This window comes from Motacilla alba, chromosome 17 (genome assembly GCF_015832195.1).
Source record: "Motacilla alba alba isolate MOTALB_02 chromosome 17, Motacilla_alba_V1.0_pri, whole genome shotgun sequence".
NCBI classification, from domain to species: Eukaryota; Metazoa; Chordata; class Aves; order Passeriformes; family Motacillidae; genus Motacilla; species Motacilla alba.
In genome coordinates this window covers 5717527-5829106 of record NC_052032.1, presented here as the reverse complement: position 1 = coordinate 5829106, position 111580 = coordinate 5717527, and the positions used below count along the sequence as shown (strand labels likewise).

The 111580-nt window shown below is 48.3% G+C and overlaps 9 protein-coding genes across 13 annotated transcripts; 4 read left to right on the top strand and 5 right to left on the bottom strand.

Annotated features, from left to right (window-relative positions):
• Window positions 1–1838: 1838 nt before the first annotated feature.
• NUP188 (nucleoporin 188) lies at window positions 1839–27457 on the bottom strand. Its single transcript, XM_038155950.1, has 44 exons — window positions 27353–27457; window positions 25197–25251; window positions 24529–24602; window positions 24224–24308; window positions 23528–23608; window positions 23072–23116; window positions 22410–22502; window positions 22165–22284; window positions 21556–21767; window positions 21021–21135; window positions 20598–20798; window positions 19838–19927; window positions 19128–19193; window positions 18463–18582; window positions 17895–18021; window positions 17627–17782; window positions 17145–17271; window positions 16430–16517; window positions 16277–16353; window positions 16009–16123; window positions 15540–15660; window positions 15296–15362; window positions 14753–14881; window positions 14477–14610; window positions 13854–13960; window positions 12820–13026; window positions 12205–12374; window positions 11825–11894; window positions 11152–11219; window positions 10345–10540; window positions 9772–9849; window positions 9348–9433; window positions 8713–8858; window positions 7420–7601; window positions 6858–7058; window positions 6130–6222; window positions 5838–5996; window positions 5497–5634; window positions 5030–5104; window positions 4140–4349; window positions 3352–3483; window positions 3146–3216; window positions 2843–2972; window positions 1839–2664 (listed from the first exon to the last, which is right to left on the bottom strand). Exons 1-44 carry the CDS (start codon window positions 27376–27378, stop codon window positions 2494–2496), a joined length of 5214 nt encoding a protein of 1737 aa, XP_038011878.1. The 5' UTR covers window positions 27379–27457; the 3' UTR covers window positions 1839–2493.
• Window positions 27458–27545: 88 nt separating this feature from the next.
• DOLK (dolichol kinase) lies at window positions 27546–31299 on the top strand. The gene has a single exon (XM_038155953.1). It carries the CDS (start codon window positions 29395–29397, stop codon window positions 30964–30966), a length of 1572 nt encoding a protein of 523 aa, XP_038011881.1. The 5' UTR covers window positions 27546–29394; the 3' UTR covers window positions 30967–31299.
• Window positions 31300–33162: 1863 nt separating this feature from the next.
• Window positions 33163–39161, bottom strand: PHYHD1 (phytanoyl-CoA dioxygenase domain containing 1). The gene is made up of 11 exons (XM_038155964.1): window positions 38968–39161; window positions 37990–38148; window positions 37396–37471; window positions 37217–37264; window positions 35809–35864; window positions 35563–35625; window positions 35444–35465; window positions 34959–35087; window positions 34336–34452; window positions 34063–34189; window positions 33163–33887 (listed from the first exon to the last, which is right to left on the bottom strand). The coding sequence occupies exons 1-11, from the start codon at window positions 38998–39000 to the stop codon at window positions 33842–33844; spliced, it is 876 nt and encodes a 291-aa protein (XP_038011892.1). The 5' UTR covers window positions 39001–39161; the 3' UTR covers window positions 33163–33841.
• A 2967-nt stretch (window positions 39162–42128) lies between these two features.
• On the bottom strand, window positions 42129–65997 carry LRRC8A (leucine rich repeat containing 8 VRAC subunit A). Of its 4 annotated transcripts, none has more exons than XM_038156224.1 (4): window positions 65886–65997; window positions 61161–61286; window positions 50387–52550; window positions 42129–47618 (listed from the first exon to the last, which is right to left on the bottom strand). In XM_038156224.1, the coding sequence occupies exons 3-4, from the start codon at window positions 52541–52543 to the stop codon at window positions 47343–47345; spliced, it is 2433 nt and encodes an 810-aa protein (XP_038012152.1). In that variant the 5' UTR covers window positions 52544–52550; window positions 61161–61286; window positions 65886–65997; the 3' UTR covers window positions 42129–47342. The 4 variants fall into 4 exon arrangements, with proteins under 4 accessions (XP_038012152.1, XP_038012150.1, XP_038012149.1 ...); XM_038156222.1 differs by lacking the exon at window positions 65886–65997 and adding an exon at window positions 62643–62711; XM_038156221.1 differs by lacking the exon at window positions 65886–65997 and adding an exon at window positions 62604–62709.
• On the top strand, window positions 64588–74795 carry KYAT1 (kynurenine aminotransferase 1). 2 transcript variants are annotated; one of them, XM_038156225.1, is made up of 14 exons: window positions 64588–64728; window positions 66217–66338; window positions 68668–68726; window positions 69667–69817; window positions 70105–70254; window positions 70605–70691; window positions 70797–70925; window positions 71226–71346; window positions 71975–72051; window positions 72266–72355; window positions 72697–72883; window positions 73083–73159; window positions 73312–73398; window positions 73769–74795. In XM_038156225.1, the coding sequence occupies exons 2-14, from the start codon at window positions 66255–66257 to the stop codon at window positions 73835–73837; spliced, it is 1368 nt and encodes a 455-aa protein (XP_038012153.1). In that variant the 5' UTR covers window positions 64588–64728; window positions 66217–66254; the 3' UTR covers window positions 73838–74795. The 2 variants fall into 2 exon arrangements, with proteins under 2 accessions (XP_038012153.1, XP_038012154.1); XM_038156226.1 differs by lacking the exons at window positions 64588–64728; window positions 66217–66338 and adding an exon at window positions 67295–67549.
• A 669-nt stretch (window positions 74796–75464) lies between these two features.
• On the top strand, window positions 75465–80488 carry SPOUT1 (SPOUT domain containing methyltransferase 1). The gene is made up of 12 exons (XM_038156227.1): window positions 75465–75557; window positions 75670–75712; window positions 75789–75908; window positions 76222–76381; window positions 77150–77239; window positions 77350–77399; window positions 77564–77694; window positions 78096–78168; window positions 78543–78641; window positions 79260–79362; window positions 79645–79792; window positions 79875–80488. Exons 1-12 carry the CDS (start codon window positions 75510–75512, stop codon window positions 79947–79949), a joined length of 1140 nt encoding a protein of 379 aa, XP_038012155.1. The 5' UTR covers window positions 75465–75509; the 3' UTR covers window positions 79950–80488.
• Window positions 80489–81130: 642 nt separating this feature from the next.
• Window positions 81131–83575, bottom strand: ENDOG (endonuclease G). The gene is made up of 3 exons (XM_038156228.1): window positions 83060–83575; window positions 82495–82604; window positions 81131–81838 (listed from the first exon to the last, which is right to left on the bottom strand). Exons 1-3 carry the CDS (start codon window positions 83558–83560, stop codon window positions 81556–81558), a joined length of 894 nt encoding a protein of 297 aa, XP_038012156.1. The 5' UTR covers window positions 83561–83575; the 3' UTR covers window positions 81131–81555.
• A 792-nt stretch (window positions 83576–84367) lies between these two features.
• On the bottom strand, window positions 84368–95269 carry TBC1D13 (TBC1 domain family member 13). The gene is made up of 12 exons (XM_038156564.1): window positions 95151–95269; window positions 94899–94972; window positions 94604–94644; window positions 94129–94190; window positions 93751–93850; window positions 92666–92748; window positions 92352–92511; window positions 91376–91583; window positions 90654–90817; window positions 88994–89154; window positions 88794–88851; window positions 84368–88066 (listed from the first exon to the last, which is right to left on the bottom strand). The coding sequence occupies exons 1-12, from the start codon at window positions 95243–95245 to the stop codon at window positions 88001–88003; spliced, it is 1272 nt and encodes a 423-aa protein (XP_038012492.1). The 5' UTR covers window positions 95246–95269; the 3' UTR covers window positions 84368–88000.
• Window positions 95270–95518: 249 nt separating this feature from the next.
• Window positions 95519–111186, top strand: ZER1 (zyg-11 related cell cycle regulator). The gene is made up of 16 exons (XM_038156446.1): window positions 95519–96166; window positions 99962–100225; window positions 101030–101180; window positions 101472–101908; window positions 102799–102975; window positions 104073–104187; window positions 104670–104816; window positions 105058–105231; window positions 105810–106025; window positions 106674–106715; window positions 107054–107173; window positions 107616–107731; window positions 107842–108030; window positions 109007–109104; window positions 109385–109487; window positions 110458–111186. The coding sequence occupies exons 2-16, from the start codon at window positions 100068–100070 to the stop codon at window positions 110513–110515; spliced, it is 2301 nt and encodes a 766-aa protein (XP_038012374.1). The 5' UTR covers window positions 95519–96166; window positions 99962–100067; the 3' UTR covers window positions 110516–111186.
• Window positions 111187–111580: the final 394 nt, after the last annotated feature.

Genomic DNA, 111580 nt, shown 5'->3' with positions numbered 1-111580 from the left:
TCAGGGGCTCTGAGAAACAACAGCTCCTCCTGCACTTGAAGCAAAAATAGAGCAGCAGGATGACTTCAGCTGCTGAGAGACCCAAGTGCTATTCTAGATCTAACAGACTTTTTTAGTTGTTATGGAAACTAGACCTGCTGCTAATCTAAAATCCCAAAGTCTTGTCCCTAACACCCAGCTTGGGAGGAGCTCCTGGGAAAAGCAGCTGTTGAAATGCTCTGTAATGCAGCAATAAAGCTTGGCTGTTCTAATTAAAGAGAACAGGGAAATCAAATGATGTTGCTGTTCTAGTTAGTTTTAAAACTGCCAGGACTACCACTCTCATAGTCCTGATCTATTAGAGATCTACTCCTGCCTATTTCCCTTCCAGCATGTATACTTTCCCTCGGGCCAGTGATATCCCTGTTCCCCTGTTATTCCTCTCCTTGGTCCATTAAAGCAGCAGCAGCTTAATGAAGCAGAAAATGGTCTCTTCCCTCAGAGCAGCCTGAAGGAATTCTCTTCCTGGCACCAGCACTCTGTTCCCTCTGCAGTAGGAAAAAAAGCACATGGAACATCTATTGCTACTCCTGACTCTTGACAAGGTGACAATTGTGCTGCTTCTTTGCAGATGGCAGGGGAGCCCCCTTGGCTGGCTCCCCTCTGTGCCTGCGGGACAGGGACAGGGACAGGTGCAACTCAAGACTGAAATGCTGCTGCAGCTCTAAACACATGGAACCAGCAGCTCCCACTGCTTTTGCTGTCTGGCACCAAGGGCTCCTGCCAAGCACCACCAACTCACTCTGGTGCTTGAATAAACATCTAGAAGAATCCATTCTTGTTGAACACCAATACAGTGATGAGCACACTGCAACTTCCAAGGCCAAAAGGAAAGGAAGGAAAAAGGAAAGATCCCAACCACAGCTGTCAAGTGACAGCCTCTGCTGTAACTGAACTTGCTCAGATGGACCAGAGTCCAGCTTTGCTTCTCCTGCCCTTGGCAGCCCTCATCCATTGTTCACCTTCAGCGCTCCCTGGTCACACCCAGTTCCCCATGGCACAAAGTGATTCTGGTTACAGGCAGCCTCATCAAAACACCACTGGGTTTAGACTGTCACACCATCTCACAAGCCCCTCTCCCTTCTACTTTAAGACCTTACTCCAGCCAGTCCAAATCTCTCCAAAGCCCTCAGGGCACATGACACCAGATCAAAGAAATGTGCCAGGATACTGCCAGCACTTAAGCTTGTAAGGTAAAAAACCCCAAACAACCTCAAAGCAAGATAATCTCATTTTCTAGCTCTAGTCTCTTAAAACCATTGAAATTAAAAAGGTTCTGGCTGGTAAAGCAATCAAGTGTCTATTTAGGAAAGAACCAGAAGGTTATTAGCTCACAGCTACACTGAAATTTGATTTCTTAGCTTAGATAAGTCAGTCTGGATTTCAGGCTGTATTTTAAGCAATAATCACTGACTTTCTCTTATGGTCATTACTACACACTGAGCCTCAGAAGCATAAAGAGTTTGTTGATGTAGAGCTGCAGCACATGATGCACCTCCACTGTGCAGCCAGGGATTCCTGTGCAGGGCCCCCACCATGTGCAGGGGAATCATCCCTGAGGAGTATTTTGTAGTGCTGCTCCTTTCAAACCTCCTACGAGTTCCCCAGCAGGAGAGTAAGAGAAAGGGAGTGGGTGTGGGGAACCCAGGGAATCAGGCTCTAATTACAATCATTTCAGACAGTCTCTGGATTGTCACCTAGAAGTCACAACATTAGCTGGGATTTCAGCTCAGCAGAACTACCACCCAGACACTGCAGAACTGGTGCTGCTGTGTCCAACACAAAGCCATGAACACAGCTGCTGTCTATAAAGGTTTTAATATCAGTATAAATAGGGCACAGTTACAAAAAACTGCAAGACTGGAGCAATGGAATTTTGACGTAAAAACCTTAAGTGAGGCCTTGCTCTTCAGAAACACACACAACACACAGACTGCAGGGTGCAGGGAAGGCGTGAGCACACATACACCATCGTGCCTTGAACCATTCAGTACAAAAATAGCAGTAGAAAGATGGTCTCTGAATTGCTGGCTGATCCCTTGGGTGTGCCTTAGCTGGACTCCACGCAGGAGATGCAGATTGCACCTTGTGTTAGGAGCAGAGTTAATGCCCGGCAGAAAGCATCTCCACAGCTTCCCCAGCTGAGGTACAAGCTATAAAAATAAAGGTTTTGACTGTTCAGTGCTTGTACCCAGCCAGGATGCTCTGGCAGACAGGGAGAGCAGACTGTGCACGTGGGCTGCTCATGAGAGCCAGCTGGGCTCTCCTTACATTCACTCTGCTCCTGGGTGGCAAGAGTTCCGTGGGATCTCGCTGCTCAGGTGACACCACTGCCCACACGTGGCCTCCCTCCCTTCCCAGTCCTCATTACAGCTCTGCCAAAGGTGATGCTTTCTGTGGTGGATGTGAATTGTTCCGCAGGTCCTGACAAGGGAGGCAGGGCCAGGATGGGATCTATCTCTGCACGTGTCGGACAAAGGCCTGCACCAGCTGAAACAAGGGCTCCTGCCCCTCTGGACCCAGCTTGGAGGCAGACTTCCCTTGGGGAGAGGGAAGGACCCCGCTGGCAGGTGAAGAGGGACCCCCCCGGCGGAAGTACCGGGACAGGCTGGAGAGCAGCGTACTCTGAAATTCAAGAGCGCAACAAGTCAAGAAGGTTCCAGCACCTCCCCTCCCTCCCCCAGCCCTGCCGTGGCACAGGAATGTGGCACACGAGCAGCCCGGGGCTGTTCAGCCATGCTGGGAAATGGGCAGCCACAGACAAGACACACTGAGCAGTGAGAGGACAGCTCGAGGTGCTCACCAGCTCCGAGCTGAGCTCCTGCTTCATCCGCTGCTTGTCCCGGGGGTGCACGGCCGGGTCCCGCAGGTACCGAACGGCCTGGGAGATGAGCAGGTAGAAACAGTTCTCCATTGTAAACATGAGCAGAGACCTGTGCAAGGAAGCACGAATCAGTAGGAGCCAAAAAGGTCATCACACTCTGGTTTCCAGGTCAAAAAGTTAAGGGATGTACAAAGACACACAAATGCCTCTAAACTTCAGTTCTGATCTGAGGAGCTCGGACTGCTGCTTGGCTGTAACTACATCGAGTAACTAGAAACTTACTTGAGGGTTTTGGTTCCCTCTTGCATATTCAGCCCTGCAGCCTGAGGGAAAGGTTCTTTCTTCTTATCCATCTTCGAGGGAAAAAAAGACAGGCATTAGAGACAGGAGATAGCAAAGAACTGCTCATGCTCTTCAGAGTCTCATCTGAAGGAGCACTCTGGGATCACTGCAGCTGCCGTGCTCCCAGACACACAAAGGGCCAGTACCTCTCCCAGCATGTTCAGGGCCACGTTGACTGTGGCAAGGAGGGTCCCAAAGGAAGGTGCAACGTCCGAATCAAAGGCTGGCGTGGTGAAACTCAAGACAAAGAGCACGTTGTACTCAGCAAGGTCCAGTGACTGTGGAGGAACAGAAAGAGGAGTGAGACCCAGGAGGCCATGAGGATGGTGTTGCCATAGGAACAGGAATACCCAGTCCCTTATCATGCTTCTTATATGGAGAAATAGAAGCACTGTGATTATTTCCCGAGTCTCAGGTGTGCAGCTTGGAGCAGTGAAGTGTCCTGCACAGCACTGCACTGGATCAGACCCCAGGGCTCTCCTCACACAGCTGCCATCACTGGCACACCAAAGTACTGGCTGCTCCCAGAGGCACAGGAGGATGTTGCCTACCCAACACTTAGCAGCAGGACACTGCCAGAATAAAGGATTAAACCTTCCTTTTCTGAACCTGGAGACCAGGCATTGGGTCACACCACCACGGGAGCACGACAAGAGCATTTTTCCTGTAGAATGGTATCCTGAAGGTACAAACCAACTGGGTTATAGTCTGCTCCATAAGGTCACACATACGCAGCCTCGTGCAGATCACACAAAAGCTCAGCCAAGTCTTCACGCTGTGCAGTGCCTGATTCCCAAGGCAAATTCCTTGTCTCCTGCCTTCCTGCTCTATGCAGAGCAGCAGACAGATACACAGTGGGGTCACTGTATCAAGCAGGACACACACATCCAGAATATCCCTGGAAGTGCTGGAAACCCCCCTTCGGAGCACCCACCTGATCCAGGAGGATCTGGCAGACATCAGGGGTGAAATGGCGCAGGGCGGCGAGAGACTTGCTGAGGATTTTGAGGAGGCTGTACTGCACTGTGAGCAGGGCCTTCTGCTCTGCTGCCTCTGACTCGGGGCTGGGGTGCTTGGAGGAGGCCTGAGGGTTACGCTGCACTCGGGGAGTCACGCTGGATGGAAGGGAGTCGCCGTTTTTTGTCTGTGGAGAAAGAAAAGAGAAAGTCGTGAATACAGAGAGGATTATTTTGCACTAAGACAAATGTTTGAAGAAAAAAAAAAGTGCTGTGAACAAAGAGAATGAGGAAATAAGGCACCCAAAGTGTGTCACTTGCTGAGAACCTACAGTTGGCGTGGGCTGGGGAGACACTGCATTGCAGGGAGGCAGCTGCAGAGGCTGTTTGGATTCCACACTCAGGAAAAACAATGACCAACACACCAAGCCTGAGCCACGCTGAAGGAACTCTGCAGCAGCAAAGCATCATCTCCACCTCGTGCATCTGAAGATGTCCCAAGAATGAGAACTATCTCCCTTTAACAAATTAAATCAAATTAAGGACACAAGGCCAACAGTGGCTTAACTAATGGCACTCCCGAGTCCTACAGCAATGCAGCCTCTTTATAACAACAGGCCATTCAGCACAGGCTGCTGGTTATCTAGGACTGCCTTTACACAGTCCAAAGATTTTCAGACTCCAGACTACTCTCTGCACATGTTTTTGGGGTTTTTTTGCTGTGAAGAAATGCAAATCCCAACTGTTGATGGGTGTCAATAATCACCACGAGGATTATCAATAATCCATTCAATATCCAAGACCCTTTATAATGAATAATGCTCCCTTCTGACAGAGAGCATGGTAAAGTTTGGTGTAGGATCCTCACCTGCAGGTAGTGCTGGAGCATTTTACGGCTGTGCAGGAGGGAGGTACAGGCCTGGCACAGGTAACACAGATTCACCTGAAAGAAATAAAGTCAGGGAGAAATCTCAGAAAAGCTCAAACCCTGTCTATTCACTGCCACTGCCTTAAGCTAGAAAATCCAAACATAGCACTGTGACCATAAGGATCCACGTAGTCTCTTCATTTCCCAGTATTTTCTTGAAATCACCTGGCACTAAGAACTGAAAATAAGCCACTGAATTCCCCAATTTACTTTACCAAGCTACCACTTCCCTCTCTCCCAACAGATATTTCCTTACTCGAGACAAGGTACTGACAGAATGGGCAAGTAAATAACCTCAGCTGTAATTCCCATTCAAGGAGTGCTAATAACAAAGTGATTTTGTGCCATTTTCTCTTCAGACAACCAAATCCCTGCACTCCAAGGCAACGTATTATCCTGATTCCTACCTGCATGTCCCTCATAAGCTGTGGCAGGTGGAAATGCCACTCCTTTGTGAAATTTGAGAGCTGAAGAATGAAGCCAACAGTGTGATCAGCCTCTTCCAGACAGGCCAAGCTCTGCACGGTCCGTACTGCATTCAGGCACTGGGGAGGAGAGAGAAGTAAATCAGGGCCATGACAGACAAGGGACAGATGGGCTGACATCCCATCCTCCTCTCACAGCTATTTCCACTGTAACCCTTCCCAAGGCAGCAGTGACTTTTCAATGCATCTGCCCTTTCTGACTCATTTCCACTGCTGTTGGCACAGAGGAGCCAAGTGAAGCACAGAGGCAGCTTGTGACATACCTGAAGGATCCTCTCTTGATGGACACCCACGAAGTCCAGTGCTTCTGTCAGGAAGTTGTATCTCAGTGTCTTGAGAAGACGTTCCATCAGGGACATGGAGAGGCGATAGACCCCGGGCCAGGAGGGGGCATCCAGGGACTTCCGCGATGAAGCAGATGTCTGAACAAATCAATACAAAAAGAAGTGACTATTTTCCCTCCACACCACTCTGGCAGCCTCCAGCCACAGTCTGTGAGGGCACGGGAAGCTCTCTGGGTGCATCCCCAGCTGGAATGAAGGAAGCAGCACCCACCTGAATGGCTCCATTTGTGCTGAGCTGGTACACGCTCAGGAGGGGCAGGCAGACACTCTGGGTGACACCAGCTCCAGCCATTGCTGCTGCTCCCTGCAAGAACAGACTGCTGCTGGAATCTGTGCCTCTGCTCTCTGAGACTCAAGAGACTTGTGCTCAGTAGATATTTCTGTCCTTTGCACTGTCGCCACCCTTTTACAGAACTTTCATCTACACACACCTCTGTGTTGTTAGAAGTTCAACATCAAGAAAAGGAAAACTGAACCTGCATGACTGTACTCAAAATTCCCAATTATCCCCTGCTCTGATATGGACATAATCTTTGCAAAGGGCTTTGGAACAACCTTGTTTTCACCTAAAGCCCCACACAAGTCGAATCTGAAATAGGTAACTAACACTTTATTAAAACTAATGAAGAAGCAGGTTCCAACACTCAATGCTGGTTTAATTAGGGGGTGTTAGCATTGCAGAATCCATTCAGAGAAAGTGCCTGCTCTAAATGACAGGTCTGCCTGGCTGGCTCAGCTTTTCCCCAAACATCCCACGATGGAGAACAAGGCACACTAAGCAGGTGTACATACAGGACCTGCTGCTTGCCAATCTCCAAAAAATACCCCTTTATCTGCAGCTCATTGTTCAGCTGCATCACAGACAGGATAATGAGATAAAAAATGAGACAGACTTTTTTTGTGTACAGCTATGTACTCTCGCTTCTCTGCATCCCTCACCTGCTGAGTCCTTGCTAAGGTCAGCAGCAAATGTAACGAGGCCTCTGTGAAGTGAAGGTTTTGTTTAACTCTCAGGCTGATCTCCAGTGCAGCAAAGATGGTAGGAAGCACAGGGACTTTCCTAGTAATCTGCAGCCAGTAGTCTCCATCTTCATCTACTTCACAGAGCTCCTTAGCCAGGTGCAAACCCAGAACACACACCTGCAGTGACAAGGAAAGGTAGGTAGGTACAGGGCTGTACCAAGAAAAATATCAAAAGCATTTACTAACACAACCTGAAGTTCAATCATTCTCAGAATCACAAATGAAGGCTCCTGGTATCCCTCACACTATAGTCTGTACACCTCTTGGCTGTATAACCACTCATGAAAATGTTTTTAGAAGAGGCAGCAACAGCCAACTTCCCAGACTGATGTGAGCCAAGAAAACACCAAGTAATTCTGAAATAGGAGCTGCTGAAACTTCCTCTGAAGGCAGCAGGCTACAAAGGAAAGTTGTTCCAAGCATCATGAAACTTTTGTCTAGAGAAGAGACAAGGCTGCAGCAGATGAACAGTCCTTACCCCGTCTCGCTGGTCCTTGTGCTTCACTCGGGAGGCATCGTCAGTCTCCATGCTGTCCTTGTCATCTGCAGCATCCCCCAAGGTCAGGCTGTGCCGAGTCTGGTCCAAAAGGGCAATGACCTCATCCTGGAGAGTCTCACACACACTCAGCACCAGCTGGGGGTACTGGGGGATGTCATTCACTGTGACACACACAACAGACACCAGTCAACACACAGTCCTTGTTCTCAGCTTTCCACTTTAACTGGTAACATCACTGAGCCACATTTCCTGGAATTAGTATTTATCCTGTTCTCCTTTCAAAACCTACAAAACAATGTGAGCAGCTGTGCCTAAGTTAGCTGTCTACATCTAGGAGGATATATTAAGGGATTACATTAATCTCAATAACAAAACCATGCAGTTTTTGCCATACAAAGTCACATAAACTCATGGCATGTCAAAACACAAATCAAGCACTACTATGGACAGATTATTCCACCACAGCAATTCCTACCCACTGCTCCAGCTGCTGGTATCAGCCTATGCAGATTGGGTGCAGTCCACAGTCTGTGAATCCATATAAATACTACATTCTTATCAAAAGCACTAAAATCAATTGTCCCACCTTTTACCAGCATGACTAGAAACTCAAATTCAACAGCAAAGAAAACAATTAAAATCAAACCAACCCTCCACTTTCTATTTATTTTTCAAACTGTACAGGTTTGCAGAGCCAAAGCAGTGGGGCAAGGAACACAGACAAGTAACCTGACACGCTTTTCATCACACTTGCCTTTGTATGTGTTGCACAGAGAAATACTGCCCAGATTTCACTGAGGGCCTTCAAGTGCCACTGCACTGCCAGACGCCCCACAAGGGACAGGAGTAGTGACCAGACTGGTTCCTATGGTTTGTAACAAAATGTACCCTTTCTTGTGTTTGGGACTTTTGTTATCTCTAATTAGAAATCCATGTCAGAATCTAAGCTCGACAGTCACCCTGAGAGAGCCTGACTTACACATCCACTGAGCTGTCTCCAAAAACACACAGGAACTAAACTGATCAAACAGAGGTTATTGTCAGGGAAAGAGAAGGGAAGACATGAACACACAGTGAATGAATGGTCAACCTCACCTTTTTCCAAAACAAGCTAAAGAAGGGAAGAAAAAAGGAGAGAAGTCCCACAGGCTGGTGACTACATTCAGCACCCTGCACTACTACCAGCACCACGTGTTTATCTTGCACATGACATGCTGGGTGTAAGGTGTGTTCAGCCCTGGCACCTCGACACCTGCACATGCACCACCTCACCTTTCATCTCCTTCATTTGCAGAACAGTGATAAGAGCTGAGAACACTTTGGCTTTGGTTTTCTCCATCATCTGCTGATCTGCCTGTAGTACTCCCTCCAGAATCTGCGTCAAGGAGTTTATGATTTTATCCACAGAGCTCAACTCGCTGACAACAAAAAGGGAGAGCTCTTCAGATTAGACAAGATCCCTCAATAAATAGACTGGCTTGAATGAGCTGTGTGGATCATAAGTTATATGATCCCTAAAAACAAAAGCAGTTCCTCAAAGTAAAGTTTAAGTCACCACCTGGATCTCACTAAAGACATTCCACAGAATGAGAGAATGCATTTTCCTTTCATTGTGAGAATCAGAGTGAGAAAGCAGGACTAGCTATCACAAAAACTCTTTTGCTACTTTTCACCAGCAAGCAGGAAACCAAATTAGCTGTACTGCTACCAGAGATATCTCACAATTTCAGCAACAACCAAGAGACATTTGACATCCCAAAAGAGAATGCAATGATAAGGCTTCAGTTTTCTCCCCAGATCACTAGAGCAAAACACTTCAACATAATCTCCCGAAGTTTTATTTAAACATGACCTCCAAAGTTTTTATTTCTAGCAGTGACTAAAAAATATCCAAACAAAATACCTACCTTTTCCACTGCTTGAGCAGGATCAGAAGGAGGGTACAGAGCATAGACCCCAGCTGCAGACAGGGCACTGACATGGGAACCTGGAGCTAAGGAGAAGTACAGTGAGAGTTACAGCTGGAACAGTCACAGGTAGAAACACTTCAGAAATGCTCAGCCCAAGCACCAGCACCAAATGACCAAGTTTGTTCTTCAGCAGAGCTGAGGGGACCAGGGCCAGGACCCTCACAGGGTCATTTAGTGATGACAAGAATGACACATACAAAATAAAGATTTAAGAAGATCATCAGTTCATGGAGAGAGAGAGACTCTGTTTCAGCCCATTTCACAGGATCTAAAAAACCCTAAGATTACAAGCATCTGTAGGAATAGTGCAAAGAAGATAAGCAATTAGGAAATGAAAGAACTGACAGGAAGCAACACCTACCAAAACCCTGGTGCCATTTAGCACATCCAGAAACAACTCCTGATGAACTGCTGAATCAGTCAGATGCATGATATCAGCCTAAATTAACAAAGATAAAGATCAATCAGCACAACAAAAGGTTCATCTTTTAAGCAGCCTAAAATCAGTTTACTGTTTTGTTACTTTAGGAATCCAACAATATTATAACTGCTGAGTTTTAGAGAAATCACTTTAGTCCTACATTATCACTGAGGAGAAGCTGGTAATGACTAATTGCTTAATGGTGTATCCCTGCCTCCCTCAACACAGGAAAAGCTCGTCAGGATTGCAGAATTACTTAGAAATCCTCTAAAAATTATTTACTACCTCTCTCCTCTGCTGAGAGGACAATATGCTCATTTTGATCAAACAGCAAAACACCCACTCTAACCCCTTGCACCATGCTCATGCCAACCTGTACTGTGCTCACACACACAACAAAACTGAAAGAAAAAACCAGTGAATTCTGCTTAGCTGGCCCTAGGAAGCTGCTGACATTGTACTACTCAAAATGCTCACTTCAGCCTCTCATGCAGGATAAGAGACAGCCCTTACATGGCTGGTGGAGATGATGAGCAGCATCCTCCAGGCTGAGATGAGCATTTGGTACTCGGTGACAGAGGCGCAGCTGCTGCCCTCAGTCTCTGCCACGTGCTGCGCCAGCGACTTCACGTACTCGGACCAGTAGGCGAAGCGCTTCTTGCTGGAGAAGCTCTTCAGCGTGTCCTTCAGGGACTGATCCAGTGAGCCCCTGGCCAAATCAAGAGGAGAAGTTATCTTCATTTATTCTCGGGTCGGAAAATATTCCTCTTCTGAGATTCAAGGAGGAAAGCCAAGGACACAGCTTGCAAGTGAGGGTTATTCCACATATTTGACCTGTGCAGGGAATCCCACTTTTTGCATCAAATATGAAGGAAAAACATGATCCCTGAAGAAAATCTATAATTTTTTTGAAACAGATTTTGGTTAATTCTGACTTTTCAATGTATGAAACAGCTGTTACCTTTAGGAAAACAAATCAGGTGGGAGAAAGCCACTAAATGTGATTCCATCACTACAGGTTTACTCAGCTTAGTTGACAATTAGCTTTAATAAATACGGTATATTCTTATTTTAGGATACAAGGAAAATACTGATACACTCTCACCTAAAGGCTGCAGAAGAATGGTAATATCTTTCTGCAATTAGTGATTGCAAGAATCTCAAATGAATGTTTGTCATGTGTTCATGAATGACCCCCAGGTTTTCACTGGATTACATATGCTTTGCCCATCAAAGCCCATATGGTGTATCAAGAGTTAACACACACAGTTCAGATAACTAAAAACTACAGGGGTGAAGGACAGACTACCAAAGACTCACTTGACAACATAGTAGATCTCCAAGCAGATGATTTTCATTATTAAGGCACAGGTATCCAAGACACTGAGCTATGAAGACAAAAAAAAAAAACCCAAGGGGGGAAAAAAATCAAAATCTGAGCTCTACAGGGTAAGTGAAATGATCCCTACCCATCCACTTGGGATGGCTGATACTCCAGTTCTGCAAGAGACTTCTCCCACAATAGCAATACTTATGCCATTTTGACCACAGACTGGTGACAATAGGGGCAGAATACTGTACTCAGAGTCTGAACTCTTCAGTGAGAGCACAGGGCTTTCAGAATGAAGGAAGAAACTCGCACAGAAAGGAAGAACAAGAACTTAATCAATTCCTCCGTGATATCAGTCAGCCTGAGCCCACATTATGGATACACTTCAGAAGCACACCTTCTCCAGTGAGTGTTACCACAGCTGCCACAAAGCTATTTTTGTTTTATATGTGAATAAATAGCAGAGAATTTCAAAAGGCAGCTCATGGCTGCCCAGTCTCTGAAGAGCCAGACAGCATTCACTTCATCTTCTGCCTATGTTTAACCCACTTGGTCACAGCTCCCTTTCAGAAGCTGTAAGCAGAGGGAATGGCCACACACATCACTTAGAAACCTTTTCTGAGGAGTACATAAATCCCTTCATTTGGTTTGGATGTAACTCACCTCTGATGATTCGGAAGGCGGAGGAAGGGTCCCAAAGAGGGGATTAGTTAAATTTTCCCAAAACTTTGGCCTAAAAGACATAAACAAAAGTATGATCAGTTATCTCCCCCACGCCACGTGCCTAGCAGCAATTTGAGTGCCCCAAACTTTGTAGAAAATATGCTTTGGTAATGCAAGTTTATTTAGCTTTATATAAAAGAAACAGAAATATATTTGCTTCTGACACACTGAGGCTTCTCATCTTCCACACTCAAAGCCCACATACTGCGTACCCTCATCGCACACTAAGATACAAATGTCCCTGAAAAGTCTGATAAACCACAGAAAGAGCGTTCTGGAAAAGAGGAAGGAAAATGCCTTGTCGAGGAACACCAACTCACTTTGTCCTCAGCACGAGCATGGCGCTGTCACGACGGTCCTGCCACAGCGCGTGCAGGAAGGCGATGGCAGCGCGGTGCAGGAGGGGAGGGCACCAGTACCTCTCCTGCTGTTTGGAGTCGATCAGCTCTAACACCACTTGGAGGCAACTCCACTCCCCCAAGCTGAATTCCTAAAGCAAGAGGAGACAAGAGGTTATAATGCTGGAGAACTATATTGTCCATTTGTATCCACTGTCCACAAATCTTTATCTTTCTCACTGCCAGAGTGTCATGAATGAGTGTTTTAAGGTCACTTAAAGAACAGCACGTGGAGTGAAGAGAGCAGGTCACAGGCACCCTTGATCTTAGTAGATGTTCTGTTCCTAACTCAGTATCTGCCTTGAAATACTGGGAAAAGTGTCTCTTTGGTTACAGGGAAAAGTGAAACTGGGATAGCACCACATCCATTACATACAAGCACAACCTGCCTTTATCTTTACATTAAGCACAACCTGCCTTTATCTTTACATTAAGCACATCAGGTTACAAGGAAGAACTATCAGATTTTAGCATCCAGTGCTGTAACACACACAAAAAAATGCCTGTGAGTCCTCGGCCAAGTATCTACTGCTGTACCTTTGACCCATCACTGCTATCCTTCACTTCCAAGTTCAGGAACAGCTCAATGAGCCCAGGTTGTGTCTCCACTGCCACTGTGAGGAACTCCAGGATCATGACCTTGATGCGCATGTCCTCGATCTTGCTCTGCAGGTGGGTGAGGAAGGCGTCGCGGATGGCGGCAGCATCGCTGCCCAGGCAGGCGTACACGGACATGGGAGCAACCTGCCCATGGAAACAAACACCAGAGGGAAAAACAAACATGCTGTACACAATGCTCAATTCTACATAAAAGGTGACTGCATTGAAACTCAAAAATACTTCATATTGAATCTATGAACCTATCAAAGTAGGCTGTCATTAAGCAGGAAGAAACGTGACAAGTGATCCAAACTCTCCTCTTGAGCAATTTTACTCTATCCTCACCTACTTCTCAAAGGTTACAAAAGAAATAGAAAAGACAAAGGAAAAAACTGGTTTGGAATCACATTTGTTGAAATAAATAAGCCAATATCTGGATTTATATGCTTTTAGAAAGCTACAAATATTCTGATGTTTAGCAGACAAAAAGAGTAAGTGCAAAAGGCTTCCTAAGTTTAAAGTCTACCTTTATCAAGTCCAGAAGTCTAAAAGTTGAAAGGTCCCTATAAAAACTTAAACAGGATACTCTTCTCAGTAGGATGGTACAATTCCAGGTAGGAAGGTCTAGGAATTGTATTAAAGAGTGTGACTAGAGAAAGCTGCTCAAAAATTGGGAAGAGAAGAACTGGAGGTGCAAATACTTTGCAGAAAAAAAAAAAACACTCATGGGATGCCTCTCAGTGAGTGCTGAGTGACTTCTGAAACAGCAGATCACATCAGAAAACTAAAGGATCCTTTGGATGATTTTTCATGTGCTCTGTCTTAGGTGCCATCAGACCACCCTGCTTCAACTGACTTGTACTAAGCTCCCTGACACAAAAACACCTGAGGAGACTATTTGAAAAAATGTCAGTGGTGGAATCAGTCACAAGGGGAGAAGCAAAGGAGCACTGATGTGTGTCTTGTCTTACTGTAGCCAGTCGTTTGAGCAGCTGGATGGCCAGGCGTGGAAGTGCAGGGTCATGCTTGTGGTAGATGTATTTGGCCAAGACAGCAATAAGGTTGTTTCCATGAGCACCTGGAGAGAACACAAATAAAATCAAAGAGAAGAAACAACAAGATGTAACTATTTACCAAATAATGATTTACACAGCAGAAGATGAGAACTAAGTTGGTAAGAACATCGTATGGGTCCAACCAGAGGCATTAACAGAAACTGATTTAGTATATTCTGTAATTACAATAATCTCATTACAAAGCAGCAAACAATAAGCCATGTTTGATCAATCCTTTAAAAGCTGTCCCAGAGGGGAAGAATGCCTTAGAGGAGGAAGAAGAGGCATTCTCCTATCAGTAGCAACCACTGATAAGCCATGTTTGATGGCAAACAATAAGCCATGTTTGATTAATCCTTTAAAAGCTGTCCCAGAGGGAAAGAATGCCTTAGAGGAGGAAGAAGAGGCATTCTCCTATCAGTAGCAACCACTTTTTGTAACCTGGAAACCTTAACCAGTGTTTGTGATGAGACACACAGTGGCATTTGCAGATGACCCTGAAGCACAGCTCCCAGGCTGCCCCAGGGAGCAGTACCCACCATGCTGAGTGAGTGCCTGCTCCAGGGGAGACACCACGCTGGACGGGGGCTTCAGCCGGATGACGTTGTTGGTAACGGAGAACGCCAGCTTAACTGTCTGGATCAGCAGCTGGCCTTGGCCTTGGGACTCATCACTGCGGCCAAAGAGAAACCAAATAAGGAACTGTGCTCACAACCAACCTTTATTATTTGCACAACATTCACAGAAGAAACTCCATCAGAGTTACTAGACATTCTCACTCGGAGCCAGCACACAAACAGCCACACCCCACTCACCTGCTGGACTGGGAAGCCATTACCATGTCAATGGTGTCCACCCCAATTCCCATGATGTTGATGACAGCTTGCCCCGCCTCCGTGTTGGCCAGGCTGAAGATGCACAAGGACTGCAGGCTGGGGGCATTGCTGTGACACAAACAAAGGACAGTGTCACCAGTAGCACTTGAGGCATTTTGCCACATTGCACTTAAAATACTACCACAAAGTAACCTCCTCATTTCTACACCCCCTTCCTTTACTCTCCCTGCTACTTTCACCAGAGTACACCAAATAGGAAAGTGCATGGCAGTCTGTCCCAAGAAATCTATGTTCTCTTTTCCTTTTTTTCAGCAGAAGTTCTAGAAACCAACCCGATTTGCTCTGTCCCTAATCTTCTGCTACCCTTCCTATACTCAATAATGCAGCAAAGAGCTGAAACCAGCACTACACAGCTATGTACTCCCTCCTAGTCTTTTGAATTCAAAAACTGAAACAAAGTTACAGTGATTCCTGCACTGTAATCCAGGCTAGTGCAGCTGTGAGACCTCTCACCTGTCTTACCTGCTGCGAGGATCCATTTCAGGGCATAAGTTCAGTATAGCATGGATCAGCTGCAGAATTAGGCACCCTAAAACAGAGATGAAATGGACTACTCAGTTTTTGAAAACTTCTGCCTCGTTCCTAGTATTTTCAAAAACAGTATCAGGACATGTACAATGCAAATCCCAAATGGCTGCTAGAAAAAAGAAGGCAGGTGATCCCTTTTATTCTGTTCCCCTCATAACCCAACTTTTAACAACCTTACCGATTTTCTCTCTCACTCCATGAGAGTTGTATCTCCATTTGTGGTAATTTGGTAACATTTCCTTCAGAACAAACACGATGCAGGGCACCAGGCCTTGGCTCTGGGTGCTACCAAGTTGTCCCTAGGAGAAACAGAAATGTTATTTAACCAGGAAGGGAACAAAGACACTTTTGGAGGAAGATACTTCTTATTGTCTTTGAAGTGTGAGAAAACCATGGAACACGGGAACATAGATTTACAAGCAATTTCTAGTCTTTTGTAGTCATTTGAGACAAATCAAAATGGTTTTTTTGTAAGAATCACATCAGAGAAAGCACAAAGAGCAGTGCAGTAGGGAGAGTCAAGCAAAGATTACTTAGAGAGCCCTGCTGCAAAGAGACTGATCTCAGACATGGCTGAGATCACTTTCATTTCTCAATCATAACAGCTCAGAGCTGGTGTCACAGCAGAGCACTCCAGAAGCACTCACCCGGACAAGAGTTGTTACCAGGTTCAGGAAGGAGATGGTAACACTGTACTCGCCTTGGGGCTGTTCCATGCTCATCAATAGGTTTCCATAGCCCCCAGCATTCATTCCCTCTGCACTGTGAAACCAGCAAGAGAGTTGATCACATGAATAGCAGGATTCTGACGTGAGTGAGAGATGTCAGGTGCAGAGACTGCACACCGGCAAAAAGTTCTTATTGCATGTTATGAATTGGTTAGGCAAAAAAAGATGGAGTGGGGAACATGAATACCTAATCATGTGATTCATACTGGACAGTGGATTGGCAACAAATGGCAAGAACCCTGTGTGGTGAAGGTCAGTCCAAACCTGCAAGAGAAGAGGTACAGATACTCCCTCTGATTTACATGTAAATGTAGTTCTCACCAGCAGGTCCTTTCCTCACCTTGGCTGGCATCCGAGAAGCCAGGACTGTCAAGCAATTGACACAAGAAGCAATAACATCCACAGGGGGAGAGATTACAGTTGTTAGCCTATAAAAGAGAAACAGCATGCATGGAAAAAAGCACTGCCACCTGTGGTCTAGTCTGTTTTTTTATCAAAAAGCTTCTTTCCCTCTCACTGAAGTACACACATATAAAATTTAAGCAGATAAATACAGACATCAGAGTCAGCACTTTCAGTCTAGACTTGCCACCTCCCCCTCACACCTGAGTCAGATCAATTCACTGCCAGAGCAAGGCTGGCAAGACAGCAGGTTGTCACAGCAAACAATAATTATACAGCTGAACATCAATTCCCAGGCAGTTAACTCTGGGAGGAATTAATAATTACAACTGTTTTGTCGTAATTCAGTAACCTGTGAGTTACTGCTCTAATGCTATGTTTTATCCCTGTTTCATGTAAATATAGCTACTTATCAAAATTACCTTTAAAGGGATAAAATTGCACATCTTTCAGGAAAGAAGTAGTAGAGGGGGCCATTTCTGCTGTATCAAAACACTAACCAATATGTAACCAGAATAGTTTTGAGAGCTGAACACCAGTCTTGGGGAATTCAAGCACTGATACACATCCTGTAAAGCTCTAGGCAAAAAAAGTAATCAGCTATCCTTCAGGTCACTCCATCTGCTTAGGTACCTCTGCTGTCAGGGACTCACCTCTGCAGGAGCATGTAGATTCGTGATGTGATTGGCAGAAGACAATCTGCTATTGATACATCAGTGCTGATGACTTTATGAACCAGATCAATTATGGGCTTGACCCTCTGGCAATGCTGAATCACATCTGGGTAAAGAAAACCAAACATTAGAATACAAAATTGCACTTCAGCAGTAATCAAGCCTGGAACAATGCACATTTATCTTACCATACATCTGCATGACTCAAAACCATCCATCTCCCATATCAAAAAACATTTGTTTATCTATCTCAATTTTTTCCCCTATCTAAAGTGTATCTCATTACACTACACGCTCTTGGCCTTTTGCAGTGAGTTTTACAGAATGATCACCATCAGGTTTCTGAATAAGTGTTCCATGCTCTTCCAAATGTACTCAGAACTGTTCAATCCTACTACTAACCTCACACTGACACCAATTAATAATGATTTATTCTCTTTTACACTCCCAGCCTGTCTCACCTGCTGTTGACACAACATGGAGCAGCATCTCAATCTCACAGGTGAACAGAGTCCAGCTGCTGTAGGAATACTCCCAGCGTACCAAATAAGCCCGATCATCCAGCATCACTTGGCCCACTGTTCCCTGAGGTATCCGTAGATTTGTTTGACCTAGTCCTAAAGATTGAAGAAGCAGGTGAAACAAAGTCACAAATTTACCATGAGCACGAAGCCAGGTAAAAGTTCCTCAAAGCATTTCAGTAAGAAAAGGTGAGTGCAGTTTCCTTACCAAGAGGATAGAGGAGCTTTGGAGCCTGTCTTCGCCACAGCGTGCCGTCCTCATGGGAGATCACATCTGGAGGCTTGTGCTTGTACAGCTCAATATAGAAGGACATTTTATCCAGGAAACTGTATACCTGCATCAGAGAGAGCTTCAACAACACAGCCAAAGAGCCAGAGCTTCTTAAAAATTTATCTACCAGGTCATTTCCAGTAACAGGCAAGTTTACTTGAGGTGCACAACAATATCCTTCTAATACATCAGCCCTACCAAAACATTACACAGCCCTCATGTTCAGACAAGTCTCATCTAATGAATCAGGTAAGTACCACCTGAAAATTAGCATCTTTATTTTCAACCATTAAAGTTGAAAAGTTTTCTAAAAGCAAGAAAACAGCATCCTGCAACAGCACACAACTCTGAAGGAGCCATGTCCACTGTTCTTAGACAAAAGCTTACGTCTGCTATCTAAGACTGCAATTGAGATAAACACATGCAATGGAAAGAAAGAACCACAGAGCATGTCATCCCTGACTCGAAAGAAATAATCTCCCAAACACCAAGAGAGATCCTGTACCTTTTTTGCAGTAGATTTATCAGACACAAGGGCTTGGAGCAGCTGAAGGAGAGGAGTGAGAAGATGGGGGAACATCCCACAAACACTGTCCAGGATAATACCCAGACCTGCAGTAGGTTCCTGGTGGTGGAAAGAGAAAACAAATGTCTTATTACTAAAAAGAAAAGCTAAAAGAGTCTCAGTATAGCACAAGGTTACAGTTCTATTTTAAGCTGTACATTTAACATTAATCATGCACAACAGTATCACTCCAGTGACTGGAGATCACACTTGCACAGACTAAAGCATGAGGCAGTCTGCAAGTATAAGGCAAGAAGTAAGACTGTAAGGCATTACACATCATCCTAATTCTGTGACAACAAAAAATAAGCACAATGCTTTTGCCAGCAGTTAGTTCAATCCTTGCAGCCCCAGCCCTGCTATCAACTATCACCTATATTAAAACTCCTTCCAGTATCCTTTTCAAGTGTAAAGCCAAGGCTGTACCTAAAAAGCAGGAAAGGGCAAAAGTAAATCAAAGATAGATGCAAATGAACATTTGCTCCTCAGGCCCTCCTAGAAACCAACTCACTAAATACAACCAGCCTGTTCCTTTCCTAAAAGGGAATCTTTATCAGGTCATAGTTATAAACAAGGTAGGTCAAACAAATTGCAAACACACTCACTGTCTTCCAGAAGAGCTGAGGAATGCTGGAAGCTGCCAGAACTTCACATGCAGCATCAATTATATCCTGCAAAGGAAGACAGGATGGAAAAAAATCAAAGCTACTTTACACAGGAGGATTCTGTCCCAACCAGGTTCTGCCACATCTTTGGAATTTAAGTTTCCATCTTTACCCACCAAGATGTAACTACTTCCAGTAGCCAAAACACACCCAACACACCCACCCACAGACCACAACCTAAAGCCATGCTCCTCATCATGAATGAACTGGCCACAACAAACATGTCCACAATATCTGCAGAGGGCTGGAAAATGTCCAGTCCAACTCAGAAATGGAGTTGGTATTATTTCCATTATTTTGGGAATAACAGATCACCAATTAGTTTCACATCCATAGGACTGCAAATGCATGATGTGCTCTTTCATTACTAATCTGCCAGTCTGTAGAGCTGTTTACCACATTTGCATGGTGTAAATGCAGTAGGAAAACCAGCAAATCACTCATTTCGGTCTCCCTAAGCCACATAAAGCTTTCAAATTTGCTTAAAGCAAATTTGCTTAAAGCACATTTGCATAAATTATGCATTTTTGCATAAAGCTTTTCAAATTTGCAGTCTGAAATGCAGGATTACAATTTAATAGGCAATTAGCATCAGTTATGACAGGTAATTTTAAATTATGTAACAAATGCAAAGGCTCTTGCATGCTTACCTGCTGATTGCCCAACGTATGTAATTCCAAAGACGTCAGGACAAAGGAAAGAAGTCCATAAATACACATACAAGCTGTGCTGGCAGTACACTGCAAAGGCAGAATACACAAGGCTGTTATAGCAAAGATTATGAATTACAAACACGCTGTAACTCTACTCAGTCTGCTTTACACACCAAGTAACTGACTTTTTAATGTATCCTGCTGCAAAAGGGCAGCAAAAAAGGGAGCAGTCATTAGTTAAGCTCCACATTAACATGAAATATTTCACTGAAAGGAAAAGTCTTACCATTACCATTATCACTAGAAATGCCTTGCAGGCATCAAAATAAATAAAAAAGCACTCAACATTTCTAGGGATCAAAAGGATTTGCTTTCACTGGCTTCTGTCTACAAAGCAGTTTACCCTAGTACACCATGTTTTCTAATGAAGCCCTACACAGAGAAGAGTGCAGAGTTAAATCACCCAATACTCAAGATCCAAATACACTTATAGAGGCAAATCAAAAACTCTGATTAACCGGAGTCTATTCTGCTCCAGAGAGATGTAGTTCCTTGCTTTACTTAATTCTCTGGACATAACAATCTGTTTTGTTCCAACTTGATTTCTGATCCTCACTGAAAGAAGATTAAGATGATAGAACATGCTTTACTGCATGTTTGAAAAGAACATTGGTTCAATCGTCTGCTTCCCATCACAGCTGTACATCAGGAGCAGTTAGACCTTCAAAAGCTTACATGTACAATTGAAGAAACTCACATTCTTGCCCCCACTGCTGAGGGATCGCAGCAGCTTTGTCAGATACTGGAAGACATTCAGCTGGATTGCAGTGCTGCCCATCCTCCTGATGATGTTTGTGGACTCATCTGGGTTTATGGTGTGACGGAGCAGAGCCCAGGCCAAAAGCACTGGAGCATGATGTGAGACATCCCCTAACTGCAGCAGCTGATTGTCCATCTCCTGCACAGACACAAATCAAAAGCAAAATAACTGAGATCTGAAAGTAATTCATACTCAACAAGCACACAGCTGACTGTATCCTTCTCGTGGTATGTGGATACCAGTTTCTACACCTGGCCAACAAGCACAAGGACCAGAAGTTTACAGACACAGCCTGGGCAATCACAGTAAGTTCTGTATTGTTGGGCTTGAGGAGGGTTGGTTCCTCTGCCAGTGTTTTACCTGGTGGATGTGCTGATTGTTGGCCAACTTGTGCTCCTCTGTTCTGTCATCCAAAGCGCGCTCATGGAGGGAGTCAATTTCCATGCCTTCCACCAGAATAAGAGCACTAAAGTAGCTACAAGCAGTAGAAGAATAAAAATAAACATTTGAGAATTCAGGTGAGGCTTTTTGTTAAACTATAGATGGCAAAAAGCAACCTTTAGTTTGCTTTGTTCATCTTTCTTTGAAGCAATAAGAAATTACAAAAAATGAATAGCTTATAATCCAAATTTTGTCTTAAAATGCTGGTACAGAAAAAATACAATCTTCAGAACTATCCTTTCTGGTTGAACAGACAAAAAAGGGTCACTGAAATTTGAAGACAGCTTTTCCACCTTTATAACTCTCTGCTACTAGGATGTATGGCAGGATTCTCATTCCCCCTTCGAGTCATGGCCCACACAGAACAACAAAGGCTTCATTATAAATGCATTTTTTCCTGAGAAAAACAATTGTTTTGCTCTGTACCCACATCACAAATACACACAACACTTACCCAATACGATCCACGAGGTGATCCATGCTCTCATCTACTAAATGTCTGTTGGTTTGTCTTGTGCCAAATCCCTGCTCCTTGAACATCTTTGCAAATGCCAGGAGCTCCTCAGGGGCCATTTCAAAGTATGCATAGTAGAGGAAGATGACTTCCAGGAGCATGGACTGTTCCCGAAGGCACTGCACAAACCACCGGGAAACCTGACGTTCTGTCTGCACGAAGGAAAGTTCCACCATCACATGTCAGAGCTCACAGGGCAGCCAGAGCAGTCAGCAGCTGAGAAGTGTGGAGGCATTTCAACAGCTTGTGCAGCCAGTGAGTGTGTCAATGGCAAGGAAAGCCACTCTAGGTCCAGAGAGATCATGAACAACTACACATAAATGGCTCCGCTGGCCCAGTGTTCTCCACAGATTTATTACAAGGAACAGTAAGTTTCATGAAACTGTCCCTGAGTGAAAGTGTGTTCTGTTACAGAGAAAACAAATTTTATGTTTCTTGGACCAGGAGAAATGTCCTGTTTAACTGCATCCGTACAGATGTATTTTCCAATATGCTACATATAAAAAACAACTTTATAAGTTTGAGAAATAGTAGTAAGAAACAAAATACCATGAGATTCCCATGTGTTTCCCATGTGGGAGCTTCTGCTTTGTACAGCGCTTCAAACTGCTTGCGGTAATTCGGAACGAGCTCCTTGTCCAACTTCTCAACGCACTGGAAGTACTGTGCCTGAAAGAAACAAACAAGCCCATGAACTTCTCACAGGCACACTCGTGGGCTTTTTGCACAAGCAGGGAACTACCCCACAGCCTCCATATTTAGCCTGTTTCAATGGCATCCTGTCCTGGACTCACGGTGTAAGGGTGTCTCTCGTCCTGGAAGTAGGTGAGCAGGTGGAGGACGCAGCGCAGGATGCAGATCCTCTCCTCATAGTAGTAGTCAGCCAGCTGTGAATGTAAAGTGCCATCAATACCAACCTGGCACAGTGTCCAACTCCCTGCCACCTCCCTCTCCCAACCACTGCCAAGGCCTTCCCCACAGGAATACAGAGTTACTACAGATGGAATTTCAACGGAGCACCTCTGAATTTGGAGAAAATAACCAACAGTTAATTAACGTTAAAGAACTCAATCTAGCACTGCCATAGCGACAGGTCTATAATTACACTGTTAAATGAGAAAAGATGGAAAAGAAAGGCAAAAAGACATCCCTATTACCCTCTGTCAGAAACGATCAGCAATCTTGCCATGACACACAAACCTACAAGCTTTGGAAAATAAGGCAGTGTACATCTACCCAGCTAAATTCCCTAATATCCAGCCTAAAATTTCATTTCTGTAGCAATTACTAACCTTCTTCAAGTCTACGTGCACATCCCTCAATTTCAGAAGCACTTTCTAAAAGCCATGCTTTATATGAAGGAATACTTTAATTATTTCAAGATTTTCCACTGAAAAAAAGTAGGTTTGCTGCCAACAGATCTTTTCTACAGAAAATACAAATGGAAATTACTAACCTTCAGCATCAGAGCCTGACTCTGCCTTTCGTCCTGAAGAACTGTCTGTAAACAAAATATGACCAAAAAAACAGCTACTGGAGAAATACCTACTGACAAAATCTATGTTCAAAAAAGACAAACAAATAAAAGACAATTTTTCTTTCCGGTTCATTTGGAAAGACAGATTCCAAAAGCACAAGGCCAGAACACTCATTTTGAACTACACATTTATTTTTCAGCTCCACTCTCATTCACAGATCTGTAGCTTTTCTGTATTCCTGTGACAGAGAGAGGAGCTGAGTTCCTGCAGAGATCCAAGAAGGAAGAGATAAGCCTGGATGCAGCTCCAGAGAAGAAAAGCTACAAAGCCACTTCTCAGTCAGAACTAGGATTCACATGTGACCATCTGCATCAAAAACAACAGGTATTAAGGAAAGACATGGAGCAAATAGAACATAAATGGGAGCTATGGACCTTCAGGGAGTCTCTTGTTCCTCTGTAATCCTCTTGAAGATAAGATTGTAACAACTGCACACTCTGCTCTTCATCCAGACCCTGAACAAAAGAAAGATAAATGATCTGAAATTAATAAAAGGCAACTGAATTCATTAAAGATTAAGATTCTCTCCAAATACTCAGGCAGCTCTTATCTTCAAAACAAATAACATGCCAAAAGAATATTTTTGCACCAAGCAGATGCTTTAATCAGCACTTCTTTTAAAGCCAAATACACAAGCTTTAATGTCACCGAGCTGCAGTTTAACTTCAGCTAAAGGAGCATCAGTCATGGAAATAAAGGTACCACCAGCCACTGAACTCTGAACTTCTGGCTTAAAGAAACCTTGCAGGTAAAGTGAGAGGATTGTCAAACAAGGCAAGTGATTTAAGGGACATCAGTTTTTTAGCTGAGCAGTTGGCCTGGAAGAACACAACTCAGACCCACAGCAGGTGGCTGCTGCTGATGAGGACCAGGAAAACCACAGCATCTCAAAGTTACTTTGGAAGTTTAACCTAGAGCCTCAACATGGACTTCAACATCCTTTAGATTACCTTGAACTGAAAGGACCTTAAGTTTCTCTCTACTCAACATCACAAAGGTTACTTCAGTATCAGAATCCTATAAAAATGCATTCCAGGGATAAAAAAAAATCCAAGAGCAGCTTCACTCACCAAAAACTTGCTGACTCTCAGGCCCAATTCTTTTAGTGGAGCAGCAACATCTTTATCAGCTTTAATTTTTTCTGCTGAAGTCGTACTAAAGTGAAAAGAAATTTTAGTCATTAAAAACACAGCAATCTCAAGGAAAAAATTAAACAGGCATAATTTCAAAGTTCTCCACTCTATCAGTTTAAACTGAACATTGGCTTCTTCCTCAGTGACCTTTCAAAATTTCAAACAATATTCTGTAACCTTTCTTTACTTACTAGGAAATTCCACATCAGAGATTCATTTCTAAAATCAGGCAGTGACTGTACCTTGGTGGTTTGTAGTATGACAGTCCCTCTAACAGCCTCTGCCAGTGCTTGTTCAACTCTGCAGCAATCTGGGCCTAAAACAGAACCAAACACCACTGAACAGACTCCTCAAAGTGCATTACCAATGATTACATTTGTTAAACTTCAGCAAAGCAAAGAAATCCCATCACCACAAAGAGGCAGGAACAACACAAGCCAGGTATCTGTGGCTCAGAGTGAATCCAGGTGCAGAACTAAGCAGGGCAGTGAGCAGCACTGCCTATTCCTAGGGAGAGTGGGGAAAAGGAGGCACTGGACTGGGTTTAGAGACATTTGGATTCCCAACCTCTGGGCAAACTCTCGAAAGCACAGGCTCCAGCCCTCAAAATAAGACAGCAGTTGTACCACACATGAACACCACAGGGCAATGCAGGCAGCAGCACTGGGGCCACTCCAGAAAAGGAACCACCTTTTCCATACACCCCTCCAGGCAGCTCATGCAGCAGCTGTAAACGAGCAGTGGAAGAATAAACAAGCAGCAGAGGTATGGGAACAGAAATCATGCTGAAAAAGAAGGAAGAGCAGCAGAAAATATTTTCACTAATATTCCAAGAGATGTACAAATGATATGTTTGGCCATGGAGCCCAGTAAGTGATGGCCAAACCTGCTCTGCAGGGAATGAACTTACTGGTTCTCTTAAAGCTGATCTGCCCAGCAGAATTGTCCATAATTCTCTGCTGCTCCTGCAAACACAAGGAAAAGGTGGAGAGCATTTTAATGATTAATGTTATTCCAGGCTTCCATTTAGCTTACACTCTTCAAACCTGCAATTAACTTGCAGCAAATGACACCGCAATGTGAGAAAAATGATTTAAGGAACATTAGCTTTTAGCTAATGAGCTTCAGATGTCCCAGAAAAACCAAGGAAAAATCCAGAGAGGGTGACAACTGACACAGCAAGACCTGTGAATTCCCATCAAAGCTTCACATTGGTATCAGGTTACTGGCTCAATTTGATTTTGCTATCTGAACATTTAAGGCTCCTAAGAAGAAAACGGAAGCATAAAGCAGTGTTCTGTTACATTCAATGCTCTCCTTCAAACAAGTTTTTCCATCAGTTTCATCCTCCACTCTAAGCAGAGCATAAAACTGTAAGAAGTGAAAAACTGCACCATCTTTACACAGACACCAGAACATTTACACTCAGCTTCTCATTTCTTCATGAGAACTCTGCAGAAAAGCCAACCTGCACTATAAGAATTTACAGATCACACCCTGACCCTGGCACATGCATTCAAAAAGTCTCCCTACAACAGCCCCAAGAAAAGATATTTGCCAAAAAGAGTATTTCATTTAGATAAACTGTGATTTGCTAGAAACACATTACAAATCAAGATTTAAACACCCCAATTCCCCACACAAAGACTGTCTACACAAGAACACTCATTGCCTTATTTTTAGAATAACATTATTAAAATAACTCGCTGTGGCAGTGAAAGTCATCTGTGACTTCTGCCATGTGGTGACACTTAATGAATGACAACACCTGTTATTTCCAGCACACCCATCAGCATAATTCCTCCCTGCTCATTCCTCGAAGGCTGGGTGCGCTTCTCTGCCATGAACCCCTCCAGCCCACACAGAGCACCCAAAGGCCCAGAATTTACCAAGAACTGAACAGCAAATTGAAATAAGTGATTCAGTGAATCCCAGGTTCGGTGATCATGTCAGATCAGTGCCTTCATTTGTCTTGAACACAGTTTCTTTCACTTATTGTCAAATCTGAGCCCCAGCCCAGCAACGCCAGCCCACCTACTTTTCACTCCTTCACAATCCCCTCTGTGAATAAAACAGACCGGGGGTTGTTGTCCCCTCATTAATAAGGCTCCAAGACAACTAAGGAAGGAAAGCTCTCTGTATACGACCACAAGTAACAGTGCCGTCATTAATTTAATAAAAATGAGACACTAGGGAAACTCCAGAACATAAAAGCGCTGTAATAAATGACAAAAAACGTGCTCTGGAGAAACGAAACCACCGAACTAAGCTGCTCACTGAACACGGGATTCATTAAATCGCTTCCGTTACACATTTCCACGTGTGTATTTTGACGTGCACGTCTGCAGGAGCCGCGCGGGAGGCGCAGCCGGCCCTGGCGCGCCCCTCGCCTCAGGGAAGAGCCGAGCGTCCGCCGGGCACCGCCGCGAAGGGAGCGCGGAGCGAGCCCCCGGCCCCGCCAAAGCGCCGGCAGCCTCGGAGCGCTGCCCAGCCCTCACGGAGCACGACAGCGCTAAATGACCATAGAGCGCCGGCAGCCACGGAGCGCTGCCCAGCCCTCACGGCGCACGACAGCGCTAAATGACCATAGAGCGCCAGCAGCCACGGAGCGCTGCCCAGCCCTCACGGAGCACGACAGCGCTAAATGACCACAGAGCGCCGGCAGCCACGGAGCGCTGCCCAGCCCTCACGGCGCACGACAGCGCTAAATGACCATAGAGCGCCGGCAGCCACGGAGCGCTGCCCAGCCCTCACGGAGCACGACAGCGCTAAATGACCGCAGAGCGCCGGCAGCCGCTCCACACGGCGCTCGCTCTCCGAGCCGCGGGTCCCTGAGGGTCCCCCAGCCGGGGGGGCGGGGCCTCACCGCGCGCGCGAGGCGGGGGCGGGGCCAGCCCGGCGCGCGCCCCGCCGCAGTTAAAACCTCCCGGCCCCGCGCTGCGCCCCCTCCCCGCCGGCCCCTCTCGGCCCTCGGTCCCGCTGAGCGGGGTCCGCCCGCAGCGAGAGCCGGGGCCTCCCCCACGCTGCCCCCGCGTTCCCTCCGCCCGAGCGGCCCCGGCCCCGCACCTCGCGCTCAGCCCGCCCGCCGCCATCTTCGCTCCGTTGTCACGTGACCCAGGGCCTGCCTCCCTCCACCACGCCGGTGTCACGTGGTGCTGTCCAAGTCACGCCCCCCGGACACGCCCCCAAGACTGGGTCATGTGACAGGCGGCGCGGCAAGATGGCGGCGTCCTGCCAGGTGGGTGCGCGTCGGGCTCCGGGGGCGAGCGGGGCGGGGCCGCAGCTTCGCGCTGGAACCGGGAATCACCCGCGAGCGGATGTCGTTCCCGGTAGCGGAGGCTGGGCTGTGGGTGTCGCGGCTGAGGGCGACAGGAGGCGGCGGCGAGCAGCGTAGAAGGACAGGGCGCGGGCAGCCCGCGGGTTGAGCGGCGTCCACAGCACAGCGGGGGCTTGGGGAAGAGAGAGAGCAGGCAGGGGCTGCAGCGAGGGGAGGGCTGCCGGATGTTTGGCAGCACGTCAGTGGGAAGCTTCCCTGCCCGAGCAGCCGGGATGCGGAGCACGAGCCGGGCAGCAATCGCTCGGTGCGGCTTGAACCGCACGGTGATGGGCCCCGTTCGGTGATGAGAGCGGCGGGGCCGGGGAGCCTCACATTACCTGAAAGACGGTGCGGAGGAGGGGATTGCAGCAGGCGCAAGAAAACGAAATCACTCAGAAGTGAGATAGATCGCATTGCAGATTGTCCGGTGTAAACATTCAGAGCTGCTGCAGCGCAGACCTCAGGCAGGGTGACATCCTGCTTGCTCTGGCAGCCTGGCGGGGAAGTGGACCTGCCGTTGATACCGGAGCTGCGGGACAAGCTTAGGGGTGCCAGACTGAGTAGGGGAACTCGGTCTTTGGTTAGCAGGGGGCATTTACTCTGCTTCTTCTCGAATAAGCCTTAGGCTTCCCCCTCCCCACAGTGCCCAGAAAGAGCAGGGAGTACAACCCCAAAACAGTTATTGGTTGGAGGTATATATTGTCCAGACCAGTTCTGTTTTATTGACCGTATGATTAATTCTTCTGTTTAAAAATTAATTGCAATGACAAAAGATTACATTTGACCTGAAGGAGCTGTGTAGCAACAGTGCCTGTAATGAAGGTGTTTGGCAATCAAGTATTTCAGGCTATATGAAGAAGGATGCCAAAAAGCAGTCTATCAATAATTAAGTTTTCAGTACAAAGTCATAAATATCTAAACACTGCAGACACACTGTCTAAGGAAGTTTGACAGTACAAACTGTAATAGTTCCTCAGTGATATTGCTATTACTTGGTCAGCTTTGTAATCTGGTGTCACCATTCAACACTGGCTGAAAACCCAAAAGAGAACCTTAAATAAACTTCTGGCCTTCCATGAGGGAGCTGGTGTAGATTTTGGCAATGAGACTTGAGGAGCAGAATTTAGTAAGACTTTGCTGCTAAGCAGCTTAAGGGTGGGCCAGAAAGGATAAAGTAAGCCCCTGTTTCACAGCTGGATCAACCATAAAATTTCCAACAGAAATAAAGAACTGAGACCTTCAAAGACCCCAGAAGAGTAATGGCAGAGGTTTACATATGGCTGATTATCAAATTATGTATCCATAGAGAAATCAAGGTTACAGAAAGCAATAAATGCTGGTGAGAATTGCACAATGTTGTCAATACCCACAATTCTTTGAAGGAGATGAAATTTAACCTAACAGAGTAAATGTGCCTGTTGCTGATTATCTCAACTGCTTATCTTCCAGTACAAAAGTTTAAAGGAAGGTTTGGTTTGCAGGGCAGCTGGCAGTGAGCTGTGAGCCTTCACTCAGAGAAGGTGAAGTGCAGGATTGGCTCACTTTACTGTTTTGTTTTTAATCATCTGTGTGTTGACATTAGCAATTGGCACATAACTATCAGTTTAAACTGAGTTGAAGAACCAAATAGCTGTGCAAACACTTCAGCTGTCCAAGTAGTTGCTTTAATTGCTTGGTGGTTTTTTTTTTAATAGCAGTTGCAGTAGCATGGAAGGGAATTCTTCCTAATGGACAACTGAGCGCATCGGGGCTCCTGAGATTCTGCAAGCTTGAGGCAGGCCGGGCTGGCATCATGTCAGACAAGGCAGTGCTGGTGGAGTCTCTGCTGGTGTTCAGCGTGGTGCTGTTGGTGCACGCCGTGGTGTGGGACCGCTTCTCCTGGTGCGCCCTGGCTTTGGCCCTCCAGGCCTTCTACGCCCAGTTCAAGTGGGACCGGCTGCTGCGGCAGGGGGGGGCCGTGTTCCAGTTCCGGGGGGCGGCCAACAGCGGCCTCCTGCCTGCCAGCATGGTCATCCCCCTGCTGGGGGTGGTGATGAAGGAGAGGTGCAGGGCTGCCGGCATCGTGTACTTCGAGCGCTTCGGCGGCGTCGTGGCTTCCACGGGAATGCTGCTCGCGCTCTTCCTGTCCGTCTTGGCAGTTGGCATCACCAAACCCGTGCCAACCAACACCTGCATCCTGACTGGTGTTGCCGGCAGCGTAATTATCTACACCATGAAACATTCCTTGACTGTCTCAGAAGTGATAGAGGTTCTGGAAGTGCTGCTCATTTTCGTCTACCTCAGTATGATCTTGCTGTACTTGCTGCCTCGGTGTTTTACTCCCGGGGAAGCGCTGCTGGTTCTCGGAGGTGTAAGTTTCGTTCTCAATCAGCTCATTAAACGCTCACTGAATGTAGTCGAGGGCAGAGGGGATCCCATCGACTTCTTCCTCCTGGTAGCAGTTATCGGAGTTGTTCTTCTTGGTCTTTTTTTCACTGTGCTCTTCACTTTCATGGATTCAGGCACGTGGATCTCCTCCATGTTTTTCCACATGATGACAGCAGTGTTAGGCTTAGGGGTCATCATGCCATGGCTGTACCGACTGATCCAGAGGAACCCTTTGTTCTGGCTGCTCCAGTTTCTGTTTCAGACACAGACAAGACTTTACCTCCTTGTGTATTGGACTTTCTTGGCTGCCTCAGCGTGCGGGGTGGTTTTCTACCAGAACGCCAAGAGATCATCTGAATCTAAAAAACACCAGGCCTCGACTATAACCAGGAAATATTTCCACTTCATTGTTGTAGCTACTTATGTTCCTGGACTCATTTACGACCGCCAGCTCCTCTACGTTGCTGCAGTGCTGTGTCTGGCAGTGTTCATCTTCTTAGAGTACGTTCGCTACTTCAGGATCAAACCTTTTGGACAAACCCTGAGGCATTTGCTCTCTCTCTTCTTGGATGAAAGAGACAGTGGACCTCTAATCTTGACTCATATTTATCTGCTCCTTGGCATGTCCCTCCCAGTGTGGTTGTTTCCCAGATCTTGTGCTCCTAAAGGCACCTTGCCCGGGGCAGGAGCACTGGTGCCCTACTCTGGGGTGTTGGCAGTAGGGGTGGGAGACACCATTGCCTCTGTTTGTGGCAGCACACTGGGGGAAATCAAATGGCCAGGAACAAAGAAGACCTTTGAAGGGACAATGACAGCTATTTTTGCCCAGATCATTGCTGTGGCTCTCATTCTGATCTTTGACAGCAGTGTGAATCTGAACTCCAGCTATGCCTGGATTCTGGCATCCGTGAGTTTGGTTTCTCTGTTGGAAGCTTACACTACTCAAATTGATAATCTGCTGTTGCCTCTCTACCTCCAGATCATGCTCATGGCATAGAAGCACTGCCAGAAACAGAGTTTTCTCCCTTCCTAGAGAAAGGTACTAGAAAATGCACTTTAATGGAAGCTCAAAGCTGATGTTTTGGTACAGCAGAGAAAATTGTAGAGAACAGAAATGAAAAAGACTTATTTAAAATAAAGGTTTTGATTTGATCTTGTTTTTACCCATGGAAAACAGACAGATTTATGTTCTAACAGCAACAAACATGACTGATAAAAACAGCACTTGTGTTTAATAATCCAATTTAAGTTTCTTCTGGGTACCCAAGGGAAGCAGAGGAAGAAGAGGTAAGTCAATTAGAGAGGACAAAATAAACAAGCAAGTCTCTCAGATGTTGCTACCTCTGTCCTGTACCTTGTTTTCTGTACAGAGTCCCACGTCTTGTGTTTGATGTGTGAACTCTCATGTCTGTACAAGCACTCTGTAAAGCATGTTTGATAACAAGGGGGCACAGGAACCAGGTACACGTGTCCAGTCCTCATCAGCAAGAGCCAAAACAACACCATGATGCACAAACACAGCTCCAAAACCAGCAGCTGCCACAGCTGAGTTATCCAGGGTGGGTGGGGAAGGTTTGGGGATGTCAGACACTGCTCATTCCAGACCATGCTAATAAGAACAGTGAATCTTTAGCTCTGAAGTTTGCTTCAGCAAGAAAAATGTTTTATCTTTTTCAAGATTTCATCTCCAAATGAATTTGGAATGGATATGGGGGGGAAATTAAGCAAAGTCACAGCTAAAACTAATTACACATTAATCCTGAAAGCAGAAAATCTGTTGAAGTCAATAAAATTTTCTACTATTACATTTTCCTACTTTTCCATTTTTTCAGCCAGATGTTTAATCAAATCATGTATAAAAATGCTTCTATCAACAAATTGACTAAAGCTACTGAATTCTATCCATTTAATTAAAATTATAACTACCATTTGGTGGCCAAAAAAAACACTTCATTTCTGTGTATGAAACCCTTCTCTATCAACATTCTCTTCTCACTGGTTTGCCCAGTGTCCATTAGAACAAAACACAAGTGTCCTTCCTGTCTCCAGGGATGTGTCCAAGCAGGAGATTGTCATTCCAGGATTCTAGTTTGCATCACAAAGTTCACTTCTGACCCTTTTTTTAATTCACTTTTGGGAACAGTCTGGGGGAAGTCCAAGGTACCTTACACAACACTGTCCTGCAGGCCTGTAGCTCTGAGACTGTGCCTTGGGAGGGAGCCTAAGACCAGGGGTGGGGTGAAACCAGTCCCTGAGTCAGCAGAATTGGCTCCAGAATCCAATATTCTGTGTCCCTGCAACAAGCCAGGACTGGAAGAGCTGAGAAGCAGCATTGCCCAATTCATCCTCCTGCCTGGGAAGGGTTCCCTGGCTTTGGTGCTGCTTTTCCTGAGGATGCCAGAGCTGGTTACTAACACAGTAAATTGTCAGATACTCTGTAGGAAACCCAGCTCAGCAACTACTGGGCTGTTTCCTTCACATTTAACAGGAAATCCTGCCAATCAACCCAGCTTGTTTTATTTTATTTATGCACTCAAAGTAGATGGTTTTGCACACTGCAGGTAGTGATGCAAGTCAGGACAAATTATCCTTCCTCAGCAGAACTCTAAATTATTAACTCCTCTCATGGAAAGACACAGACAAAACTTAAGTTGCTTCTGTCACAAGCCACAGCCTTCACCAGTGATGTCCTAAATTGCACCAGAGGTAGAGAAATTTACTTTCCTTCCACCCTGCTTCCAACTTTCAAACAAACTGTAGGAAAGGTAGCTTTTGAATGCAGAAACTTTGCATTCAATGTTCCTGCTGTTGCCATGACCCAGCTCCCCAATTTACTTTTGAAAGGGATGAGTCAGTAAGATTTGGATCCACTCTACCACGGCCCTCAGCAGCCTTAGGCTCACTCTGGTATAATTCCTGCATTGGTGACACTGGGCTCCTGTCTCAGGGTTGCCACTGCACCAGTGCTGGTGAAATCACACCTACACAGCTTCTGTTCAGTTCAGGTACAGACTGGAGCTTGCATTTCCAAACATTCCTTGCTATAAGTTGGTTGGGTTTGGTGAGGCTTTGGGGATAGAAATTATTCTTGTGCATATTGAGAGTTCCAGCTGCTCACCAGACAATTTAGCACTGTCCCCATCTGTTGGAAGAAGGTCACACTGTGTCTTCCTCAAAGAAAAGATGATGGAGATGAAAAGAAGAATTTCTATCTTTTTATTTAAGTGTAAAGAGTTTGATTGAGGTTGTTTCCATCATTTCAACATGAATCTTTAAAAACTGTTGTATTTTTTATCACACTCAGAGATGAAACACTCAGCTACTGTTTGCCAGGAGTATTTAAAAGATTGATTATAAAAAGCAGACCTCTTGCTTCATTTCACCCACAACAAGATTGTTTTAAATCACTGTTATTCCAACAATAAGAGAGAAAACTACGGGTGAAAATCAAACTTCTCCCCACAACATGTTCACCTGCATTGCTGGAGTCGACCAGCCAAGAAATGCACTTAAGTTCTTAAACTTAGAAAATACTATGTATATTCTGAGAAAATACTGAGTATCTGCAAGGAGAAGTACTTGCTAAGTGGTCCCAGTCAAGGTGCAATGGTCTTAACTGGTTTGTTTTCAAGACTGAAGGTGTTTCCTTACCAAAAGGACTGGGTGACTACTCTCACACTGGCAGGGCTCCTGCTGCAGTAGAAGCTTCTGTCCACTGCAGCTTTGGGCTGTGAAAATGGTCCTGGTTTTGAGGAGGAGGAGAAATTAACATTGAGAGCTGATCTAGTGAAGGTTGTTTTTAAACAGACCGTGAATGAACAATCAGAAAGGAATATTGATCAGCTATTGACTCCACAAGCCAGTCGCTAACTTCAAGTGTAGAGTGATGGAAAAGGCAGTTCAGGAGTTGGCTGGAGCCTAGAGAGTAAGGAAGAGGAAAAAGCAAAACTTCAGAGGCTATTCCAGTTCTGCAGGTACAAAATCAACGCCAGCTGAGGCACTACCAACAAACTGTACAGGCAAGACCCCCAACAGTTATCCTACCTATTGCAGTGGAAATTTCCTCAGCCACTGGTGAGGATCACAGCCTTACCAGTTCTCTTTGCTCCAGGTGGTGCCTTTGGCTTCCATCACGTGGAAGGTGAAGGCGTGGCGAGAAGACTCAGAGCTGTTGAGTTCACTCTTATGGACAACCTCGCCATGGATGAGGATGAGTCCACCTGTGGGAAAGAATCACCTGGGCTGCTGTTTTCCAAAAGATGAGCTCTGCCTTTCCAGTGGGAGGGAAGGTGCAGGGTTAAAATATGATTTTAGCTCCCTTGTGTTTTCTTGAGCTGTGAAGTGCCACATTAGGGGCTGTTTGTACCTTTCCTTATGGGCAGGGGTATGAACTGCTTGTCATCGTAGGCTGGCTCTGAGCCTACGAACTCCACACATGTTGAGGCACCTGCAGCTGCACGGACCATCCGCCTGGCAATCCCATCTGCAAATCCACAGAATGAGCAAACACAAAAATTAAACACCTGGCTACATTCTGCACAGCACAGGAACAATGCCAGTGATTTCTCTTGGCAATGATAGGAGCTCTATTATTACTATAGTCACACTTTCCTCAGTAATTTGGGTGGGGTCTTTCATTAATTAGAGATTTAGGATTTTCCAGCTGTGGCAGAAACAGAAAACAGCTGTCTTTTTTTTGCCTTTTTGGCCCCTTCTGTGCATTGCAACAGACCCTTAGGAACACAAATAGTCACACACTAATGCAAAACCAACCTTTGGTCCATTTGTGCTTTCTACAGGATCATAAACCATGATATGAATACAGCTGGCTCCAGGATTTGAGGAATGAGTAGCTTAAAATCGAAGAGCTTTATGATTACACTCAATGAGTAAATGGGAGCAGAAGTTTAAAGCTGCCCTGTGTGCTCTAGAGGTGGGGAAAAGCAGAACTGTTCTGGTGACCAGCAGTGGTCTTGCAGATGCTCTTACTGGTGTGAGAGCCAGGGATGAACCACAGACAGCCATTCTCCTGTGTGGCATCTTCCAGGGCAATCCAGAACCCCAGGATCCTGCCCAGGGGCTCCGTGTGCAGGAAACTGGCATCCTGGTGTGGTGTCACTGCAACGAGAGACTGTCATCGGGGTCTTGAATGGGATTCAGTTCCTCTAGAAGGACTTCAGGGTTGCATCTCCCTGACTGAGAGCCCTCCCCTGCCCACCCCCCCATCACACACATTAAATCTTACATAGAATATCACCTTTCAGCCTGCTGCAAATGTAAAAACAGCTCTTCATTTGAGCTGCATATGATGTAGAAACTTTTCTGAAAAAATGTGAATTTCAAAGATTACTTTGAGAAGGTTTGGACTGCCAAACTCATAGGTTTAAGTCTGATTCTGAGCCTCTTCCCTGGTAATATTCCTTTCCTAAAGGAGCATTATCTGCAGTGTGATATAAAGATAACACAAATCTCACCTTCACCACCAATGCCAGGTTGCTGCAAAGAAAAAAAAAGTGATGTGTGAAGAATTTCACAGCTTCCCACTTAAAAGGGTCTTATTTCTTGAGTGACAAGACAACTTGAATTACTGTACCTTGAAGATATACATGCTCTGCACAACTACTGGTCTCTCAAGGCCCAGCTTTCTTCCCAGTTCCTGCAAGAAAATTTTCCAAAATTTATGTTGTCTGCACACTATTTTGCATCATTCTTTGAAGATATTTAAATTTCCTTTCACTGACAAAATTACTCCCTCAGGAGTGTAGAAAACAAAAATTAACTACTCTGCAATTTATTTTTTGTTTCCCCAAGAACATTCTAGGAAGCAATAACAGCTCACCTGCACCTTGGGGGAGTGGGTGATTTGCTTGAAGACAGGGTCATAAGCATGTAGAGCTAAGGGGAAAGAGAAAGCTCAGACAAGATTTCAGAAAGAGAAGAGAACAGCCCTCAGTGATGAGCTGCAGACACCAAAGCCAAGCAGGATAAATTGCAGCCAGAAACTTTTATCCCTCCCAAGATGGATAAATGTGACTCACCACACCTAAGGTGATAGGACACTTACAGGTTGTACAATCATCAAAGACCATAAACATAATCACTACCTGGCCACAAACTCCATACACATAAAAGCCAGTGTACAAGAGAGTGAACAGAATGGAATATGATGTGATTCAGTTTGATATTACACAAGTGACAACCATTACACACGACCCTGAGGCATATGGGTGAATTCATCCTTTAAAAACACACCTCTTAAGACCTACCAGAAAAGTGAAGTACTGCAAAAAAGAGCTGGAGCTCATCTTTGGTGCCCTTCAGAGAGCCCCAGCCAGCAGGTCAGACTGTTTGTGTAGACTCTTGCCACAACCCAGCTCTGACAAATCCACAAAGCAAAGACTCAGAGCTGTGCCTCCAGCTCATCCTGATCAGATATGTCACGAGGACACATGCTCAAGTCCAGCAGGAGCTGCTCTCAGGCAAGGGATGAGACTTGACCAAAATGAGTAATTGCAGAAAATAACACTAGAGTAGGCTTTTGAATTGTTAAGTTGCTGGGTCAGCAGGAATCTACAGTTGTTTTCACTTCCTCTGAGGAAAAGTTGAAGTGTGACAGAATGGCAGCGGGCCTGGGAAGAGGAGAGTGTTTTTCTGAGAAAACCAAAGAAAAAGAACTCTTAGCACTGAATTCCCAACTGTGGTGAAGTTTAGTCTGAGCAAAGTTCACGTTTGCAGGAACAGGGAATCCTGCTCTCATTTTCCATGTATTGTTGGAAAACAAAAGGGATCAAAATGTTAGTGCAGGAATTGGGAGAGAAGAAATAGGTCAAATAGACCAGTAAGGGAAAAGAAAAGGTGTTGGTGACACCACAGGAGGGAGGGCAACTTCAATATCAGCAACTCAGCATGGCACAGGTCACAGGAGAGAGTTTGGTCTGTACTGAATGTCACCAGTCTCAGGTGGTGAGATTTTTAGAGCAAATCTGTTACATAAAAGAGCCAAGGGCTGAAGTCCAAACTTTTGCATGTCACTGACTCTGAGCTATTCATCACTGAAAAACCTCTGAGAAGGGGTTTTTGAAAAGGACTGGAACAGAAGATCCAGTCCTCTGAGAGCAGAGAGCGAGGGGCAGCATGGAGAGAATTGCAGACAGTTATGTACAGTGAGTAGGTCTGGAGAAACCCTCAGGTCTGAAAACCACGTCTCTTCTGTCCACCCCTCTCCAAACCCCATCCTTTAAACATACCATGGCCAATCTTGCTGATAGACTTCTCCTTCGGAATTAGAAAGTTACCTACAAAACAAAACCATAATTTAACATGGTTTTAAAAGCAGGAATCATTCCTTGAGCTGGAAACTGGCCCCTGATCCCTCATTCAGCCTTTCCCCATCCCCTCTGTGTAGCTAACTCATTGCAGGGCTTACCTTTCTCATCCAAAACACCTTTCTCAAAGAAGAATCTAATCTTGTCTCCACTGGTTAGGAAATAATCTGAGCTGCCCTGCAGGGATAAGAGCCCAGTAAAGACAGCATCCTTGTAAAAACATGAATGAACTTTCAATCAAAGCATTAACACTCACCTGCATCTTTTTCCCACCAAGCCGCAGCATAAACAAAACACAGTGAAAAACCACTCATAAAAAGGCTTTCCACAACACTACCTGTCTTTGTGCTGATCAGGGCTTTACAAGAACCTCTCACATAGAGGATACCCTCGCTTTTCTTTTGCTGGCTGCCTGGAAAATAACCCGTTTTCTGCCTGCAGAACATGTACAAAGTGATCTGTCAGAGCTGCTCGTGGCTACCGCGGGTTGAAGCACAGCAGAGCCACACACCGATAAGACACTTGATAAGACCCCAGCAAACATTTGCAGAAAGCTGGAGAGCAAATTCCTCTCCTGGTGTTATGTTCAGTTAGAAGGAAGAGTTATGTTCCCCCAGAGTGAACCCTGATCAGCAATTTGCCTTTTCCCTTCCTCTTCCCCGCTGTCCAGCGGGGCAGCCCTGCCTTCTCGGTACCTGCTCCTGGAGCTGCTCCTCCTCCCTGGTGGAGAAGGCGGTGCGGCAGTGCGGCGGCACTTCCATCTCCGCCACGATCCTCTGGATCTGGCTCCTCATGCTGTCACACTCCTCTGCGCTGAAGAACTGCTCCAGGACGAGGAAGCCATCCTTGTGGAACTGCAAGAGAGGGGGTGACTGCCCTTCCCCGGAGCTCTCGGGGGAAGCAGCACAAAGCAAGAGGAAACAGTTCTGGCCCTTTGGAGGGTGAAAAGCATCCCAGCTCCAGCTCTACAGCCAGACAGCATGTTCTTAATTTTTAATTTCAGGAGGGGCTTCTGTTGCAAAAGATTAATTAAGAGGCTGAAATGCCAAACAGTTAAGAACAATCTATTTCAATCCCTCAGTCTACACAAAACAGAGAAGATTTCATCACTAGAGCCTTTTGTGGCTCAAGGATATCTTATCTAATGCCTGTAACCAGCAGCTATTAAACTACCAAGCCCACCAACACAAACAGGGCAGTCATCCCTGTGTGCCAAATCAGAATGAGATTCCTTTACAAGCTGGAAAGCTTTGTTCTCTCTGAGGAAAAAAAAAGAAATCCCTAGTTGATTTCTCACAGTTCACTACACAATCCTTTACAAAATGAACTCTGCTGGCAGTGAACTCAATTTTCTTTATATAGAATACCCTGGAGATTATCCTTTGCCAGGAAGATTTCGAGTTCAGGGATGAGAGCTGAGCAGCACAGACAGACGGGGCACAGGAGAAATCCCTCCAAGAGCTCTGTGGGACTAGCTGCCCCCGGAAGAGTTTGTAGCCATGACACACACGCACTAAAATTAACGTGATACAAGAAGCTGAGGAGAATATAAAGTGTTTGTAAAGCAGATCTTGGCTAGACCTGCTGCCAGGTTAACCAGCAGTGACTCTGGCTCACACTGTGTCACTGCCTGCACTCTGGACACGCTCCCTCCCTGCAGAGCAGCTCCTTACCTTCTGGATCTGCTGCTGGGTTACGGATGCCATCGGGCCAGAAGCTCCCAGACCCCAGCACCAACAAACACCACGATGCCACCTGGGCTCTGCAGGGCTGACTCCCCGCCTCTCCACGTGATCCTTGTCCCAGCGAGTGATAAAAGCCAGCACTGGGCAGTTGGACTCTTGCACAGCTCAAAGATTTTTGTCCCCGTCGCCAGTTCTTTGCTCCTGGCAGGGACACTCAGGACTGTACAGTGTTGCTTTGGCTCTTGGTGGTAACAAAGCACACAAAAATTTTCTCTTCAAGTGCAATCACAGACTTGATGAACATCTGAGCAAGGAGGAATCACTTTTAATTAATAACCCAGATTTAAAAATAGGGCAGTTAAACTGGTAATCACAGGAGTAAGTAAGATAAGGGGGTTTAAAATAAGATTCAAGTGTGAAGAAAAGATCAAGATGTCTTAGAACAAATTTAAGCTACTGATTCAAGGTCTTACAGAGCCCTTTTTGCTTAGTCAGTGAGTCCTGCCAGCACTTCAGCACATCCCCTGAAAGGGCTCCCCAGCCCAGGAGGTGACAAACAGAGTAAAATGTGGTAAAGAGCTTTCACTGAGGGTTTGGTAAAACCCATAGAGAATACTTCTGCTATTTTCATTCACAGCTGCTTTTTGGTAATTTACACCTTCACTTGCTCTGTTCGCTCTCCTCTCCTGCAGCTCCAGAAGCCCATGTAATATTTACAAATAAGTAAAGCCAAATCCACCCAAAGTTCAAACCAGAGAGCAAAAATGCAGAAAGTGGGTCTGAAAGGCAGAGAGGGAGGAACAGTTGCCAGCCCAGCGGTGGCGCTCCCAGCCAACACATCCCTCCCATCGGGAATCCCTGGGGAAGGTTTCTCCCTCTAGAAGAAAATGTGTTTAGCTCCTACAGGAAACCCCGAAAGCACCCTCGCAGCAGCACTTCACAAAAATAACACCATGGGGGCGTGTTCTTGCATCACTCACCCAGCCAGAGGAAAACCCAGCAAAAGGAAGGAATGCAAAATGCTCACAGCAAAGTGTTTACATCCTAGCAACTGAAAATCCATTTAAAGAGAGGTTGTTTGAAAAAATTAAGTTTTCTATTCTGTAAGGGAGTTGTGGATAAAATCACTCCACACCTTACTAAAGCTTCTTTTTTTTATTTAATAAAGAGGAAATTAGGGGTTTAACTTTTTTTCAGGTTTTTCCCCGTACACAGGAGGATATTTGGTAGTTTTAAAAGCTAAATTCTACCAGAGACTTTGATCACTGGACTACAAACCTGGAGAGGGGAAAAACAAGAATAAAAAAATCAGTCTCCAATGCTGCAAAGCTCAAAAAAAATATTCCAGTAGTTCCTCCTTCCTCTTAACACTCTCACCAACTGATGGAGTGGAAAGTTTTTAAGGAAGATGCATGACCAGTGGGGGGAAAAAAACAGCTGTAGGCTGTTGCCTGCGAGTTGATTGTGTGACCCACCTGACCCCTCCCAGGAGGCAGCAATCCTGGAGAAACACTCCTGGAAAACACTCCCACGCCACTCCTTAGTCCCTCTCCGTCACTGTCGTGTCACGTCCTTCTCATTCCCACACACGGTGGTTTTTAGCAGCAATTCATCACGTCACCTTCTCCACTCCCCACCTTACGCACACACCGTGACTCCAGAGGCTGTTTTGGTTCATGCCACAAGCAGCAAACCACAGTTTTCCTCTTCCATGGAATGTTTTGAGCAATATAAACAGCAGATCGCAGCAAACAATGCAGCAGCTACAAGGAGATAAAACCCATCCTGGTTCCAGGAGCTCTCCACCTCAGTCCTTAGGAATCCTCCTGTTCCAGCCATGCCCCTATTTTGAGGCTCAGAAAGACCTTTCCAGCAAGAGGAAAACCACTCTGGCCACACAATGCCCAAAAAAAGTCAAAGAGAAGGATGCCACCATTGTAAAGCCTTCTCCCCCCATAAGTTTACACAGAAAGGTTGACAGTACTTAGACAAAACTGGGAAATGGCTCCTTTTCCTTCCCTTCCTCCCCCTCCAAGAGCTCTTTTTGCACACTCAACATTTTCTCCTGCCAGCTCTGCAAGAAAACTTCTGGCAAGCTCCATTGGAGGCTGCCAAAGCCCAGCCCATGTGTGTAGGAAAGGTGCAGATCAAGTGTTTCAAATGCCTTTTGGACTGGCACCATTATCCCAATAAGGGTTCCTACTGAAGCCATTTGGAGCCCAGCCAGCTCAAGCAGCTCACCACCAAAGCAGTTTTTTGGTACCAAAACTGCTGCAGTGGAGCTGCCAGGGTTTATCAAGGAGGAAAATTTTCCACTGGACCACCTCACCTCTCCTGAAGTCTTTAATCAGCAACAAGTGAGAGAATATTTAATAAGAAACAAGGAGCAAAGGAAGCATGATTTCCTCAGCGCCGCAAAGTCCAAGTAAGTCCTCCAAAAGGTAAACCAGCCAAAAGGAGCTGAGGTCCAGGTGAGCCTTAGATGACAAGGGACACTTTGTCCTCTCCTTTTTTTGGTTCAGTCTTGCATTTCATTAAAACTCATCAATAAGCAGCATTATGAATTCCTACTCACATCTTTCAAAGCTTGCTTATATTCTCTGTCTGAAGTGGGGCCAATGTCACTGTGGTCAAGTAGTCACAGACAAAGGAAGTAAGAAAAGGCAAAACTCAAGAGAGACACCTTTCTTTCTGCACAATAAAAGAGCTGCACAGACACTCTAATTTCCTTTGCAAGTCACAGGCTGATTCTCTGTAGCACTTCATGAATTGGGAAAGACACTATTGTCAGCATTTCCAGTTAAGGAACCCACGGGGAAGGCAAGTACTGAAATAATTTACCAGTCTGAAGACAATTCCTATGGCAGCAGCCTTAAATTCAGCAACATAAATTGTTTTGGACTCTTATAAAGTGATAGTGAAATCTGTGACACAGCCGCAGCTTGTCACAGAGCAACACCTCTTTCTCTATACATCTACTTAATTCATAGAGGATTGTCATAATCCACTAGGACTTTTGTAATGAGTAAAAGAACCCAATAATCCTACACAATAGCTGGAATTATTAACATCTGTCTTTTGAAAAGTGTCATCGTGGAAGGCTGAATGCTTTCAGAGACAGGAAACACCAAAGAACACAGACATAGAAAGAAAATGCAAATTAAAACTTTTATTCTGGTGAAGTGTCCAGTTGTACAAGTCTTTCAGAGCAAACAAGAGCAGCTCACGGGGAAGGTGCTGTTGCTCAGCTGCCCAAACAATCCCACGTACAAAGTGAATGTCATGATTCTGAAATGTTACACCAAGTTGCAGGTCCCAGATGCCAAACCACAGCCCTGCTTGTGCATTTACACAATGGGAGTGAACCATGTTTAAGCCATGAGTAGTGACTTATTGAAATGGACACATTCGTCAGCTGTAAAGATGACTCAGGCTCAGTAGCCCCCTTCTCATTAAGCCTCCTCCAGAAAAACTCTTCCATTGTCAAATAAAATTCCTTTAAAGGAAATGGAGCAAGGGATGGAAAATTCCAGGAATCCTAAGTTTAAACCTTTGTGTGAACTCACACGAAGCTGACCTTTGCCATTGGGGTCCAGCAATTCAAGTGCTGCTACTTTTGAAACTGGATTTTGGATATGAGATTTCTGGAGGATTTCAAACTCCCAAAGCAGTTTGATATTAACCCATTGCCACAGCTGGAGGGAGAAGGGGCTGAAACAAACTTTAATAATCCTGCCCCATTCCAGTTGTGCTTTGTACACTGTTAGAATGAGGTAGGACAGAAAACTCATTTGCTTTTGGCACACACTTGGGGAAAGAACACTATCCACTGTGGCCAAACAGTAGGGTTAAAATGGAAGAAAAACTTGAAAAGTGAAGTTTAAGCAATAATTTTCCTAGTCAGTATCCCCACAGCCTTACCTTAGGTGACCTTCAGAGCAGGTGACTCTGCTTACAGCATGACAGAATTGTCTGGCACTGAGAAATCACCCCAGAAGTTAGGAAATCTCTCCAGGGTTGAAAGAAAAAGAATCCAAGGGGTGAGCTGGCTTCAGGCAGGCACTGCTACAAACACACTGCAGGAAGGAAGTGCCTCTGGGGAGATGTTACATTAACAGATCTATAGAGAAGGCACAGCTATTGATGAGGGGGGAAAAAAGTTACTCCTCCCCTGAAGGAGGACTGAAAAAAACATTTAAAAATCCAAGGAATTCAAACCATGTGAGTTCCATTCTAAAGGAGGAAAAGAGGTAAGGAAAGGAAACAATGTCACAGCCTAGGAATCAATAAAATTTGCAACTTTTTTCCAGACAACTCATCCTCTGTAAAGGATGTGTTATTGTTCTCAAAATTCTTGGAATCAATTGTTTAAAAGGAAAAAAAAAAAAAAAAACCAGAAGAGAGGACTTCATGTGGTTCAGCAACAGAAAGCCACTTAATACTATTTACAGTAATGAACACCAAGAACTTTAATTAAAATGGAGTGAGCTAAATGGAGTGTATAAATGGTAATAAGAAAAAATAAAAAATGAGGTAGGCTATTAAAAAGAAGTGACAATTAACATGAAAGAACAGCACATCATAAAAGATACCTGTAACAGCTATTTAACCACTCAGACTGACAGAGTAAAATACTTCCAGCTGCTAAATTAACTGGGGATCAAATAACAAAATCAGAAAGGAATCTGAAACACAGAACAACTTCAGCTAACATTCCAGTGCACAGTGTCAGGCTACAGCACAATGTTACACATTTAACAGGTTTTGTATTCCTTGCCTTTCAGCTGGTTCAAAATAATTAATTGCAACTTTTCACTTTTTGGGGTATTTAGCAGGAAAGGTAAAGTGCACATCACTAACCTTCAATCCTAACATGGGAGCAGCATCCTTGTGATCTCCAAGAACTTGTTGAGCTCAGAAGTGCTATTAAGGAAACAGGTGAGTTTAATTCAGGTTGCTGTCTGGTTTAGCAGCTAATAAATAATCTGGTTTGCTACTGTTTTGAACAGCTTGTCAGGAGAACAAGACACTGACCAGGACAGTGACGGTCTGCTTAAACTGGATGCTTTTTGTGAATGCACCATCTGTGTCAGAAACAAACCCCCTAAGCTTGGTTCTGATGGAAACTTTAAGGAAAATATAGAATATTCATGGATTGAATACTTGCAAGTGAGGATGGATTGTTGATGTAAGGACATCCCTCACAGAATGAGCAATCCAGAAAAGTTTGAGAAGTGACTCGCTCTGCTGTGGGTTGAGTTTTGCAGCAGTCCTCAGTCATAAACATGTTCAGGACTCATGGTCTAGATCCTATCCTTGGAAGTTTTTAAAGCTTTTTCCATCTCATCATACAAGATTGATACTCTGTAATCAAAAGGGAGATCAAGCAGCACATATCAGAAGTAAATAATGCATATTGCTGTCTTTCAGAGTGACAATGTATTTGTGTCACCTGTGTTTCCAGTACAGAACAGTACCAGACTGCTCATCCCCACTCTGGCACACAGGGAGCTCTCAAGCCCCAGCAGCCATAACCAGAAGAGTTAAGCTTGGACTATTGCAAAAGCAGCACAAAGCTGGCATTTTCATGCACGATCAATTACCAGCTTGTCTTACAATTGCTTTGCACACCTCAGGCCCAGGGCAGTCTCTACTCAGGAAGCAGCAGGAGCACAGCACTGTGACATGGTCAGGAGTTGGAGGCAGTCCCTCCCTTCTGGCAGAACAGCCTGCTGTTCACCCATCCTGCTGGGATACTGAGCTGTTCAGGAGGCTTGCAAGCTTCTAGAAGCACTGCAGCATACTTTCAGCAGCTGCTTAGAGAAACTCTAACCCAGCTATTCAAAGTGTAGGTTGAATAACTAAAACCACACCTGGAATCAAAAGTCAAAGCACTCATCTCCAATCTAGACATCCTGGAGAAATCTCACTGCTCCTGTGAGCCAGGTGAAACTCCCAGGGGGTCCTTTGCCCTTTCAGCCCTTCCTGGTCTAAAATATATGAGCAATAAAACAGTCACCCAGTGGCCTTGAATAGCAAACAGAGTCCACATCTCCACTGAGGGGCCGTTATTCTCCAGTGCTATCTTTTAGCACAGACTAAGGGAAAAAAGCTTCCTTCACCATCCAAACAGCCCCCACATCCACCACAGGGAGCTGACTGGCAAACAGCATTTCTGTAGCTAAGCCTGAAGCCATTCCTGCTTTATTCAGGAAACTAAGCCCAGCTAACAATTTCTGTCCTTTCTGCGATCCAAATGCTTGGGCAAATACAAATGCAATCCAATCAGCATCAGTCCTTCCCCATCCTCTCAGCTGTGGCCCCAGCTCTAACACAATTTCAAGACACTAACCCTATTAGAAGCCAGAAAAGCTTTTACAGTACCTTGCCTCCCAGATGGAGATTTAATTATATTATCCCCTGGACTGTTTAGATGTTTCATAATGAATGGACTAAGGGAAGCAAGATTTACATTTTTCTTAAAAGCAGTTTTATAAACAGATCTCCTGATTTTAATGTAGCTTTATTTAAGCATCTGAACATCAATAAATCCAGAGTCCAGTTAACATTGTTCATGGTTTCAGCATATTTAGTATATATATATATATATTTCATATCTTACATCTGATGAAGAGAGCCACACTGTGCCTTATTGCCCCAACATCCACGGGATCACCACAAGCCAGGTGATAAGCCAGGGCACTTGCTGGCAGATTGTCAGGAATCATTCTGGAGCTGGATGTAGCTTCCCCCTTTGTACACATGGGAACTTCTCATCCCCCAGCTTGCAGCACTGCATCTTGGAGCCAACCTGTTGGTCTGATGCAGAATGTTACAACCAGGACCTCTAGGTCCAGGCGCCTCCTCTTCCTTCTGATGGAAAAATGAAGACCTTTGTGTCCCGGAGGCATCCTAACCACCCCACCTTAAGGACATGATAATCAGTAACTGTTACACATTATCCACCTCTGCCTGCCCAGAAGGTTGAGGGGTTTTTTGACAAATACCACCAAACAGGTCCAACTTGTTTCAGTAAAGGCTGCTCTGTTTCAGGAAGCCAGAAGAGCTCATCAGTCCACAGAGGATTCTCATTCTCCTCTTTAACACTGAGGGAATGAAAAGGGAAGGAACAAACAAGAGGACAAGATTTCTTTTCCAGCACCAGGTTCAATCAGCATTAGCCTCTTATTTAGGTCAAGAGGCATAACAGGAACTGACAGCTGTTAAAGTGAGGGGAACAACAGAAGAGAACAATCAAGCAGCTCTCTAGACTGCATCCGTGAAAAATACTGGCAGAGCACTGAACAACTTAATTTAACAACTTAATTTTGGGGGAAGGCAGAAGAGGGGACAAGAGGTGCAGAGGAAGCCCAAATTTCCTCTCCAGCCCCATGAGAGCCCCTGACACACTGGCCAATTGTACATTTCTACTTGATATGCAACAAAATACCAGCAATTCAAAAGTAACTTGGAACTAAAAGCCAGAAGCAACTCAATGCTTCTGAGAGAGTAGATTAGACAGTCCAACTGCTTTTTATCCAGATCTCCCACCTGCACTATAACCATCCATTTCAGAACAGGCTAAAGCTCTGGAACTGTGTCAGTTTGTGCCTCCAGGACATCAGCTGGAGAAGGATGCTGTGATCTACTCACCCAAACAAGTGACTTGAAACCATTACAGTAGTGCAATCTTAAAGGTTTGGTTCCTTCTCCAGGGGCAGAGGAGAAGGTGGGGAGTGTGCAAAGGGAAAAGAAAATTAATAAAAAAAAAATTCTGCCTTCAAGCAGCTGCGAGATGTTTATCTCCCAAATCCTAATGCCAGCATCTAGATAAAATCAGCTGTATGTGTCCCATCCCACCCCAGTCTGGGGGCTCACTGACTGAATCTAAGTCCAAGGGGAGCAGTACCAGCTGTCACAGAGATGGAGGTTCAAGAGGTTTCCTTGTCCCTTGATCTTTGCTTGCAGGACATTCCCTCAGTCCCTGACACATATAAGCCCTATTAGAAGCAATGCAGTAATCCCCACATTCATTTTCTCCTCCGTTCAAAGGTCATTTTTTCTCACCAGCACCATCCACCTCACCCCAATTCCTGTTCAGAAGAACAGCAACACCTCTAATTCCCCCTGGGCCCTGCTCAGAGGCCGATTACTCTGTTTTGATCCTCATCCTGATCCCAAGCCTCCCCCATCCTGCATCTGAGGCAAGAAGCTGACTCATTCAGAGTCACGTTTGTCAAGTACTCCTTGGCCAGTTTGATAGCGATTGGAGTGGAGAAAGGGGAGCATCTGGGTGAAAGGGGACTGAAATGGCCTTTTGCTTCCTTCTAGTTGATCAGAGGCTTTCCCCTTTTCTCAGGGGTTCAAGCTTGCTCTTTGTCTGCCCTCCACAGGCGCTCTTTGACTTCCAAGGGCAGGGTGTTGAACAGGTCCTCCTCCACCACGAGCCCACTGCGTTTCAGCAGCGGGCACTCTCCCAGCTCCACAGGCAAGCACTCCAGGCGGTTCCCTCGCAGCTCGATCTGCGACAGGTTGGTCAGCTCTCCCACCCGGGAGGGCAGCGACTGCAGCACGTTGTTTCCCAGGTTCAAGGTTCTCAGCTTCCTGCACTGGAACAGCTCTGGTGGGAGACTCTCAATCTGAAAAAAGGAAACCAGTCACAGGCAAAGTCACCAACAGACACAGACACGCCTGCACAGGTGACCAACAAGCCAACATAAGGCTCCAAGGTTTACAGAGTCATTGTTTTCAATCGTCCACTTCTCCCTTGAGTGGGTTCCTGCTTTCTGAGCTTCCTCCTTTGGGTGCTCCCAGTACCATGACTGTATGGATTGCTCTTTCAGACACTGCACTAGTTACAAGAGATCACCAATGGTGGCTAAAGCAGATGGTGTCTCCAAGGCCAGGACAAGAGGACCAGAAACCTGCTCACAGCTGGCCCACACTGGCACATGCTTTCCTCTGAACTGGCTTCTTTCCATCCTAAATCCTTTATTCTGTCACTGGATCTTAGTTCCTTTGCTTTAAGATGCCATTCTACAGTTGACATTACACTGAACAAAGACTAGATTTAATCAGGACTTCTAGTTGGGCTGTAAGGTGACAGGGGCTACAACCTCCTGGCCATCTTCTTCCATCACTTCCGTAGGGCTGCGAAATGTTGCAAAGACTTTCTAGGCTCCAAGTCACAGGGGCTTTTTACAGTGCCAAAAATAAAACAACAACAAAGTCACCAGCTGTTAGCTTTCCCAGCACCACCTTCAGGTAACCATGAATCACTAATTTAGTAAGCCTTATTTCTAGCAAATCCTTGTAATAGTCCAGTCTTCCCAAAGAATTTCTTTCTATGGGTAAGGTTTAGCAAACACTAAGCTAGAAACTAAATGCAGCAACTCAGGATCCTCCCCTTAACACAAAGTCTCAGCTTGGAGGCTATAGTTTGCCTTTAAAAGCAAAAATGACTTTTCTAAACTCAAATTTTATAGCATATAATTTGTGCTAAATTAGCCTGTAATCCATTCTGAACGAGGAGGAATCTAAGAAAAAGCCAAGATGAAACCAGACCAATTAGAGACAATTCAATGCAGTCATTGTTACTGGTACTGAAGTGTTTTGCAAACAGTAACATATGATCACAGACTCTTGAAAATAATAATAGTAATTTGAGGGACAAGTATTGGTTTAGGAAGGAAGCAATGTGTTAGAACAGCCTGCTTTCCAGAACAGGACAGCAGTGCCAGCCAGCTCCAGAAGTCTCTATTTATTAAGACTGCTGAGCTAGGAGAGGACATTTGAGATAATTCCTGGCCTTGGGAAGTGCCAGTCTACCAATCCCTGTGTTTCTTGCTGTCACCATTTACTGGGAGTAACCAGGCTATCAGTAATTCTGGCTTGCCCAGGTATCTAGTACAGGCTGGCTGTTCCATGGGGCCCTCACCACCTTTGTTTCTGAACCCACTGGAGCAAAGGCTGCTCCAGCCTTCTTGCTGCATGGTTTGTTTTTTCCCAGGGAGAAATGGGTGGTGCCACACTGTGCTGCAGGAAATGGAGCTGCCTCTAACTCCACTCATCCAAGAAACGCTCCACCCCAAAACTGCAGAGGATACACTGCAGATTAACCCTTGGGAAGCTGTGCTAGGAAGGCTGCCAGAAGGCAAATGGTGCAGAATTATCTGAGTTCTGAACAGTAACACAGCACAAAGTTTACCAGAGCTTCAGCCACCCACACAAACAGATGCATAGCCCTCCAGTGCCAGGAAACCCCAGTGAGCAGATGTTCAGCTGGAGTTGCTGAATGACTTGCCCCTCCTCTGCAGAGGCACAAGCTTTCAGACACTAACCTCAAAATATGGCTGGAGCTTTAGGACCCCTATCTAATACTGAAATACGCTAATTAAATACATGATTTGAGAGCACTTCTGTGAAAAGCCAAACCCCACTCAAGCTGTTGTGTGTCTCTCACAAGCAATCGGGCAGTGTTGAGCCAGGAACACTGGCTGGATCTTGCCAACAGCAGGAAGGACCTTGATGTATGACAGTGAAAACTAACACTGCTCCAGGACAATCCTGCTTGGTCCCAGAAGGAACCAGAAACACCTAATTATCTGTCTGCAATTTGTATTTATGTTAGAGGCTCTTTCAACCTAAAGTGAGAATAAACTCAAAGGGAAAAAGTCTCCCAGGAATTTGCAGAGAGAATGAATGAAAGCTTCAGCTTTGTCAGATATAGTAAATGAAATCTCCTTAGTCTTAAACAAAGAAACAAAGAACTAGACATGGGTGTAGTTTGCTTTAAGCAAATAAACACCCTCCAACACAAGCCTAAAAACATCTTATGGTAATCAGGCAGCAGAGCACACTTGGTCATCCCTTACCTGCCCTGCACTTAGACTGAAACAAAAAGCACATGTTTACAAGACCAAACTATGGAGTACTCCCTGCAACTTCAACATACTCTAAGGAAAGCTGTAAGCCAGACATGCATTCCCTACACGGCTGCTCCCACAGTGTGTGCACATGTCTGAAGCAGACAGGTTTAAGCACATAGTTTTAGATTAAGACTACAGTTTCTCAGATCTCCAATGTAAGCCCAAAATCAATATCAATCTAGAGACTACATGCTTCCAACTGCAGAGAAACAACTGACTTGCAGGGTTTCTAAACAGCCTCTAATTGGCACTTGGAAGCAGCCTCACTGTTAAGAGAGGAAATGCAACAGGACAAGGACTCTTGGAAGGCAGGCTTGCCCTGGAGCTATCTGCAATGTTTGGCCTCAGATAAACCCCTCAGAGAGACACAAAAGCAGTGCCAGTTGTATCCACAGACCATTGTAGCATGTTTAATCACACAGATAACAGAAGTGCCAGCACTATTTCCTCACACAGCAACTCAGCTCTTGCTCACTTACCCTGTTGGCTGTCACAGCCAGATTCTGCAGGTTTTGAAGAAGTCCAACATCTGGTGGTATGAAAGTTAAGTTGTTGTGGCTGAGATCCAAGTACCGAAGTTTTCGGCAATAGAAGAGCTGGGTAGGGATCTTTTCTATCTTGTTACGGTTCAGGTAAAGGCGTTCTAAGTTGGTCAGGTTGCCTATCTGCATGGGGATGTAGGCAATGTGGTTGTACCACAATTTAAGGCAAGTGAGACGATGTAAGTGCTGGAAGCTGATGATTTCCTCAATGGTCTTGAGGTTGTTGTCCTTCAGGTCTATTTCCTGCAGATTGTGGAGGCTAAAGATAGAGTGAGGAATGCGTTCCAAGTCACAGCGGATCAGCTCAAGCTCTGTCAGGTTGACCATCTTCTTAAGGCTGTTGAGGACAATGAGCTTGGTGCCCTCATTGTTGATGGAAAGCTTCTGAAGATGCACACCAACATCTGTCACCACCTGCGGCAGTTTGGTGAGGTTACTCTTCATCCTCAACACCTTCAGCCTCTTCAGCTCCCTCAGTCCATCTATCACAATGTACCGGTTGTTTTCAGCGCTCAAATTCCCTGTCAGGTGAAGCTCCTCTAGTGTCTTCAGGCTATAAATCCAAAGAGGAATCTCCTTAATGTCTGTGAACTTTATGTGGAGAGATTTCAAATTCTCCCTCAAGAAGGCAAGGGCTGGGGCCTCAATTTTGGCAGCTGTGTGGTAGAGCCACAGTTCCTTAAGGCTGGTGAGCTGAGCAATGCTGGGGGGAATAGTGACATCAGGGATAAGCTCCAGCTTCAAGACCTCCAACTCAATGAGGTCAAAGACTGTGTCAGGAATGCCACTTAACATGAAAAGATGCAATTCCAGCTTATCCTGAGAGTTTTTGGTGATCCTCTGGCGTAGTTTCTCCAAAGTCCACTCATTATTGAGGTTCAGCTGCCGCAATTTGTTCTCGCTCACCTCTGACAGAAAGACAGCAAAGCGCTTGGAGTAGAGGGGGTCGTACTGATCGATCAGATGGAGCATAAAAGCAAAGTCATTTTTCACATCAGGAATGTCACTGTAACTGCTCTCCTCCCGGATGGACTCAAAGGAGTATTTCTTGAGCGACCGCCTCAACATCCACCACAGTGTGTACATGCAGATCAAGCCATAGAAAATCACCAGACTGATGTAGAAAGAAGCCAAGATTTTGAAGAGAGTGGCCAAAGGATGAGCACAGCGGTACATCCTGTAGCCAGTCAAGCTCTCGATATCCACTTTACAGTCTACATCAAACGTTATGTTGTTGACATAGTACACGGTATAGCAAATAATCAGAATGAACTTGATTACTTTGATTATGGTCTGTCTCATGTACAGGCGATAAACTATGTCTCCCTCTTCCACATGAGTACGGAACTTTTTCACTTTCTCAAAGAGTGCTTTGGCTTGCTCACCTTCCTTTTTGTCCAAGACACCAGTCTCAGACCTGTCCACAATCCCTTGCTCAATTCGAGACTTTGTTCTCTGCAGCATGGGAACAGTGGCTTCCACATCCTCACTGACCGTGGAGGATTTCTTGTCCATGGAGCCATTCATTTTTCCAAATGCTGGTTTGGTATCACTCTCTTCCACCACCGTCTCAGACAATGCTCTCGTTGTCCATGGAGAGTCAAAACACTTAAGCAAAATAGACACAAAATGCTCCAGCTTGGAGCTGGTCCTGGGGAACTTGAACCAGAAATTGCTACAAGCCAGAAAGATGAGGGTATGTAGCAGCACCAGATAAGGAAAATACTTGGCAAACCAGTGAAGACGGTTCTCGTAACACACCGCATCCACGTAGTTGTACTGGTGCCGGTCCAGATCGTAGCGGATCCCTGTAGGCCCCGAATCAGCAGAGGGAACAAGACTAGTGTTGTAGTAGGTACGCTCTGGGGCTGCCACTGTCCATCCCCTGACAGAGTCATTGCAAGAGTCTTTGGTAACCCATTTACAGGGCAAACAAATCATTTTGTCCTGGGTGACCTGGAGCGTCCCTCCGAACACGGCGATCATCAGCATCACTATGGAAATGTAGTCCGTGAAGACATCCCACCACGGCTTCAGGATGCGATAGGCTGGCTGAGTATCAGCGAAGTAGCGCAGCTCGGTGACTGGAATCATGATTCACCTGGAAGCAAACCAGAAATAGCTTAGAGAGTTTTGTTCTGCTCTTCAAGAGGGCATGAGAAAACACACGTTAAGTGCTGGCATAGCAAAAGTGGGATTAGCCGAGATGCAATTCCAAGTAACTGTGAGACAAATGAATGAGGCTGCCTGTGAGTCACTTGCTACAGCCCAGGCGGTGAAGTTTGTTCAGCCTTCCGTGACAGACAAATCATCACAAAACCTCAGAACTGGAGCTTATTGTTAGCAGTCTGTGGGGTAAGACACTCAAAGAAAGCTCACAGGGCAGACTTAACTCCCTTGACCAGACCACTACTTGGAAATTTACTGTTTTATCTAGGGATTTAATTTCAGCACTGTTAGAAGTGATAAAATCTACACACAGAGCGTATTTATCATTGGTTTGTTACTGCTTCTACATAAAATTCTGCAGATGGCTGGTTCTCAGATTGAAGGGGCAAGGAGAAAGATCTATATACAATACAGTTACATTTCCTATAACCACTTTATTGATGCAACTCATTATGACATTCATAAAGCAAGCTGGAAAAGAGAAGAAACACTGCTCAACATCATGACTTTTCCAAGTAATTTTGGCTTCCTTCCTTTGTGTTAATTCTCCAAGGAAAGATTAGCTACTTGCCTACTGATAAATTCAGTACTGAAGTGCTGTAGCAGCTGGGGTTTTGCCTTACTTCAGAAACAGGAGGGGGGAAAACATACTTCGAAGAATTTCCTTCTCGGACCAACCCAGAGTTCATCTCAGCTGGGATTTAAGTGTCACAAAGGAAACCAAAAGGTTCTGGGAAGCACAGGCCTGATGGCAGTGCTTATTCTGTCCTTGCAGATGGAACTTTGAGCAAGCTCTTCAACAAGCCACAGAAAGCCCCAAAGCCTGACTGATCCATAGATAACAGAGCTCACAAAATTCCCCTCTTTGACAGGTAACACAGAAGAACACAGAGTCACTGTAACTCACTCTAATGACAGTGAAAAAGTACCGCAGCATCCTTCTAGCAAAGTTCAGGAGCAAGACAAGCGCTACTCTTTCAGTCATTTTGAAACTCACAATTTAAGTATAAAGGAGAAAACAAAAACTCAAGCATGCTACCCCAAGCCATAGGATTTCATTTGTACAGACAGTCCAACAAGTCCTGGAGGGCCAAAAGCTCAATATCACTGGCTGGGACAAAGGGGGGTGTGCCCACACCACCTGCTTTAGTAGAATTCAAACTTTTATTTCAAATTAACTTCCACCACTGAACTACAAAGAAAGCCACTCTTAACATGAACTCAAAAAACACCACATTCCCTAGAGACACTAAATACAGAACTCTATTCTTTGGTTTGCTGTTTACAACAATAAATGGTCAAATGACAGCTTTGGCTCAGTGCTGCATGGGAAGGTTTCAAGCCAACTACAGGTGGTAGATTGATAGATTAAAACCATTCCTGAAGAAAAGTTTTTCCTTCTGCCCATCCAGGTCCAACACTACATTAGTCCATCCCAAAAGCCAGGCTAGGGAAATACCACTTTCTTTTTGTGGGTAATTTTGAGAGGAAAAAGTGGTATTACCTGTTCTACAAATTCAGTAAAACTAGGAATGGCAAATTTATTAATGATCAACCAGGAAAGTCACAAACAAAGGATGAGAACAGTGATCTAGAGCACTGTCAGGGGAAAAAAATGTCCTGTAGGACTGCAGAGCCCCCAAGAAGTGGCTGACACACCTCTGCAGAAGGAACTGCACTAAACGGGGCAGGGAGAATTGTGCATCCACAGGGGAGGGAGCAGGCAAAGCTGAACGTCTTCTGGACAGCAACTGAGCAGCCAGAGGAGAGCGACAAGGTGTTGAAAGCCTCCCTCCCAGCCCTGTGACTACCTTGCTGCAAGCCCTAAGCAAGGCATTTCAGCTTCCTCCTTGGAATACATCTGCCTCAGGGAGAGGAGAGCCCACGTGCAAGATACATTTAGGAAAAGCTGCCTGTGAGTACTACAGAAATAATAACTGCAGGATAAAGCAGGGTACAGGAGCTCTGTCTACTCACCAGAACATCTGAAACAAATCCAGCAGTTAAACAGCTATTCATGAAAGAACTTACATTTTTTCCCCCTTGATATAGAGTAGGAGTATCTCTCTTTCCTCTTGCCTTGATACCACTTGTCCTCAAAGGTCCTTCCTGCTTCCTCCCTCTTGATAAAGAAACTTGTAGGAAACATCAGACCCTCCACAGTAGGATTATGAAACTGGGATGATCTCTTTTCAGGAACTGGGGTTTCATGACACTTGCAAATGTGTGTTGTAGTGCTGGGTTTACTCTTTTTGCTCAACCCAGAAAATGCCTAATTCTTTCTCACAAGAAATGAACCTTTTACTCACTTTGATTTGTAGCTCAGGATATGTAGGAAGGAAACCAAAAAGAAATTAGCACAGCTGGATCCCAAGTTCTGCTCACCAGTCACATGGGGTAGGAAATCCCCCTTTGAACTGTGCACTTACAAGACAGCTAAAAAAAATCATGAGCATCCCTTGAAACCCATTACAGCTCAGTGTCAGCAATTAATAGGGTGGAGCAGGAAATCTCCTGCCTTCCAGGAACAATGACAGGGGCACTAGGGGAAGAAAAGAACATTGACAGCAAATTCCCACTTCTGGCAGCAGTGGAGACCCCATTCAAGTCCTAAAGAGGAACAATAAAACTAGGGGCCGGCCACCTTTGCAGGAGGTGAAATTTGCTGTCTTATCTAACCTTATTCCCAGTATCTGCAATGAAAGGGAAAAGTACCCAGCAAAAACTTGAAAAAGTAGGTGGGGAAAGTCACATCCCTCCTCACCAGATTCTCTGTGCATGCAATTCAATTCTAACTCCTGATGGTTCTACATCAGGAGACGCATCTTGTCATCAAATGTCATCTTTATTTTGTGAACTCCATCCTGTAAAGATTTTAGAACACTATTCTTGCTGCAACATTCCCCGTGCTGGATTAGAGCAGTTTTGCTGCTAGGGTGGATGCCAATAGCAGACTACAAGTCAAATTCTCAGGGCTCATCTCTGTCACTTGATTCTCCCATGCACAGAAGGATTCTTCCCACAAGGCCTGGGATTTCCACCACTCCATAGGTAGCAGTAAGCTGGAACACCAACTCTCCCAACATGGGCAGTAGAACAGAGGGATTTACATGGAGGGTATTATTCTGGCATGGGACTGGGAACAATCCTTGCATGAAGAGACCTGGCCAGAAATAAAGTTACCTCCCTTGGGACCAAGAGCAAACCAAGATCCCCAGGACCAGCACACCAGAGATTTCAAGCTTCTGCTCTTGTTAAGAGTTGGATTCCAGGATGGTATGTCAGCAGCAAAATATTCACTGTGAAGAAGCTTTATTTGCCAAGCCACTTCTGGCACACAGCCTCACCAAGGGCTGAGCACAGAACACCTGAATTGAGTGACTGAGTTTATGGACAGGAACAGCTACAGAAAAGGAAGCTCAGTGTCAGGGCAGTATTGGTGAAGAAGGGTCCAAGCTCTTTCATATACACTTCAAATTGCAGAGCCTTCCAGTTGGAGCTCAGGAACAGGTAAATCTGCAGTGTAGCTACCTCTGCCACAGGAAGTCATCAATACTGACATTCTGAAAGAGTGCTTAAACTTAAGGACAAGTTGACTTTACTAAATTGCATAAACGGATAGGTCAAAACTTCTGTCTAAACTGCTGTCGACTTACCAGCCACATCTACCACACAGTCCCTGAGCAGGCCCCCAACCCCTGCCCCTCAGAAATGACTTTACATTGGAGGGTTTCAGCTACATCAAGCAACACTGCTTTGAGCTTCTCTATATCCAATAAAGAACCACCTCAGGTCAGTTTAGAGCAGCAACATCTGAGATTGTTCAGTAAAAGATCTGTATGCTAAAGCCCCATTGTAATATAACAGGATCCATACAGCCAAGATAAATATGCTCCTGAAATATTTACACATTCCACGTTTAGCTACTACACACCTCTTCAGGGCCAGCAAACTCACCTGGATCCAGATTTGCATCCCACCAGGGACCATCCCTGCCTCAGCCTGCTGGGCACAAACCTACAGCCTCCCCACTAACGCTGAACAGGCTGTCCCAAGGGAAGGAACAGCAGCTCCAGACTTATATAACCAGCCTGCCAAACCGACCCAGCCTTCAGCCAACCATAAGCATCACCAAGTACTAATCCTATGTTTAACCAAACACACCTGGAGGAGAAAGATAATCACTCATGTTGGAATAACAGGGACATTCTGAGCAAACCACACCTACACAGTAAAACCAGCCAGAAACAAGATTAAATGCATGTAGCTGACAGACATCATAAAAGCAGCAAGTACCTTCTTAAAGGCTGACAGAGCTGAGAGCATGAATGCTTCCCACAAACCACAGGTATTAACAGAGTAACTATTCAGTAACTATTCTGATTTTGACAATTCCTCTATCCAAAACCATTTCATTTCAAAAACTGAAGGTTGACCTATTGTCAACAGACACCTAGCTGAACAGTAATTCAAATTCCTGCAGCTGCTGGGCAGCACATCCAGCTCAGGACAGAGTGAACAGAAACAACATCACTGTTCTGTTTCACTGGCCAATTTGTCAGCTTGACTCATCGTTGCTGAATACTTTATCCAGCCTCCTCTTTCCTCCTCTTTTCTGTTGGCCATTCTGTCACTAACAAAGCTATTGGCCAGAAAGCATTTATATGCACAACCTCAAGACGCATACAAGAATGCACAAACCCCCTGATTTGAAGAAAATCCTCACATTTAGTCTCACAAAACAGTTCTGGGTAAGTAGACATGGATGAATTTTTATGTTGAATCTTGCAACCCTTTAGTTTTGTCGACACAATTACCAGTAGATTTTGTTTTAAGATTGTGGACTGCAAAGCACAAGTCAAACCCTGCTGGCAGAATTTCTTACCTCTCAGAAGCCCAGAGAAAGAGGGAGTTGTTCAGGTGCTGACAGCATCAGAGGTGGATAGAGGAAATAAAAACCTTGATGCTTTCGAGACTACAGCCCTGATTATTAACGAGCTACAACATGTTACAGTAAGTTTTCAACAGAGCAGAGCTTCCCTCCTCAGCAAGCTGCCACCTGAAATCCTAAAGAAGGGCATGACACAGAGCTCTTTGTTCAAAAATCAGGAAATGCAAGAGCTTACTGGGCAGAAATAGGACTGGGAATTTATGTTTCTCCTCCCCCGTGTTTATTAGGCCCAGAATTAAGAGGGGGGGAAAAAAAAAAGGGAGGCTGAAAACAGAGCTGCTTTCAGGCACCCCTCAGAAAACCTTCCAAGCTCAAGAACAGCCACATGATCAACTGGAAAAGCCCAAGACATGAGATGGAACAACTGTAGTTGTTTTATCCTTTGCTCCTTAGAACAAAACAGCAGTGAAGCCAGATGCCAAAGCCCTAAATAACCATTATTCCTGCATCAGGCCCCTTCTGCTTTAAAAAGATAAACCCCCCTCCTGTGGGACAAAACATCATCTGAGGCAGAGCAATGAACATGATCACTAGATGATCTTTAAAGTCCTTTTCAACCTAAACCACTCTATGATTCCATGTCACGTTAAAAGGGTCATTTATCATTTTGACAGGGAGACTGGTGGAGCAGCTGCCAGAACTTACACTCCTCTCTCGGCGGAACAGGCAGTGAACCCAACACAAAGCAGGGTAAGGTGGTTTTCAAACGTTCAGCCCCACCCAAGCCATATGACACAGCAGGATGAAGTGAATCCACTGCATCACATTGTCTTTATTGAATTTCATTAAAAAGAAATAATCCACCTACATTAGGGGTAATATTTTATCATCTTTACACCTACCCATTAATTGACTCTGTCAGATGCAAGACTGCCAGTCTTAAGCCTAATGCAACAGCTCCTGTTTACCATCACACAGCCACGCGTGTCCTGACAAGTACAGGGAAGAACAGCTGCACCACCAGAACAACCCATGCTAGACTTAGCTTGGCCTGCCACACTTTCTGCCTCCTGACAGTGCCCCAGCTGCACAGAACTGAGCAGTCTGTAGTTACCAGCATCACTGACACCTGGGGCAGGGACTGTAAGTCCATCAGCTGACTCGCAACACTGATGTAAACCGGAGCAAAATGGCTGTGTCAGCTTATAAATTATGAATGTACGTGGCCACAAGCTTCCTATCCAAAATTAATTTCCTCTTTGCCATAACAAAAATGCTTCAAGGACAGGGCATTGAAGCTGTCTTGGAAAAGTACGACTGGCTTCCTCCAACAGGACACAATGAAGCAGTGCCTTGTGCTGCCTGATACAAGTGATTGAATTAATTCTGCTAGTAACTACTCAAGAAAACCAGACCAGCTGCAAGCACCTCACCCGATGCAGGAGGGGGCTCTTCAGCACTGAACTCCAGCACTGAGAGCTGGAGGAACCAGCTGCTCTCAGTTCCCAGTGGGGAGGGTAGACAGAGCAGAGCTTTGGCATAACGAACAACAGATAAGAAGTCAACACTAAATTCCAAGTGAGTAAAAGCAAGGATAACTTAATTCATTGATGACAGACTGTCACAACATGCACAAATCCATGGGTGTTACCACAGCTATTTTCAAGCTCCAAGAGATGAGCCAGTCAGGATGAAAGACAACACAGACAAGAGCAATGCAACACAATTAAGACATCAACTATCAGCACACTAATATTTTGCCCCAGTCTGAACAAAGATGAGCAAGTACCTCTTCATACATTCCCTACAGGGCTCGCCCTCAGGACCACCAGCTCCAAAACTGTGACTTCCAGCTCAGAACATTTTCTGACTGTATTAGTTAATAAAAAACAGACCACCCCACCCTGCATCATCAAGGCCTGATAAAACCACAACTCTAAAGAAGAGCCTGTTAACTAGTCCAGCACACATCTCTACTGTGCACAGAAGTCGGCTGAAGCTACATGAGCAGCAGTCACTGGAGGAGCTTTGTGAATTGCCAAGAAATTTTATAGCAGATGTTAACAATGTTTGGTACACAAGGTGAGGGCAGCACTGTTACTTCAGCAAGGAGGTCAGGACTGAATACCTTTTAGTTTCAAAAGCAGTTTCACAGCAGCAGGAAGGGCAGATATAACCCAGCTATAGGAACTGGATTTCAAGTTGCAATACAAGACACATGCACCACATCAACTGTTTGAAAAAAGCTGCTCGGAAGCATTCAAGAGACACTCTCCAAAGCATGCAGACTGCTGAATGCCTGTTCAGTATTAGTGTGCATATCCTAAACTGAGGCTGGGTTTGAAACCACTTGTAAAAATGCATAAAGGGAGACTCACCACACTGCAGCTGAAGACTCTGAATTTTAACCGTCACCAAAACAATAGCTGTGCACACCTCTCCTCACTTTAATGAGCCCCACACAGAAGTCCTAATAAACTCTTCTCCAGCACCACTCACCAAATAGTGCCCCTCTATTTTCTGAGATATCAGTTATCAGTCAAACACAAAAAGGCTTGCTTCTGAAGTACTCTACTGAACAAAAACCTTGTTCAGTATTCAGAAATAACCCATGAAGGCTTCTAAAAAGCCTGCTCTAATCAAACAGCAATAATTTGATACATGCGACCTCCAATGCTTATTTAATTTTTTTAAATACCATCAGGGAGCCCCAAACCACGGACAATCTCTGACTGCCTGCAGCAGTTACTATAACATAACCAGCTTCAGAGAGTCATCACTGGAAGGCTTCAGGCATTCACATCTCAAGCATGGCAACATTAGCTTTCAACACATGGCTTCTGGCATGCTTTAAGGAAATATTTATGCATGCTGTCTTTGACCTACAAGAATAAAAAGAGTTTTCAAATGCCACGACAAAGTTAAAAAAAGAAAAGGGTCAGTGAACTGCCAGAACACCAGATGAGCCTCAGGGGTTTCTTCTATTCTGGAATCAACACACTGCACATCCCTGCTCAGAATACAGCCAAGCTGGACAGAATTTCCCATCCTGAAGATGGGCACAGAACTCTGCAAACCCTTTAATCACCATCCCAGTGAACCAAGGAGGCTGGGAGATTCCTGCACCTAGTTTCTGCCATTGCCCAACTGACACCCACACAGGTGACAGGTGAGTGCACTGGGAAAAGCTGCCTGGAGACGCCTATACAGGAGGACAAACATCAGCCCAGGGAAATGGAAGGGCACCCACCAAACCAACAGCTCCTCCTACTTCTCAGCTGCATTCCTTTCAGGCAGCAGTCACCAAAACATGTACTGGGAAGCCTCTGTATTTACTGTTCAGTGCAGTAACTAGTCAGAGGTTGTGTGGCTAGGATTTCATTTAATGAATGACTATATACTGTTATATTCTACTTTTTACAAGGCTCAGTTTCTTTGTCATCTCCAAGCTGGCTAAGGGCTCCTAGAATTTAATTAATGCTACCACAATTAAATACCACCACTCTCCCCACCACTGTCTGACCAACCACCTTTCCTCAACATCAATTATCTCATGCACTGTGCTTTGCATCTATGCTTAAGCAAGACCCTGGGTGTTTTTTTTGGTTTTTTTTTTGGCTTGACCACTCAGAGCTGGCCCAGAGCCCTCACCTTGCAGCAGGGTTCTGCTATCTGCACGTCAGTTCTCTGTGCTGGAAGTGGCTGATATTCCTACTTGCTGGATCCCGAGCGAGTGCTGAAGCGCTGCACTCCCCACAAGCCATGGGAACAGTTTCCCTGAAATGAAACACAGATTATCAGCAAAAAAGAGGGGATCAAGTTCACAGAGGGACACGTAAAAGCTCAGCAAACAGTATCTAAGAAGCAACAAACAACTCAGAGGGTCACTGGGAGCCAGAAAGAGACATGCTGATACCTAGAAATATGGCAAGAACACTAGGAGCCAAGTAAAACTCAGCAAGAAGGAATTTCCAGCATCTGTGATTCCTAAAGAAGTTACCAAAAAGCAGGTGTTTCAGACCCAGCCAAAAGAGATGCTGAATACTAATATCACAATTAAGTCTACACAAGTAGAGGCAGAATAACAACTCATTGTCAGATGGGGAAAGAGATGACTTTACTGCCTAATTTCTAGTCTGAAAAGCCTGATCCACTTAAAATGTTACTATCAGAGTATCAGAAAACATAGATCACACTCCTAACCACTCCAGAGTCAAGCAACTGCCCCCTTTGCTCACAACACAGATCTTCCTGAAGTAGAAGCAGTTTAGCACCATCAACAAAAATGACAACAGGGCTGGGTTTTTTTTTCCTTGCTTCCTGCATGTCAGCACGGGGCATGGGAAAACAGGCAAGGGAACAGATCCTTAGAGGGATCTCTCAAGCCTCCAGCCATGTAGGAGAGGACTGCAGAACATCTGAGAGCGCTGTATTATCAACAGGGAGAAATGAGAAAGAACAGACATCAGTGGGAGAAAGTCCAACCCCTAATGCTGAAGATGTCTTAGGGTTCATTCCTCTTGATCCCAAAGTTACCATCAGGGCTGACAGATTTTGAAGCAACACCCTGGAAACCAAAGCTATTGCATTTTAGCCATACCACAGTGCCGCAAAGGCAGCACTAGGAGGAGAGGACTCTCTGACCTTCTCCCCGCTCCAGGCAATGGGTACCAGCCTCCACCCAGCACACCTCGGCACCAGCCCCCGCCACTCCACCGCGGCTTTCCGGACCCAGAAAGAAACATCCTCTGGGAGATATAAATAAATCCCACCGCGCTTCCGTCCGCAGGTAACGAACAGCGGCGTCCTCCCCTCTCTGGGGGGACACTGCGCACAGCCCGGCCCTGCCTCGCCCCACAGACGGGGCGAGGACCCCCCTGCCCCGGGCGGTGTGAGAGCAGGGACGGCGGGACGCGGAGGAACCGAATCGCTGCCCAATTACTCAGCAAATCCTTCCTGCTCGCCGCTTCCGAGCCCCCTCAGCCGCGCCCCCCCCGACCCGGCGTCCCACCCCATCCCCTCCGGGACATCACCCCACAGGGGGACACGTCCCCACAGCCCGCCCGTGGCGTGAGGGGAGCGCGGCACACCCACCTGCCCGCCGCGGCCGTGCCGGGAACCCACCGCACCCACCTGCCCGCGGCGCCCACCCTCCCTTACGCCGCTCCGGCGCCTTTTGTCCGCCCTGCCCGCAGCGGCCCCGCCCCGGATCTGACCTCACCCGGCCGGCGCTGCCACCATCGCCTCGTCCCGCCGCCATCTTGGGGGCGGGCACGGCGAGGCGGGCGCGGCGCCATCTTTGTGCAGGGCGCGCTCCGCAGGGGAGAGGGCGGGAAGGGGGGGGGAGTGAGGGCGGCGGCGCCATCTTGGTGCCGGGCAGCGCTCAAAATGGCGCCAGTCTTAAAGGAGCCGAGAGCGTTCAGCTGCTGAGAAGTTTGTGGTGCCTGAAAAAAGTGATTCACTGGTAGTTATTTTATACTTGTCTGACGCAATGGAGAACACTGCAGCATAGTTTCTTTTTAAATTAAAAGATGGTTCAAAGGCATTAGTTGTAATTTTATTAGTGTACAGCAGGCGGTTCTGAGTGGTTAAGTGCAGCCAATTTTAACTTGTCTACACCAGTGATGTGTATAACAATAAAGTAAGTGCATCTGTGGCTTTCTAGAAATATTATAAGTCTTAGCAACTTCCTGTAACCACAGGCACAGGACCTATACCAGAGGAGCTGGGATCCCAGTGTCAGGATCTGTAGGGCTGTAGACTCTTACCAGCCCAGTGCAATAGCTTTTCTTTTCTTTTTTTAAATTTTTTTTAAACTCAGTGCTAGTTAAGAATTGTTCATGTCCCAATGCATTTGTTAAATTAAAATTACCTGAAGAAAACCAAGGTTGTAACTTTCCTTGAGTTTTACAGTAAAAACTACAAGATCAGATGTGTCCTTTACATCACTGACCTCACCCAGAAATTTCTGCTGAATTTCAAGAGGGCATTAATGTGAAGTTTCATTATACTGTTGGACCAATATAATGTCTAAATCCTGACAGAGAAGCTGGGGGCTTCTGTCAATCCCTTTTTCTCCCTACTCCTCCCTGCCCTCATCTCTTTTTCCTTGCAGGACCTTTTGCCCTCATATCCACCCTGAACCAGTTCAACTCACGGGCCTGACAGAAAATTGGCCACTTTTCTGCAAAATTGGCTTTTTGCTAATATATCTAAACAAACAAGCTCAGTTCAGGGACAAACAACAACCAGGGAAGGGACAAGGCTGGTGGAGGACAGGACAAAGAAAGAACAGGAAAAAATGCCACTGAGCCATTTGAAGGCTCCGGATGGTACATGAACATTCTTACAGAACCAAATTTTCCTTCCATCTGTTTGTTTCAGTGCTTGAGTTAAACTGAAATAGAAAACAGAGTTTTCCTCTCTCTGCAAACATTCCCTCCTGCTGAATCACCTCAGGGATGCCTGAGGGCTGTCGCCTTGGGACGGGGAACCTTTGGCACAGCGGATGCAGCCGCTTCCTTTCCCCATGGCTCATTTTTTCCTGCTGCGAAAGGGCGACAGAAATTATTCAGGAGACTTACAGGACCTGACTCACGGGTGCAGGTCAAGCCTTGTCACTAGAGGAAGAGGGCAGTTTTCTCTCCACACCTCAGCGCAGCAGCTGTCAGCTCTCGAGCCCTGAGGAGAGCTCAGCTCCGGAGAGCTCACTGAAATCGCTGCTATCCCTCAGCCACAGGGCAATGCCGCAGGATCTGCTCTAGGCTGCGTCGTGGCAGGACCTTACACTTATGCCTTCCCTTCTCGAATAATATTAAGCCTGCAGGATGAAATTTTTGAGAGGATTTTTGACTTAGAAATTCATTTTTCAAAATGACCGAAGGCTTCACTCAAAGGGAAATCCCCCGCCGTTGCCACGCTAAAGTATTTACAGCCAAACCACAAAAAAAAAAATATGCCGCTATGGTTATGCCAGCATGAGCTTCCACCTGAACAACAAGCTGGGGGATTTTCCCAGGCAGCCGAAGCCCTCAGAGCCGGTTCCCGAACGCTTTCCCCGCCAGGGCCGCGGCTCCACTCCCGCCTTCCTGCGGCCGCTGCGGCTCCTCCCAGGAAGTGCCAGCCGCAGATGAAGCCTTTCGGGCCCCGGAGAAGCAGAATGTGTGCCAGGGCAGCCTGGGCAGCCTTTGCAGCGTGAAGCAGCGCGGCCCAGCTCGATGTAAGTCGTTTTTGTCCCCGCTGTCCCTCTGGCAGCTGCTTTGTCCCCAGTGTCAGCTCCTGCTGGCGCTGCACTCGCCCTGGTCCTGCGCTCCTCTTGGGGCACATCCAGGGACAGCCGTGTCCCCAAAGCCTCCCGGGTGCACCCCCCGAGCTGCCAAGGGGGGAATCGAGGAGCAGTGGGATGGAGGAGACAGCAGAGACCCGCGGGCTGGAGGTGGCGAGTGACCAGTCCCTGAGGTGACCTTCCCGGCTGTCACCTCCCAAATGCTCTGCTCAGCCCAGTTCACCCTTCCAGAGTCAGCGGTGCCCCGGTCGGCTGCTCCCGGGTGCTGCCCTCAGTCCAGTGCACAGCTCTTACACAGCTCTGGAGTTTGCTGCCATCTGATAAAGCCTTTTTTACCGCCACACTTTGATCCTGTCCCCTGCAGGGTAGGTGTCCTCATTGCAGGACTCCTTTGCCCTGCACCCCAAAGCATTGTCCCCCCACATCTCAGTGTCATGCAAGCACAAGGTGGAGATTTTACAGTCATCAGCAATATGATGCTCTGGCTTCCAATTTTTCCATAAATTGTACTATTTTTTCCCGCTTGGCGAACAGATGTAAAACCCCTCTGGTCTCAGCTGGCAGCTGCTTCACACTTTTTTAGAAATAACAAAAAATGCAGACACTGGGGACTCGCATCCTGCATGTAAAGATGGAAAGTGCCCTTAGGAGTATTGAGTGCTTACCTATGGGCTGGTCAGCTTTAAATCTGTTTTAATTAATTTTTTGGCGGATGGGTAAATTAATTCATGGCTGGTCATAATAAAGGTGCATACATCCTCCAGCCTCATTACTTTTATTTTAAGTACCTGACAAAACATTCACTTATTTTAGCCTAAATACTGCATGTTTAAGTAATGCTGTAGAATAGTTGAAGGAACCTGAGGTGAAATAACAGGCTGCATTTTAAACACAGAAATCAGTTTGTTTGGGGTCTTGAAGGAAAGATAATCACCAAAATCACTTTAGAGATAGAAGGTGTTTTATTCCTGTTAATTGTAATAAAACTTGTAACTAAACCAGAGCTGCAGCAGCTGAGAGGCCAGAGATTATCTGTATGGGCCAGGAAGGTGAAAGTGTTGCGAGGGAGAAGGGGCAGAGGCAAGAGTTACCTGGGCTCAGTGACACTGGATGGGGAGCCCTCTCCCAGAGGATGCCCTCTCAGTGGTGTCCATACCACTCCCATCGGTGCAGAGAGCAGGGGAAGCCTGGACTGAGAGAGAGGAGGCAGAAGTGGTGGTTGCCCTTGTGAACCTGATCCTGTGTGTCATGGGCACAAAGTACAGCCCCAGCACTGTTGGACATTGCAGTGATGACACACAAAGCAGCTCTCTGTGGCAGAACAACCTCTGCTTTGGGTCTGGGCCTGCCTGATCCCAGGTACAAGTGTCCTTTAACCCTGGAGCAATTGTCTCAGCCCTGTCCTTTGTCTGGGAATTGCAGGTGTGTGCCTGCAGGAGTGAGGGAGCAGGAGCCGTGGCATGCTCAGGAGAGCGGGACCGTCCCTGCGCCACTTCTTGCTGGAGAGGAACAGCAGTGCTGGACATAGCTCGTGCTCCAGAGAGGTATGGAATGCCCAGTGGCACTGGTCCTGGCAGTGTTCCTGAGCTGCCCAGGGCAGCTCAGCTTGTCAGCAAGAGCAGACAGAGCACATCAGGAAAAGCCACACTGGTGTGACTTCCTCTGTACCTGCTTATTTCCAGGGAGCATTTTAAAGGATCCTCATAAGTAAGGGGATATCCTTCACAGAGCAGAAGGCTCCTTGTTTGTGGGGTTGCTTCGTCTGATGGCTTCTTGGCTTGCAAAGTACTTGGAAAATATCAGCATCCCAGTCAGAGATCCCAACATGCAGAGCAGGGCAGTCACACACAGCAGAGAGTCAGTGGTGGAAGATCATGGATGCCAAATCTTCTGCGCTGGCACCCAGCTCTCCTGTGTGGCTGCCAGGCAAACTGCACCTTCTGTCTGGGGACAGAACAGGCTGAAACAGATTTGAGGGCTGCGTGGTCCTGAGCCTGTGTTGCTCCCCATGGCAGCACCACACACAGGCTGGGATAGCATGGGATGGAGGGGATATCAGAAAAAGGTATTTGTTATTTCTGTTCCTAAAGCAGACAAGGCTTTTCCTCAGAACTGGGAATTTCAAGGCTTGAGGCACTTTCTTCCCACTGATCCCCATCACACTTGGTCATCTGTTAAATTCTCTGACCTGTGGCCTGCAGCAGCCCCACCTTGCAAGAACAGCACCGGAGCTGTTAATATTTTACCTCCAGCTATCTTTTACCTCTCAAACCATAAATCCTTCTGCTCCCATCCAAATCAGCTCAGGCACTTGGTCTTGTGACTGTAACAGCCATGAACTTGTGCAGAAAGAGCAAAGCTGAGGGAGGGGAGAGGAGAGGAGAGGAGAGGAGAGGAGAGGAGAGGAGAGGAGAGGAGAGGAGAGGAGAGGAGAGGAGAGGAGAGGAGAGGAGAGGAGAGGAGAGGAGAGGAGAGGAGAGGAGAGGAGAGGAGAGGAGAGGAGAGGAGAGGAGAGGAGAGGAGAGGCTGCCCTGGAGCCAGTGACTTCTGCTGGTCATTGGCTGCCTGCCTGGCACCAGGGTGGAGCAGAGTCCACCTGGTGCCCTCTGAAACACAGAGCTCCTCGGCTGGGTGTTTGCAAAGATCTCCAGTAAGGGCTGAAGCTGTATAAAAATCTAAGGACCTCAGCACAAGCTTTCCTTGGGACCCTGCCCAAATTCTGGTGCAGTGCTGTGGAAGCAGCAGAGGGGAGCAGGTAAGTCCTGCTGCAGCTGGGTGTTGCAAGGAGGCTGAGCTGGTATCCCCCCCATACCATCCTGGCATGGCAGAGCACAGACCCCCGCACATCCCAGCTCTGCACCTCACCTCAGCTGCTTTGACATGCCTTCCTTGAGCCAGTCCAAATGTATTTTATTTGCTGTGGTGACAGTGGCTTTCTTGACTCATTGCTTCAGGGCTGCCCTCCTTCTGCCCCCACGCTGGCTCTTTCTGGTGCACTGAGCATCATTTGTCTCCAGTTCCCAGCCCCTTCCCTGTCTGGGTGCCTTTTCCCTGCACTGCTGAGTTACTAAATCCTGTCTCTGCTGCTTTTCATCATCCTCGTGATGAATTCCCTATAAAGCACATCTAACTTTCTCCCACTGTGCTTATCCAACTGGAAGGAGGGTTTTGCTTTCAGTGTTTCCTACTGTCTTTCTTTCCACTCCCCTGAGCCATGATGTACATGGAAATTACAAACCAGTCACGGCATGGTACCTCAGTGTGTCTGTACATCACACTGACCTCTCTCTTGCCTCTTCCTAGTTACTGCTTGGGTTTGACATGAACTTTAAATAGAAAACTGCACATTTTATAGGCTCTAGAGCAAGCTCCCTCACCTAGCACTTCATCAGGACAGAAGAGTATGTACTTCTGCTACTTCATAGAGCAGCATGGAATAAAATAGTTTGTTCTTCTAGGAAAAGGGGGTATTTCATGGCTTGTAGGGTAAGGAGGTCCTTCCCATGAAGATGGAGAGGTTATGGAAGGTAAAAGCCTGAGGTCTGGGGTCCTTGGCCTGGCTGTTACAGCCTGGCTGAGCTTGACCCCATGACTAATCCAAACAGGTAATGAGGTTTAAGGCATTGCCACCTCCCCAGTGAGTGTACAAAAGCTTCTCTTGTTCATCTATTTTCCCAATTCTTGTTGAAACTTGTAAGTCAAAGCAGAAACCACTGCAACAGTTATTACTGCTCCAAGATCAGTCAGGAACAGCCCATGAAGCAATACTAAAGGACACACCTTCTGGTGGGAAAAACTTCCCTGGGGAGGCCACAGCTCCTTTGTGGCCTCATTTAAAAGCTTCAAACTCACTTTCTTTCTCACTCTCTGCAGGCAAAAATGTCAAGGCCAGTGCAAGCTCGGAGGCTGGAGGGAATAGATAAAAATATCTGGTGAGTTAAAAGAATATCTGGTTTACCCAGGTGGTAGATGTGGTTTCAGGCATCCTAAAACCAGACTGAAACCACAGTAGCCACACAGCACAGAGCAGAAGTTTCCCTCAACTGCTTTGCATGTGTTCAGGAAGCACATCAGAGCAAGTTTGTCCCAGAAGACTTTACCATGAGTCAGTGCTGTACCTGCAGCTCTCTCTTCAGGATGTATCAGGTTTTCTGCACCACTGGGCAGGCAGAAGCACCGCCCTCCCTCTGACCCATCCACCCAAATGATCCCAGTGGCATCCAAATCTGAGCCAAGTGTTTGCCGCACACTGGCTGCAGCCTGGCACCTGCTCCAAGCTCACCCTGGGGCACCACAAGTGGGAGGCAGGAGAAGGGCTGCTGCAAATGCCATTCCCATCCTGCCAGGCACAATGTGGCATTGGGAAGGTTGTGTGCTGGAAGAGATTTAAATGGTCTTTCCCCGAGGCCTTGCTGTGTCTGGGCTCAGGCTATAAACTGCCAGTGAGCTGGCTCTTGTTTGGTTTGAGATGAGCAGCAAGTTCAACACACCTTGCCCTCGGCAGAGGCCTTCACAATGTCTAGTTGCTAAATTTTGCAGAGCTGGTATGAGCTTGAAAATCTCCAAGTCCCCTCCTGCTCAGTCCAGTGTGATCTGAAACAGCTTTCAGCTGTGACCACACACTGACCCCAGGAGCTGTTTCCTGGGAGAATGAATTAAAGCAGTTCCCCCAGTGCAACAGTTCATCATCCTTGGTTTAATTGCAGCAGGTCTGAAATGACCTGTGCTGGGTCCTGCCAGCCTGTGAGCAGCAGGATGGCTCTGCCGGAGGGACACCAACCCCACTCCCTTCCAAAGGGATGCTGCGAGCAGACCCGGTGCCAGCACACTGCTCAGACCCTCTGAAAGTGCTTTTGTTTCCCTTTTCTCCAGGGTGGAGTTTGTAAAACTGGCTGCTACATACTCCAAGGTGAACCTGGGCCAAGGCTTCCCTGACTTCCCTGCACCAGACTTTCTGACAGAGGCACTCACGAGAGCCCTCGGCGGGGGGAACCACATGCTGCACCAGTACACCCGTGCCTTTGTAAGGGACAGATCTCCCTCCCCAGCACCACCCCCTCAGTCCCCTCAGCCCTGGCTGCTTCAGAGCTCACCAGGCAGCAATAAACAGCAGAAAAAATGAGGCAAAACACACATCCAGCCTCAACCCATGCCCACTGTTCCCAGTAACTCCCTGCTTTACTGGGATGTTTGAAGCAGCCCTGCTGGAAGATCTCACAGGGCTCTTGGCTTCCCAGTCCCCTTCCAAGGGTTCATCCTTGGTTTAGGAGTCTTCTGCAAGCCAATTCCCACCGTCCTTTCACCCCACAGGGCCACCCACCTCTGGTGAAGGTCCTAGCCCAGTTTTTCGAGAAGCTGCTTGGACGAGACCTGGATCCTATGACCAATGTGATGGTGACTGTGGGGGCATACCAGGCCCTGTTCTGCTGCTTCCAGGCTTTAGTGGACGAAGGTGATGAGGTAACCCAATATAAGGGCTTGTTGCACTGGCAGCCTTCCCCCAGGGGACCTGCAGGCTGGTTTTCATTGTCCTTTTCCAAAGCAAAACTGGTTTTATCTCCACTCTGCAGTACCTGAGCTTTTAAAGGAAGAAATTATTTGCTGCAGGGCACTGCCTCATTTCTGCATAAAGCAAAATAACCTTTCTTGTCCTGAGTGGTGGTGTCCTTCCTGACACTCCCCACAGGCAATGCAGGTTCTCCATTACAGTAATTAGGGATTAAAATGTCCTGTCCCTCCCATTGCTCTCTGCACTCTTCAGGGAAAGTCTGAGCAGACCAGGAGGATGCTGACATGTCCCTTTCTTCCAGGTGATAATCATTGAACCCTTCTTTGACTGCTATGAGCCAATGGTGAAAATGGCTGGTGGGACACCTGTGTTTGTGCCTCTGAGACCGGTGAGTGGGTGGAGAAGGGAAGAGTCACAGCAGCCAGCAAAGAGGTGAGTGGTGAACAAGGTGCGGAGGTAGCAAAGCAAACCAAGATTCCCATGTTGTCTCTAGAATCCTCCAAAAGATGGAAAATTGATGTCTAGTGCAGACTGGCAGCTGGACCCAGCTGAACTGGCCTCTAAATTCAGTGAACGGACAAAAGCCATCGTCCTGAACTCACCCAACAACCCTCTGGGCAAGGTAACGCTGCTGGCCATGCTGGGCCCTGGCAGCTGCTGGGGTGCAGCAGTGACTCAGCCTGCCTTGCACACGAGGGAAGTGGCTGCTGTGGGAGCACCACATGCTGTGCTCAGTCTCCTGGTGGTTTTAAGCCTTGTCTTTTGTGCTAGCAGTGCTTTTACCCCGTTAGACCACTGCGGCAGCTCCTGCCCCTCCCTGGCATGGGAGATGGTGCCAGGAGGACACTCACAACATGCAGGGACAGGCAGGGGCTCAGAAATGCTCCTGCTGAACCTCTGCTGCACTCCGTGCCTGCTGCAGGTGTTCAGCCGCGGGGAGCTGGGGCTGATTGCAGAGCTGTGTGTGAAGCACGACGTGCTGTGCATCAGCGACGAGGTGTACGAGTGGCTGGTCTACGACGGGAAGCAGCACATCCGCATCGGTACGGGGCTGGGCTGGGCTGGGCTGGGCGGGGCTGCTCGGGGCAGGGAATGGGCTTTGCACTGCAGGCCCCTGGAAATCCCAGGAGCTGCCGGCGTGCACAGCTGCACTAGGCATGAATCCCCCACTGGAAGGATTTTGCTGCGCTTCAGTCTCAGCTCCCAAACCAGGTCCTTAACAGAAGCTCTGACTTCAGAGCCAGAGGGGAGATCTAGAACAAAAAGCCCCTTGGCTCCAGTGAAACTGATTCTTTTTCCCATGCTTTGTAAAGCCACAGTTTTCTGAGTGTCTCTAGTTCCAGGAAATCCATTTCAACACGGTTTCAGCCTGTTCTTCCAGTTGGAGTAACACGCCATCACCTTGATGCAGGGTGATGGTGCTTGGCATGTCTGAGAGCCCCTGGGGCTGGGTACATGCCTGTGAAAATGCTTAATTAAAAGGAGATGCTCTTGAGAAACCTGGCTGCCTGCTTGGGATGAGCTTTGAGGCTCATCCAGGTGAAAGATGTGCTGTGAACACTAAAGATCACCGTGGATTATGGTGACAGAGAGCCCCCACGTGCCATTAAGGCAGCCCAGGAAGGAGCGTGCTGAGCTCTGCCATTGGGGTTTCTCTCCTTTCACTGCCAGCCAGCTTGCAAGGGATGTGGGACCGCACGGTGATCATCGGGAGTGCTGGGAAGACCTTCAGTGCCACTGGATGGAAGGTGAATATCCCGTGTGGCGCCTCGTTGTGTCCCCATCCCTGTCCCTTTGCCCACAGCACTGTGGCCACGCTCAGCTTTGAGCCTCAGGGTCTGAAAGTACCAGAGGTGCTTCATGAAAGTTCTGTCTGTAACATACAATGAAAGCAGCCCAGAAGAAGGGGAGCCTGAGCAGGCAGCCAGACTCAGCATCTTCCTGCTCCTCTCCTGGCCACAGGTGGGCTGGGTTGTGGGACCCGACAGGCTGCTGCAGCACCTCCGTACTGTGCACCAGAACTCCGTGTACCACTGTGCCACAATTGCCCAGGTAAGGCAGCTCCCTGCACCGGGCCCTGCAATTCCCAGGCCCTCAGAGCAGGGGTAAGAGATGGTCCTCTTGCCCACAGCTGAGCTGAAAGGCACACTCAAGTGATTTGTGGTGTCCTGGAGAGGCTCCTTCCTCTCTCCCTATAGTTCTGTGTCTGGGGGAAAGGGGACAGTCCAGCCTGCCTGGGGTATATTCCTTATCTTGCACTGACAAAATTAAGGGGCAGTTCATAGGGGCTGGAGGCAGAGAGCTCCCTAATCACCTGTGAATTGCAGGAACTTCAGCTCCCAAGAAAGCCCTGACCATCTTCCCACTGGCCACTGGCTCCTCTTCCCTTCCAGGAGGCCGTGGCTCAGGGTTTCCAGAGGGAGCTCATGCTCTATGGAAAACCAGAGAGCTACTTTGTCCAGCTGCCCAAGGAGCTGCAGAAGAAGAGAGACTGGCTGGTCCAGAGCCTGGATGGGGTGGGGATGAAACCCATCATCCCAGAGGGCACCTACTTCCTGGTGGCAGACATCTCCCCGTTCAGTGAGTCACCTGCAGTCCTGCCCAGGTGGGCTGGGTGTGGGGTGTGGTACTGCTGGCAGGGACAGGAACCTGCACAGACCATCATAAAGCAGGGATGGGCTGCATGTTCCCCATCCCAGCTGCAAGGATGTGGGCTTGGGGCTCAGCTGAGGCACCTGGCAGCTGCCCCAGCCTCTGTCCTGCTGTGCTCCTCCTGCAGAATCTCATGTCCCTGATGTCCCCAACTCAGATGAGCCCTACGACTCCAGATTTGCAAAGTGGATGGTCAAGAACAAGGTAAAAGGGTCTGGCCCTTCCTGCTGCCTTTACCCTGGCTGGGTTTGTGCCCACCCAAGCTCATGGCCTGGAGTTCACCCACACTGGGGCACAGCAGGCTGCAGGCCAGCCCCAGAGCAGGACCCTCAGCTCCATGTGCTCCCTCTTCCCAGGGGCTCGCTGCCATCCCGCTCTCCGCTTTCTACAGCGAGGCCCACAAGAACAACTACACCAATTTCATCCGGTTCTGCTTTGCAAAGGTGAGATATGGACAGCACTAAGGAAGGCAAGGTGGGGAGTAATAATCAGGGCTGGTCTAATGAGAGAAATGCCAAGAAGAAATGGAGGATGCCTCAGGCATTGGAGCCCCACCTTGGCATCCCTGGAGCTGGAGCAAGCACTTCTGCAGACACAGGAGCTGAGCTGGGGGCAGCAGATGTGCCACGGCTATCCTAAACATCCTAACTTTTCCCATTGGTATCCTACATTTCTTAGCCCAGGAAGGGACTCTCTAGGTGCCCCTTTGGCTGCCCAGTGGCTGTGCCTGTCTCATACTGAACCTGCAATGCTGCAGTGAGGGGGGATAGCAGCTGGCTGGGAGCCACTGACCAAATCTGTGGTATTGTTTAGGAGGAAGCTACACTGAAGGCAGCAAGTGACATATTGCAGAAATGGAAACAGGAGAAAACCAGCTCCTGAACACACTGAGAGAACCAGGCTGTCCTTCGTCCTCATCTGCCCCAACTGCTCTTCTTCACCTGGTACAGACTTTGGTATGTTCTTACTTCAGTGCTTTCAACAACATTTTCTGACAGACAAATGGTTACGTTTTTCCAGGCCCAGGGCCTGGGGGACATTTTCAATCACTGTGAAATGATTTCAAGAAGTGAGACTTTGTGTGCACTGACAGCATTTGACATTTCTTACATGTGAAAACTTTGCTAATCAGTTCTGGGATGTGTCCAGCAACACACAAGGTGAGGATGGCTCCTGGGCTCTGTGTCACCACCAAATTCTGAAAAGATGTTTCAGGACCTACCTTTAAGGCTGTGCTGGAGGGTTAGTGTGGCTTGTCTTGTTCCACATCCCCACTCAGGGCAGCATTTCCACTGCCACCCCCGTTCCCACAGGACTAGACAGTATCACCAGCCATCAGTAAAGTGACTCCTATGATCCTGATGATTACAAACCCAGTGAAATGACATTTCCCATCATAAACTATTTTCCCACCATTTTTTTCCGTCCATCTCTGAAGAAGATGACCACACAATTGGTTTCCCCCAGGAAACAGGCTTTCACCAGTAGCCTGGCTATTATTAAACCTTTCAGATTACTCCTGGCACTTTCTCAGGGTTTGGCAGCATCGTCCAGGCTGCAGAGCAAAACCTTCTGGTCTTTCACAAATGCACACAGTGGCTGGGGACGATGGGCACCGTGGCTTTGGCTGTTCCTACTGCTAGTGGCCACCACAGCCTCCCACCCAGTGAGCTGGTGGGGTAACATGAGCAATTCTGGAGAGGTAATTCTTGCATCAGTGTCGATTTCAGCCTGGATAAGAGTGTAAAACATCATCAACCATGCGGGAGTTGTGTGCAACAGACTGTGCGATGAGTGTTTGTAGCAGTTAAGTTATTAAAGTGGAATTACTGCAATCATGGAAGAGTGTTTCTGTAATGACTGCAGGACTGATGGAGCTCTCCTTGAGAGCAGCCTCATCTGTGCTGGGTCCTGTGTTGGTGGCTATTTGTCCCACTCAGGCTGGTGGGGAGAGCTCTGTAGGTTTCCATCCTGGGCTGCAGCTGGTGGCACCAGTTCCCTTGGAGGCAGAGCTGCACGGGCCAGCAGGAGGGAGGGAAGGAGGCAGGCAGCCACCTGCCTTTCTTGGTGTCCCATCTCACCTGCGGGCTCAGCATGGGTGGGTGAGGGTGCTGCTGAAAACCCTTTTGCACCCATATATGTACCAAATGTGGGGAGAGTCGCAGTCACTGAAACCGATAAAGAACCATGCAATGAGATTGTTAATATGAAGATTAATTGCAACACCCCCACATGTGTGGGCTCTAATCTAGGCCATGACACAACCTGCAAAGGGCAGGGTGCATCTACGTATTATCCAGAACACACGCAGGGCTTGTGCAAAGCCACGCAGATTTTACAGCAGTCCCACGTGGAATTGTGATCTCCCTGTGCCCACGGGCTGCGCCTGGGGTCACCCATCCCGTGCGGAACGCGGCCGACCCTGCTTAGCTCCGCTGCCGCGCGGGCCGGTCAAACACCAACAACGTGACCTGTGGCTCCACCCAGCCGTAGGCGGGGCCTGCGCTCTCCGGCCAATCAGCAGCGCGGGGGCGCGGCCGGCAGCGCGGGGAAGATGGCGGACGCGGAGAGCGGCGTGGGGAAGCGGCCCAGGGGCGCGCAGGTGGGCGGTGAGGGGGGCCCGGGCCCGGCCCGCCACCCTGAGGGGAGCCCGGGGCGTTCCCCGGGTCCGGCTCTGAGGGGAGCCCGGCGGTAACGCGTGCTGTCCCCCGTAGGTTGAGGACAGGAAGGTGGACTGGCGGCGCTGGAAGCAGGAGAGTAAGGAAGGCCGGGGATCGCGGGGGTGGCGCCGCTCGGAGCGGTGCTTAACGCCAGGCGCTGTTCTCCGTCCCAGGGAAAGCAGAGACGAAGAAATGGAAGGAAATTAAGCTGCTGAAGAAACTGGAGAAACAGCGGATGCGGGAGCTGGCAGAACAGCAAGCCCAGACGCAGGAGGAGCAGAAGGAAGACACAGGTGATGCCGCTGTGACCCACTGGGGAGACCTGGGTGGAAAAGGGCTGGAAAACCTGGCTCTTAAAAGGCAGTCAGTGTTAGCTGTCGATAGGAAAAGTGTTACTTCACAGATCCGATGTGGATCAGTCCACATGGCCAAACCAGCACTGTGCAGCAAGCACTGCACTAGAGATCCTTCTGAAGAGAACACCAGCGATTAAATCTAAGAAACAGAAGTTGCTTTTCCCGCAGCACGAGCGCAGCTGAAGCAGCCGATGCGATGCTGCACACGGGCTGCCGGGTGTGGCTCTCTCACCATGTCTCTGCCCCCCAGGCCGGCCGCACACGCTGAGCGTGGCCCTGCCCGGCTCCATCCTGAACAACGCGCAGTCGCCGGCGCTGCGCTCCTACCTGGCGGGACAGATCGCCCGCGCCTGCGCCATCTTCTGCGTGGACGAGATCGTGGTGTTCGACGAGCACGGAGAGGATGTCAAGTAAGGCAAAGACTGGAGGAGAGCATGCTTAGATTAGGTTTCAGGAAGGAGTTCCTCCCTGTGAGGGTGGCGAGGCCCTGGCACAGCTTTCCCACAGAAGCTGTGGTTGCGCTGTCCCTGGAAGTGTCCAAGGCCAGCTTGGATGGGGCTTGGAGCAAACTGGGATAGTGGAAGGTGTCCCTGCTCATAAAAGATCATCTTTTCCACCTCCTGTCAAGTTCCCTTCCAATCCAGGCCATTGTGTGATTCTCTAAAGGAAGAGCCATCTTGTTCTGCATGGTATTTCCTCTCAGCTTTATGTTCCTTGACTCTTCTCTTAAGCTAAGGCCAGGAAGGAACTGCATGTACCTCTCCCCAGTGCCAGGATTACAGGGACCACTATACCCCAGGGAAGAAGATGTTGACTGAACTGCCCTGGCAGCTCAGATAATTTATTCCAGCATGGGGTTGACGAAGCAACAGGAGGCTGAGTCCTCCTGTACCCTTAAACCTTGCTGTGGAAGGACAGGACATCTGTCAGGACATCTTCCTGACACCCTGCCACATCACATTAATACACAAAGATCAAAATACAAAACTGAAAAAGGTCCTTGGCTCGGAGAGAGTTCCAAGGATGATTTGTTACTAGATTGTCTCTGGAGCAGCCCTCTTACAAGGGTTAGAGGGGAGGGATGTGCTGCTGTTGTCAGATTAAGAAGCAAGGCTTGGTCTTCTGGAGACCTGACCAGTCTCATGCTGAGTTAACAAGCTGCTTGCTTTCACTTTCAGGAGCGTGGAGGGGGATTTTGAAGGAGTTGGGAAGAAAGGCAAGGCTTGTGTGCAGCTGGCTCGGATCCTGCAGTACTTGGAGTGCCCTCAGTAAGTTTCCTTTTCTCTATACTTAGCTCCTTTGAGTCAGAACGGGGCTAGAACTGAGATCCAGATTCCATAAAAATACCTTTTCACATTTTACCTTTCTCTGGTGACAGGTACTTGAGGAAATCCTTTTTTCCTAAGCATGAGGATCTGCAGTTTGCAGGTAAATGCAGTTGTCTCTCTCCTTCCTGAGCTCTGGCTCCTTGCGCGTGGCACAGCCAGGACTTTTCCCCACTTCGGCACTGGACCTGAGAGGGAAGGAGCAGGGCAGCACCTGCCCCTACACCTGTGTTTTCCCCCAGCAGCTCTTTGCTCTTGCTGTTCTAGGGCTGCTCAACCCCCTGGACAGCCCCCACCACATGCGGATGGACGAGGACTCGGAGTACCGCGAGGGCGTCGTGCTGGACCGGCCCACGAAGCCGGGCAGAGGCTCTTTTGTTAACTGTGGCATGAGGAAGGTGTGTCTGTTAGCCACAGATGCCAAAACAACTTCCCTTGTCTCTCTGGCAGATTTGCAGCAGGCAGGGTGGGCGCTGCTGGGTTTCTGAAGGCTGCACTGGGCTGGTGAGGGCTTTAAGGCTGTTGCTGTCTTGTCCCTTCTGACTTGGCAATGTTTGTGGCTTCCCAAGCCCCAGCAGGCCCCAGGTATTCCAGCAGATCATTGCTTCACTGCTGCAGCTGAACCTTTGAGTAGCAAAATAAGTTTCAGACTGATGAGCAAGCCCCTGAGCCACACGCAGAGCTCCTCATCTCAGCTCCATGCCAGAACAGACCCCCACTTCTTGAAAGGATTCCCTTCCTTCCCCACCTTCCCCAGCCCTTCCAGAATGTCTGGTGCTGATGGTGACTGTCACTGCAGGAGGTGCAGATTGACAAACAGCTGAACCCTGGTCTGCGAGTCACTGTGCGTCTGAAGGAGCCCCAGAATCCAGGTAATCCACGGCTCCAGGAGCATCAGTGCTGCAGGAGCTGGTTCTTCTGTATGACAGGTCTGAAGGTACCCAGCAGTTCTGCACGTTCCCTTCACTCCATACACAAATTTAGTAACACCCTTACCATGCCTCCCTCAATAACTGGAAAGAACTGTCACCTCTTCTTCTTCTCAGTAACAACCAGCCCAAACACACTCACAGGCTTTCAAAAATTCAAACTCGCCACATTTCCAGAATACTTTTTCACATTCTGGAAAAAGAGAGGGTGATGTTGCTTACCAAGTCAGTGCCCTGTTCCAGGAGAAACTGCTGGCTGTGGCTGGTCAGGTCTCACCAGAGCACAGGGGCTGTTTAACCTCTCTGCTGTCTTTCAGAAGCCAAAGTGCGGAAAGGCACCGTGGTGTCCTCGCAGCACCCCCGGGCAGTCTCAGGCTTGTACTGGGGTTACAGTGTCCGCCTGGCCTCCTGCTTGAGTGAGTATCCACAGAGAGTCTCTGCCTGGGCTTCCACAGCAGTCTCAGGGCTACTGGCTGCACACACCTCTTTGCTAGAAATCTCCTTGTCTGAAGGGGATGTGCACGTGCCACGTGCAGCCAGCAGCCGTGTGGCAGTCAGATTTTAGGGCTGAAAGGAGGCATGAGCCACCCCGGTCACCCTCCAGGACTGTGCCCTGTAACCTCCACTCACCATTGCTCCAAACAGCTGCACAACAGCAACAGATGAGTTGATGCCCTTCTCTGTTTCCATGGTAACTACATCCCACTCATTCACATCAGAGCCAGCTATCAAATTAGAATTCAAGAGCCCTGGAAAATTCTTTCAGTACCTTCTGGTTGGTTGGACCTTGTAGGAAGACTCTGAGCTGTTAGGGGGTGGTTCCTGGCACTTGTTTTGAGCTTTGAGGAAAAGGATGCGGGAGACTCCTGCAGCAAGGGCATTATGTGGGAAAGAGGAGTCATTCTGTCTCCAGCTGCACTTTTGGCACTGAAAGCAACTCCTGCTGCCATCACTCAACCATGGAGTGTTTTAGCCTGTCCAGAAGGCACGTGGGTGAGGACACAGCAGCAGTAACCCCAAACTCTGTTTTCCAGGTGCCGTCTTTTCCGAGTGCCCATTCAAGGAAGGTTACGATCTCTCTATTGGGACCTCAGAAAGGGGCAGCTCCGTGGACCAGGTCACTCTGCCCTCCTTCAGGTTTGTGTCCTGCCTGTTTGGCCCCACTCAGAGCTCCCAGTGAGGCTGGTGCAGGCAGCAGAGCAGGGGAAATACCTCAGAACAAGGCCAGTTCTTTTCCTCTTTTTCTGCAGTGGGTAGCAGAGACTGTCACATTGGCCAATGCTGTGTGGCTCTGGTGAGGAGGCAGCTGCAGTGGGCACCGTCAGCAGCAGACACAGCTCCGTGCTTCAGCAGCACACAGGAGCCTGGATGCAGACCTAGACAGTCTGCCCTCTCACCCTGTCCTTGTGCTCTCCCCAGGCATGCCCTTGTCGTATTTGGAGGCCTTGAGGGCTTGGAAGCTGGGGTTGATGTGGACCCAAACCTGGAGGTCACCGACCCAAGTGTCTTGTTTGACTTCTACCTGAACACGTGTCCCAGCCAAGGCAGCAGAACCATCCGGACAGAGGTAGGGCTGATGGCGCTGGGTGTCTGCCTGGGCCAGTGACACATGGCCCAGCTGTGCTCTGACTGGCCTGGCTCTGCTGCAGGAAGCGCTGCTGATCTCTCTGTCTGCGCTGAGACCACACATTGAGGCGGCTGTGAAGACACCCAAAGACAGCTGAGGGAGGAGAAACCACTGGCCTGCCCTTGGGGAGGCAGCTCTTCAAACGTGGGGTGCTGGGCAAGCCACTCCAGGAGCCTGGAGGGACCGAGGCACAGTGTGACTGGAGCTGGCAGCGCTGCCCAGCTGTGGAGACCCAGGGACCTAGCAGTGGAGCTGTAATTCCTCAGCCCTGAAGGGCAAAGGTGACTGGGGTCAAAGGAGACACGGCTCTGGCTGCAGTGGTCTCACCCAGGAGCACTCAGGTTGCATTGGTATCGCCCGGTCCAACTGCCCTTTTCCTTATATGGACTCCCTCTAGAATGTTCTCCCCGCTCTTGCCCCTTATTGGTCCAGGTTACTGTAATGCCCCGCCCGTTACCTCATTGGTTGCCCAGTTGGCTGCCCCGCCCCTGCACCACGTGCACTCAGTTCCCATTGGCCCTTGGCCCTCGGACCCGCCCCTTTCTCCCTTATAAAACCCTGTGCCCTCAGCCCCGCTCGGTCTCCGTCCCTGGACCCTCCTCAGGGCAATAAACTGCGTCTGGAGCACCACAAAAAGACCCTCTCTCGCCTGGTTTGTCAGCAGTTAAAGCACACAAAGACCCTCTCTCTCGCCTGGTTTGTCAGCAGTTAAAGCAAGCATGCTCTGGGAGGGCTGGTGGCTCCCAGAGGCTGCTTGTGGACACCACAGCACCCAGCCAGGCATTCACTGCTGCTGGGAGCCCAAGTCTGTGCCCAGCCAAGGGCTGGTTGCTGCTCCCCAGCAGCTGGCACGAGCCTGGCAGCAGACTTGGCGTCAGCAACTCAGACATCTGGAGTGGGAATAGAGCAGTATGGAACGTCAGTTGCTGTGAAATCCAGGTGTGTGTTTTCAGGCACTGCCTCTGGAGTGATGTGGCCTTCAGACTGAAACAAAGTCAGAACTTATCCTTAGGCTAAGAAGCAGTTCCTGCCTCAGCTTGACTTCCCCCAGCCCCCCTTCAAGGCTTCATCTTTCCCAACAGCAGGAAGGGCTGGAGCTTCAGTTGAGCCTCAGCACTAAAACACATCATCTCATTACAGTCTGGCTCTGGCTGTGATGCCTTAAGCTCAGCCTACAGTGAGCTCAGACAGGAAAGCAGCTGGAAAAGTTGGCTCCATCCTCCCCTCCTCCTGCTGAGATATTCAGAGCTTTGGTGAGAGCAGATAAGAAACAACCAATACCATGGGTGTTCAAAGCTTTACTGCTAAAACCATCTTCTGAAAGAAAACAATGGTACAGTTCTTTGGCCACAGGAAGGCAGGAACTTCTCCTCTCCTCCCCTGGCATCCACCTTTCCCTGCTGAACAGCAACAGTTAGTTGACTTCCCTTTCTGCCTGAACGAGCCTCACTCAACTCCAAGGCAGCAGCGGATTGGGGGTAAATCCTAGAGAGCTACTACAGTGTCAGGTGCCCCTGAGCCTCCTGCAGGAGCACTCTGGAGACCTGCTGTGTGTCTGTGTTCCAGTTAGACACAAGGGGAACAGTGGAGAGCAGCACGGGTTTGAATCTGAATTCCCACATTCACAACTGCACAAGGAACTGATTCTGCAGGTGACTGCCAGTCCCTTGCCAGGGGGTACCTGTATTTGTTCTAGTCAGGGTTCACTGCTTTCCAGCTGTGATGGCTTTCAAGTTGCTTGTTCTCCTGAGGATATTTGGGACAAAGAGGAGCCCTGAGGCTCGCTCAATGCTCTCGATGGGAACCAGGAACCGTTCCAGGGGGATTTTATCGTCCACAGGGCTGTTGGGCATCACGTAGGAGCGCAACTCAATCTCCCCACTCTCCTTTTCCAAGATGAGCACCTTGAAGAAATGGGTGGGGACAGCCACGTTGTTCTTCCCGATCACCTGGTACTTCACATACATCTTCCCGTCGGCCTCCATCCTGCACCAACAGCAACATCCCAGGTTATCTCCTGGTTTGGTGTCACTCTGCCCCCCTCAGTCCTCCAACACCCCCTTAAATGAGCCCCCAGCCCCAGCAGGCAGCAGCTCTGCCCCTGCAATAGGGCTGTAAAACATGGCTGGGGCAGAGGCCATGTGACAGGGTGAGGGTGAGCTGAGCATTCGGGCTGCTCCCAAATCCCTGCTGGCTCTCTTTAACAGACTTTCCAGCTATTTCCTGCTGCTGAAGAGATCTCAACATGAGACAGCTGCTCTTTGGTGCTACGTGGAGATCTTTGAAAATAAAGTTGTGTCCTTAAGTGGAGAAGCAGTCCATGACATTGAACCTGAAAGCTTTATTCTGCAGGAATGGGGTCTGCAGTAATCAGCTAATCTACTAAATTGTTAAGGACTGCAAACAACAACAAGCTGGTTATACTGCAGCTCAACAATCCCAGACTCATGAAATAATCATCTGGATGGGAAATACATAAACTAATCCAAAGAAGGTACTTTTCCACAGAACCTCTGTGCACAGCTGGTCTCACCTGCTGAGGGCCCTTAATAGATCCCTCCTGTCTGGTCCCTCAGCCTGTTTTCCTTTGCCAGTACAATACATCTTTTGGGTGCCAGTCCAGCTCAGCCCCTCGTGTTTACCTGGGCAGGAAGAGGGGTCCTGTGCAGACGTAGACATTCCTGTTGTTTTTTGCCAAGCTCCTACAGTACTTCTCAAGGTTATTCCAGGCATTCTGGTTTAAATGAGGATTCTAGAAACACAACCAGTAGTCAGTTGCTGGGGTATTTCCTCACTGTTCAGAGTAACAGCACCTGTACCACATCTCACAGAGCCCCAAGCACTTTCCATACCAGATCTCCACTATCACCTCTGCTTTGGGAGCAGTGATGGCCTGGTTTGCACACCCGGGACAGGACCCACTGCCCAAGGCCGCAATTTTTAGCAGGTGTGCATCTCACTGTTTAATTCTGCTCCTGGCAGGAACTGCACTGAACGGGGTCTCTCTTTCACGGCTCGAGAGGCACACACAGGCAGGTGCATTTGCTGTTGTTAAATTTAGCAGGAAATCGGCACCTCCGAGTGCCTTCGGTCCCTCTCTGCCCGCAGGCACAAACACAGCGGCGCTCCCGGGGGGTTCCCGCGGGGAGCAGCGCCTGCCCTTGAACGCGGGCAGCTCCGGCTGCCCCCGCCGGCCTCGGGCCGTACCTGCGGGGCGATGTTGCTCAGGTAGAAGGTGTCCCGCATGGCCTTCTGGCTCCACCGGTGGTTGGCGGCGGCGGCCAGGTGCCCGCGGTCGAAGCCGCTGCCGCGGTAGTCGGCGTTGGTGGCGCGGTGGTACTCGTGCACCGAGTCGTCCTCCTGGAAGTCGCAGGCGGCGCGGTCCGAGGCGCCGCTGAGCGTGTCCCGGTTGAGCTGCTCGATGACCCAGAGCGCGCTGCGGCTCCGCGGGTCGTAGCACAGCACGTAGGACTCGCGGCTCCGCAGCTGCGCCAGCCCGGGCAGCCCGTACTTGCTCAGCTCGGTGCGCCCCGAGCCCGGCGGCGCGGGCGGGCCGGCCGCTGCCACGGCGGGCAGCACGGGCAGGCGGGCCAGCAGCCCCTCGGCCGCATCGCCCCGCTCCCGGGGCTCCCGGGGCTCCCGGCGGGCGAGGGCCGCCCCCAGCCCCGCGCCCGCCGCCAGCGGCAGCACCCACCGGGCCCGCAGCATGGCCGATCCTCCGCGCGGCCCGGCCCCGCCTTAAACGGGCCGCGGCCGAGCCCCGGGCGGCCGCGCTGCGCCGGCGGCATCGCCGCTTTAAGGGGGAGCGCGCACAGCGGGAGCGGCGGGCGCGCCGCGAGCCCGGCACCCTTCCCTGGGGAACGGCCCCGGGACACAGCGAGCGGCCGGGGACACGGGGACAGGGACACGGGGACACAGCGAGCGGCCGGGGACACGGGGACACGGACACAGCGAGCGGCCGGGGACACGGGGACAGAGACACGGGGACACAGCGAGCGGCCGGGACACGGACACGGGGACACGGGGCACCGGGACACAGCGAACGGCCCCCCGGGGACACGGGGACAGGGACACGGGGACACAGCGAGCGGCCGGGGACACGGGGCACCGGGACACAGCGAGCGGCCCCCCGGGGACACGGGGACAGGGACACAGGGACACAGCGAGCGGCCGGGGACACGGGGACAGGGACACGGCGAGCGGCCGGGGAGACGGGGAACCGGGACACGGGGCACAGGGAGACGGCGGCCGGGGACACGGGGCACCGCGGCCGGGGACACAGGGACACAGCGAGGCGCGGGGACGCCCGCTGCCACCGCCACCGAGAGCGCTCGCAGGAGCGGCGGCACCCGTGCCGCGTATTCCTGGGGAAGGCAAAGCAAAGCCATCGCGGAAAGGAGGCGCTGGAGGAGCCGGGCTGGCTCGGCAGGGCTCTCGCTGTGCTGCTGTCACACCTACGGACACCGCAGCAGGAGCCTGGAGGAGCCCCAGTCCGACTCACACCAACGGGAGAGGTTTGCACAGACATCCTTTAGTTAAAGGAAACCTTACAAAAATAGTGTTTGAAAAAAGAAGCATAGAAGGAGTTTTGGAGTGATGAAATGTTCACTACATCCTTTTCTGGCAGTTCTTCACAGATGAAGTGGGGGAAAAAAAAAAGTTACCTGTTCCTTTCTTTGGGGAAAGGGCATTGTAGAAAACTGCTCCAAACAGCTAGAACAAGGTCACTGACATTCCTTAAGGAAAACCAGCCTCTGATTCCCAAACACCCCAGACTCCCCCAAAACAACTTCTGGCCTTCATTCTGCTCAATGCCAAAGTGTGGATAATTCTAGGCGGAGTCACAAAATTCAAACTCAAAATCAATCTCCCAAGTGACCAGCACCAGCAACTTGATCTACCTCACTGGCAAACCCACCAAGTTCTACAAAGCTTGAAGTGCAGTGAGGTGCAGGTAGAACAGACCTCTCCTTCCCAGGAGGAAGTTCATCTCTTCCCACATCCAGGAGTGTCCTGTTTTCCCTCCCAGCTGATTTCCCTTTCCCCTGTCTGGCAGTAGTCCTGCCTGTGAGGAACACGTGGTAAGACCTGTTTAAACATCCACTGTTCAAGTCCTGTGAGATAACGGGTCCCCAAGGCACCCCAGACTAACACCTCCCACCCCAAAGATCAGCTCTTTCAGCAGGTCAGGACTGTAAGAAACTAGAAGCAGAAACATCTCAAGGCTGGAGCAGGTGTTACTTGGCCACACAAGCAAGGAAACAGCAGTTAAGTATTGTCTCACTTCAAAAACAACAAAAATAAATCACCAGAAACCTTTGAGGAACAAAGCCAAGGGCAACCTGAGGAGATTCAGAAGCTGGTAAAAGGTTAAGACTTTCTTTTGTCCCCTCAGAAAATCTGGTTCTGCTCTTAAAGAAAGGAGAAAGTGTTGGAATAAAGAAATGATGTCCCAAGACAATGAAAAGTACCACTCTTTTCAACAGCAGGACAGAAGTTCTACCACACAGGAAGGAAATAAGCAGGAATATAAAACAGCTTTTTATGTATGGAACAGCCTGTCTGGACGTTTCAAAGTTGTTGCAAACTCTCCCCACAGAACTCAGTAGGTTTGGCAGCCATGGTTTGGATAAGGCTACAGAATTTGTCCTGGAGATCCTTTCCAGCAGCCACATCTCTCATTGCATCCCTTTAAAGCACTGCAAACTCCTTTCAAAAGCATTCGCTGTCACCCCCTGAAGAAAGGTGACATAACACAAGCCCTTGGACACCCAGGAAGGGAGAAGACAGCACCACACCTGTGCAGCCACCTCCCCTGCGCCTTCCCCAGCAGGATGGTCACCCTCAGGGCCCAAAGCTGTGCTGAAAACGTGCAGAAGTTCATTTCCAAGTAATGCTTTCATCCTGATTTGCCTGCTGCCTCCTCAGGTTACTTTAAGGAGACTTCCAGCTGCTCAGAGCAGGAACACTCATGGATGGTCCTGTTGCCAGTAAGAAATTCCAGCATAAGGAAACCCTGCAGGTGCCAGGGGAACCCAGAATAAACAGCCCAGCAAAGGATTCAGGGAGATGAGAGCAGAGTTTGTGCATGGAATGGGAAAGCTGCAGTATTTATAGCAGTTCTGAGGCAGAAGTGTTTGGAGCAGGTACAATTCTGCCTAAGAGTGGGGGCCTCTGGTTCTACATCTGTAGAGAACCTCCCAGGTGAATCTTTGACCACACCAGGTCTGGCCAACAGCCTCCCAGGAGCTGATAAAACCACCTGGAACAGCTCAGAGAACATCCATCCAGTGGCCAGAGCAGCCAGGATGCTTCATCACACTGCTGCCCTGGTCTACCTGTCCCATTTTTCTTGGAGGAAAACTATACCCTCAAGAAAAGATTGCAGCAGAGAGGGATACTGGCGCCACAGGTATTAATTACAGATTGCTTTAAACCTGAAATTGCTCTTGCAACACAGCAGCAACACACGGCTGCACGAGTGGTACTCGAGCATCTTCTCAAGAGGCAGAGATTGCTTGGGATTGCCAGTAAGAACATGGGTACCTGCACCAACCTGTCCTGCCATCTCCCCACGCACCTTGGTGAGAATTACAGCAGCCTGTGCAGCCTCCAGTGAAGGAAAGAACACCAGTAACAAAAGCTGAAGGCTGCCAGCATCCCTCCTGCGAGGGCAAGCCTAGGCCAGCACGGCTTAAGCAGATCTTACAAAGACTGACTGACCTTTACCAAATCAACACCCATGGATACCAAAGACTGCAGTGTCCAACAGCAGAGGTGAGCCAGCACAGCACAGAAAGAAAGGGAAAAGCATGTTGGATTAGTGTTCACTCGAGAGCTTCTGCACCACACAAGCACCTGGGTGCTGGCAGTCTCTCTCTCTGAGGATTAGGGTTTCTGCTCAGCTCAGCACTGAGGCAGCTCAGCAGTTCTGCCTGTGGTTTGTCTCAGTCCCTGTTCACCTGAGCCCACTGGACTGTATCTGAAGTGCAGCAGTCCCCCTCTCAGGAGAAACAAGTGTCCAGCTCAGGGCTGTGACCCCAACAGGACCAGGACAGAACAGTGGGTCAGCCCCAGCAGTCAGCTCAGGACAGATGCCTGTATGCCTGCTGGATTGTGCTAGAGAAGGACTCTTAGTGCAGATCAGAACTGTCTCTTCCTGGCAAGAAGTACTATGAGACAACAGCAAGGTTACTGTGACCAGACCTTAACGGGAGTGGTATCATTTAAGCCACTGAGGCAGAACACTCCAGTTGTGTGCCTGTATAAACCCCTAAATACATCTGTCTTCATTGCACATGATTAGTGTCCATTTCTTGTGTTTCAGAATCCTGACTGGAGCTGGATATGCTCCAGTTCAGAGCAGCATGAGGCCTCCCTGCAGCAGCAATCCTGCTCTAAGGCTGTGCGTAGTAAGGCTTGACTTGGAACTACACTTCAGTGGGGATTAAAACCACCACAGTCTTGCTTTCAAGGACACCTCGTTGATAAGGCAGCTCTGGATTCAGGCAGTGCACAAAGCCACCAGCTGTCACCGTGTCCTCCCACCTCAACTTCCCAGTCAAAGGAGTGCAAACTGCCAGGTGACCTTCACCAGAAAATGATGCAATCTTCTTCTTCTTCACAAGCCTCAGGGATGGCCAAGTGCAGACACGAGAGAGGAGAATCCAGAATCTACTTGAATGGCAGAATGTGACTTCACTGGAATACATTCTATTCACAGGAAGAAGATCCTTCTATCCTAACCCACCAAAATGCACTGGACTTCAGTCTGTCCTTTCCCCTTCAGAAGTTACTCCATGTGTTACTTCCATGATACAGGAGTCCATCCCTTCAGGGATATGCAGACAGAAGGTTTCTTTCTCCCCAAACTCAAAGTCATTAAAAAAAGATACAAAGAACTGCTTTTGGCAGCAAAGAGGCATTTGAAATGTGGAAAAATCTGGAGTGCAGGACTCAAGTAGATAGGGAAGTAATCAGTCCTTGACCTAATAAATAGAGTACAAGTCTTCAGGGTGGCCAGTAGTTCGAACAAAACCTGAAGTCTTGCAGAGACCAGTAGGAGCTTTAGTGCACCACACTGCGAGGGGCCATCTCCCAGGATCCACTGCCACACAGTTCTCTGACACCTTTTGTTAGGCCCATGGACTATTTGGAATCTTGAAGTTCCTTTGCCTTCTTCAAAATCAGATGAACATCAGAGATAGGATAATCCTATGGCAAAGAAGCAAAGGGATTTCAGTGACTTCCCAGCGTGCTTGATACAGATTGTTTTGTTTAAGCAAGGCAAACTTTGACAACAAAGTTCTTGGCCATTTATAACATACAGCCATGTTCAGTTACTCCTTTAACAGCTACAGTTTCCTGTTTTGTAGCTGATCAAGCCTCAATACCCTTCCAGAAGGTTTGTTGTTGTTGTTCTCCACTTTGTCCTCCAAGGGCACAGTAACCTGACCTGCCAGAGGGCTCTGTCTCACGCCAGAGAGCCTTATCAAAGCCAGTATCTTGCACAGCCCAAAGCAGGAACTGGCAGAACGTGAGATATCCAACTGTGCAGTGCAGGCGTTTCCAACCTAAGGCTCCCACAGATCTCAGAACTGAACAAAGCCCTCTGGCCAAAAAATTTAGCACTGTTACATAAGGTTGCACATCTTTGCTTGAATTTTTTTTTTTTTTTCAAACCAAAGGAACATTAGAAACCTCCAATCTATGATAATTTCTCTGTAGGGCAGAAAGGGTACATGTGCTAAAGACTCCCACTTGCAGTGATGAGAGTGCTGTAAGATCCCTACAGATTTTCCTGCATGCAAACATCACAAATGTGGTACTTGTCTTGAACCAGGCATACCCTCCCACCCTCTCACATACTGTCATGCTCTCTCACTGTACTATTTTAAGACTTTTCCAATTGCTCTCTGCACCCACTCTATTTAATTCTTACCTGTAGCAGCCTCATGTTCAGAGTGAAGTCTCCTTCCAGCAACTGATCCCGGATGAGTCTGAAAGATGGAAATTATTCCAGCTATTTTGACTCTTTACAAAGAAACTTTAAAACCTCTTCACCAGATGCCCTAACACATGCCTAGAGAAGACTCCTGGATCGATGGAAGAGAAGAAGAGGAAGGCTGTGTGCGTACTTACGTCAACATGGCACAACAGACGAGCAGGAGGAAATCGAAGCGCTTGTCGTCAGCAAAGAGGGAGTCCCAGATGCGGATGACATCTGGCAGCAGGAACTCTTGGGACAAGAGCAACGTCAGCCAGCGGAAGGCAAAGAACTGGGGTTTGATGTTCTGTTCTTGCTGTCAGACAGGCACCAGGCAAACAGTGAGTACGTGCTCCCGGCCACTTCCCTACAGGCAAGAGAACCACCCCATGTTTCCATCCCTGTCTCCTCCCATACCCTGCTCTAAGCTCCCAGCTCATCCTGCAGCAGCAGGAAAGCCTCTGCATCCTTTGGAGACTCTCCCATTCAACTTTGACTGAGAGACTTTCAGTGCAGCCACGCTCCACACCTACAGCCAAGCCAGAAAACGCTCCTCTATCCACAACATGGAGTAAAGGAAGCTTTTCTCCCTAAAGGCTCTATTTGTGTTCCGTTGAACCTGCCAAGTAATTTTAAAGTTCCCATTTCAACAGCATTTTATCTGCAAAGCTGCAGCCCTCCCCCGCTAGCACAGGCACTGTTTGTCAGGATTTCCTCTCCTTTCCAGAACCCTTGTATTTATGAAAAGGTTTACTATTCATAAAGATAAACAAAGATGGAACAGAGTTCACAATGATGGTCAGTAAAACGTGCTGTAAGCACCTTTAGCCTGAAGTTTTCCTGTTTTCTGATGTTAAATCCAACATAGCCTAAGTTTAACCAAGGTCAAACAAGCTCAGGATTCTGCTGATATTCTTAAGGACCAGCTGCTGCATGGCCAAGACCATTTCCTGCCAGCCAAACATTAAGCAGTTTTTATCCCCACTGGATCTGCTACCAGCCAACACTCTGGGCTGTGTCAGTGTGCTGACAAACCATCTTCTGGATTATAGAAGAAACATATCCTGACTTTTCTAGATGGAAAAAGACCTCAGTGTAATTTGGTCAAGGTTGCAGTAACAAGAATAGCTTTCCCTTCCAAAATCTCCTTGGACTTTCACACCACATGGACATTAAGATTGGAGATGTCTGTAATAAAAGTTGCCTTCTATGTGGTCTACAAAACTCACACAAACCCAAAGCAGTTGAAAACCTTTGAATGAAAGGGAACAGTATAATTTGGCCAGTGGGATCCAGCTCACTGAATTTCACTTCTTTGGAATGTGCTCCATGGAGTTTAAGTCAGTGTTGTCAGGGCAGCCAGTGGCAACAGAAGTGTGTGTGTGCAGCGTGGGGGATGTTTTTCGTTTTGCTCTTAAAAGCAGAAACATTTTCTGTAAGCTGGAAGCTGAACAGCTCTACAGCAAAACTCATGTTTTGATGTCTACAAGAGAGTAAAGACCCCAGCTCCAGCTCTGCAGGTGACCAAGGATCATGGCCAAGTCCCTTCAGACTCCCAGCTGGCAGCTGTGCAACAACCACAGTTTGCTTTCAGAGGCAGGCAGGGGAGGAAGCCCTGCTGTGTCAGCTCACTCTGGGCTCACTCCAAGGAGAGGCTGTTTCAGCTCACAGGTAAGAGTCTCTCTGCCCCACAGGCAAAGCCCTTCATACACTCTGTGCTCTACACAAGCAGTTTAACAAAACTGACATTCATGTGCACTGTTAAGCCACTCCTCACATGCCACCCAAGACCCAGAGAAACACCTGGCTCCTCACCAGTTTCAAATACAGCTCCACATCTTTTTCCTTCAGGGTGGAGTACACCTTCTCCATTTTGTAGGTAATACCACACTGAGAATCATCCAGGCTCTTAATGAAGTTGTCCCGAATTTCAGCCATTAGATTGGTAAAGCAGAAAAATGTGTCTGCTTCAGCATGCTCTGGGGAAAGAAAAGAAGAACATGGGAGAATAGAGGAAGCCTCACTGAGAGAGGTACAGAGCTGTAAAATTGTCCTTGCTCCATAATTGCTGTATTGGATCTGAGGAGTAGATCCCACCAGATCTTGGCTTGCTTGGTCTGGGTCAAAACTAGACAACCTTTTTTTTTTTCATTTTTTTTCCTAAACTAGAAACATCTACAGAGCCATGGCAGATACTAACCCTGTGTCCAACACAAGGTCTTCGTGACATGAGGTCACAAAACACTTATCTATGCACAAGAACATAATCTGCCACCAGCACACACCCTCAGAGCTCCTGTGAAACAGAAGCAACAGGCAAAGTCCTCCCTTTCCATTTTTTCCTTACCACCTATATAAAGTACAAGGAAACAAGAGCTTCTAAGGGGATTTTGAGTTTAACAAACAAACAAAAATTGCTCAAAATTCCTCACTTCCCATGTCCTCAGCCCATTCAGCTCCTACCAAGTACCCAAAACTCCTCATGCCACGCAGAGAAGTCACAGTGCCACTGGCAAGCAGTCAAAAGGCTTCCTCACCTTTCCATTCACTGTTAGGGTCTGTAGCAAAGGTGTAGTAAAGAGGCCCCACGATTTCATTCATGCCCTGGACATAGGCTATCCCAGGGTTCAGCTTGGCATAGATGAACAGGATCCTCTCCACCACCTCCCAGTGAGCTTCACAGCCATTGGGCAGAACTTCGTACTTGCTCAGAGAGCTGGGGGTGCTCTTCAGAGGGGAGCTCACCTGGAAAGCAAAGCTGAGTCAGGATAACCAAGCAGCACAGATCCTTCAGCACATGTGCCAAGCTTGGCTTTTAACACACACAGGCCCCCCAGAAGATCGGGGCTGTTTATACCACACAAACCAAGACAAGCAGCTCTGGGAGCACACAGGCAGAGAAGTCCTGGTGCTGGCTGTCCCTGAAGAACAAAGTCTGTGCAGCAACACACAGTTCCTTCTGAATCACTGCACCACATGATCTCACACGGTGAAAACCACAGCAGTTCCACTTCTTTGTTAGTAGCATGAGGGAAGGGTATTGAGAGTTGTGGGAAAAGCCACCTTCCCCAACAGCACATGTGCTCTAACACTCATGAAAGGGGAAAGAGACTACACATTTTAACAGATACTCCTAATTCCAACTTTGAGATCCAGTTCTGGAGGACTATGGAAATTTGCAATAAATTTTTAGTAAATTAACCCTTCAGTGTTTTGTTGCCACACAGGAAAGCATATGTCAGGCATAAAATAACTTGTGACTCCAAATTCTACCAGAAGTCAGGTAAAAACAATCTTTAAAATTAAATACACCTATAATTCCCTACAGTCTGTCAGGCACTTCAACTGATTCTACCATGTCCAGCCCCCAGAATGCTCAGTATCTGCTGGGGTGTTACCTTAATTCCACTGCACGAGCAGGAAGAGAAACAGAGAACAGCCCAAGAGTCACCCTTCCCCTTCCCAATCTGAGACCTTGCCCTGTGACAAGGCCAGCCCCAGCCCAGAGCTCACATTTGTCACCCCGCTGCGGTTCCGTGCCACCGTCTGCGACTTGAGCGTGGTCTGCTCCACGCGCCTGCGCAGCGTCTCAAACTCGTTCTGGGGGTCCAGGATCAACAGGCAGGGATAATCCGTGGGGCGCTGGAAAAACGCCATGTCAGGGTACAGCCTCCTGCACGGACACAGAAGGAAATCAGGGGCAAGAAGGAAGTACGTGCCCCATGTTGAGTGCGAGGCTCGGTTTAATATTAAACTTCCTTTTCAAAGTACAATTTGTTGATCAAACCACTCAGGGTCAGAAATCTGAGTGGTTGTGCCTCACACACCTGACATCTTTGTCTATCTGCAGGAGCACTTCGTTATCCTTGAAGTAAGTGTTCCATCGACTGTCTGGATTTGGATTGAGAGGCTGAAGAGAGAAACAACAGAAACAGAACAAGCGTGTTAACACACATCAAAATCCTCAGTAAACATACAGGGATTGAACATTTCTGCTGTCACTCTGCCATCAGCACAATCTGAGCACATCAGGGTCATTTTTTTCTCTCACATTTTGGATCCTTTTCACTCATCTCTTCAAGAGTTTGTTCCCAAATCAGGTTTTTTTTTCCCCTCTGTTAACAAGATTCCTAACTGCAGCTCCAAACCTGTACCATGGAGATGGTATTTAGACTTGGGGTAAGAGTTATCCACCCACCCAGCACTTTGATGTCGTGGTTCTTCTCTCCACACCAAGATCCACACAAAGTTAACAACTAACCAAGAAAAAAACAACGAGCTACATTCCAAGGGATTCAGAGATCACTGTGACCTGCTGTGTGGTTTTACAGACACCACCAAGGCTCCAGAGATCACAGTGGGGCAGGTGACTGCAGGGGAGTGAACGCTCAGAATGGTCATGGGAGCAGCTGTATCATTTTACAGTCTCTTCTGATCAGTTACTTCACTCACTCCTCCCACACACACACTCCTAACAGCACTTCCAGAGAAGGAGAAAGCCAAGGCGTGCAGGAAATAGTCTGTTAAAAAAATAACCCAGCAGCATAACTAGAAATAATCAACTCTCCTGCCTTCCACACCACAGCCCAGCCTGACTCTCCTGCTTATTTTCTATCCTCTGCTCCGAATTCACTCATGGACCCAAATTCCCAGGAGAGCATCTCATGGCTCCAGGAACCTCTTGTGAGCCTCTCCCTTTCCCCAGGAGACCCGAGGCATGGGCAGGCAGCCCCAAAGGGCAGGAGGAGGGAAGTGCACAGCTGGAAACAGCTCTCTACAGAGCTGCTGGTGCTCTGCCAGTAATTCACACTCAAGGCAAGCACACAAAGGTGCCAGGCTGGCACCTGGCAGCCCAGGGGGCCAGAAACTCCCCAAGGAATTTTCTGCAGCACAAAGGCTTAACAACACTTACGTGATCTTCTAAGGTCACATCTTCCCTGGAAACACCCAGGTTGGCCTTGGCAATCCCAGGCTGGATAATCATTTCTTTTAGGAACTGGGAATACAGATCCCTTAAAGAAGAAAAGAGGAATTTGCAATGAGGAAGATTAGGTCAAGGTGAGCACACAGGCAGAGTTCAAACAGCTGTTTCTGTCCCACCCTGCTCAGCCAGAAGACATCTGATTTTCTCTTCAGTGTAATTGAAGGGGTCAGTCCACCAGGCAGCAGGGAGAACAGCACATTACACACAAGAACAATTTGTTTCATGAAAGTACTTAATTATTTAAAGACTATTCTTCTTCTCTGCAGATATCTTTGAAAATAAAGGGACAAGTACCAACAGCCTCACCTCTGTTTCTTCAGCAAAGAGCTCCATAAGGCTTTCTCTAAAGGGAGGTAGTTCAGGAGTATCTGTACAGGAAACAGGTGAACAGGAATTAGTATTCAATGAGATGTTACACCTGCAAGATGAGCAAAGCAAACACTGGCTCGAACTGGCTCTTGGAAAACACTGGGAGCTCTCTCCAGACAGCCAAGTACTTTGCTAAGCAACAGTCAGGAATATTTCAGGGACTGGCTTTCCCCACAGAACTATTTGTAGAACTGATCAATAGCTAACCTGACCGAAACGCACTGCTTGCTTAAAACTGAGGCTGTTCACATGCAAAGTGCTGATCTCCACAAATTACTGCTGACTTCTAGTGGCTTTTAAGCTCTGGATTTATTGTTTGTTTACGACTTTAACCGCCAAAAAAGCGCTATGTGTACTTAATCAGCCCAAAGCATCACTCTCAAGGAAGAAAAGCGCCCCAAGCAAAACCCACCTTCCAGCACAGGCAGCGCAGCCCACCATCAAAGGGAATTCCTGTGGAACACCAGGCAGAGAAATAACCACGTTAGCCCATCCCTCACCACGGGTCGCTGATGTCACCTCACAAACAGGCCGGGCAACACTTTTCCTCCCCGCGGGGCACGAAGCTTCCCCAGGGACGCCGCTGGGGTGGGTTATCCAGGGGGTTATCCCCCAGCGGGACAGCCCGTGCCAGGCACGGACAGCCCGGGGCACCGCCGTGCCCGGAGCCCCCTCCCCAGCCCGGGGCCGCTCCCCGCGGCACTCACCGCTGAAGCACAGCTCGCGGAGCTTGGTCAGAGCCACCGTGGGTTCGCCGAGCACCTCCTGGAAGTCCGCGATCCTGAGGGGAGCGAAGCCGCGGGCGTCATCAGGGTTGGTACAGGCAACCCGAGACCCCCCAGAGCCCCCAGCCCCTCAGAGCCCCCGATTCGCGAGAGCCCCCACCCCTGGGCGCAGCGCAGCCCCGGCAGGCCGGGGAGGGGAAGGACCCCGGTCCCTGCACAGCCGCCGGCACCGACCTGCTCTGGTGCAGCCGCGACATGGCGGCCCCGGCGCCCCTTCCCCGCGCGCCGCATAAACGCTCCGGCTGGAAACGCTGCGCGGGGAGGGGCATGCGGCGGGCCCCGCCCCGCCCGGGCCCTGCCCTGCCCTGAGCCCCGCCCCGCCCGGGCCCTGCCCTGCCCTGAGCCCCGCCCCGCCCCGCCCCGCCCCGCCCGGGCCCTGCCCTGCGCTGAGCCCCGCCCCCGCGCGCCCCAGGGCGCCTTTCCTCAGCGCTCGGCACCGCCCCCTCCCTGCAAAGCTCCGCCCCGGCCCCGCGCTATGCCCCGCCCCTTTTGCGATCACCGTGCGGTAAGCCACGCCCCTGTCCGGTGAGCCCCGCCCCCTGCCCGCCTCGGGGCGCTCCCGGAGCCCCGCCGGCCCGGTCCCTGCCCCGTCCCGGTTCCCCGCGCCCCCGGGCTGCTAGACACGGCGCGGGTCCCTCCCCAGGCACCGAGCGCCAGGAGAGACCCCGCGGGCTGGAGCAGCCGGTCCTCCAGGCACTGAGGAGACACACGGGGTGGTCGCGCTGTCCCGGGCACGTTCCGGCCCATGCCAATGGCAACCGCGAGCGGGGCGGGCGGGAATGGCCCCGCTCAGTGAGGAGGCGCGGCGGGACCCTGGCTCTGCGGCGGCGGCAGCCGCGGCCCCTGAGCGAGGGACAGCCCGGGCTGCGCCGACCCGTCCCGGGCAGGCCCTGCCGGCACGCCGCGGCCAAGCTCTGCCCCGCGCCGTGACGTCAGTGCCTCCGCCGCGTGACGTCAGTGCCCTGTGACGTCACTGAACGTCCCCGCCGGGTCCCCGCTGCCCGAGCGTTCCGGCCGGGCCGGTGTTTCCGGGGAAGGACTCGCTGGCGCTTCCGGCGCGGGCGGAGGAAGTGACGGCGGGTTTGTTGACAGCGGAGGCTGCGGCGGGGGGAGCGGGCCCGAGCAGGACGCGGACCCCGGCCCGCCCCGGGCAGCCGGGACCAGCCGGGACCAGCCCCCCATGGCGCCAGGTGAGTAGCGGTGCCCCCCGGCCCGGCCCGACCCGGGGCAACAGGCCTGCCCGCCCGGGCGGGGGGAGGAACCGCCGCCCCCGGCATGCCGGACGGTGCCCCCGGCGCAGTCCCCGTCCCCTCCCCGGCACTGCCGGGAGCAGCCGGGCCCCGCCGGGCAGGGCTCCGGGCCGCGGCAGCAGCTCCGGCGCTGCCCGGCGAGGTGACCTCTGAGTGCCTTGGGGACGAGGGAGGGCTCGGGTTCGGGGCCAGCGCTGCCCGCGGGGCTGGTAGACACCATCGCGGGCTGATGGAGCCCCAGCGCCCACAGAGCCCTGACCAGGGACTCCGCGTGGTCTTCTTGGGCAGGTCACCTATGGAGCGAAAATCCGTGATGTAATTTAATTCAGTGAGCTGGAGGAGCATCTTTACTGCAGGCAGGTAAAGATCAACTCCAGCGAGTGCGAGCCGTCTCATTTAGGATGTCAGTCTGCCTGCCTGACAAGTTTGAGTTGCTGGCTTTGCTGGGACAGAGGATAGTTCCCTCTCCTTCTTCACTTTCCTTAGTGTAAGAAGGGTTCCCCACAAAGGCAGCGATGACCCATTAATTAATAAAATCACAGTGATTTGCAGCTGCAAGATGCCAGCTAAAGTGACAGTGCAGTTTCCCTTCAGAGCACAACCTGTGCCAAACTCTGCATTTACATTACGTTTGTAATTCTGAAGTCGCTGTAATCAGCTCATGTCGGTGCACATTGTTTGCCCTCTCCTTGGATGAGTCCCTGATGCTGGAACAGTCAGCTTTGCCAATCATTTTTGTAGCAACAGCGTAAACGTTGTGTAGTTGGCGTGGAGCCACGGTGAGTCAGGCTTGGCTTGGCTCCGGGCACTGCCTGGAGAGAGGCTGGGAGAGATGATGGGTCTGAAATGCAAGGGAGAGGATATTGGCAGTGGCAGCCCCAGGAGAGGTCCCCAGCCTCACGTGCCAGTGCAGCCTGGAGTGCTGTAACAGTGCAGGTGCAGCCTGGAAAGGAGCACTGTTTGCAGAGGGCCTGGTGGTCCTGGATGCTGGGGAGGGGGTAAGTAGAGCTGCCTGTACTGCACCTGGGTTTGGGTGCGTGGATGGCAGGAGGTGCTGTCACTGCTCAGAGAGGCTGTGTGCCCATGGGAAGGGCTTTTGTGTGCCTGCTCCCGAGGCTCTGAGGAACTCAGTTCCTTGGTGCACTAAGATGGAAGCAAACTTGTCAGAGAAATAAAGTGGAAAAAATACTGGCAGCTGGAATTCTGGTCACTTTCCAGTTCTTGCTCTTGAATTTTCAGCATCTTTCATGCATCTGTCTTTAACTCTACCAAAACCCACGTGGCACCAGGTAGCTCATTGCTGGAAAAGCACTGGTGGCAGGCACTAGGCAGCTTCATCCTGTGTGGAGCTTCCTGAGGAGAACAATTAGACAAACGTTAATGATTTTCCAGCCTCTCCAGTTCTTTTCTTTTTGTCACACATCGAGACTAGAGACAGTATTGATCAGGGCAGCTATTGGCCCTTTTCCCTCTCTGCTGCTGGGGTGTCATGTTTTCAGTCTAAGGAGGGAGAGGCCAGCTTGTGTTGTCTCCTGGAGAAAAGGTCACAGCAGCTGCTCAGATATCTGTAATAAATCAGGAGGATGAAAGCTTTTCTTTGCTCTTATTTCAGTGGGACAGTTTAACCATTCCTGATATTAACCTTCTGCATGGGGTTGTGTTGGTGGATCACGGGGAGTTCGGAAGTTAAAGGGCAGCTGATTTCTTCAGGGCTGAAATCAACCAGCTGCATTGTGCTGGTCTCAGCAGAGAGGGAACAGAGGCTTGTCAGAGCCACAGGAAGGCAGTCCTTGCCCTCTGGTGCTCTGAGCTGCTTGGACAAGTCCCAAGCACTGGCCGTTTCCAGCTGCACGTGACAATAGATTGTCAATGGGAATTTGTTTTCGAGTTCTCTGGCCGTCGGTAGTAAACAGTGGAAGAACACTGGCTGCAGGGAGCTCCTGTCTGATGGCACAGGGGAACTGGTAGGGACAGCAGAACACGCTTCCCAGCTGGTTCAGATCTTCTTGTTGATCTTGCCTTTCTGGAAAGATTCTCTCCAGCAAGCTTCAGGCAAAATCTGCAAGAGGGACTTGTTCTGGAGGTGAGGCCGATTCATCTCCAAAGCAGATGCAGGACAGCTTCCTCCCACCTGCATTCCCTTTGCCAGGGCCTCCCAGCCAGGGAGACAATACTGTGCACTCAGTACTGGCCCATTTCAGCCTTGACTCCTCACTTTAGTTAACTCCGAAGGTGAGATCTGTGGATTGTGGAGCTCCTCCATTATCAAAGTTGAAAATGCTCCATTTTAGTTGATTGGACCTCATGCACCTCAACAGAGCTATTGTGGCACTATTGAGAAGTCTCAGTTTTATGTTCTTGTGACCCCCCGTCAGCACTCAGTGACCAAAAGAGCAAGTTCCACCCTTAACACCGTGATTGGAGAGAGTTTAAAGTGTAATTTTTATGATTGCTGAAGTTTTGGGGTTTTTTTGCCTCAGCATAACCTTTTAGAGTAGTTAAGCTGAGGAATGGGAGTTAAACTCTTCTGTCTTGTACTGATACCATAGGAATGAAGGAAAGGGAGCAGCAGAGGCTTTAGAGAAGCAGAGAGCTGGTGACACACAAGTGTCCTGCTATTTGCAGCTGCAGGATAAAGATCAGAAACAGAATATGGTTTAGGACATTTTGCAACAACTTCTCCAGCAACGGCTGCTCAGCTGTGGTGCAGAGAATAACTACTACCTCCACAGCAACAGTGTTCTCAGGACCAGCAGGGACAGAGTTTTGATAATACATAGGTTTTATATCAAAAATAAACATTTTAACACAATTTTCTGTGTCTGTGGAAATATTTAGATAAGTTTAGGTTTGCTTGTAATGTGATTTGGCCTTTGAAAGTGAAATGTCGCTGCTGGTCTTCAAGCTAGCTTCTCTGATAAGCCCCTTGGGGCCCCACTGAGCAAGTCTTGATAGCAGAGCAGTCAGGTCATTTCAAATCAGAAAACAGGAATAGCTTCCCCCAGTTGTCTGCCTCACCCATCCTTTATCCTGTTCTAAAAATGAAGGAGGGCACAAACACTTTGCCTTTTTCCAGTTTAGTCACTCTTTGTGACAGATTTGGGGTGGTGGGGGTGAGCTGGATGTAGAGGTGTCCAGCACAATCACAGTCCTTGCCTTTACTGCACTCAGGGGGATCCCAGACCAGGCTGTGTGTTTCCCTCTGGCTTCTGATCCACTTCACGCTCTAGTTCAAGCACTTGCATGAAGCTTCTGGCTTGGCACTACAGAGAAACACTGAGCTTGAAAATGAAACTCGACTTGGAATGTTGGCAGAGAGAATGACAGGCAGGAGATACAGGGCCACAGATCCCACCGGTGCCTTTCAAAGGGTAATGCTGACAGTAAATGTTCTGCTGGTTTATCCAACCCACCCTGGAGGAAACCAAGCAATGTGGCTTCTACCACTTCCCTTTCCAAGGGCCTTTGTCAGCCAGATAACCCTGCAGTGAGGGAACATTTTGCTGTGTAGCCTCATTTCCAAACACATCACACTAACTCATTCCCACAGTATCCCCTGGGAGTGGGAATATAAGGAATTAAGGGTACACTGCCAGAGGGGCCAAACTGCTACAGGTCCTTCTGAGGTCAGCAAGTGATGAGCTGTAAATACAACATCCTCTGCTGTGACACCTTTGTGGGACACTTGCAGTTGTGCCTTTCTCAGTGCATCTTTTTTCCCTTCTCTGCTTATAGCTATCGTGATGGCCCCATAAATTCATCCCAGGACTTCATCTGAGGGAAGGACCTCCTGCATCAAACGCTTCCTTCTGCTCTTCCCCTTCCCATCCTTTCCCTCAAGATGGCATCTGACAGTCCTGAGTCGCTGATGACCTTGTGCACTGATTACTGCCTTCGCAACCTGGAGGGGACTCTCTGCTACCTCCTGGACAACGAAACGCTGCGGCTCCATCCCGACATCTTCCTGCCAAGCGAGATCTGTGACAAGCTTGTCAACGAGTACGTTTCAGGCCTGGTTTGGGAAGCAGCTGGGAGCTCAGAGCAGGGGGAGTGTAGTTCTCCAGTTGATCATATTGGCAAATAAGGGTTTGCACGAACTCCAGGAGGAAGTGTTCCCCTTTGTACTGCTATCATTCTCATTTCTGTGGTAGTCGCCCTTTCCAAGTTAGTCAGAGCTCAACGAGATGCTGTAAAAAGGGAAACGAAAAGAGTAAACCCAGAGTGAAACAGTCACTGCTTCTTCCTAGAATGTCAGTGAGCAAAGAAGCCTTCCCATTTCCTATCACTGAAGCATTACAACACTCTGTCCAAGCAGAGAAATAAGAGTCAAAGTGCTAACAGATGTTAAATTTTAAGGCTGCTGCTCCCATAGTTTTATAAAGCAACTTGTTTCCGGGGATTTATGTAATTTGGCTGTCACAGTCTCTCTTGGCTGAACTTGTGCTCACAAAGTCTGGCAGAGAATTCTGGCCAGCTAATTTTCTGAAAAATGGCAATAAAAAAATCAAATTACTAAGTTTAAACAGCTAGGGAAAAAAATTCCTGGAGTCTGTGCTTGCCAGAATCCTGTTTGCTCACACACACTGAGTCCTGCACAAATCTTTGGCCAAGATTTTCCTAGGGATTGTTGGTTCTGTGCCAGAAGAGGTGGATGAGCTGCTTTGCCCCAAAGGCTGATCTGGGTGATACTGGGAGGGAGTGGGTTGGTGTGTGCTCACAACTCTGTCATGCTTCCTTGTCACCAGAGCAGGTGCCAGAGCTGTGGCTGAGCCTGTGCTGTGCTAACACCGTTGCCCCACACAGGTACGTGGAGCTGGTGAAGACAGACAGCATCTTTGAACCCCATGAAAGCTTCTTCACCCTCTTCTCAGACCCACGGAGCACCAGGCTAGCTCGGATCCACCTGCGGGAACACATTGTGCAGGACCAGGACCTGGAGGCCATCAGGAAGCAGGTGGGGCTGCACTGACAGCTGCCACATCATGCAGCAGCATTGCTGCACAGGAGTCCCAGACACCCAGAGATTCCCAAGGCTCTGTCCCTTGCTGTCCAAGTCTTCCTTGGACTAACCTCAGCTTCTTCCCTTCTCAGCTCCCAAAGCCACCGTTGGGAATGGCATAGGACACTGGTCAGGTTGGGTGATACATGATTTCAGGCTGTCCCAGTGGGAGGGGTGGGGCGAACACCTGAGGGGTGGGCAATTTACCTGTGAGATATCTCTAACCTTGAATTCCCTTTTTTTCAGGATCTTATTGAGCTCTACCTGACTAACTGTGAGAAGCTGACAGCCAAGAGCCTGCAAACCTTGGTGAGCTTCAGCCACACACTGATCTCCCTGAGCCTCTTTGGCTGCAGCAATATCTTCTACGAGGAGGAGAACCCCGGGGGCTGTGAGGACGACTGCCTGGTGAACCCCACTCGCCAGGTCTTGGTCAAGGACTTCACTTTTGAAGGCTTCAGCCGCCTGCGCATCCTGAACCTGGGCCGCCTGATCGAGGGCGTGAACGTGGAGACTCTGCTGCGGCCCCTGGCCTCCCTTGCGGCTCTCGACCTTTCTGGGATCCAGCTGAACGATGTGGGATTCCTGACCCAGTGGAAGGACAGTCTGGTTTCCTTAGTGCTTTACAACATGGACCTTTCAGAGGAGCACATCCAAGTGATTGCGCAGCTGCGCAAGCTCAGGTCAGCAGATCTGTTCTTCCTTCTTTATCCTTCTCTAGCTGATAGGGAAAGGTCTTTCAGGAATGGTCTTCTTGCCTGCTATCAGAGAGGCACTCACTGCTGGGTTCAGCTTGTAAACCTTCCTGTGGACAGGCTCACTGATTGTATTCATCACTGTACATATCTGACATGTCTAAAGCCAGCCTGAATTTTGCTTGTAAGAAGACACCACTTAGCAGAAACTTCCCATTGGAAAAACAAAAAACACCCCATCACCCCCACTTGGTGTGCAACAGGTAGAAGACACTTTTGTGAGTGGGATGTTTGCTCCAGTCTTCAGTACAAGCCAGCAAAGTCTCTCTGTCCTGTAAGGAACCCCACCTGCACACAATGCTGGTCAGCTTGTCCCACCACTCCCTTAGCAGCAAGATTTCCTCAAAGCTTAAGCATTTAAATACCTGAAAGAAATCAGGATAATGTAATAGCCTGGGGTGAAAAAATTATAAGATGAGGGAAGCAGACAAAAACCTGTGCAATTTAATTTGTGGGATGAGGCAAGATATGTTTCTGGGGATACACAGATCTTCTGGTGCATCTTAATCTCCAGGTAGAAATGCTCAGGTGGCTGCTGTGATGGAGTTTGGAAAAGGCAGTTTCTGAGCCTGGAGCAATTTCCTTTGTGATGTGTGGCTAGATGATTCACTGTGGTCCATTCCAAGTAGCCCTGTACCAGATACCTGTGTGCTTTGGTTAGACACAGGGCCAGCTGCTGCTGCCAGAACCTACAGAACCACATTCCTGTATCTTGGGAAGGAAATAATGATAAATAATATTCACACTTGGCTCTGGCAGGGAGGCAGAAGCTCCAGCTAATGCTTTCCAGGCTGTGAGATGCTCTCTATCACCTGCAGGCACCTGGATATCTCCCGAGACCATCTGTCCAGTTACTACAAGTTCAAGCTGACCCGGCGGGTTCTAAACTTGTTTGTGGAAAACCTGGTGAACCTCACTTCGCTCGACATCTCAGGGCACACCATGCTGGAGAACTGCACTATCCCCAGCATGGAGGAGAAGATGGGCCAGACCAGGTAAGGGAACAGCAGTTACTGAGGTCTGCTTGGATGGATAGATCAGTCAAAGATGAATCAAGAACAGTTCCCTCTCCTGAGTTCCCAAATTCTGTAGGTCTAATCAGTACTAAAAAGCAGGATACAACTCTTGCCAGGTTCCCCTGACAGTAGAGACTGGTGTGAGAATCAGCTGTGATTGCTGTATGCAACACATGTAAGGACTTGTAAGAGTAATAAAGAATTCATCCCATCTGCCTGCCATGCATATCTGAAGTATTTCAGTTCTTTTCCACACGCACATTCTCCCAGGGATCTTCTGCTGGATTTTTTCCTGAAAGGACTCCAAAGCCCTTTACACATTTCCTACACAAAATACTCTTCCCCTTGTGGAAATCCAGGCTCTTCTGAAGAACATTTATACACTGAGTCAATACATCAGCACTCATAGGAGGGCTGTGTGTTTTAGAACCTTGAAATCTCAAGGCCTGTTTCAGATTTGACCTGAATACTGGGCAGATCAACCCTTGGAAATCCTGGTGCCCCTCAGCAGAGGCATACCTAGAGGTCTGGTTTCCACATCAGCCAAGAGCTCTGCCATCCTGTTAAGCACTTGCTGAACAGAATCAAAAAAGTGAGACAGTACTGGCTCCTTTTCACCAGAGCTGGTGAAAATGCACTGGCTCTTGGTCAATAAGGAACATGACAGCCAAGACAGTATCCTTGCATGCTCACAGAAGCAGACTTAGCGTGTCTGTCACATTACAAATACATTGGATGAGTGAAATCCACAGCCCTTTAAAAGGAAATTAGAATTTACCTGGGAAAGCTGCATCCTGTCTGTAGCAATTCTTACTGCTGGTTTCATTCAGCGTGTTCGCCTTTCACTCAGGATCACCTGGGAGGAATATTTAGAGCTATGTTCATAACTGGTATATGACATAACAGTTATGTTCATACTGGCAGCTGCCTGGTATAAAATGAAATGCAGCTTTTACCACTCTGAGCATGAAGCAGTACAGTCAGAGTGAACGGAGGGCTGGCAGCTATCTCTGTGGCAGGAGGCACCTGAAGAAACATGGTACCAACATGAGCAATCTCTTGTGTTTTCACCCCAGCATTGAGCCAGCAAAGAGCAGCATTGCTCCCTTCCGGGGTCTGAAACGACCGCTGCAGTTCTTGGGCCTTTTTGAAACATCCCTCTGCCGCCTGACCCATATTCCAGCCTACAAGGTAAGGAGGCTGCAGGAATATTGGCAGTAGGAACTTGTTAGAAGTTGAAAGAACATGAGAGCCCTGCCTGCCAGTAGAGTGGAGTTCTTTGGGTCTTGGGTGTGACAACTGAGCTCTGACCTTTCAATAACTACTTCATAATGCAAGAAAACTGCCAGAAAGCAAGACCTGTACCCCACATAGTTTTTATATGGATTGGAAAACATTGGAGAAAAGCATGGAGAAACCATCCTGCCTGGGGGATGTCTGTGACTACTGAAAAGGATTTAACACAGTAAGAGTCCTACTTTTGAATAGCATCCTCCTGCCCCAAAGGTGCCCTTTCTCATCCTTCTGGACTGAAAAGTGACTCAACCTCTGTCTCATCCTGGGCTGAATCTACTCTCAGGACAGAGGGAATGTACACCCTTTGACCTTCCAGAGTTTCCTTCTCATATTGGTTTTCCTCCTTCATAATTTCTCCCCTTGCTTTTCCACGCCAGGTGAGTGGAGACAAGAACGAAGAGCAAGTCCTGAATGCCATTGAGGCTTACACCGAGCACCGGCCGGAGATCACTTCCCGGGCCATCAACCTGCTCTTCGACATTGCCCGCATCGAGCGCTGCAGCCAGCTGCTGAGAGCCCTCCAGGTAAGCCTTGGCCTCACCCTGACAAGGGGAATTTTGCACTCCCAGTCTTTTTTTCCACCCTGGGACACTGTATCGGGCCATTCCAGAGAAAGTTCCAGTAGCGCAGTGGAACTGGGTACCTTCATTTCCTGAGCACGTTCCTGCAATGCCTGGGCCACGCTTTCCTTGCGGGCTTCTAACAGTCACTCCAAGAGTTAGCAGCAAGTCTGTGGCACTGAAGCTCTGTGTTGTTTCTCTGCAGCTGGTGATCACAGCGCTCAAGTGCCACAAGGATGACAAAAACATCCAGGTGACAGGCAGCGCCGCGCTGTTCTACTTGACCAACTCCGAGTACCGCATGGAGCAGAGCGTGAAGCTGCGGCGCCAGGTCATCCAGGTGGTGCTCAACGGCATGGAGTCCTACCAGGAGGTCACAGTAAGAGCAGCCCAGGCACCTTTGGTTCCCATAGTCCTCTCTCCCTGGATCAATTCTTTAGCCTGGTGTCAGCATTTGGGTTTCCTCTGCCTGCAGGGAGTTAAACAAGGCAGAGAAGTTACTACCTGCCCAGATCTGCTCCTGCTGTCCACTCAGCAATGGGGATTACATGCAGGGTGCTCCTTTTTATCCATGAACAGTGCTCAAAGCACGTGCGTGACACACAGATACCCGTACTGACTATGGGGTGAAATTGTTGTGGGTAGAGGGGATGTTGAGTCAATGGAAAGAAACATCTCAAATCTCTGTACTGGAAGTCAGCTTTGTAGAGAGCCAATGGGCAGTGAGGAACTGGCTTGGAAAGCAACGGGCCCTGGATATTGGGTGGCCTTATGAGACTGGAGTGACAGTCATGGAGCATGGCTGAAGCACAGCATGAGATCAGAGGGTAACAGACATCTCAGTAGCTGTAGTCAGGCAAGAAGATGCTTTCAGTACCAAGCAGCAAGGAAACGTGAGATGGTGGGGTGTGTGCTTTTGTAGCCACTTGGCCCAGTGTTTGCTTCCTTTTGACGCAGGTCCAGCGGAACTGCTGCCTGACCCTGTGTAACTTCAGCATTCCCGAGGAGCTGGAGTTCCAGTACCGCCGAGTGAACGAGCTGCTGCTGAACATCCTCAACCAGAGCCGGCAGGACGAGTCCATCCAGCGCATCGCTGTGCACCTCTGCAACGCCCTGGTCTGCCAGGTGGACAACGACCACAAAGAAGCTGTGGGCAAGATGGGGTTTGTCATGGTTGGTATGGTCCCAAGGTGTCTACTTATCCGTAACCCAGGCTAGGACAGTTCCTTTACAGCTGTCCATCAAAGCCTCCAGCCATGATCCAACCTCGCAGTATCACAGAAGAGAACCAGTGTCCCAGCAATGCTGAGCTCTCCTGGAACCCACCCCTTTATTTGCTTGCCCCCACTGGAGGTTATGATCTCAGAGACAGGCTGGTGTGAGGGCTGGAAGTCACTGTAACCTAACACCTGAGCTCACCACATCAGGTTATTTCTAGATCTGGTACCACCTTGTGACTGTGTCCTTCTGCTTCTCCCCAAGTTTGCATCATTTCCCAACTCAACCCATATCCCCCACCTTTTCCAAGAACTGCAGAGGCTGTTGCTTTGGTGCAGTTATGGCACATCCCAGACCTTGTCATACAGCTCAAAAATGACTCAACTGCAAACTCAACAGCTCAGGGACTGTGGCATATTTCAGCTCTGTGAATACTTACAGCTTGGAACATGACCCAGTCCCACTGGTTTAGAGAAAGATAAATCAAGTAGGTTCTCTGTATAAGATCAAAATTGGCCATAACTGCTGTGATACTGCAGGGCTGATTAAGTTTTAGGTTCATTTTTGGACTGTTTCTCACTTTTCCCCTTTCTTTGCCCACAGACAATGCTAAAGTTGATTCAGAAGAAGTTGGCTGATAAAACGGTGAGTGTTTCCCAAAAAACCCATATACATAGGGTATTTTCTCTTCAGTCTGACTTAGGCATGGAAATCAGCCCAGAGTGCCAGCTCAGCTTCTCTAACAAACACAAAGACATCTCAGCTGATGCTGCAGAATTTCTTGTTCCAGGCTGAGGGCAGGGGAATGTGACAGAAAGGCAAAAATATTAAACAAAAAACCCACTTTCTGACAAGTTGAAAGTGAACAACAAGGTTTTCTTACCTCTGAAGTCATCTAGGGTGATGGCAGAGAGGAAACAGGTGATTGTTTTGCACCAGGCTCCTGCATTAGCAAAGCTCTGATTCTGTCCTTTTCCCTATAGTGTGATCAGGTGATGGAGTTCTCCTGGAGTGCCCTCTGGAACATCACTGATGAGACCCCAGATAACTGTGAGATGTTCCTTAACTACAGTGGCATGAAACTGTTCTTGGAGTGCTTGAAAGTAAGTGTCTGATTGTCTCTGGAGAGATGCTGACAGGAGCAGTGGAGATGCAGGTGCCTGGGCAGGATCCCTGGCTCTGCTCCTCTCCAAGCATTACTTCCTACACTTCACAAACAAGAAAGAAAAAGCTTGTGTAAGTTCTTCCTTCTCACATCATTCCACCCAGCCAGTAGAACAGAGAAACTTACAGTGAACACATCTTCCCCTTTGCCCATCTTTGCTCAGCCCTCTCAAGCAGAGCAGCAGTGAACAGCGGGCCTGGTTTTCATCCTCCCTTTTCACACAACCTTTAGCACCATTTGGCACCTGCCAAGGGGCCATTGCTGACTACCCAAAAATACTGAGGTTTTCTAGATGTGCTGTACAGCCCTTTCCCAGGGTTGCTTGTTCTCAGCATCACCAGAGTCCTACCTGTGTATAATCCTGTTCCTTGCCTGGCCAGGAGTTCCCAGAGAAACAGGAGCTGCACCGCAACATGCTGGGGCTGCTGGGCAACGTGGCAGAAGTGAAGGAGCTCCGCCCGCAGCTCATGACCTCCCAGTTCATCAGTGTGTTCAGGTGAGTGCCTGGCTGGTGATCAGCTGGGCTCTGATCTCTTCTGAATCACCTGGAGACTTGTGAATCTTTACTGCATCAGCAGCTCTGAGTGATCTCTTCTCTCTTGGCAGCAACCTGCTGGAGAGCAAAGCTGATGGGATTGAGGTGTCGTATAATGCCTGTGGAGTGCTCTCCCATATCATGTTTGATGGTTTAGAGGCCTGGGGGATCTGTGAGCCTCATAGAGAAGAAGTTGTGAAGAGGATGTGGGCAGCCATCCAGAGCTGGGATATCAACTCCAGGAGAAATATCAACTACAGGTGAGCAATGGAAAAGATTGGCCCACTCACACGGGAGCCAGGATTGTCACAGGAAGGAAGCACCTACAGAGAGAAAGGAAGAGAGAGAGCCTAGCATGGAGGCTCTGTTCAGAGTGAAGGAGAAACATCTTCAGGGACATATTCTTTAGTGAGGGTTTTACATCTTCCTTTGAAACATGTTACATAAGATACTGAAATTAGACACCTTACCTCACAATTCCTATGGGAGAAGTTTGGCAGCCCAGTAGAATTTCTCCTGCAAGTTTCTGCTGAAATGGAGTAGTTCAGGAAAACCATGGTCTGTCTAGGACTGCCTAAGCACTTCCCTCTGACACTGCTGTCCTTTGCAATCTGTCCTTTTAAGTCTGTTTGCTTCCCAAAGCCACATGCTTTCACTCTTCTCTGGGGCATATTTACACACAGGTACCAGAAATCCCTTCAAATGTTAATATAACTGCTGGAATCCTCTAAACCCCTTCCTGTAAGAGGTTATCAGGTACTCAGAATTCCCTTAGTGCTTGGCAGGGATCCAACTGGCATTCCAGTGCCTGTTTACAGTATGGACAGTATAGTATCCTTGTCAGAAGAAACACAGGCACCCTTGCACATGTGCAGCCAGCTTTGCCTGGGTGTAGTTTGGCTTTGTCCCTCCTCAAACTGATCAGTGCTGCTGGATTTCAACTCCTGTGAGGAAATGCCTAATGGGCATGGAAATAGTTCCTGGGCTCACTTGCCTTTGTTGCAGCTGTTTCTCTGAGCAGTGTGTTTGTGCTGAAGTGGTGGAGCCTGTAATCCTGCCAGCATTGCCCTGGGACATTGACTTAGCCTTGGTGCCAGAATCTTTGAAATACCACTGGATTTACTGCTGCGGTACCTATGAGCAGATCCCTTGCTGTATTGTATTGCTGTGAGTGGCAAAGGTGTTGAAAGAAGTAGCTCTTGGATTTTGAACAACTTCTGTAATATTTCTGTGCAGGTCATTTGAACCAATCCTTCGACTTCTTCCACAAGGGATCTCCCCAGTCAGCCAGCACTGGGCCACCTGGGCACTCTATAACCTGGTCTCTGTCTACCGTAAGTTCTCTTTTTGAAATCATATTCCCTGCACTGTAGAAGTTGAGGGGGTGAACCTGAGGCTGTCAGCAGAAACGGTCTTGCAGGATAAACTATGTAGGTAAAGAAAACCTTCTTTGAATGATGCAGGAACGTCCAGGCAGCACAGCCAAATAAAGCTAATTAGACTTGGTGTGTAGGAAATTCCTTCACTGTTTTGATCCTTCTTCTTCCCCTCCTGCCACCCTTTGTACACTGTTGTGAGGGTTCACAAGGACCTGATTTATTCTTTTCTCTGCAGCTGACAAGTACTGCCCACTGCTGATCAAAGAAGGAGGGATTCCTCTCCTGAAGGACATGATTAAAATGGCCTCAGCACGACAAGAGACCAAGGAAATGGCCCGGTAGGACACCAGTGCACATCACAAACTCTCAGTTTAGCCTTAGTTTAATTTTTAATTCTTCCACTAAAGTGAGGCTACCAAAGCAAGGTCTGGAGCGATGTGTATGAGAGGTATGAATTGAATACAGGAGAGGCAGAGGAAAAAGAGGTTGAAAACAGAATACTAGAGATGTTTATAGGTGTACAGTACATACAGATGATTACCAGGCAACGGGGTTGTAGATTGGGTTGTTGAGCAAGGGAGCCATGTGGCTAATTGCAGTTCTTAGGCCAGTAGTCTCCAGTTATCACTTTTCCCTGTACTTGGGTGGCTGCCTGTCTTCAGAATCATACTGGCCTGTCACTGAACTGCCAACTGCACAGTTCAAATGAGAGCATTTTTCAGAAGGTAGAGTCCATCACCCTTGCAATGACACCTTTCTTTGGAGCCATCCTTTCAGAGTTGTAAAAGCCAGCTACAGTTTCTGATCATTGGCAAAGTGAGAGCTGTAATTTCATACCTGCAGGATGAATAGAGAGGCAGAGATATGGGAATACATACCTGGTGAGCGGGCAGCAGGTATTCCCACTGCTGAGGGTTGCTAAATTCTGGAGGGGACTGGAGCCTGCAGAAGACAGTCACAGTTACACACAGTGTGTGGGATGGGACAGGTGACAGCACAGGGAAGGACAAACATTTGTATGAATGTATTTCCTGGTGGGATTTAAAGGCATCTGAGGTTTTGGGTGTGGGGGTAACGAATGAATGGTCACAGCTGGATCTGGATATGCACTACCATAACTTGACATTCCAAGCTGGGAGCTGCTTTTGTGGAGTTTACTGGTTTTGACACAGTTTGTGTCTCAGATACAAACAGGACACTGCTAACACAGAAGTCAACTCTGGGACAGTTCTTACCTTACTGTCCCACAGCTGAGGTGCAATAAGCTTTAAACTAAACCCTCTCTCCTTGTCCTTGTTTTATCCATAGGAAAGTTATAGAGCACTGCAGTAACTTTAAGGAGGAGAACATGGACACTTCCAGATAGAGGCAGTCACCCAATGCCTCTTGCCAGCACTGTATCCAGCTTCTCTCTAACTCACTGTACATAGGGAGGACTCTTTCTTACCAACTCGCCCGTTGGAAGGAAACTTTATGTGTGTGTGTGAGACCCTCAGTAGATGAAGGTGAATAGGGGAGGGGGGAGGGACTTTTTGCACAACAAAATGCTTTCCTTAACTTAGTGGACTTTTTTTGTTATGAAGTTTCAGGTTGAAGTTCTGTGTGTATGATTTCTGTATAAAAAGAAAACAAAAAACAAAGACAATTACATTATGTATCTTTTAACCTTTTATTTTAGACCACACAGAGAGCCTCAAATGACCATGAGCTTGAAGACCTAGTTGTGTGATCACTAGTGTGATGGTTATTTCCCACTTTTTAGAAAATTCCCTTTTGCTGTACTGCATGAGGTCCTGTGATGTCTGCAAGAACACCAGTCCTGAATCAGCATTGGCTGCTCAGTGGGGGGACAGGCAGTGATGAGTTATTTATTTGGTTAGAGAGGTTGGGGGACACAATACCAGAAAGACAGACCAAAAGAACTGATGTTTTAGTGAGACTTAGGAATGGAGAAACTAGAGAAGACCTTTCAAGCTAATTCACTCCCTTAAGGGCTTTTAATAGAAGATTCACATTAATGGAAGCATTGCTAATTCCATGTGGGTCATTTGGAAGTCAGACTTTCCCAATAAAGTCAAGAGGTCTGTTTTGTCCCCATTGGCAGTACAGTGGGATCTGCCAGCCCACCCAGCCTCAGAAGGTCAGGGATGACCAGCAGAACCAGTTATACATTCTTGGCTACACAGAGCTTCTCTGTTGAAAGGAGCCTGTGCAACAAGGCACAAGGTTTGTTCACAAAGGGCTAGACATCTTCATTCCAGTCCTTCACCACCTTTTTTAGTAGTGTTCTGTTTTGTAGAGAAGGGCTACAAAGCCAGAGTATTTCCTCTGCATACTATACTCTGCTAGGCCCTAGTCCTGAGCAGCTGTACGCCCTCGTGCAAGTCTCAGGAAGGGACTGGAGCTGTTCTGCCCTTCCTCAGTCTGTGCC

Excerpts from the sequence above, each read along its gene's own strand:
- NUP188 (XM_038155950.1), bottom strand. The coding sequence starts at position 27,378 with ATGGCGGCGGGCGGGCTGAGCGCGAG. Across the intron at positions 6,223-6,857 it reads CCTTAGCAAGGACTCAGCAG|GGAGCAGCAGCAATGGCTGG; the intron begins GTGAGGGATGCA and ends CTGTTCTTGCAG. Across the intron at positions 5,997-6,129 it reads GCACAAATGGAGCCATTCAG|ACATCTGCTTCATCGCGGAA; the intron begins GTGGGTGCTGCT and ends TGATTTGTTCAG.
- DOLK (XM_038155953.1), top strand. The coding sequence starts at position 29,395 with ATGTCAGACAAGGCAGTGCTGGTGGAGTCTCTGCTGGTGTTCAGCGTG.
- PHYHD1 (XM_038155964.1), bottom strand. The coding sequence starts at position 39,000 with ATGGCATCCGTAACCCAGCAGCAGATCCAGAAG. Across the intron at positions 37,265-37,395 it reads AGGTGTTTTGGATGAGAAAG|GTAACTTTCTAATTCCGAAG; the intron begins GTAAGCCCTGCA and ends TTTGTTTTGTAG. Across the intron at positions 35,626-35,808 it reads CCCACTCCCCCAAGGTGCAG|GAACTGGGAAGAAAGCTGGG; the intron begins GTGAGCTGTTAT and ends ATTTTCTTGCAG.
- LRRC8A (XM_038156224.1), bottom strand. The coding sequence starts at position 52,543 with ATGATTCCAGTCACCGAGCTGCGCTACTTCGCTGATACTCAGCCAGCC. Across the intron at positions 47,619-50,386 it reads TGGCTGTGACAGCCAACAGG|ATTGAGAGTCTCCCACCAGA; the intron begins GTAAGTGAGCAA and ends TCCTTTTTTCAG.
- KYAT1 (XM_038156225.1), top strand. The coding sequence starts at position 66,255 with ATGCTCAGGAGAGCGGGACCGTCCCTGCGCCACTTCTTGCTGGAGAGG. Across the intron at positions 70,255-70,604 it reads TAGTGGACGAAGGTGATGAG|GTGATAATCATTGAACCCTT; the intron begins GTAACCCAATAT and ends CCTTTCTTCCAG. Across the intron at positions 70,692-70,796 it reads TGTTTGTGCCTCTGAGACCG|AATCCTCCAAAAGATGGAAA; the intron begins GTGAGTGGGTGG and ends TGTTGTCTCTAG.
- SPOUT1 (XM_038156227.1), top strand. The coding sequence starts at position 75,510 with ATGGCGGACGCGGAGAGCGGCGTGGGGAAGCGGCCCAGGGGCGCGCAG. Across the intron at positions 77,240-77,349 it reads CAGTACTTGGAGTGCCCTCA|GTACTTGAGGAAATCCTTTT; the intron begins GTAAGTTTCCTT and ends CTCTGGTGACAG. Across the intron at positions 79,793-79,874 it reads GCAGAACCATCCGGACAGAG|GAAGCGCTGCTGATCTCTCT; the intron begins GTAGGGCTGATG and ends GCTCTGCTGCAG.
- ENDOG (XM_038156228.1), bottom strand. The coding sequence starts at position 83,560 with ATGCTGCGGGCCCGGTGGGTGCTGCCGCTGGCGGCGGGCGCGGGGCTG. Across the intron at positions 82,605-83,059 it reads TGAGCAACATCGCCCCGCAG|AATCCTCATTTAAACCAGAA; the intron begins GTACGGCCCGAG and ends TTGTGTTTCTAG. Across the intron at positions 81,839-82,494 it reads GGACCCCTCTTCCTGCCCAG|GATGGAGGCCGACGGGAAGA; the intron begins GTAAACACGAGG and ends CTGTTGGTGCAG.
- TBC1D13 (XM_038156564.1), bottom strand. The coding sequence starts at position 95,245 with ATGCCCCTCCCCGCGCAGCGTTTCCAGCCGGAGCGTTTATGCGGCGCG. Across the intron at positions 90,818-91,375 it reads CCCTAACAGTGAATGGAAAG|AGCATGCTGAAGCAGACACA; the intron begins GTGAGGAAGCCT and ends TTCTTTCCCCAG. Across the intron at positions 88,852-88,993 it reads GTCTGTTGTGCCATGTTGAC|ACTCATCCGGGATCAGTTGC; the intron begins GTAAGTACGCAC and ends TCCATCTTTCAG.
- ZER1 (XM_038156446.1), top strand. The coding sequence starts at position 100,068 with ATGGCATCTGACAGTCCTGAGTCGCTGATGACCTTGTGCACTGATTAC. Across the intron at positions 101,909-102,798 it reads GCGCAGCTGCGCAAGCTCAG|GCACCTGGATATCTCCCGAG; the intron begins GTCAGCAGATCT and ends TATCACCTGCAG. Across the intron at positions 106,026-106,673 it reads GCAAGATGGGGTTTGTCATG|ACAATGCTAAAGTTGATTCA; the intron begins GTTGGTATGGTC and ends CTTTGCCCACAG.